At 40.4% G+C, this 144,179-nt stretch overlaps 3 protein-coding genes across 4 annotated transcripts; 1 reads left to right on the top strand and 2 right to left on the bottom strand.

Moving 5' to 3' along the window:
• Positions 1-44,738: 44,738 nt before the first annotated feature.
• ctnna1 (catenin (cadherin-associated protein), alpha 1) lies at positions 44,739-119,365 on the bottom strand. 2 transcript variants are annotated; one of them, XM_079353086.1, is made up of 18 exons: positions 119,189-119,365; positions 116,974-117,091; positions 116,411-116,606; positions 108,418-108,584; positions 107,463-107,582; positions 105,734-106,003; positions 102,034-102,237; positions 79,367-79,447; positions 79,006-79,158; positions 74,062-74,154; positions 72,533-72,689; positions 71,652-71,852; positions 69,353-69,504; positions 65,687-65,797; positions 63,843-64,024; positions 57,952-58,057; positions 47,672-47,806; positions 44,739-46,571 (listed from the first exon to the last, which is right to left on the bottom strand). In XM_079353086.1, exons 2-18 carry the CDS (start codon positions 117,076-117,078, stop codon positions 46,281-46,283), a joined length of 2,724 nt encoding a protein of 907 aa, XP_079209212.1. In that variant the 5' UTR covers positions 117,079-117,091; positions 119,189-119,365; the 3' UTR covers positions 44,739-46,280. The 2 variants fall into 2 exon arrangements, with proteins under 2 accessions (XP_079209212.1, XP_079209213.1); XM_079353087.1 differs by lacking the exon at positions 119,189-119,365 and adding an exon at positions 118,966-119,182.
• On the top strand, positions 84,177-89,258 carry lrrtm2 (leucine rich repeat transmembrane neuronal 2). Its single transcript, XM_079353088.1, has 2 exons — positions 84,177-84,285; positions 84,922-89,258. Exons 1-2 carry the CDS (start codon positions 84,282-84,284, stop codon positions 86,562-86,564), a joined length of 1,647 nt encoding a protein of 548 aa, XP_079209214.1. The 5' UTR covers positions 84,177-84,281; the 3' UTR covers positions 86,565-89,258.
• Positions 119,366-124,472: 5,107 nt separating the features above from the next.
• Positions 124,473-127,388, bottom strand: LOC306829447 (sterile alpha motif domain-containing protein 3-like; the record flags this gene model as incomplete). The annotated part of the gene is made up of 4 exons (XM_079352488.1): positions 124,473-125,596; positions 126,755-126,844; positions 126,935-127,093; positions 127,233-127,388. 4 exons carry the CDS (start codon positions 127,386-127,388, stop codon positions 125,336-125,338), a joined length of 666 nt encoding a protein of 221 aa, XP_079208614.1. The 3' UTR covers positions 124,473-125,335.
• Between the last annotated feature and the right edge of the window lie 16,791 nt (positions 127,389-144,179).

Below are 144,179 nucleotides of genomic sequence, written 5' to 3'. Positions count from 1 at the left end.
TGTCCACGAGTCTGTAGTAAAAGACACTTTGCTCTTAAGCACAACACTGCTGCTCTTTCCTCCTCCAATCTCCTCCACTCTCAGAGCTGTTATTAGCCTTGATCGCAACTTGTTCTCCTGCTTGACAAGCACCATTAGCCCATTGAAGCTTTCTCCTTCCACCAGACCTAATGGGAGCATATCTCCAGTCCCTGTTATTTCCTTATTAGCTTCTCAGAACATCTTTGCTCCAACGGTGTGTGCTCACAGGGCAAATGATGTGATGTGACTGCCTGTCTCCTGGTTTCTTCTTGAGCTTTAAGTGCATGTGGTTAATGTGTATACATGGAATTATTATTTATAATACACAACTGTAACACCACTTACATTGCACTGAACATTATTATTGTCTTTTGTTTTGTGTTTATAATGCCTTGGAGAAATATGTCCCTTGAGACTTAACATAGCAGCCATAAAGAGGTTGTTGTTGTCGTGATCTGGCCTCTCTTTGCACATGTCTGTATGTTGAATAAAGCTGAAGCTGTAGCTGGAGAAGTGATACCTCTGTGTACCCTTTTACTCAGTAGTATATAAGTTATAAGTATATTCAGTTAGGCACCCCAGAAAGCTCAGTTAAAGAAGTCCGCCTTCAAGGGCCTTTGTTCATTAACATTTTTGTTGCGCTAAGAAAGTCAATTTCAGAGCATCTTTTACGGACACTTACTGGTGCTAGGTTAAGAAGATTGGTGCCTGGGCTTCCCTCACTAGTGACATTTAAAGTCCTGGGTCGGCCATTTTCTCTGGATAGACTTTATAAGATAGTGGTTGAACTTGTCTTGAGGTCCTGACAGAATTTGACCATTGATGTGCTCTAATAAAGGGACAAAGAAAATCTGTAGCAGTTGTAAGGAAGTAAAAAATTCAACCAATTTTTAGAACCAATCACACCTCCCTGTCTCCCTGCTTGTATTCTGCCCCTTGCGTGCACAGGCTAACACTCAAAGTACGTCACAGCTGGCAGAGTTTTACTATGAATTTGTCGTCCATTTTGAGTAGTTAAATAGTCTTTTTGTTTTTTTCCTGGAGCATCTTCAGCCCACTCGTCCTGTAAATGCAAAGACATAGCATTTATTTTCATCTGCTGGATAGCAATCTTCCATTATTCATTTTATGTGATTCATTCTGTGATTCAGTCTGCCTGAAAATGAAATGCATGAATTCAAAACACACTCACTACTGTATTGTGTAATTAGACTGTATTATGCACCTAAATGCAATTTGAATAATACAATGCAAATCACTTGCTGCTGGGACTTTTAAGGGAGGATACTTTACTTTTCACTTACACCCACTGAGCAGAAAATGTAAAAAGAAGGGGGAGAAAAGTCTTCTTCTAAAAACCCCATTAGGAGGTTCTGAACTTCTACTTTTGACTCAGCTGTCAGCCTGGTAGCACTTTGTACACAACACATGTGTCAAGCTAATCGCTACAGAAACAGCTGCCACTGTTCTCTATTGTCACAGCATTGGGAAATATGATGCTGACCTCAATTGGCTTCTGAGTTAAGCACACCATCATCTTTAAAAAAAAATGCTCATCTCCTCTAAGAGTTTTCTTAACTTCAGTTTATTTAAGTGAGTGACTTCTATGAACTGTCTGAGGGTTGTGATAAAATGCTCCTCTCCGTTTCAGCTCGTATGCAGTCATGGCAGAAGGCAGACAGTCACCGTCTTTCATAATTCAAGCCTCATAAGTCCTAAATTGAATCCCTGAGATGCATTTCTCTTAATGTAATACAGGTTTATTGAATTACATATTTACTTTAGATTTATTACATGCACTAAGCGTCTGAATCCATCCCAGGTTTTTATTTTATATGGTATTGAAAAGTTTGGTGGACGCTGAGGAGATGACTATTCAACTATGATGGGGAAAAAAACATGAGCAACATAAAACACTGTAGGATGAAATTCTCAACAAGGAGTAAAGTACATAATGGGCTGGGAAAACTGTTTCCTCAAAAGAGGGCTGTCCAAACTTAATATTGAGAGGATATGTGCTGCACATTGGAGGAGGTTTTTGATCAGATAGAGTGCTGTTACTGTGCATGTCTCAAAAACACACCTGAAATGACAGTAACTGGTTAGCAGAGTTGGGAATATCATTTCTTCAGCAAGCAGCTAATGCTATCTGTAATATTTACACAGAATATTAGTGTGGTTGCTTAGTAACGCTGTTTGAGTTATGTGTTGGTAACTTGTGTTCCTCCTGGTTGTTAAGTAAGCCTGATTGGGATTGGTTAACGGTGTATACAGACATTAGCTGTGTCCCATTCCAGAGGTTGCAGCCTTCGGAGGGCGTGATCCACGCGGTCTCCGAAATGAGACGGTCTAGTCTTCCTACTTGCGTCATCAACTGTTCGGTCTCCTAGCAACCCTGAGAGTGTCCGTTTTTTGATTGCACCGCTTTATCTCATCTCTTAACTCAACCGCAAACACCTAATTTTTATATTTATATTTATTTTATATTTACAATAGAGCCAGGAGATATAATTAATTAATTTATTTTGATAGTACAGTTTTTTATGATTCTGAAAAAGAGAGAGAGGGAGAATTATATGCGCCGACGTGTGCTTTACGTGTGCTTTTCATCATCATACTTTATCACCATTTAACATCTTTCAAACAATGGTGTCGTTAAGTATTGGACAGAAATAAAACCCAATACTTGCATTTAAAAGTAAAATTCGTATCAGCTGCGGAGGTCTGGGTTGGGTCTGCCGTGGATGCTATTGTTGATGTTTACCGTTGCGCGCAATGCATCTTGGGAAGGGAAGGCTGCAAAGGATCCAACCGTTGAAGCCTCCAAAATCGGGGAAAGGAAGGCTGCATTTCTCAGCTGCATTCGAAGGAGCCGCTGAATTGGGACAGCACTTGTCGCGCCGGTGTGACGTAATCGGTCTTAAAATGCAGCCCACGAAGGCTGCAACCTCTGGAATGGGACACAGCTAGTCAGTTCAGCTTAGAGTGTAAGGGAAGTTCAGCTTCCTGGTAAGCTCCACATGATTGTACACGGCTTCAAATAAATGCTCAAGTTAAAGCATGTCGTCGTTGTACAGTAGTGAGATTGTTTTCATATCAACCTACAAAACAAAACAGTATCTACTTTCTCTTCGACTTCTAAGGATCCAAGAAAAATATCGAGCCACTTTGAAATGTAAACATAAAGAAGGCCACATTTTGAATTGTGATCAATTTGTCTCAGTGTCACTTTCATACTCCCATACATCGTCAGATTGTAGATTTTTTTAGATTTTAGGGAACAGCTTGTGCCTACCTAGAATTTGTGATGACTGTTGAGATGCTGGCATGAGTGCAAAAACCAAGACAGTGAGAGAGAGAGAGATATTTCTGTAGGGATTTCACTTCAATAAAAAGATTAAATACAACGCTTGCCAAAAGTGTTTCATTCTTATAAACCACAGAGTGTAGTGTGTATGCCAACCTATAATCACATACCTAAAGACTGAAGTATTGAGGGAGAAGAGGATGTCATAGAAATGTTGACATATTGAAGAGAAAAGCGCTTTCTTCACCCATTAATGTGGCAGACTGTTTCTGCAGCATGGAGATGGATCTGGTGCTTCTTTATGAGGGTGCTCTGTTCAACACAAACCGTGGGCACACTCATATTTTGTAATATAACATAACAGAGTTAACAGCTTTATTGATAGACAATGACATGACACACTTTTAAAACTGGCTGCATCAGAAATTTCTGCGTTACATGTATCATTTTAGTTTTACTTTACTGCACGTGTCAATGAATAAGGATTTGTCTTCTAACAGTACAATAAGCAAAAGCAGTGTAAAAAAGCTGCACTTATCATTCTTTGTAAAAGAAAATGACATTCTCACTATTCAAAATGTTATTATGCTCTTTCAAAGTGACAAACAAACTCAGAAATATCATCCACCTCTGCAGTTCCCCACAAGATCAAGAGGGCTTTTATTTTCCTGCTCATGTGCAGGATTTTTACTGGGGAGTCCTCAGTTAGAAAATGTTACATTTTCTGATGGAATTTGCTAACTATCCACAGTGGGATGAGAAAAAACAGGAAAGTAACAGGGTGATTTTTCAAATAAAACAACATTAATTGAATCCCATACTTTTGCTTGTTCTGCTCTGACTTTTAGAGCTGGTTGGGGAGAGTATAGAGGGTCGAAGAGTATCTTAGCTTCTACTTGAGTAGACGTTAGGTTTGGGTGTTATCACAGTATAATGGTAGCCCAGGGTATTTAGAAATCCTGATGTTATGACTTTTAATACTAGTGAAAAAACAAACGCTACTTTCTCTGTATTGAGGCGAGCGTCAGACTGGAGGAGGGAGACTTTTTCTCGTCTTTCATCTCGTCTTCCTCACCAGGTGAAAATCATGCGTTTACAGAAATGCATGAAGGCAAGTGCACAAGCATACATTTTGCAACAAACTTCTAGGATATTCTACAGTTTAAGCAGCTGCACAGGAGAACCCCACTGGATTTCTTGTAGGAAATATTAAACCTTTTTTCAGTGACTGTGCAAAACTAGTTTGTAATCACGTTTTTTCTTTCATGCGGTTTCATTCAGCGGACTTAAAACACACACTTGCTCCAATAATATAACCACAGACAGATATTAGACGTGTAATGTCACAGTTGGTGTAGGTGAAAAAAATGACTTTGAATATGAATTACGGCCAAGCATGGAGACAAAGAGGGATCTAATATCTAAAATTACTAATATTATGTAAGTGTTTGGTCTCGGTCAAGTTAAGCAGGGACACTATATCGTGTTCATTACTGACAAAGTGAGACCCATGTAGATGATTAGTTCAAATACTCTAAAAGAGTACATCTGAATTGTATACTAAATGAAATGAATCATATCACTTATATTTTCCAAAATGCACAATATACAGGGCTTCTTTATTATATTGGAGATTTTTTTTGTCCTGCTGTTTAAAACACAATGTAAAAAAATGACACATAGTTGATAAGATCAGCTACACGGATAGAAACAGGATTTATGACTCCGCTCGCTGCGTAGGGGTATTTTGATGGCCTGTTTTTGTTGCTGTGTGGGGTCAGTCAAGCTCATTTGGGATGACCTTGAAAGGAGTTTGAACAGCAACTCACTTCCTTAAATGATCTCAGGTCAAGGCTTTGTATCAGACTGAAGTCTCCTTTAGCCTATTGAGCTCTATGAACACTTTTCTGTATGATACAAGTTTACTGTTACGAACAAAAATAAACTCACCTGTATCACAACTATTTCTTCAAAAATCCTTGGCCTACCTACCCAAAACCTCTCACAACTCGACTCCAGAGCTCTGACTCACAGAGCACCCACCGTAGCCCAGGACCCCTCTCACCCACTCAATTCACTCTTTTCTTTTTTGCCATCGGGTCGGAGATGCAGAACCCTGCAGAGCTGTGAGAAGAAATGTCTCCCCGGGGAACAGTACTGTCTCTGAAGTTCTGTCCAACTCAGAGAAGAGAAGCGTTACACCAACTTGTTCAGACAGCTCCCATTCTGAAGGAAAGTAAAGTGTTTTGAGAATATTTCCCTGAATGATGAAAGGCGTTGCATTTGTGTTTTGTGCCATTTGCTGACCTAGATGGTGTTGGTAATTGAACATATGCCATGTGAAACTGTTGGAACCACAAATTGAAATGCATCTTTTGTATTGAAAACAGCAATGTGAACCTTTGAAGATAAGGCCTTATTCACACCAGACGTGTTGACTTTCCATAGAAAGAAAAGCCCAAGTGTCACTATGAACATTAACAATGACTCAGTTCTATTCACGAGTCCCAGCAAGCCTCGACAGGGTGACAGTGAGCAAACACACACAAAAGCTGGATCCCAGCAATGAAGAGGCTGAATGGAGCAATCATTGATCATTTGGGATGCAGGATATAAATCTTATTGAGCCGATAGTGACAACCGATAACCTGCTCCTGATGGACCTGTAAATACAAGTTCAATGACACACATTTACATTATTGCATTTTTAAGAAAAATCTCTGCATATCTCGGGGTCAGAAAGGTTCAATATGTCCGATTGTCAAATTGTTTATTTTGTAGTTTTTTTGCTCTTGATCCATATTCTCACTTGCAACTTAAGAGACTAATAACTTCATTAAACTTTTTTGTCTTCAAGACATGAAAATCATAAATTATTCTCTGATTTAAAATAATCTGTCCTTTTTTCTCACTTATATTAAGTCTGCTTTAAGTTGACCTCAAAACAATATCCCACAAGAGCATTAACATTCAGGGTGGTACACACACTGACAGCCGGGAATGTGCTAATTCAACTTCCACACCCGCACATTCCTGCATTTGTCAAACCACTGATCAATAACGTCTTTCAACTTACCATTAGAAGATTCATTAAACTTTCCAGATCATACTCGTCCACCCCACGATTCAAATTCAGTGAAAGATTTAATCCAAACACATTGCATCTATGTAGTTACACGGCTTAAAAAACGTTGCTATTTCGCTGACCTTTTGACAACACCTCATAACAGTCAACGGGAGAGAAAAAGGTACATTTCTTGTACCTAATGAAATTCTCAAAACATGGATATGCTTTTTTTTATATTTTCTTTTTATTGAATTTTGTTGCATATACATAACAAAAAAAAAAAGAAAAAGAGAAATAAAAACAGAACAAGAAAAAAAAGATCCCACCCATAGCAAAACAAAACTTAAGTGCTACAATACAATATACACCGTTTTACAGAAATAAATACCTCCACATATATTCCCATCAGACAGTGACACCTTTTTTTTTTCTCCTCTCTTTGACATCAGTAAGACAATAAGTTGTAGTAGTCAAGAGGATAGAGTCAGAGCTTTTGTAGAAAAGTGTACAGCGGAGAACAGATCTTCCAAAATCTTCCTGATTTGTGGTTCAAGTCGTGCGTCAGTTTTGCCAGAGGGAGAAGAGCCGATATCTGTGATATCCACATGTTGACAGTGGGAACATGGGGGGGGTCGACCACCGCAGTAATATGCATTTCTTAGCAAGAAAAAAAAGGATTGTTAAGAGAGACCTTGTGTCTGTGTCAAAAAGGACATCATGTGCATGATTCAACAAATAGAGAGAAGGAGACATTGTAAAATGTTTACCAATCACTTCCTGAATAACAGAGTGTACACCTTCCCAAAACCTTTTGACATGACCACATGACCAAAACAAATGAGTAAGTGTACCCTTATGAGATTTACATTTATAACAAAGGTTGGAGCTGTTGGGGAACATCCTGTGGAGGCGAACAGGGGTGAAGTAGATCCTATGAAAGAATTAGAAATTTTGTTCATGTAGTGAGATTGAAGTGCATTTTGGAAATACTCTGTCGCAAATCTTGGTCCAGTCACTGATACTAAATGTTACCCCCAGGTGGATATGCAGTCTTAATCAATACTTCTTATTGAAAAATTAGACTAATTTTAATGAAGTAGTGCAGAACAAAATCTTTTGATTCTCCAACAGGGGCTGGCAGGCAAGAGGATTATTTAGTTACATTTGAGTTTGGAGCTCAGTTTTGATGGCTCATAAAATGGAAACTTGAACACATGTATGGTTTATTGGTTCATAAGAACCAAGCAGCAACATCCAGTGTTGAAAAAGAAAGCAAAACAGAAGCAGCTGAGCCTGACTCTTCAATAAGCACTGTCAATTCACAAGACAAGCAGCTTTCCGTCTTCTAGCCTACCGCACACGAAAATGAGAGCTTCTTCCAGCTCCAGCCACACTGCACTTATACTCTGCAGCCTGATGAACGCAGGTAAGACCAATTACCCAATCATCGCCATGAGACAGCAGACCATAACCCCTAACAATGCAAACAGCAGAACTCCGTTGACCAGTTGAAGTTTGCAGATGGACTTAAGAGGGAGACCAAAGAGAAGGGAGTTGCAGAAGTCAACATGAGATGTAACCAGGGTATGAATGACAATGGTGGTACTGTTGGGTTTAAGGGACAGGTGGAGGCAATATCACCTCTCCCAAACTGTAATAATTGCAAACAGGGTGGGAGGCCATTATCCAGCCCTACTGAAAAACATTTAAGTGAAATCAGACTTGAAAGTCTCTGGCATGTCCCAGAAATAAAGATGGGATTTTCTTCCCACATTTCCCTACAGGCCATGAAGCTTACACCTACAGTCCTGACATACATGATGGGATGAAGCCCTGCAGGACAAATCCTGTGTTCTGCAGGAGTCATTCCAAAGGGGGTCAATCATCTTTCCCTGTGTCATATCAAATCTCTATTCTATCACTAATGATAGAACATAGCAAATGCATGTTATTGTTAGTTTGACAACTATGGCAATTTTGTTTGAAGAACAAGTGCACCTCTTTTTTTTATTTGATTTGATTAAGGTCTATTTTGAAATTAGTATATTAAAAAAACAAGAAAGATGAAAAATGTCAGTCTTACATTTGAGAGGGGTGAAAGTGGATATTTCCCAGTAGGAACTATGTAGCATGGTTCAGTGCAGTAAAATTCTGCCGTCAGTCGGTAACATGGGTTAAACAGGTACACAGAATCTGCTCAAAGAGTGGATAATGATGACAGGGTTGAGAAAAGAACATGTCACAACAGTTCTATTGAACATATGGGCATCAGTGATTGAAGATGTTGCTTCAGAGGCAAGCGGAGTGATCATTGAGACTCCTTGATCTAAAAGCATCCTCGTCTAATTGAGCTACCTTCAAATGCAATGAATTCCAAATGAAAAACAATATCAACGCAACAATCAGAAAAACACACCCACAGCTTGCTAGTATATAAGAATGTTCACCACTCCACAAACATGTCTACAGGTTCTTCAGAAGAAGTCTCTCTGACATCTCTCCATTCGTGCATGTCCATAGGATCCTGTTTGTGCATGTGTCTATCATGCATGATAAAAAAAAAAGATTCTGAATATGTTACTGTGAGTATAACTACTGGAAGTATCTGGATTTCCTTGTAAGTGTGTTTGCAGAAATATTCAGCACTGGCAAGAAACATTAAAACTTAAACGCAGTTCCAAAATAGTCATATCTAAATAAAAAGGTCACATTTTTAGACAAAATTAAACATAAAGTGACTACAGATCCAAGTTCCCAAATTGCATGCCTGGTGATACAATAGGAAGTTAATAACATGTTCAAGATCACTTAGTCTACATTTTGATTCATAATGGAGTGCCATTTTTCTTACACTGTGAAAAGGCGGCTCCTGACCTGATCAAAGAGAGATTTAGAGCCAGGAGAGGAATGGTGCATGAGACAACATAATAATTAGCAGCTCAAATGTCACTGTCACCAGCGAGCAACCAATTTAGCATGCAGACATCATGTCTCAGCCTGTTTCTTTTGGGGACAGCAGCAGAGAGAGAAAGATATCTCAGTCAAGTATTGTTTGAGAAACTAGATAAAAAACAATCATGTACAAAAAAATAAGCTGTCTATGGGGGATGTGACCTCCTGTACATTCCCTGAGAGGTTTTCCAGCCTCTCTGTCTCCCAGTGGGCTCCAATCTGTAGGCATGGCTAAACTCTGTCTGTCCTCAGGGAGTTTAAGGCCCCTCCTGCTGCTGTATGAATACTCATTCACCAGAGAATCTCTGTTTGGGGAGACAGCAGTCAGACTATAGCCTATATACAGTCCAAGGCATTTTGCAAAAAAAAAAGTCACAGAAAACCATGTTATTGTTTCGTGTCTGCAGCGCTGAGGTGCGTTCTTCATTTGATGGTGTCATCTTTTGAAAGCGAGGACTTAATATCTGCATGCGTAGCATGTGGCCTGTGTGTTGGGGAGCAATGGGAAGTGCTATCAGGGAGTACAGCTCAGCAGAATAAACTGCACTCAGGTTTCCATACATAGCTCTTCATGATTAGATTCTCTCGGGCTTCAGTAAAGATAACACTTGCGAGGGTAAGCCTTTGCATGGCAGGATTTGTACAGTGGGTGTGTATGTGTAAAGGGGGTGGTGGGGTCATACACCTTGCCTGGTGAGCATGTAATGTTGTTGTCAAGGCCACGGACACCTTCACAGGGCACCGAGAGCAGAGAGAGATGAAGGCTGTCGTTTCTCTCCCACCATTTCCTAAGCAGATTATTTCTCCTCGGTATTGAACTCTTCCTGTGTGCTTGTTAAGCCCCCACAGAAATAGGAACACAGATAGCAAGTAATGCTAATCTTGAAAATTCATCACAAAGGTTAAAATGTCACAGTCTATATTAGATGGAAACCAATTCAGTGTTCGCCTCTGAATCCTGTGGAGGCACTTTATGATATCAATCCTGGTGCTCGGGCAGACCAAGGCATTACTGGATATCACAGGTTTAGTTTATCACAGAGACCATCTTTATCACATTAATAAGCTTTGGCCAGGAGGATCAGCACCCCATGTTCACTTCACACATTAGGTAGCAGCAGCATAAGACACACAGAAGAGGAGATGAGAAGTGGAACTACTGAGATCAGCCTGCTTGACTTTATTCAACACAAAAAGACACAACATGACTGTTCCTTTATTTCAATATATAACAAAATGCTGATGCTTATATCAGAGTTTATATCAGACCCTTATACCTTCTGAGTGACTTTACACCAGTCCCTCAGACAGACAATGAAGCAGATTTTATTTTTCCTTTTTCTGGAGAAAACTCTCAGAAACCATTTCACAATTTTTTTTTAGGCACCATAGCAATATCCTATTGCCACCCCAGGTTACAATTTATCACAAACACGTTTAACAAGTGTCTGAACTGCTCCAACGCAAAACATCCCACACTATGAAGCCAGTTGAGCTTAACAAGGTAAAAGTGTTAAGTTGTTTCTGTACCTTTTTCTGTCAAGAGAAGAGATACATCCAGTATGTATCGTATTTGGTATTGGTCTGATACCATGTTTAAGTACTCGTAAAACTATGCAGATACAAAGGTACCGATACCACTTTACGGCGGGCGAGCACCCCTATTAAGTTGAGCAGGTAGACAGAGAGAAACGAGATGTCAGCGGCGTGGAGATATTTCAGTTCACAGAGTTTGTTAAAGCTAGCAGTGTGAGACAGCTACAGCTAACTTTGCAGCTAACGCTGGAGAAGTGAGAAAAAATGTCAATGTCAAGAGACAATCCACGTGCGGTAAAAATAACAGAAGCTTGTGGTCTTCTAAGTGTTTTGGAGCCAAAGTATGAGGTTCCCAGCCGTCATCACTTCACAGACACCGTGTTTGCTACTGTTTGATCCGAGGTAAAGTACCTATCTTTATTTCAGCCCATCTGTCTGTCTGTGTGCCTGTCTGTCTTGTACTATCTTAAAAAACTAAGTTATGCCTCCATTTCAGTAGCATTAATGAGTACTCATATCGGTACACTTGTACTTGGTTTGCAAAAAAGTGGTATCAATGCATCTCTCGTAAAGATAGTGTTAACTTTGCGTGAAGCGCATTTGTTACGCTTCTCGTGGAAACATAGCATACAGTGATATAAACTATGGAGGTCATGGAGAGGTTAGCATCATGCACACCAATTGTTGCTCCTTTACCATCAGCAATGTAAGAACATGTCATATCTCAAGTGTAGACCTTGCTGCGTCCTGGCCGAGCCTGGTAGCTACTACAGTGTTCTCTTTATTCCTTCACACTGTCAGTGACACGCATCTCTAAGTAAGTGAGCACAAATGACAAATGTTGGGTCACAACCACCGTGGCCGAGGAAGCCCTCTGCCCGGTTGTAGGTTGAAGTTCATAAACTTTCTATTTTTTCCAAACACTTCAGTTTGAATAACTAAATGTATTCCAGTGATTCTTGTAGTTGTGGATTAAAACATTTAGAGCTAAGTTAAGCCATTGACCCTTTGAACCAAATATATAAGGCAAGAGATGTGAAACTGACTCTTGCATGCTCCAGTGGTTGAGGCAAACAGGGCTGGTATATCTACACACCACGTCCCCATGCTGAGGCCCCAAGGCATCAATGTTAGTGCTAAATTGACAAAGCAAGTAGATGTGACAAGAGGAGTCATAAAATTGCATTTCGTAGGATCCGTGTTTTCCACTCCTCTCTTGTCCCTCAGCACCGCAGAAATGAGATCATTGCTCAATTTAAGCCAATATGATTTATCTTAGGCTGGATCCACATTGCCCACTCGTTGAGTTAAGATGGAAGAGGCTGCACCGGGGCAGCCTCAGGGGACAACATGTAGATTTGCTGTTGTTGTAGACACTGCGCAACACAGCAATTTCTATCTCGTCATTAATAAATACTCATCATCTTTATGACTCTGTGACTGTAAAACATTTCATCAGGCCTTGTATTCCTATCAATGTCATTTTAGGCCATTCCTGGCTTTCAGGTATGAAACCTTCCTTTCTCTCAGATATTAGAGAGAATGGTGATAACTGCAGCACAGCCTGAGATTTGTGTGTAAAATCACTTTGGAAATATTTAAATGGTTCCCATCGGTATCAAATGTGTTTATAATCTGGGAGATGGTCATGTGGTACATCCCATCACAGTTGTGCATGCATTCATTGCGATGGAATAATTGTTGCTTCCAAGGGAATAGTCCATAAACCCCAGTGGCTTAGCAAAGATTCATAGCTCTTTTTGCTGAGCACTGACTGCTGGGCTCCGCCTTTTCTTGCATGAGAAAGACAGCTCTGTGAGCAAAGATGAAATGTATCACAGCTACAGTGGCTCACTCCCATCCCTAATTTCTTGGGCGCTACGGTGGGAGTAGATTGCAGAAAGGCTCTGTGAAGCATGAAGCCCTGACTGAATACTGGGTCAGCTAACAATCTCAGACCACATAGATAGAGTGGAACTAGTTTCATTTTGGCCCACACCTACTGCCCACCAAACTGACTAGAAATATAATTGAAAACATTGGACTGAAGCTTTCTCTGCTCCAAAGAACTGACCCTACTTGACTTCAAATGTACTTTAAGGTCATATTCCCTTCGAAATTATCTTCCTGAAAGAAGCTGAACTGCCCCTTAAAAAGGTTTTGTCACGCATGTCTTTGCATTTCTGAAGCAGTTCATGGTGTGGAAGGGCCATAACCTTCAGCCTGCAATGATGAATTGTGATATAGTCTGATCATGTAAACTATTATCATGTAAATGATCTGCTCTTTATGCAAATCCAGATGTAGTTAAAGGCTGCTGATTGCTGGTGCACTTCACTGACTATTGATGTTTAAAATTATCACAGCACAATACTGCAGCAAGCCATTTATTCTCACTCATCATCTAACAGCCCTGTACAATCAAAACAGAGCAAGTGCATTTAGCAACACCAACACCACAAGCTCTAGTATAAAAAATAAAAAAATAAAAAAAAGATGTGATGAATACAGTGTCCACATATTCAGCGGGGCCCTGAGACAAAGGACAAAGCCATTTCCATTTGCAGTAGGATTCTCTTTACCTGAGAGCATGCAAGAGAGGGATGAAGTAACATTTGGCTGCTTCATTAATTTTTGATGTTTTTACACGATTAAGCAGAATTTATCCACAGGCTATTACATTCTCCACACTTTTGTCCTTTGATACAGAAAATTCTTGTATTCTAACTGTAAATTAATTTGCTGCTAAAGCGTGTGAGACTGATTCGTCCAGCTCATCAGCTGTAAGTTGGATTTCTCTGTCATTTTTATGTTCATCATGTGTTCCATCACGACATGTTTAATGATGAAGCTGAACCACTTTCTGGTGTTTCTACAGTAATTGTAAAAATGTATATTTAAAAAGAAAAAAAAACCCTTACACAAATCCCCCCCCCCCCATTTAATCATTTCATAAATCTGTCAGATTCTGTCAGATTTATCTATCTTTTTAAACCAATCACATAACTCATCTGTAGGCAGTTAACTTTCTTCTCTCTCAGATGTTCCATCAGGTCTTTTTTTTTTTTTTTAACATCATGATTGGTAATCTTATGCAGATAAAACACAATACTGTAACTCCATTTTTCAATTTGCATGATTGTTTACTTAGCATATTTCAAGCCGGACATTTTGTTAGTAAATATTTTACCTGTCAGAAAACTGCATACTGGCTAATGTCAACCTGGTTTATGACTTGTTAAACACATGAGCTGGCTGCTTTAAAGTCCATATCAGATGGCACTGCCAAACTAACAGACGAGACATGTTTGTGGACTTCTCAGAGATTGAAGTCATTGACATGGTGAATTTCTTTTGTGCCTTACTTAATACAAATGCATTGGCCAGTTCCTGACAGGCCACTGCATTAGGCTGTGCCGTTTTCCTTTCACTGATCGTCCTAATTGTGCGTGCCACAAAGTGCTAACTCTTTGATTTTTAATCCCTTTTTTAACATTCCAAGCAAATTCCTTGTCTGTCTCTTGGAAGGGAAACAAGCATTTAGAATTGACTTTTAAACTTCCAGAGGCAAATATGAGAGAGGATTTGACACCAGTGTTTACTCGTTTAAAGTTAATGGGCTTAATGCCAACAACTGTTAGCTTTGTCTGCAAAATGTTAAGCTTCAAATCTCAAAGTAGAGCAACAGTGTGAAACTGGCATATCAATACAACACTGAAAATAAGTTATTGGCTTGCCATTGCAGTCACTGTAAGCATGTCGGAATCGGAAATACTCCTACTTTTTTTCCCCCACATAATGCTCCTTACCTATTGGCCTTTTATTTCAGTTCAATTATGCATCAGCAGCACGTGCCATCCAAACATTTGGTTGTTTAAAGGCACATCTGGCATTTGGAGTTCTTTCTTCTCACCATTCCTTCCCAATGAGGTTTGCGGAGGTGCAATGATAAATTCATCCAGAATCAATCCGATCTTGCCGACATAAACACTTGACTCTAAGCTCGTCTTACAACTGTCTTGCATTCTTCTTTCTTACTTAACACTTAACATATCACATTTTATTAAACATGGACACCTTAACTCGACAACACAGCCGCATAATAATAATAATAATATATCCTGTCAAGGGGCGCTGCAATTAAGGGATAGATGTAAAAATCCTGCCTTTTTTGAGGATTTCCACTCAGGTCTCGAGCTTCTGTAGTCTAAGAGTAGATTCAACTTGAATACAAGTGCCAGGCTTCTAAAAGGGGGGTTTCAAAAGCACCTGTTTTCAGGTGCTTTTGAAACCACAGACTATATGGCAGAACATGTGTGCAACATCTGATCCGTCTTGATCTTTCAAGTCCTGCATCTTTCAATGTGACGTGTTTCCAGTGTAAGAAGAAGAAACAAACAAACGTCACTTAGTGTTATATAATACACATTGTTTGCTTCCACACTGAAAAACAGCATTTTTATTTGCTTTGATTAAAATGTGCTTTGACATGAAATACCTAAATAACCATCCCACCCATATGTCACACAAACAGCAGCAACCATCTCGAGTAGTTGAAGAAAATAAGTGAAGAAATGTGAGTTTCCATCTTGAGCTTAATCTGCTAACACTGCCTGGGGCTTGGTGTCCAACCTCAGGGGAGCCCCCGCAATCCTCCATCTCTCTTGGGACCAGGAGAGAGAAATGTGCAACAGAATGGAAATCACAACACTCTCAGCCCTCCCAGATTGCTATTGAAAGCATTTACAGTACACTGGGTAAGACATCCAGCCAAGCATTGATAATGAGGGAGAGAGTGAGATAGAAACAGAAAGTGTTACTTGGGCAATATTTACAAGTCAGGCAAGAAAGTCTTGTTTTTCTTTAACCTCTCTATCAGCAGCTCGTATGTGCTCTGGCCTCGGACGCGTTGGTGATCTTATGTGGTGTGTGTGTGTGTGTGTGGGGGGGATAACCAGATAAGCAGTTATGTTGAGTGCCACGTACAGAGGATAGAGTTCTTTATGTAATGACCGTTCGCTGCATGTCATCCCCCAACCTCTCCTACCAACATTTCCTGTCCCTCTTCAGCTGTCCAATAAAGGCTAAAAATGTTCCTCCATAAAACTAAAAAAGAATGATCTCATGAGTGAAGGGCATGGTTGAGGTGTAAAGGGATTTCAGTTGCAGCAGGACCGTGAAAAGAGCCCTTAATGGTTTGTCTACCTGTAATCACATTCCACATGGAGACAGAGAGTGAAAGGGAGTGTCATTCATACAATAATTATCATGGACAGGCGTGACATGCCTTGAAGGGTTGATTGCCTTCGCATGCTGGTAACATGCGCATTTTTGAGAGAGGACTCTCTGGAGATGAGCACATTATTTATCCTTAACGTAGCGATCAATGCGCAGATGACACAGGCTATCCAGCGACTGTAACCTGGCTTATGAGTGCACAGCAGCGCAAGATCACAGCTCTCCGGAACAGGCCGGCACAGGGCTGTTTTATTGGCTCCCTGCTCCCTCTCCCCTTCAAACAACCAGCCATTAAATACCGACTTCGATCATTCTGACGAAGGGGGAAGAACTCCAGTCTCTCCTCATGTGGATGACCAGTCAATGATCCAGCATGACCATCGTGGAGTTAAAGCTGTTTGGGCAGATCTGAACACATTCCTTGGCACAAGAACCCTCACAAATCTTTTGTTATCAACGAATTGACGTCTGTGATACCCCCCCCCCCCCCCCCCACCACCACCACACACACACACACACACACACACACACACACACACACACACACACCATGTGTTACCTCAACCTCTAACGCGAGCCAGGGCGGTGCAAAGGGAATAGGAAGTAAAACCTCAGAGAGTATATTAACCCGCACCGATCTGCCAAATACAGCAGCAATTTCATGCCTGAGTGGATAAAAACATGACCATTCATTTTTTTTGCTGGTGACAGGGAAAACCTGTGTGCTATAATTCAACAATCATGTAGGAGACATACAGTATGTTCCCCCATCAAACCAGACAGCTTCTGCAGCAGCTGTGGAAGACATTCATTCAATTCTAATTATCCATTGAATTATTTTTTTCATGATTTCTTTTAAGTATTCTTCTTACAAACATTATTTGTGTTTATCTGTCATGTCACAGTTTAGTGTGATCCAATGACATTTTGAGTATGACTTGGGAATTGGCCGAGCCTGATGGAAGGGAAGAGCTTTCCACAGACATATGGAGAAGACAGCAATCTCTCCTCCCAACATGTTTTGTAACCCTTCAGGTGGCCTATCCAATAAATGCAAAAAGGGCCAAAAGATATACTGGAGTTAAAAAAAGTCATTCATTGCCATTAATTCAGACCCCTATGATGGATTCACTGCGAATGCTGATTTTAAAACAAAAGGCAAATGAGAATATTCAGATTACTGCTTTAACACCTGAATTCAACACAAACTCTGTTACTTTATAATGGGAGTGTTTTTGATATATGTAAATAAAAAGTACAATCTATTAAATCCATTAAATGATTTATTATAATAATACATCAATTTAATTTTCTGCATTCAGTTCGCATTTTCAAAAGGAGGTAAACAGCCATTATTAATGCAGTCTTCATCCCTAATTGTTATTGGAAGGAAAGTTTACTGCTTCCCTCTCTTCAGCGACATTCTCCCACCGTCCTCAAAGAAAATGAAATAAAACAAAACTACAATCTGTAACGCTGTCATGAGGCTTTTACCTTCAGTTTCTTACCGGTCTGCCTCAGTGAACAGTATTTGTGTTTTTAATTTGTCTTATATCTGTTGGTCATCAATATTATTCCGTAATGCTTCCTGCAGTTACACGTCTCACATCAGATCAAACTTTTTTAATAATGCTTCACAAGCTAAAGTTTTATCAATTAAGAGTCCCAACATCACCAAAGGATATTATTCATATATTTTAATGGGATGAGTTCCCTAAGCTCAATAAAAAAGACAGAGCGACAGAGAGAGATGAAGAGAGCTGCACAGAAGAATCTGCCCTTGAGCAAAGACGTGGTTTAAGGCAAGAGGAGCTCTGTTTATCCTCTATTGCAGGGGTGGCCAACCTGCGGCTCTTTGCTAAACATTGCCAATGTGCGTCAGTAATTCACATATACTCCACGCGCCGCGGTCCTTCAGTGCCCCACACTACGCAGTACTTAGCCACCAGTCTAGTCAATCACCGTGCTCACACAGCGAGCACCCAGGTCTCCGGAGCGAGCCACTGTGCCCTGCTCTGTTTTAAATACGCTCCAGGAACGTGTCCAGCTGGACAGAATATGACAAACCAGACGAGAAATCAGACAATGAAACACATAGAACATCAAAATAAAACACAATATACAGTATTGTGATGATTTTCACATATTTGTTCGTGAGGAGTGGACATGGAATGTAAATTGTAATATTTTGTAATATTTTGTTCGTGGAATTGATTAAACTGAGAGTTTGTGTGTGTGAGACAGTGCACACAATATTCATTGTTGCCAATGACTGCAGTAGCCTTTGGTCTTAGTTTTTCTTAGGGTGTGCATGTGTGAGAGAGTGTGTGTGTGAGGGTGTGTGTGTGTGAGGGTGTGTGTGTGTGTGTGAGAGTGTGTGAGGGTGTGTGTGTGAGAGGGTGTGTGTGAGGGTGTGTGTGACGGTGTGTGTGTGTGTGAGAGAGTGTGTGTGAGGGTGTGTGAGTGAGAGGGTGTGTGTGTGTGTGTGAGAGAGTGTGTGTGTGTGAGAGGGTGTGTGTGTGTGAGGGTGTGTGTGTGAGAGAGTGTGTGTGTGTGTGTGAGAGAGTGTGTGTGTGTGAGAGGGTGTGTGTGAGGGTGTGTGTGTGTGTGTGAGAGAGTGTGTGTGAGGGTGTGTGTGTGTGTGTGAGAGAGTGTGTGTGAGGGTGAGGGTGTGTGTGTGTGTGTGAGAGAGAGTGTGTGTGAGGGTGTGTGTGTGTGAGGGTGTGTGTGTGAGAGAGTGTGTGTGTGTGTGTGAGAGAGTGTGTGTGTGTGAGAGGGTGTGTGTGAGGGTGTGTGTGTGTGTGTGAGAGAGTGTGTGTGAGGGTGTGTGTGTGTGTGTGAGAGAGTGTGTGTGAGGGTGAGGGTGTGTGTGTGTGTGTGAGAGAGAGTGTGTGTGAGGGTGTGTGTGTGTGAGGGTGTGTGTGTAAGAGAGTGTGTGAGAAGGTGTGTGTGTGTGTGTGAGAGAGTGTGTGTGTGAGAGGGTGTGTGTGAGGGTGTGTGTGAGAGAGTGTGTGTGTTTGTGAGAGAGAGAGTGTGTGTGTGTGTGTGTGTGTGTGTGTGAGGGTGTGTGTGTGAGGGTGTGTGTGTGTGAGGGTGTGTGTGTGTGAGAGGGTGTGTGTGTGTGAGGGTGTGTGTGTGTATGATGGTGTGTGAGGGTGTGAGGGTGTGTGTGTGAGAGTGTGTGTGTGTGTGTGTGTGTGTGTGTGTGTGTGTGTGTGTGAGTGAGAGAGGGTGTCTGTGTGTGAGGGTGTAAGTGTCAAGGCTATTGTTCATTTTTAGATTTGAAATCTGTGTGTGAGCAATAACTGGAGAGGAAGGTGGAGGTGGACGAGCGTGCAGGAGAGACAGAGAAAGGTAGAGAGCATGTGTGACTGTGTATGATGTGGCTCTTCGTCTCTGACTGGTTGGCCACCCCTGCTCTATTGTGTCAAAGCTTGCTCATCTCTGCTGATGGGTCTATTAAATCCACACTGCTGACATGTTAGCTTGTGGGTTTGTGGCTGTCGTGCTACTATTGTTGTGTGTTTTTGTGTGCATGGCATGAAACAGCTGTGTGAATCTTTGATCGGCTCAGAATCACTTAAACTTGTGAGGACTGACTGGTCACGGCCCAGAGTGAGATTGATGAGATTCCAGTCACATGCCAATCAAGGGACTCACCTTTATCACAAACCAAAATGCATTACGTCTTTGTATGTTCACAGTGATACAGTATGACGCTGCCTGAAGGTGTTGCAGAGGCTCAACATGTAGAGGAACCTGGGGAGCTCCACATACACATGCACACACATCGCTCTGTTCTCTCAAGCTAGCCTCAGCAATCGAATCTTTAACGCCTCTGTTTCTGCTTCGATGAAAGAGGCACAGCACGGAGATCACTTCCCCCCAGTAGGCCTCTGACGTATAGTGGAGGCAAGAAGTCAAAAGGACATAAATATCCCGCCATGAACGGGCAGTCTGATTAGGGCTCGACAAACACTTCAGGGTTCTAAATTTTAATTTGATAAAAGGCTATCAAGGTGCATTATAGTATGGTAATGATGCATCTCTGAGCACTAACATGCAATTCTTCTTCAAACATTAATTTACTTACAATTATGGGACTCATCTGTTCTACATTTTGACATCATTTATTAGAGCAGGGATAGGGCTGGGCAATATAATCGAGTTTTCAAGATATATTAATTTATTTTCAAACAAGATATAAGGTAAGGAGCTGCCATTAACATGGATACAGTTTGTTTTCATACATGTTGCATTGACCCTTGTAATGTCCTCCCCATTGCCATACACTGTTTGTCCTCTGGGGTCAAAAATGACCCTGTCCGCTTTGATTGTAATTTAAAATATGATAGTATAATATCAAGTTCATCAATTCTGTGTTTAACCTTTAGTCTTACTTCAGTCCAACCCATAACAACATTTTTTCTTTCCTTTTGAAATTGAGGGCCAATAGACCTCATCTTCATAGTACAGCCAGTGAAAATAAAATGAAACAATGAATTACTTTGACTTTATATGATTTTGACTATTTGAATTATCGCTGAGTGGTGTAGGTCTATAACTAGGTGTAAGTTTAGTGGGGAGGTTATTTTTGATTAATTTGAATGGCAGAAAATAATATACACCTGCTGTCCTCTGAGGTCACAAAGGACCCCGTCTGGTAGGACGAATATAAGTGGAAATTTTACCCAATTCTGTGTCACACATTTAGCAATAACTTAATGACATTTACGTGTCTGCATGTGAGGCAGGTAGAACTGGCACGATCTGTGCCAATGTATGCATTGCATCTTTGACACACTCTCGATGTTTTGAGATCACTCTGGCGAGGGCAGAATCTGCGTCTCTTTTTTGGTTGATGGTTCAGGAGGCAAAGCTGGGCAAGGGGGAGCTGCTGCCGAAGCCAAAGACACCTGCTAGTTTAACTAGTGGACATTGAGGCAGTTATTTATTTACTCATAAACTGTATGGGGCTTTACTAGTGAACTAGGAAGGTAGAAACTGCTCTACAGGTGTGACTAGTTAAGATTTTTGCTATAGAGATGTAGACATATCGATTATATCATATATATATATATATATATATATATATATATATATATATATATATATATATATATATATATATATATATATATATATATATGTTTCGTAATACAACCACAAAATATTTAGCCGCAGCTGAAAAGGTGACTTCTTGTCAAATCCCCAGGGAGATTGATTTACAGCTCTTTATTTAAATACTTCATCAGACTCAACAATAGAAAAAAAAGTAGAAAGCTGTAAATAAGTGGCCAACAGGCTGCACTTGTGGAAAGCCCTGGAGTTTGTTGAAAATGTAAAACAGCAGCTTTCACAGGGATCAATCATTTATAATGTAGTTAAATGTTGTGTATTCAGTTTTGTTGTGTTTTTAACAATTGATTTCTACTTGAATGAAGTAAGAACTGAAACAAAAACCACACTACCATCTGCCTTCATTTAGTCAAGAATATCGTGTTTCTAAAGTATTCCTATTGATTTTGTCTCAGCGTAATATTGGTCCTCCAGTTTGTGAATTCACATTGCGTTTCAGCTTTGTGGAAGGAGGCACAGCAGGAGCTCCACATGGACACATGTGAAACATGCACGAACACAGCTCTGCGCTCTCCTGTTGGCTCCACTGAAACCGTCTCGCCTCAGTAACGCCTCTGTTACCTCTGAAGACGGTGCAGAGAGGGAATCACTTCGTCCCCCCATTGTGCCTCTGCAACATTCAGAATGAAACATCGCTGTCACGCGTTGACATATCACAGCTTGAAACATCGATAGGACAGTGGATAGAGAAGGAAATCAGAGAGAGTGGGGATTGACATGCAGGAAAGGAGTCGCAGGTTTGATTCAGACCCGGCCCCCCATCAATGAGGACTATAGTCCCCATAAATGGGCACAGATGCGTACTCACCACTTGCACCACCAGAACCCAAGTCCTAGTCTTTTGACAAAATGCTTTACTTGAATTTAATCCATTTCTAGTCATACTTACTTATACTTTTTTGTGTACTACAGTTTTAGTCAACAAAAAATAATTAAATTTTAGCCACAACATATACAATAGATATTGTCCCTCAAGCGGACGGCCCAGGTTCAAATCCGACCTGAGGCTCCTAAACCCCCCCCCCCCCAGCAACATTCAATTAGTTCAATATATATATATATATGAGCCACAGCCGCCCACCTTGAATTACATTGAATTAAAGACCTTTTTTTGTCGTGCAGTAGGCTGCTTTCAAAGTAAGCTATGAGTCCTTTAAGAACTACTCCTGGCATACATTCAAGCGCAGAAAAACGCCCTGATTCAACCTCCGCTTTTTATACATCTTCATAAAGGGAAGCCTTCACCTTGAGGTAATTAATATTATGCTAAATGGATCGTAGTCACCGACTGTTTTTGCTCACATGTAGTTTGTGGCTTTGCTTCACACACACACCAACACCACCGTGTGCTTCCCAGCTCTCCGCCTGCACACCCCTCTCCTCTGGTTAAGCACACATATCAGGGGAAATATCAAATATAATGTAAATATAAATTTGACAGTCTGACAAATGCTAATAGTTCTTCTCAACTTGTCAAAGAAAAACAAAGATCTTGGTTAAAGATCTCGTTAGCTCGTCATTGTTTTGTCTAAGTCATGGAAAAAAGAACTGACCAAAATGTATGGGCATATTTTTTTCAATGAATCAACACTGGACATCAAGAATGACTTTTAAGTATAATTGTTAATTGATTGAATTCCTTAAGTGTGCACAACGTAAAAAGTGGATAAAAAGCTTGTTAAGTCCTACTTATTGTTTTCACTTCTCCTCTTTCTAAAAACTGTTGATTTACTGCTTCTATGTCAGTGGTATGAAGTTAAAGTTGACGCTGCAGGAGAGGAGATTTTAGATTCTTTGATGTGTGATTTCTAGTGAAAGACACCAATTAAGGAAGGTGCCACACTCCCCGGGAAGTCACACCATTATTTCTTTCAGACACGCTCAAACTCTGACAAAGGGCATGAATCAAACCGAACCCTTAGGCGAGGGCAAGAAAGGAAAAAGTGTGTGTGTATGGGTGAGTGTGTGAGTGAGAGTGGGGATATGAGACTTGCTTCGGGTCTGTGTCTATATGTGTAAAAAGTATCAGGCACAGTCGAGCTCCAGGTCCAAGCAGTAACACAAGATAAGACAGTCAGTGAAGGAAATGAGCAGGGATTCTCAATGGATAGATGGATAGATGGATAGATGGATGGATAGATGGATGGATGGATAGATGGATAGATGGATGGATAGATGGATAGATGGATAGATGAATAGATACTCTCAGACACAGGCCGCACGGTTTTCATCGCACTGACCACTATTCAGGCTCTTTAAATGTTTCTGGACCGTTCTTTTTTGTTTATTTTTTTCATCTTACAGTTGTTTGAAAAAGTCAACAATGACATTATGTATGAAGCCTGAAAAATCTGCAACAACTCTATGTCCCCCGTGTTGAGTAGCCAAAAAGGCTTTCCCCGTTTCTAAACAAGCCATTACTATTAATACAAATGAAAAAGCAAGCACTTTAGCTACACAATGACTAAGTTATTATTAGCAGTATTGGGAATTATAGTAGTAATAGCAAAATACATTTGGGACTTTTAACTGTCTAGTTGTGTTTGGCATCGTGAGAGTCATCTTTAAAAAGAACATTAAGTCAATGAGCTGTGTCCACTTTACCAGTACCTGGCTTGAGCAGCAGAAGCGACAGCCCATCAATAACGTCAGCGACAGCAGCTGGCCTGATGTTATCTTTGTGAGCTCCATACTTACTGACAGTGTTTCTCTCTGCTTATTGTGTTGAAGGTAAAAGCTGCTATTAAATAGGAAAAGCCCCACCGCCCTATCACTATAGTGTCTTGCTGGGCTGCACTTACATACCATTTGTGTAAACATCAATAATTTTAATAACTAGTCCTCGTACAAAGTAATCATAGTTTGTGTGACCTATAGCCATTTTAGCTAAATGTTTCTTTCTCGCAGTCAGCAGGGAGACTGCATAAACAAATACTATTGAGCAGGAGTGAAATACAATCAATCTACATCAATCAATCAATACTTGTGTAGCGCTAATTCATAACAAATGTTATCTCACACTTTACAAAAACAGCAGGTCTAGATCTAGCATGAATCCAGCACTCAGCAACATTTAGCAAAGTTATACTAAGATCAATATCCTGGATTTACCTATTGCCATCATTTTTATATGAATGAGTGTACAAGGTGGGATTTACAGTTTGTAGGTGGTATAAGACACATCACTTGAGCAAGATGTGTCACTAGTTGTCAGAGAGCCCAGAATTCATTGTGGCTCTCCTCCAGACAGTGCTGCACGGTTGTGCAGAAAAGAAGACACTTACTATATGTTAATGGCTTCACCGTAATGAAACAATGCACCTTCTATATTTTGCATGAAATTATGATTCATTTATAATTCGATCAAGTCAATTTTTCTACAACTTCCTCTCTACAGACCTTGAATCAGCAAATCATGAAGGGGGTTCGTGGAGAGAGGACGTGTAGAAATGAAGAATAATGTAGCCACTGCTGGTTTTAATTCATACTTCTGAGTTTGAAAGGCTAGAAAGAGAAGTAATGACGTTTTTTTGAAACCTCTCAAACAGAAGAGGTTTAGTATTGCTAAGTAACGGTTGCTATGGTGGAGGATAATTAGAGAGCGTGCACATGAGGGTGTGACTCAGCACTATCAGTGTACGAATGGAGGCCAGTGAATAAACATTAAGAGGATGTGAAATAAAGCATTGTTTATGCAGCTGCTGCCTCCGTCGAGATAGTAGCCTTTGCCAGCATCTCAATTCTATTCCTGTTTTCAAGACTGTCCAAGGAAGAGGGAAGCAAAAAGACCAGAAACCAGCTTTTATGGCTGCTTATATAAATGCAGATGAGCAGGCCAGAGTCCTTAAATCTGAGGGGAAAGTGAATAAACCCTCCAGATACAATGCAGGGGTTTTTGTTTTCAGTGTGAAGGCAGTGATCTGCTCACAGAGTAGACATATTTAGCAGATTTAACCCCCATGTGATTTCAGACAAATGGTTGAAATTGCACTGTTTTGTGATTCTGTCAGGTTCAGTGTGTAATTTATTTTAAAATAAACCTGACAAGTCAATTCTATGAGAATGGAAGGTAACATTATAAAATGACTCGATCAGCACTTCTCCATTTCAAGGTTCTCGTTTTCCTTTTCACTCTGCGCTTCTATTGTACACTTAAGCACGAGCATTACGACCAACCATTACTTGTCATTGTCATGTAATAGTAGGCCGTTGTTTTCTTAGCTACATTTGCTGTAATTTACCATTTTCATTTTTTAACACTCTCTAGTAGGGATGTAAAGATGAATTGTCAGGCAGTTAAAAATCGATTCAAAGGTGTCACGGTTTACAGCGATACTCTGAAAAATGAATCACAGTGCATTAATTAAGTAAGTAAGTAAGTAAGTAAGTAAAGCTTTATTTATATAGCACTTTTTAAAACAACATGTTACAAATTGCTGAACATAACAGCAGAGGGCGCTATCCATTAATGCTTCTCTTGTTTGAACTACGTCAGTCACGTGAGAGTCACCGCCTGGAGAGCAGAAACGATGGGTTGTAGGCTAGCCCAGCTTTTACAGTCTGTGGAGCGAGTGTTATCATGGCAGCTGTGAAGCAAGAAATCAAAATTCAGGATGCACGTTGCACGTTGCATGTTTTAAATTAGAGGTGTGGAAGCATTTTGGCTTCCCCAAGACAGCAAATGAAGGAGGTGAGAAAATAACGGACAAGACAAAAACTGTGTGCAAATATTGCAGGAAGACAGGGAAATACACAAACAGCACAACCAACATGCTGCAGCATTAAACCCGACTTCACAGTGAGAAGCTCCCGTCACCTGCCCTTGTTAAAAAAAACATTAAAAGGACAAACCACAATGAAAGGCCTGTTTGCAACCCTGCTCGCCCAAACGAGTGAAAGAGCCAAAGAGACTACAAGGTGCAATGGTGTTTTCATGGCAAAAGATATGAGGTCGCCTTCCGTTGTTGAGAATGATGGATTTCGACTTTGGTAAACACGCTTAAGCCCAAATAACACATCCCATCACAGCGGCACTTCAGTCAGTCTGTAATGCCGGCACTTTACAACGAAACAAAATGAATGTTGGTTTAGACACTCCGAGATGCTGCTAGCACAGCGATAACAACAGATGGTTGGAAATCCAGAGCTGCACAGAGTTATATCACCAATGGCTAATGCTGTGCTTTAAACTCGCCGCCTTTTAGGAAACCAAAAACGTTCCTGTAAATAAAATAAAAATTGCAATAATCGTCAGTATTGGATCGCTACACTTGTTGTATCACAATACTGAAGAATCATAATAGTAATTGAGTCCGCATCCAAGAACCATGATAAAATGAAATCCCAACAAAGACACATCGTCCAAGCTCTTTTAAACACCATTGGGCTTTAGCAAAGGTGCCATGAATGACACTTGACATGGTCACATGATTCCCTGCTCACAGGAACTTCTGTCAGAGCTCAGATAGAGAGAGAAGAGGGATACTTTTAAAAAGCATTAACATATCAAATGTATAAAGGTCTTAATTATTTTGTTTTTGCCATGGAAAGGATGTTGTGATTGCATTTTTGTGTTCCTGTTGTTTAACTCACGTAAGCTTTGAGGTTTGAGCATGTTTTGTTCATATCGGTAAATCCTAAGGGTGATTCTCAAGAGAAGCCTGATGTATTTTTGAAGGGGCAAATGGAGACCTACCGGTGCATAAACCGATCAATGAGAGAGACATGTTTTCCAGGTTTGGGTTTTACAGATTTCTTTGTATTTATTTATTTATTGAATCCTGCCAGCAGCAACCAATGTGTCATTGTCATCCTGCAACCTAAAGGCTCCAAAAGATTAACACTCAGCCAGTTTCAGGTCACTCCGGGTGATGGCCTGGACTTCACAAAACTCGGCACAGTAACGCCTCTGGCAGTTCTCTCTCGTCCTGTTCACAGTCCGGGACAAAGCCCTGGTGGACAGGCTAATTGGCCAGTGCTGTGTTTTAAGTCTAGTCTACTAGTGATTTAACTCCTTCACTAATTGGTGCTTGTATATGTATCGTCTGTAGTCACAAGAAACTTAAATCAAAGTGTTTATGGAAATGATGTACCTATCCACAATGGACCTCATTTATGAAATACTCTCCGATAAAGTGCATTGCATACTGAAGCAGAATGAAAATAAAATGTATTCTGTACCAACCCCTTCATGCTACGTGTTGATACACAAAAAAAAACACAGGCAGAGATCCAGTCTTTAGAGAAATTTGAATCAGGTGATTCTTCAAATGTACAGGTCTGACTGTGGCAATGGAATAATCCATCTTTCACAAAAAGAGGAATTTAACAAGGAGCTCAGGACCAGTTCTTGACTGAACAGATGTTTTGCTTTTATTTAAAGATATGTTTGGAAATCAGTTTCCATCAAGCTGTCTGGTATGGATCTGTACAGTTTGGTACAGATAGGTCCGGTAAAGCCTGATCCTGTTTGCATTTCCAACCGACCACGCCCTATTTGATAGGCAGCATGTAAGCTTGACACTGATAACCGCGTCAGCTACGTAATAGTGTATCCCGCTAATAAATTCAACAAAGAAGAAAAACGCAACACAATAAAAAAAACAACAACAGTGAAAGACATCCAGCGGTTAGTTTACTTTTTCTTTGGCATGTGGCCCTTTGTTACAAAAACAAACTCAAGCTTTGTTTTAATTTGGGAATCTTTCCCAGCTTTAGTTTATGCTGGTGTGCACTACCAAGACGAACCGAACAGAACCACTTGGTGGAAACAGGGCTTAATATAATAAGTTCTCCATTTCCCATCTTGACAACAAGGTACATGTTTGTTTTTGTTTTGTTTTGGACATTCGTGGCCAGCTTCTTCGAACATTTGTGGACTTGTTTTTAAATGTGGGTAGGAAAAGATGGGCAGCTCACTGCAGCTGTCCAAAGACCATTGAGGATTGTAATGATGGGCTCTCAGTTCAGTATGAACTTGAGCTACGAGGTGAAGCAGTGGATGCTAGTACAGCTGTCACACTGACCGCTGACTGGCCCTGACTGCTACAAAACTTTACATTTCCCAAAAAATACTTTCACGCTTCACATAAAGGCAACATAAAATAGATCGAAACATATGGCGTAAAAGTAAATGAACAAAGGTGAATTCAGCTGTTCTACACACACCATCAATAAGAAAAGTTTAAGCAAATAGTTGCTTTGTATTAAATTGGAGCCTATATCCATATCACATATTGCAACTCGAGGATTCGATGAAGTCTTTACATGAAGACTCTTTGTAAAGCACTCGGCACACTGGAGCACTTTGAGTTGGTTGCAGCCCCTGCAGGAGGAGGAGGAGGAGGCCTCTGCTACCGACTCCCTGATTGCGTGTCCAAAAATCAACCCAGCCACGAGAAGCAGTACGGCTCTTCTTTTGCAGCACACCTATTATTTTACACTCCGTCTGTCTGAGGAGAATCTATAGGGCAACAAAAATTACCCACACGTAGATGTTTGAGTGTTTCTCTGAAGCGTTTAAGGCTTGATGTATGCTATTATAAAAGCAGTGTGACGGCAGCTGCATTGTCAGCACTCTGCTGTTCGACTGGCTGATGGGGGCTGTGGGCTGTTTAAAAACTGGCAGTCTGAGGATGTGACAAAATAAAAATGACTAAATTCAATGTTTCAAAGAGGTTTATCTGTCCCAGGCTCCCTGGGGGGGCGGGGGCGGATGGTGCACTCTACCATCTTTGCAATGCACAGTGCGCTTATGTGTGATCTGACAGAGTGACACAGTCCAGCTCAGAGTCCGACTCAAAAGGACGTACGCTGCATCTCAGTCACAGGTTGGAGTGAAGTGCCCATATATTCAGTACCTTTCATTAGGTTGGTTGGTTGGGTCATCCCCAAATACATGACAGGAAAAACACTGAAATGACATGAATTAATCATCATGTCAGGTTTATTTATACATTCATAGAAGACTCTGCAATGATTAAATTGATTAGTTTACCTGAGAAAAAACAGAGACAAAACCAAATTTGCATTTACTGATTATTTTGCATGACAGGCACTACCATCAAAATATGTCTGTAGCATCATTCCTGAAGCAATGTGAAGAGGATCTAACGAGGCTGACTCATCTGGTGAGATCTGGCTTCATCTTTAACCCTTTACGTCAATGCAGTGGAATCAATCTACAAGAAGCACGGGATAACACTGTCAGTGTGTGTGTGTGTGTGTGTGTGTGTGTTTCTGATGCCATGACAAGTTCGCTCAACCCTGAGATGAATTTATTAGTCCTCGCTCTCTCTACTTTTTAAAATTGAGCGGTTGTCCATATTGCCCAGCCTTCGAGGAACACAGAACAATCAAGGTAAAAAGTCGACACTCCTGAGGCACTGTTCCAAAGAAGACTCTTATTTTTCTCCTGTTCTGTGCCACGCTTCATCATACTAACACACACACACACACACACACACACACACACACACACACACACACACACACACACACACATTTATACTTGATACTTGAGACAAAGAGCAGAGAGAGAGCATCCCAGTGATTCACTGAGCCTGTAAAAGGTTTGTTAAAGCAGGAAACCAAATTGAATGTTATGGGTGTTTAAGGAGAAATAAATGTTATTTTCTGTTAAATAAAGCTTTTCAAGAGTGCAGGATGATAGAAATCAGGCTTGAGTTGAGTTTGTGGCAGCATCAGCACAGAGAAACTATTGAACATCATTTTTAATTAAGTCAGTCTACACTGCAGCTCATAACAATGGATGGTTGATTTACTCGTTGTATTTCAAGCTCACTTCAGTTCAGGAGCAGTTATTATTGTCTGCACCATTCAGGCACACCCACATATTAGTGGTGTTACTGTGGGCCCATTAACATCACAACAGCAGTCATATGGGAACTGGCAGCAGCACAGGTATAGCACTGGTGTGTTTGTGCATGTAAAGTGATTCTCAAGGTGAAACTCATCCTTCAGGGAGTTAATTCATTATCAATGCACCAAACTAGACTTACCAAAATATTTGAGAAAGGATGGTGCATGAATATACACAAACACACTTTTCTCTGTATGACAGGATTAGTATTGCAGTATGAAAGTGGACGAGAGGAGACTAAATAACGGTGGTTTAGTCGCGGATACAAGTGACTGTGCATTTGTAATCTTCCAGCTCAACCAGTGACACATTATCATGCCTGAGGCTAAATATGTGTGTGTACTTATTAAACACAGACAAAGCCTTGTATTTATATCCAACTAAATGTTGTTAAAGCTTATCCAAAAACAGTACTCATGAATCTAAAGAACCTGGAGAGCTTGAGTTTCAAAATATAACTAGGGCTATAATCCAAAATTAATGCAAGATTTATTTGTTCCCACATTGCGCTCGTGACATCGCGCTATTTTGTCACTTCAGGCGCAGCATAGCTTTGGGGTCAGGGCCTATGCAGACCCCCGTTACCGTGGCCACTATGACTGCACTGTCGGAGGTCGAGACAGAACTGATAGCCCTCGATAGTTAAACCACACTGGTATACTTTTCCATAAATACATTTTGATTGAAGGAGTCCCTGTATTATAGTTAAAGAGTAACCATCGGAGTCAGGCAGGGAGCTCGCAGGCTTCTGTGTTTCACAACTTTCACTGCAGCTCAACTAGCGTACTGCAGCGAACTCCTGAAAGCGAAAACAAACTGAACTAAAAGAGCGACACACATGTTTTTGACATTACAGAACACAACACAAATCGTCACGCAGGAAGATAGTTAACTCTTTGTTTACTCTACAAGAGACCTTTAAAAAACAAGGTGTGTGGGGTCGCCGGAAGCGCAGCGGGCGTGCGCGCGATCCCACGTATTGAGGCTCAGTCCTCTCGCGCGCGCGCGGCCCGGGTTCGCGTCCGGCCTGTGGCCCATTTCCCGCATGTCTCTCCCCACTCTCTCCCCCTTTCCGACTCTATCCACTGTCCTCCCTCTATAATAAAGGCATAAAACGCCAAAAATAAATCTTTAAAAAAAAAAAACAAGGTGTGGCTTATATACTGGATTTTATGCTAAATTAAACATGCCTGCCGTTGTTGGCCTGTGGACCTTTTCATCTGTTCTCCAAGTGCAGTATCCAATCCAACCCAACTTTATTTGTTTAGCGCTGACGAAAGTGTTGTACAGTAAAATAAAATACATAACAGCTCACATGAGATTAAAAAAAAAAAAATCTTCATACAAAATAGATCAAAAGGCATAAAACATGAAATACAAAATAGATCAATTAAAAGGCATAAAACATGAGTCAAGGTACACAGTAAAAAAAATACAAAATAAATAAATAATATCCACGTCCGAGCGAATCTCCAGCACAGCTGGAAACACAGTCACACTACAAGGTTCCTAACTAAAACCAGACAATGTAATGCATTCAAATGTCAAATAGATGGAAATAAACTAATTTGTGTCCACAATCCAATTTGTGGTGACGGAACATCACCTTCATAAAATGTTGTCCACAAGAAGTCATTTACATCTCAAAGTGTGAGCTTTTTTATGACTCTTTGAAGCGTTGGCATTTACCTCATTAAATATTGAAGTCCACATAACGTGTTAACTCCACACCTAAGGGCTGCATTAGCCACTTGCATTTGGATGCAAATGATTTTTTGCCAACACAGCAAAAGAGCTGCTTATAAAATTGGCAGAGGAAACACTTTCCATTGAAAAACAGAATAAACAATTCCTCTAGTGTAGAGAGACAGGCTTCACAGCCGATAAAGTTGAGAAGTGAGGAGGGATTATCTAGTGAATAATAAACTGGGTGCTTTGCTGCTAGAGGTGTTGTTGCAGGTTGTTGCTTATGATAATAAACGTGACTTCGGCAGTTCAATGCATGGCAGGGAATGAAACCGACCAATTAAATGGCAACACAGATCAGACCCAACATGAAAGCCCCCAGCTTTATGTGCTGTAGGTTCCCCTACAGGTCTGACCAGTGGAGATATGGACTCCACAGGGTCGAATGAGGACAGGAAAGACTGGTCTGAAATAAAGCATCAGAGAGAGGAGCGCACGTCTGGATCACTTGTGCACCGGTTTGCTTTTTCTCCCAAACCTCGAAGATAAAGTCTGAGTGATGTCACACATCTGTTACTGTAGGGGGCTATTAGTTTGCGTGCTGAAAATACTGTCTCAACCTAACTTTCAGTCAGCCTAACTAAAGGCTGGAAGCTAATTAGACCGATTTTAAGCCTCTTGAAAAACCATGACATCATACCCACCTATCAATCAGGTCAGGTATGCACCTTATAGTGAATATTGCTTATCCTTTGTGAAGAGTTATTAAAGAATTCATCCCTCCGCACAGTGTGTGTGGATCCAGACATGAGCTAATTAGACCTGGTTGAATAATAAATGCAGTTTGAAGTTTTTATTTTATCATCGTCTAACATATTGTATGGCGCACAGGCTTTATATGACACCATAAGTAAAAATGTTTCAGTATCAGTATATTCACTGTCACGAAACAAAAAGAGAAAAGAAAAAAGCAAGACAAACCCGAATTAAACAAAATGTCTCGTCTAAAATTAGCAAGCTTCAACACAAACAATATTCTTCTTGATAGATTTAAAAGGTAAAAAAAGAGGCATCCTCATTCATTTCACTCAGCTTCTTGACCACATGAAAACACATCGGCCTATATTTTAAGTTTTGGAATAAAAATCTTGCGCCATCGTTAAAAAATGTGAAGAATTCAGATGACTACCAATCATCTCATATGTATTCCAGGTACTCAGGACTGTATTTTAATGGCTGCCATCTCTGCCCTAATTCTGGTAAAAAATACATTTCTGGCCCTGCATTGCACACATTGTACGGGGGGGGGAATTATTTCATAACTCATCCATTTAGGTTTGATCAAAGATAGAAGTTATTCACATTCAGGCCTTTGACCTACCTGGCTGACGAGCGTGCGTGCACAGTGTATCTGTTTGTCAGTAGACTCAAAGCCTGCCAAAGCTCCAGCTCTTTGCCTGTCTTGAATAGCATACTTACATTTAGACAGGATTTCAAAGAGCCCCTTTGATGACAAATGGGTAACTTCACTCATCATCATAATTCTAAATTATTATACTAAATTCAAAATAATAAAATGATCAGCTCTTTTTTTTTTTTTTTTTTTGACCAATGTGTAAAATGTGCTATTCAGTTACCAATTCAATGAATTGGTAACCAACTCAAATTCTCTGATAATTGTAATGATTCATGGTGAAGGTAAAATCAAATTTCTGATATTTCTGATTTTTTGGGTTTTTTTTGGAAAAGTCACGGATTTGCTGTCCTTTGACAATCGTGATTAATCGTTGATGATTAAGCTCAGATCCTTGACAACTTCAGACTGCTCTCTTGCAATATCTCACTCATTGATGGGTGCCATAGTAACTAGATTGTTATACATAAGTGTTGTTGATAAAAGGTGACTCTGCTTCTCTCAGAAGTAATTCTACTCCAACAAACTGGCTTCTGTGCAAAGATCCTGAGTGAATGCTTCAGCAGGTAACCATAGTGACAAAAGCATCGGCTGGATTGGTAAATGATAGGTTTCTGACAAATGCCACCATGCTGCTTCCCCCTCTGGTACTAACTCTCTACTTGTTCTCTCTTGATCTGAATTGGGTACTACATTATTAGATATCTACAAAGGAGAATTGATTCCACCGTGTGTTGTGGCCTTTGTTTCACCACGAGCAAACTTGCACCCTCAAGCGAACACACGTTTTTGCGGTCTGACTAACTCTCGCCCTAATTAGCCACAAATCACTGAGTGCATTTGAAAATCATCACTAAGCTTACCTATAAAGAACACCAATAAAAATGAGCAGGTCTTCGATTAAAGCATTTAAAGCCCATATGTAGAGTGGGGCAGTAGGGTGCATTAAGTGATTGTACTGGATTTCTATTGACATTACGCTATGAAGAAAGAGCAATGCACCCACATCTACACAATGCTGCATCCATGAACTATGAGGGCCAAGGTTCCTTTGCTAAATGTGTCTGTAGTGTTATACTCTGCCTATTAATTGAGCCATTCAGTTTTACTTTTCAAGGTTCAGAAAAAAAAAATATTCAAAAAGGGCTTAAATCCTATAAAACTCTTTAATAATAGCTTATTATAGCAATATCTTGACGAGGTTATATTAGAATAGTTCAGTAGATAGAGTCAGAAATCTGGGAGACAGAGTGGAATGACGTGGGTAAGGAGCCACAGGTTGGACTTGAACCCGGGCTACCCTCTTGAAAGAATACAGCCAATGAACATGGATCATATGCACCAACCACTACACTGCTGGCGCTCCTGAATTATGAACATTTTAATTGTCACTGTGATATGTATGAAACACAACAAGAGCAATGTTGCGTTCAAGTTGAGTGATCATATTGTCTATGTTATACTGTATATCTTTTCCCACACGGTTTACATCTACCTACCTCTACAGGTTGAACATCAATCTTATCCATATCGGCATCGAGCCCTATTTTTAACAGCACTATAAATCAAATACATCTCTGTGAATTTTAAAAATGTATCACATCCAAATTTTTCCTCACTATAGGCGATACAACTTCTACAATTCAAATAAAAACTCAAGCTGTGAGATGGATCAGAACCCCTTTTTTTATTCATCGTGTTTTCTAAATTTGAGTTCAACAATCTAATATTTAAAGCTGCATCGTTCCCCATCAGGATCATCTACTATACAATCTCTAAGACTGACACGTTTGTTGTGAACTACAGACACATCTTTTTTTTTTTTTTTTTTTCTTGCATGAGCCATGACAATGATGAAAATATATCACACACACTGTTCATTTAGCGGTTGTGTGTGTTTCACGGCTCACCCATGCAGCATGTGGTGTGTGAGTCAGACAAATAGAACGCATGCGTTTAGGGACTACAGCTTCAGACTTTGGAGGGAACACGGCGCTCTGTGACAAAGGTTGTTTGGCTGCATATTACCAACAGCTGATACCTGCATCCGAACTACTCAGAAGGTGAGACGACACAGAGGAAAGTCGAAGCATTGTTTAAAACAAAGGCACCATACTATTATACATGTATTTATCTTCCCACAATTTCTCAGCTTGGGATCAATAAAGTACATCCATCCATCCATACGCAATAAAATATCATCACTTTTCCCATTTCTGTGTTCAAGTCTGTGACAAAAAAGTAGCTTTTTTTTATCTGTTTTTTTTTTTGTGCAGCAGATCGATCCTTTGATTATAGTGGTCATAGATAGCATAGATATTCAAGTGTACGTCCTTGAAATCTGTTGTTTTAATCAAGTTCATGCTAAAATACATTTTTACCGTACTATATCATTTAAGTTCCCTGTTAAGTGGCAAACTTCACTTTTTTAAAGTCACAGTTTATTGCCTTTAATTCCTGTTAATTGCCATTAATTCACAAAATTCCCGGAATTTTGCAAGCCTAATGTTTGTTACAAATTGATCATCTTCGTGATATTGCACAATGTTATTGCAGTTTGAGGATCCTCCGATCATGTTTAGTTAACATGGATATACACAGTTACATTAGTGCTTTAACATTGAACCGTGCAGAGTCATTTCTCTCTTTCTAAGACCTGTCCACAACAAACTACAAGGACACAACAGGTCAGTTATGAATGTGAGTCAGATAAAATACCATTACAAGAAGCAGGCTGTAAGTGTGCTGCCTGACACGTGTGAGCTGTCACCCATGATTTAATACCTTTGCTAAAAAAAAAACGCATTAAAACTGTGTTGCATTTCAGTTCAGACGGTTCACTTTTCCAGAGTTTAACGTCTACAACAGAAAAGGCTGATTGTCCAAATGAGGTTTTGTACATTGGGATGCGAGATTAACCGCTGAATAAAGCCTGTTTGTTGACTCATGATGTCTTGTAACTAATTCATCAAACAGCGAAGGGGCTGGACTAGGCAAGCATGTTTTTAAATGTATTGGAGATTGCAGTATCCAATGAAGCTTTCAAAGCTAAACACATTATGTTTCTCTAATACACGTGTTGGCTAAGTGCAGAGAACATCCTCTTCATGCTTTTCACTACAGTCTCAAAATAAACAAAAAAAACAAGATGAGTCAGAGCAATACTAGGGTAATCAATAGGTCTCAAGCAGGTTTTCAAATAGCGTACCTGAATAACCTTGACTTTGGCTCCCTTTTAGAGCCCTCTGAAATCCTATTGACCTATCAAATCTATGTACAGTCTGTGTGAGAGTATTACTTATCAAATAACAGTGCCACTTAACGGCCTGTTAGCTGAGAGGTAGACATGTACACATAGCCTCATTCCCTCAATCTTCAAATGCCGAGGATATCTCTGACTATTTGATTAATGCGGCAGCTGGGAGCGAGATCTAATTGTAAACGCAGGATAAACACTTACTGGGAGAAAGGAAACGGTGCAAATCAGACCACTCCCTGGAGTATTGAGGAAGGAAATTGGTTTAAAGGATGAGACACAGGCTTGAGTACCAATGCAGAGCCCTGTCATCCCTCTCTTACTCTCTCTATCTAACCTTTGCCACCCCACTGCAGCACCTTTGATTCGAATTTCCACTAAAAATTGTCAATGTGACACAGCTCTTTTTCTTTTTCCTCCCCTCTATATTAGCTATGCTCATCCTGCAAGCACAAAGTCAGATCCTTGGATCTGATAGTAACTGATGACTTGAGAAGATATAAATCACACTTGAATTGCAGCCCTGACATGTCAGCCATTAAAATACAGTGTGGGGTACCTGGAATACATATGAGATGATTGGTAGTCGGCAATGCTGTATAACACTAGCGGATTACCTTATGCAAAGGTGTTCAACTGAATGTTTAATATCTTGGTCTGTTTAAAAAGCTGTCAGGATGTATTTCAAGTAAAGCAGGTGGGAATATCACGGAGGAATCTTAACACGGATAAATATATATATATATATATATATATATATATATGAAGGCAGCTCTTCCAGGGTGTTCCAGAAATCACTTCCACAGAAGAAAGCTGATCGAACAAGTCCAGCTCAAGAAAGTGGATTTAGGTGTTTGCAAATAATCCACTGGCCTTGACTGAAGACAACACAGTGCCACGAGGGGAAAACCTGATAGCCACAAATCACTCCAGCCAAAAGTCAATTAAAGAGCAGGCTAAAAAAAAGCATTTTACATCTAATTACATCACACAAATCGTCCCAGACAGCACACACACACACACACACACACACACACGTATGTTCACCACAGCCATTTACTTGCAATGCTATGCCTGTGGCCTTACAGTATTAAGCTAGCATTGCAAAAGGAGTTTTTAACATAATTACCTCTGTCCGTACCTCTGCTGATTCCATTACTTTTTACTTCTTTTTCTGGGATTCCTTGGAAGCTGATTATAAAAGTGACTTCAAATGAAAAGATAGTGCTTTTTTTTAGGTTGGCACCAGTTCAGTGGATTACATAGCATCCAACTCTACAACGTTTTCAGACTCACAGCCCCAGGGATAAGTACCCTGGACCTACACTCACATTAGAAAGAGGTGATTTTAGGATTAGTTTTTATGTAACAGGTCTCAGATGCCAAGCTATGAATAGGCTAAGGTATGAAATTGTGTTCAGCGAGGCAACCATGTAAGCAGATTAGGTGTTTCCAAGTGTAAGGCCCTGTATCCACCTTGCGTTTTTTTTTCCTGGGCAGAAAAGCGCTGGCTGTGCACTCTGGAGTACTTGGATGAAGCGCCTGTGCGATGAGAGCAACAAAAAAAAAAACTCCAAACAAAACAGCCTCTTAAAAATGTCTGGTGCGAGACCGAGACTTCTCTCTTCTTTACTGTAGCCTGTAATTTAATTCCTTATAATTTTTTCCTTGACTGTGCTCCAGATGTTTGCCCTTCTGAATTGTCTGGATGATGAGCTCAGTAATCATGCTGCCCCGCTATCACACCTTTGAACGATCCACAGACAAATAAGAATCAGCTTTCTTGACCAGGTATGCTGAACACACAAGTGGTTTAGACTCTGCTCTCTTACAAAAAAAGGGGGATTATCATATAATAAAAGAGCTCTGTCGAAAAGTTGAGAAATTTTCAACTTGAAGCACGTTCATGAGTTTTGTGTTTCTGCATTGAAATACTAGTTTACCTTAAAAAACTATGTTGGCAGCGCTGCATGCATTACTGGCCCCCTTCATGACTCATTCGTACAAACTCTATTATTATAACAATCAATATTAATCTATACGATCCAATCTAATTGATGACAGACAAAACATTTAACCTACTGTCATCTCTATGACATGCCTTCTTTTAATAGAAATACCACAGCATACCTGATAGACATTTTCCGCCCAGCTGTGCCTCAAGCTAACCTTCAAACATGCCGGTGGTGAGGGGGGAGAACAGCAAGCTGCCAACATAAAGAAAGATACACATTCTGATTTCCTCTTATACCACGGTCATCTACGATCCTCTATGGATAAAAAGTATTTCTCAAAAAAGTATCTCTACCCACAGCTGAAGTGTGGCAAGAACCAAAAAACTGTTACCCAAGAAAGCGAGGTGTGTATTGAACAGTAGGCGGACCGCATTGTTGCAAGACTAAAATGAACTCCATGCTACTTTTACACAGCTCGAGGAGGTATTAAGGGCTATCATAGTGTAGAAACACAGTAGATTCAAGTCCACGTTGGTGTATTTACACCAACGTGGACAGGAAACCGGATCATTATTTAATGATGATGTGGAAAAGGTACAAAACGTTTTGTGCTTCAAATGACTGTAATTTACAATCAAACGGGGTGAAACAGGAACATGCATGGTTTAATATGCACATGTACATAATTCAAAGGTAATAAATAATGATCAGAAGCATTTAAATGTGGCACTTCTGTTCTTTGTTCTTTTTGATACTAAAAAAGGTTGTTTAGTCAAAACGCTCAGAAAGGCTTCAGCGCATCATTGTCAAAACATACCTTTATGTGAAATGTAACTGATTGCTTGAAATGGATAGGAAATTGATCGCCGGCCGGTGAATCAAGTCGAAGCAAAAACAAATCGTGGCAGAATTTTTGCTATCAGCAAATAATGCATCGCTGTACTAATAATAAACATTATTAATATTGTATCGTGATAAAACTGGTGATATTCAACCCTAATAAACTCCACAGTCACCAAAAACTAAAATAGTCAATTTATCGTTTTGTTTTGCCGTGTGGCTAATTATGTTTCTATCTCCTCTAATTACATGAGTTGCCCCGATTAATCTTCTATCATAGAGATATTGATTAGTGTCAACCGTATTGCTTGAACTCATTTGAAACTGTAGTCTTTCAATCTTATTGTTTCCCTCTTGTTGGACAATAAAAATAAAAAAAAAGACTTCATGTTCTGCAGCACTCAGCCTGTATAGTTGTGGCTGTAGGGGACGAGAGGTTTTTTACACTGCTCTGAGAAAAACTGTTTTACGTGAAGGTGTCCCTATTAATGAAGCCTTGGAAAGGTCAGACCTGAAAGGTCAGGGGAACTTTTGGAAGACCTTCAAACCAGATTAAGAAACGACATTTTCACATCTTAACTTGGAGCTCTGCTCATGTGACAGACCATGACCGGATAACTCTTTTAATTTGGTATCTTTTACATCTGAAACCACCCGTCGAATTCTTCTACAACAAAGTAATGCAACAAATACAAGATTGATTGTGTGGTGATTTTGTCGGCCCTGGAGAGCACTGAAGCCACGTGCCATCTCTGAGTGTCCATCTGGACTCACTGGACTCTTGGACCCTGTTCAAAGCTTCTGACATTTTACTGAGGGCTACCTTATCGTCTGCATGGTGTGGTTCACTGGTCGTTCAAGCCAGTCAACTTTAACATTTATACTCATACAGAGCATACTCTGTCTACCCAAGACACCCACCTTGTCAGTCCAGCAGCCTGCGCGACTTCATTGCCAATTCTCTCTCACTTGGTTCAGTTGTAAGACTTCAGAAGGATCCCTGTTCCTGTGTTTATGCACAGCACCCAGCCCACCCTTTCCTCAACAACCCGCTCTCGCTCCCTGCCTCTCCCAGCCCCACTCTAATTTTAAAATAATGGAAATCTCCCCTTATTGATTAAACTGTCACACTTGACCACTTTGATTGATAAAACTTCATTCAAACATGTCATCCTACCGCGGCACTTTGAGTGACAAGGCATGGGGTAAGGAGGGTTTGCGCGAGGGGCTGTTCAGTGCTGTCACCTCTGCATCATATCTGCATCCATACGCCGGCTTACAGCAAGCCCCAGGTTCAGAGGACAGGGAAAACAGCCGTCTTCTTACATGCCATGAGACTCCACTTCTCTCTGTAGAGACCAGCTGATTTACAGAGGCGTGTTCGTCTGGGGACACTGTGGTGGGACCTGGCCAAGTCGTAACCTCTGAAGCCGACCCAATTAACAGCCTGGTTCAAAAAACAAAACTGGTCTGATTACCTCGTGTCTCTATCAGCACACACTGCACAGAGGCTGAATTTTGTTGAGAACCTCATCCCTTTTGAGTTTAACCAGGATAAGCGTTATCCATCATAAGTGGCGTACCTGACCTTATTGACAAGCTGGCGCTGAGTAACTGTGTGTCAGGAGGCTCAAAGCCTGTCTCAACTCTACCTCTTATAGGCTGTCTTCAGGTTGACTGAAAGTTACATGGAGACAGTGTTCCCAGTATGGCGACCGCCAATGGGCCATCCAAAGCCCCCTTCAGTCACAAACAGGTGACATCACTCAGGCTTCGTCCACGACCATTTACTAATGTCCTCGCCCTAATCCTCGATATGCACCCACATTATATTATAGTCTGGTTTTTCCTCCCAGCAACACGTTCTCTGACAGCACTGCATGCGTAAAACATGATGTTTTGGCCTATGATGATACATCAAATCAAATATAGAATAAATTGAATAACAAATGACACTCTGAGCTTGTTTAATAAACAGTGTTTCCCACACATAGACGATACCTGGGTCGCCTAAGTGGCCTATATTTCCAACCTGTTATTATTTAATTTTTTAATCATTTATAATATTCCTGCCTGCACGAGAGAGAGAGAGAGAGAGAGAGAGAGAGAGAGAGAGAGAGAGAGAGAGAGAGAGAGAGAGAGAGAGAGAGAGAGAGAGAGAGAGAGCGAGCAAGGGAAAGCGGGGGAGCAAGTGCAGATGCATGCAAAGACTTCACGGCTCTGTCGCACCACTGACTTCCTTTCTTCGGGCCGTTCTGACTGCAAACAGTATGAAACGACTTGACGGTCACAGGGACCGTGCACGCTGTCCACACCGTGCTCGCCCATGAAGCGTCAGGTTTGACAACAGAAATCCCTGTTGCCGCTGATGCACGTCTGCAGGTGCGAGTAACAGTGTGTCTCTGTCGTACCCAGCAGCGTTAGCCTGTGGGTTCGGGATGGCCACCTGCAACGCTTCTCCCAACTCAACCAGCTTTGATTGTATGTTTGTTAAAAAAAACCTCCAATGTTTCTGTGGAGGGTCCAGCATTGTTGCAACACTGATAAAAGGATGTAAAATGAGATGTTCTTGATATTTCAAATCGAGAACAATTTTTCTTGGTCAAGCAAATCCTAAGTGACCAATAAATCGATCGTCAATGAGTTGTTACCATACCCACCATTTACAGTCTATCGGTCTTGCTTTAAAAGGTGGGGGGTGAATTTAGCTACACTAAATCCTCTTTTTGAACCTAAATAAGGAATAATTGTCGGTTCATATCTTGATGGGGAAATTAAACACTAAACCATTTTAAAGCCTAACCCTACTGAAGAAGTACAGTATGCTTCCCAAAGACAGACAAACAAGCAATGTCATGTGTCTGTCACCCATAACATAATGCCTTCTTTATTAAAATACTGTGGATGATTTGTATGTGACACAAAAACACTAACACGGTTAAAAAAAAAAAAAATCAGTTTGGGCGATGAATTTTTTGCACCCTCGCCATATACACCTGTGAGTCTAAAAGTTCATTTCAGAACCTGGCTGGCTACTTGTTTGTAATTTTGTTTGTCGTGTCCCCTTCTTAAAACACAGGCGTCACACACTACACCATCACAAAGCACTGAAACACATGGGAGATTTATCATTATCATTGAATGATTTGTGAGACTGGTATAGTACCGCTTCTCTCTACAGGCAGACTCATTCAAAGCTCCATGGATATATTAACATTGAAGGGAACAGATTTACTCTTAATGTGGCCACTCTTAATAATCGGCAGGGGTATGGTTTACACAGAGATGAAGTTTAAGAATCACATTTTAAAATCCCATTCATTGTCATGCTCTTTTTTTTAATGTTAAATTGATCATTATGAATCTACAGTCCTTGAATTTAGGCCACAAGCCTAAATATCCCTGATGAGTATTTCTCTATCAGGAGATCTGCAGAGGAACTTTTCTTTCCTTATGTAAAGATGAGAGCGTGATAGCAATTCATTTTAAAAACACAAGCTCAGTCAAGTTGTTAGGACCCATTTTAAGATACACAGCAGTGATGAGGATTCAGCAGTGTTCAGACTCTTCTCCGAAACAGTAATACAAGCCCTGCGTTCAGTGATTAGCTGTGTAGAGCAATTTGACACGAGCACCAGAGAGCGTCCCAATCTGCGTCACAACTGCACGATCAACAAGAGTTGTGAATGGACTCCAGACAGCACGATCATTAAAGGGCTCCGACTCAAAATGCATGCACACAACAAGCACTAAGTCCATTGACGTCGACTTCTCTGTTGAATTAACTCAAAAACATCAACACCGAAAAAAGGCGTGACAACAGGAACAATAAAAGAAAGTTCAACTCACAGAGGTGATGTTTCCATCTTCGCAGTCACAGGTGCCCTTGCAGGTAATGTTGGTGTTTCTTTCAAAGGTGAGCCAGTCTCTTGTTATGCAGCTTGCTTTTCCCTTTTGTTTGTAAATATCCACTCAGTATGACATTTAAGTACCAACAAAACATTTGACTGAGCGCGTCGCAGGCCTCGTCCATCATGTCAGTGAGCCCAACGCGGAAATCACTTCTGCCAAGCATAGTGGCCTTTCTTAGATGTCCCTGTTCTTTGACAGTGCACTCCAACCTGCGGGCATTTTTTTATTTGTATCTGTGTAAGTTTCTGTAATTTTCAATTCTCCCTCTCTCTTTAACAACACCTAGAAGCAAAATGAGCTTGCAAACATAGTCGTGGCTGACAGGCCGGAAGACAAGCTCCCCGCCAACATGTTATCTAAATTAAAATGACTGTAAATTAGCTTTATTTGAAGGTTAAAGCTTATTTATCTTGACTTTTTGCACTTTGTTTCATCTAAAATGATTTCTCCAGGCTCATTCATTTTGCGTAGTAAAAAAAAAAAAAAAAGGTTGACGCACTTTTGGCGCGCATGCTCACTCGACGACAGCGCTGTCTTGGGGGGGAGAGAGAGAAAAGAAGATGTGCACCTCAATGTATCCATGCTTTGTCATATTCCTGCCCTTTTTTTCTTTTGATCTGTTGAAAGTCTTTATGTAGAAGTCCATTCTGTATTTGCAAAAGTATGTTCTGCAGCCACCTCTTCTAAAAGGCCTTTCACTTTGACCTATAACAACCCATCTCTTTACAAATGGAGCTCATACTTTTACTTTTGAGGGTTTGTTAGAATGAAAAAAAACTGTAAGTGAGATTCTGGAAATCTTGTGATCAACTACTGCTTTATTTCTCTGCATGTGTTCATAATACATATTCTTTTAAAACTTAAGAACTATGACTCTTAAATGGATGGAGATTAGGTAAATGGGTAATCAGTCATCACACACCAGGTCCACGCAGTGAAGCTGTCCTGCATGAATAAAAAAAGGGAACGTCTTCACAATCGTGACTCATACTGGCTCTGTTGTGCGATTACTACGGCACTTAAGGAAAAATAGACCATTTTCTGCTGCATACAGAGTTCAGATATATTTATCTTCATGTTGTGCACTTTCTTTGGTCTCCTAATGCATTTTTTCCACAAAGTAATGTGAAAAAAAAAGATCACCAGAAGAATGTGTTTGATGTTAAAAGCTGCACTTATTTTCTTTTTGCAGAGAAAATAAACCACAACAGCAGAGGAACCCAATTGTAATAGTAACAACAGCATGCTGTATATGACCCTCAAGTCAGTAATGCACACTTTATAGAGGGGATGTATACATGATATAATGCTTTAATTATGTACGGCAGCATATTTAGGGATGTGTGGAACCTCATTTTATCTTTGAAAGCAAAAAACGACCCTGAAGGGCTTTTTTTTTTTTTTAGCACTTCTCGTACTAAACCTCGTCTCTACATCATAAATCTGGTACAATACAAAAGAGGCATGTGAGGACAATGGGGGTTCAAGGGAGGGGAAAATAGCTTCAGTGTGCTAGAAAGAAAACAAGAACAAATCCATTGTTATTTTGTTTGTTTATTTAGATATAAAGCAGGCACATGAATACAAGAAACTTGTGCACTAATAAGTCAGCTCTCAATAACAAAAATCCACAGCAATGTAGTCTGATATCACCCAAGATTCAAAATCCAAAGTCAAATACAGAAAAAAAAGGAAAATAGTGAGGAAAACAAACTTAATGAAAAACACTCTGGAAATGCTTGATTCTACAGTAAATAAAAAATCGTCCAATAACCCATCATGCCCGTCCTGTAGTAATTTACAGGTGTCAAGAGCAGCAGAATTTCAAAGCCTTGCTGTATACCAGTGCATCACTCTGCAGGACGATACCACACGACTGCTGCACAGAGCAACTAAATCACCACTGCTGTTACCTGAACAAAAAAAAATATGTTTAACATTAAAGCTGCAACACCTGGCAACACCTTGTTTCTAGTTTTTAGAAAGATTGTTCACAAGTTCAACATCGATTAGTTTTCAAGCCCAAAGATAAGGAAGGAGTTGAAATCCTCTCTCTAAAGCTGTGCAAAGGAAACATATTGATCCCTCAGTTTGGAGCCGTTCTTAGATCGTGAAGGTGTTTGGTCACGTTGTCAGTTAATGAAGCTTCGTCAGCTTGAGGACGTCTGAAAGGGTCGACTCATTGTTCGGCCCCTCCCGACTCTCTCACTCTAAAGGAGTTGGGGTTTTATTTACAAAGTGTGACTCATTGCAGATGCCAAGGTACCAATTATCGCAGCAAACAGAGGGCTGGTGAGTCACTTTTGGTTTGCCAATAAGTGAACATCCAAAAAACTGAAATATAACTTGACATGCTTAAATTATGAAGAAATGGCCTTTGTCAGACAATTTATTAAAGTAGGTATACAATGAGCGTCACTCAGCTCTGAAAGTAGTGTTGAAGATCAGTTTAAACTTTTTCTTTTAGTGGCATAACAAGTATAAAGTTATAAAAGTACAGGCACACATGGACATATATTGACTTTGGTTACTAAAGTTAAACCAAACATAATAAAAAAATCTTACCAGTTAGCCCAGCACATCCAAATGAACAACTCAGTCATGACTCAGGTTAAAATAAGGCAGTTGAGATTTTGCATAGTTGATATTCTCAGAACAGAAAGGGATCGAACGTTTGACTGGAAAACACCAGAGACCCCCGCTGTCATTAACGACACAACTGGAGAGAAAATCAAAAGCCTCTTGGAATTAGTTGTGATGATGCGTGTGAAACCCACTCCTCGTTCTCACACAGACATGGAAACAAACAGAGAATGCCTTATGTCCAGTTGATTTCCCTCGGACCGCTTCTTAAGAGACGTTTAAGAAGCAGACTAGATCAAACGTGAACTCGTGGAATACAAAAGAGTCTGTGAAGGAATATAATTGGTCAAACAGACAAGCCGTCTATGCAAAAATGGAACAAACATGATAAACCTCTCTTTTTTTTTTTTTGATAGAGTGAAAAGCGTTATCTTTATATAAACTCATTGGTCAATCTGTGTGTGTGTTGTCTTGACTCAGAAAACAGGGCCGTCTAGATGCTATCCATGGCTTTAAACTCGCTGAGAGCCTGCACCGGGTTCACGTGCTTCTTTTGAGAGGATCTCTTGACGCGGTTGGTTTGGCCGTCGTCCTGCTTCTCTCTCTTCACCAGAGGCTTCTTCTCAGGCGCTTTCATCCTCCAGGAGATGGCCGGCATATTGAGGGCCTCCATGTTTTTGTTCTTCTGGTACTTGGTGGAGGCCACGTAGGACGCCTTGACGGTGGACACCACAGTGTTCATGAGGTTCTTGGCGGCCTGGATGAGGGACATGGCGCTGTCCAACTGAGCACGCGGAAGAGTCGGGAGAGAGAAGAACAGAGAGAACGTTTAGCTTTGTAGAGCTGTCAAAGCAAAGATGTTGCCTTAATTCACATCTATTTTTAAACCAGGAAATGATCTACTTCTATCTAATGCTAGAATCCAAACACACGTGTTGAGACTTAAGTGTTTGCACAAAAGAACCAACAACCTTTCTGAGTTTTCCCTGCCCACAAACAGATGGGAGAATTTTTTGAATATGGGAAAAGGTCACACTAATTTAATTGCCACACTTTAATAGCCTCAGAGGCTCCGGTGACACTTGACTGGATGTGTTCGAGGCATTGGCTCATTTCACCCCTAAAGAAAGGAGGGAAGAATTCATTAGTTCCTGCACACAGAGGCTGTTGCTTTTAATTAATTTGACTGGCAAGTAATAGGTTAATTAATGCTTGAATAGGGTCTGTAAACATTTGCCTTTTACAGCGTTATCTTAAGTAGTAAAAAGGTTGGAGAACATTTGGGCTACATTAGTCCTCGCTTGCAGAGAAAGGCCATTATTTCTGTTATCTGTTCAGTCATTATGAAGTATAGGCTGCAAATTAGAGTGCAGAGAATGAATCATAAACTAATGACAGCCAACCACCAATGCCTCAAGGTATTAGTATTTTTCATTTATTTGGACATCAGCAGATAATAAAACTTTAGAAAAGTCAATGAATTCTATTGATTTAATGATCTTTGTGAGCTGGAAATTAAAGCTAATCTGTCAGCATTTATTTGTACACAAATGCAGTTCTGTTAACAATCAGCGTTTTGTTTTTATCCTTAAGGCTTTTTAACATTTTTGCATTTTCTTAATGTTAGTGTTTCCAAACCTGCACTGTTTGCATGAGTGCTCTTCCTCTCTCTCTCTCACCACCCTCTGCTTCCTCTGAACCTGCCATCTATGACGACTGCTCTCCGCAGTCCATCAAAAATAGTTACAGACCAAATAAAAAGGATTTCATTTAACGCCCCACATCAACTGCTCCACTACTCTTTAGGTACTGTGGGGCCTGTTGCACAAAGGGGTCGGTAAAGCTTTGACAGCGTTGCCATGTTTTATGTCGTGTTGAACTCACCCCGGAGACGACCAGCTCTCCTCCCAGGTTCTGCACCTCAGCCTTGACTTTGCTGCAGATGTTCAGCTGGTGGCAGTACAGGGCAATCCGCTGCAGGTAGGCGAGCAGGTCCTGCTTACAGGTCGAGTCTGGGCACTGTGAGACAGAGAGAGAGAGAGAGAGACAACTTATGTCAACTAATGTACACATGAGTGAGTAAAAGAAGGAGTAACAGGTTGGTAGTTTTAATACTACCTGCCTGCAGGTCGAACAATGAATCAATTTTTGCCAGTGGAGTCATTTGCTGGCACTACTCAATCTGAATATTGATGTGATTCCACAGAGGCGATGATCTCGCACTTTATCAACATGAGTTAGTAGCAGTGTGACAGGTAAAGTAGACACCCACATTAGGAACGTACTCAGAGCCAAAATGACAAACGCACGCCCACAACCTGCTAGATTGATAACCCATCTTTCACAGGGTTAGGCACCATCAAGTCACACAGAATGCAAATTCTATTAACAGCCCAACACGGTCGTCAATCGCTCTCAGGGTTGGCCGTCATCCTGTGAAGTGTTTTTGGGAAGCAATTAAAAAAAAAAAAAAAGGAAGTGCTGAAAAGGTTGATGTTAAACTTGGACAACAAGTCTTAACGTCACTGATCTCAGCTGTCAGTACAGGTGGGAATCTCAATGTTGGAAAGCACAAACAATGTGGAAATCAATTCTATGAAGGCTGCGTGACTCATTTTTGTTTCAGATTAATCTGTCAGTTACTTTCTAGAATTTTTTTTTGTATTCGTTTTGAATTCTTTAAAACATCTGAAGTTCAGAAAATGTAGACGAGTGTTTTTCACAGCATAAGATAAAATCCTCAGTGTCTTTGGCGGGGGAAAAAAAAAAAAATCATTTCAGCTTACCATTTTAGAAAATAAAATAATTATTTACAAAGATACTTGAAGCAATGAATCCTTTAATGAACAAACCAAAAATGTTTGGGCAAACATTTTTAAGGCTTCAGGTTCCATCCATAAATCAAAAGGCTAATTATTCACTCTTGCTAGGTATAATCTATACTTTCAAAAGTGAGCGAGGAACACAGAGCAAACTATACTGAAGACATAAAAAACATCAACCTCTCCAAATCCAATGAATGATCAGAAAACCCACTTCAGAGTGACAGTCTGTGACCACATGCATCTCATCTAGCATGGAGTACTTCATCTCATCATAATGACATCTGGCTTCTACCTTGAACACAACATCTATACCCTTACTCGGTTGCTGAATAAGCCCCCTGCCAGCATGGTAATTAGGCCACACAACTCTTTTTAGCTGCACATCAAGTGAAGGACACAACACCCTGCTGGCATGCTGATGCTTTACATCAGAGCGTCTGACATGATCATGACATGGGGCGACTGCTCTTTGTGAAAGGTAACCAGAGGCTGGCAGCATTTTACCTCGACTACAGAACAAACTGTTCCTGTGATAAACATCCGAGTGACCGTGTGACAGAGTGGCCGAGGAGTGAGACGCGGCTGAAACATCAGGATGTGCAGGTGCTGAGCTCCCTGGAGGAGGAGGAGTCTGGCAGCTGTTCATCCTGAGCGTTCGTGCGTGCGTGCGTGTGTGGGGAAAGGTGAATGGGAGGTAATAGCAACCAATATTTAATTGATGGGATGTGTAGGATGGAGCTGGTGAGGTCAGTGATGAGGCGTGCGAGTGTTTGCACGAGTCTTCACTAAATGAAGAGGATTTAGTCAGGCAATAAGTGAGCAGCCATTTATTAATGAGTGTCATTATTGAAATGAACTTAGTCAAAGAAGGTGAAGGAAACCCCTCTCTTCTTCTCGCAAAGTTTTTGGAACACGTCCGACGGTGACATGTCTGATCCTCGTGAGCACGGAAGTATCCCTGGTGAGAGTGTGCTGAGCGCGTCACGGACTGTAACACACCGACAGCCCAGCATGCATGTATTTACACCATCCCAGCCAGCACTACTCCGCTCCTTCATTCACGGCAGACAGCAGAGTCATGTGGTGCAATAGCAGAACAAGGACACCAAGCGCTTTCCTCTCCCTGTGTTCAGACAGCCGCCCTATCTGCATACATAAATACTCATCAAAACAAATAAAACCGAGGCTGTTACACTGCCGTCTTTCCACAGTCACAGCACTATAGATGTCCTGTGACAATATTAATGAAATGGAGTCTTTTCTCACCACCGTCCCCTCCTGATTTATCGAAAATGGGCTAAGTGGAGAGGAGGGAAATGTAAGAGTTGACATTCTATTAAAGAAGAGTATGCAAGAGGAGATGAGGAGAGAAAGGGCTGGAGGGGATGATCATCATACAGGAGAGGACTGATACACGGCTGAGAGACTGGATAAAAGAGAAGAGGGAGGAAAGGTTAAAAAAGGGAAAAAAAAGGAGGCAAGAAGAAGAAAAATAAGTAGCTGGAGAAAGGAGGATGAATAGAGAGCCAGAGGGAGAACAGTATGGAGGAGTAAATAAGGGGGAGAAATCCAACAGGGGAATGTGAACACAGACAGGAGGACTCAACTGTAGATGGGGGGGGGGGGTAAAAAGTAAAAAATAGTGTGGATGTGCGAGTGTGTGCATAGACACTTGGATGCAAAAGCAAAGTCCTGGGATGAGGCTGAATGCAGCAGCCATGCTAATGAGGGCTCGGGGAAGTATTGAGACGGCTGAGAGTGCGGTGCTGTGAAAGCATCACTTGTGCTCATACTCAGCTCAGCTGCTGGCTTCACTCGGCACTCAGGAAACTCAGCGAGGCTGCTCCGACTGTGACATGTGAATGTATAAGCTGCACAGAGAAGAGACCGAAACACCTTGGATTGTTTTGGCAATCCAAACGGATTCCCTGTGTGAGATATGCTCGACGGTTATCACAAGATGATCTCTGCGAATTCACTAATTAGAGGAGCTCACCGGCTCCATTCACTGTGCTGTATGAGTGAGAAAACAAAGCACGTGTGGGACATAAGAAATATTTGTCTCTCACTAATGAATATGAATTGATTGAACTGCATTAATTCCCAAGGTTTGAGGGTTTTTAACAAAACAAGACATTAAATTAGCATAAAACATAAAAACCGGGGAAAAAATAAAAGCATTAAATCACATTAATTAATCATAACAGCAGTCACCATAGTAACGTTTCTTGATTACCTTTATATTTAAGTACCATCTTTAACCCTCACTCCGCTACTAATGAGAGCACTAAACAAAGAGAGGAGCACTCCAGACTTCCTCGCAGAGTTTGTGATACGTTTTCAAGGCAAACTCATGGAAACGGTGAGTCACCAGCTTTCAACAGCAGCCAGCAGTACACGGAGAAATGTCAATGAGTCTTGTGGAGTTGTTCCTCGTCTCCTCACTACTGGCTCCAAGAGCCTTTTCAGAATAAAGAAAGGTGAGACATCCAAGTTGGATGAAAGAGAATCGCTGATCATTGTTCTAATTCTTAATTGTTTTCTCTTTAAAGTAACCACGGCTTGCATGACTTTCGCCTTGTTCCATATTCATGAGGGTCTCACTTTATAAGTGTGTGGGCAGCGCTCTCTTGATGTTGAATTGCTTAGCATTTAAGCTGTTGCTCAAGAGGAGGTTCACAGCAGACTCTCGCACAAAAGCAGGAAAAAAATAAAAAATCTTTCCCTTCAAACCAACTGACAGCACGCAAATGACACAATAAGAATAAGAGAGGAGGATGTTTAACAGAAGGCTTTCACTGTGGCCTGTGTTGGGTAACGTCCATGATATAAATGATGATCAGGAAGGTCAGGTCCCATTATTGGAAATGCCATGCAGTTCTTGCTGAATTCCATTATCCAGAGGAGAGACAGTCTCAGAGTCACTGTGCTGCTGCCCGGCATTGACCTTTCAGGACGCATCACCCAGAGGAAATGCCAATTTCAAATATTTACTGACACCGCAGCATTCTAATGTTGCTGCTGCCAGCAACCTGTTGGGGAGTGCTACAGGGCTGTGAGCACAGAGGTGCTTTTCTGATATGCTTCCTATAGTGAGTAAATTAGTACTTTCCCCACTGTCATGTCTAAGTGTGATGGCTGGTGTGTCTTTGTCGGGTGTGTTCATTGGGACTTTGCCTGTTGCTTTAACTTGACAGTTTTCCTCGTTTCCTGGAGTCACAGAAAATACGGCTGGAAAGCTAAAAAAAATAAAAATGCATTTGTTTCTGAAACGTACCCACAAGACTGCCTCAAATATATGAATCATACTGAAACACGTAGTTCTCTTGTTTAAGTTAATAGACAATTTTAATGAAAGACATCGTTTGAGGGAAGCTTTATGATGTTAGAAAACAAACAACCTTTCAACAGCAAGCTCTTTAAAGCGGTGTGTGGTAAAGGGATGTCGAATAATTAGCTGAGAAAGGACCTTCAGGACAACAAGTCACTGGGACACTTCATCTGCCGTGACATCTCTAAACTGCCAGGAGCGCAGCAGGGATCAGAGACGTATACGGAAGGTTACTGCCACTGGGAATAGCAGTGCACCTGAAATCTATGGGAAAACTGAAAGAGATCTAGAAGACAAAGCACTGCAAAGAGCATGCAGGAGGAAACTGGAGTAGAATATAAGGCTACACTGCAACAGCAAATGATTAAATTGTCTGGAATCTGTGGACATTGAAAAAAAGAAGGAAAGAAGAGAAAAATACACTGCTCAAAAACATTAGGATAAACTTAAATCACACATCATACCACAATGATAAAACCCATTGAGGGTTGGATTCTTCTCATGTTGTGACTCAGACGCGTGGATGGCCTCTGTGTGCCTGTATGAACTCCTGACAACGTCTGGCATTCCCGTGATGAGTTGGCAGATTGTGTGCTGGAGGATCTCCTCCCAGCCTTGAAGTACTGGGCTCCTGGACAGCCGAGTGCACCAATACCTAATGTCCCATAGGTGCTGAACTGGATTTCAGGTCAGGGGAACTAGAGGGCCAGTCAACGACATGAAAGCCGTCGTCATCCAGGAACCATCAACACGCTGTGTCCAGACGTTGTCCTTCACCAGGAACAACCCACTGAACCGGCATTTAGGCCTCACAGTCACTCGGAGGATTTCACAAAGCAGTCATGCTGGACGATGTTACAGGCAGCATAACATTCGACATTGTATCTCCAGACTCTTTCATGCCTATCACTCATGCTTTGTGTGAACATGCTCTCATCTGGGAGAAGAGATCGGGGCGCCCGCGGCAGACCTGCAAATTTTGGCGATGCCAATCAAGCTTCAAGATGCTGGACTGTGAGCACAGGTCCCACTCCAGGAAAATTGAGCCCTCGCGCCATCCTTACGGAGTCTTTTTTTTTTTTTTTTTCGGAGAGTTTGGTCACAAACAAACACCAGAAACCTGCTGGAGATCATTTTGTAGAGCTCTGGCAGCGCTCATCCTGTTCTTCCAAACAAACAAATGAAAAAAAGGTTGATGCTCTTCTGCAAATACAAAACTATTCTCTTTAGGGGGTTGTCTTGCTTTTTGCTTTTCCTTCCATTGCACCAGTTCTCTCTTTCCTATGTACCACATAGGGAAACTGATTGAATCACTTGTGCTTCCTACATACTGATATACATGAGGTTTAACTTTGTTGATGTCATACTGTGATTGATTTTTTGATCAATGTATTTATTGTATAAAGTGATTTTAAAGTGGGACAAGACTAATCACAGAAATATGAGAGGGCTTTAGAAGAAGAGCTTTTACATGTAAACAAATCAGACTCATCAAGTTAACATGCTTCATTATTAATATGGTGGACAATAGATGGCATCTGTCTGCTGCTGTTTGCCTCTGGATAAACGTGACCGACCTATATCAGTCAAGATGTTTTGATAACCAGATTTTTTTTTTTTCCATCTGCTTAAAATAGGATCTAAATGTGTTTGAGGCCGATTCAATCACACAGCCAATTGGAAATGTTAATGTGACATTGAAGCTGACAGGGCGTCTGAGTGTGACAGCAGAACATCAAGCTGGGGGCGAGCCAAAAAGACCGTCTCTGGAGGTGACCACAGGGACCAATTATAAGGCTCTCATCCATTTTTTATGTTCACGCTGCACCTGTCACTGAGGCATTTTACTCGTCCACTTGAAAGCAAAACGGATATTTTAGCAAAGTAAATCTGTGACACAAGAGCAAAGTAAAAAAAAAAAAACATGTTTGTTCAAACATTTATAATGTTTCTGTTTCCTGTTCAGACTGACTTTTTTTTTTACGAGGACATTTTACTCCTTTTCGGCTCACTTGATAAAGAAATGCTTAAAATCCTTAGGTTTGGAATAAAGTCTTTACCTAAGAACTTCAAACCTAAAATATGAATTCAAGCTAGTCATTTAAATACTTAACCATTCTGAATTGTGGCTGTAATATCAAAAAAGAAAAAAGAAAAAAGAAGAAAAAAATCACAGCAGGAAGTCTGAATGTTTTCATTTTTCAGTCTCGTTCTAGGCCAAATGATCTCTGCAAGGCATTCAGGACTGACTTAAAACATTTAATAATGAAATCAGTTGGCAAATTGCTTTTTTAAAACAACCAATTGGGAGCTGATATACAGTATTTTCCAAGCAGCAGGTGTGCTTTACTCGCTTGGGTTTAACTGCAGTTGGCTGAGGGCTGACCCTTGAACTGCTGAGCTGAGAATTTGTGGACTCCCTGGGAGATTTTGCTTCTCCACTGCAGTAGGTAATTTACAACCCTGTCTGCTGTAAAGCGTCTCAGGCCAGGGCCGGGATTAGACTGTGACCAGCAACAGAGCCCTTGGATCACCATAAATCTCTACTGATTGAATGCAAATTGGAAAAGTACACTATGTATGTCAGTATACATCATGAGAATAAAGCTTGCACGGACACAGCTTGTACATGCCCATTCTCTACATATGCAAGCCTGATTTTATGTGCATGTGTTTGTATGTCCAAGTGTTTGTGTGGTGAGCAGGCAAGCAGCAGAAATTTATGGGCTACATAGTGGCTAACACATTTACATTATAAATCTCAATTACATAGCATTATTTGTTTACCAGCCGGCTCAGATGGAATTCTCATAAGGTGCCCTGCAGAGGAGGGTCATAAATTCTTAATAAACTGCAGTGCAGACCTTTGTACGGCACTGACCTAAATCCTGCAGCTCATCGCTGCGCTACACTCATTTCTTTAAAATTTAATGAAGCTCTATTACACGTATTTAACTGTTTTCAGAAACTCCAAAGTAGACCGTGTCCACCTGCACGCCCCTCTGTTAAAAACAATCCTCACGAACCAAAACACTCCTTGACACGGTTTCTGCAGAGGAAAATGTGGGGTGAGATGCTGTGCTGCTATCAGTCTGGGACCATCTGCCAATGTGTTTTATAAGAGGAGTAAACCCTCAAAGGCCCTACAGGCCAGAGGCACAGAGCGCAAGTGATTAATATGCCGAGGTTAATGAGCAGTCCCAGCATTGCCTTTGCTCTCTGTCTGCTGTCAGTATGTGTGCAGCTTGGTGTTGAATCACATTCCTACTGCTGCCAGAGTATGGAGACCCTCCCAACGTGCCATGCCTTTGCTTTAAGTGGGCCTGTGGCGTCTCCTGCTTTGTTAGGAGTTATAGCCCTAAATATAAACTGCCTGTGTAAATAAATAAATTTAAAAAACTGCCACCTGGCAATTATACCACTAATTAAAAGGCGAAGCACTCTTAATGGATTCATCTCTCAAGAGGGATGTTCCTCTCTGCACAAATACACTCCCCCCGTTTTTTTCTTCTTCTACCTCTTCCATCTCTCCATCATTCTCTTCTCCTCGACCCCATGCCTATCCCTGGCAGCACTGACTGATCTTATAGGGGTGAGTGTCGCCTGGACTGCTCGTGTTTTTGGTCTCAGCTGAGAGAGAAAGGCTAAGAGGGACAGCTGGATGGGTTCAGAGGCTGGAGGGGTCCTCACTACTGGCAAAGACTTCTGTTCCAACAGCCAAAGCTCTTCATTTATTCATACTCTGAGTGCTTCGACACCCAAAACCCAATAACAGTGTACACACACACACACACACACACATACGTAAACATACATATACACAACTAAAATGATAAAGAACCCAGTACTTAGAAGCAGTTGAGGATGGGAGAATAAAATAATCCCTCACATCCAAACACGTGTGTTTGAAGTCAACAGCACTGTTCAGATGTAGGCACAACTACACACACGCTCACACACACACACACGCTCACACACCTGCACAGTTGCCCATCTGTTTTCTTTGGGGGATAACAGTGTTTTCATTAAAGTGAATAAGCATCTTCAAAAGCAGCAGTGAGGCATAAAAAAAGTCACTTTCCAGAACGGCTTATTCCCTATTCAAATGATTCCGATGCATTTAGGTCAGAACAGTTCTGACTTATATTTTGTGATCGACGTGGACCCGGAACATGATGGACTTGAAGGTATTTTAATGATGTATGAGGCGTGCTGGGCCGCTGGCGGTCAGCAGTTCAGTATGTCAGAGTATAAGGGGAGGGCATGTTCCGGTATGTGTGGCACGATCAAAAGCACTAGTTGGGCACACTAACACAAAGCTATTTTATCTGAATATACATTTGACTTTTATTCTACATGCGAGTGTTATTCAGATCCCTCTTTGATTATTGTTCCACCATCAGTTCAGGAGGGGATACTGCAGCCCTAACATGTCTCGTCTTCTTACAAAAACAAACGGTAAACAGTCATGAAAGTCAGCAGTCAGAAACCGAACAGTGCTTTGTGTAGGCATACCTCCACTGTTTGGGGATGAACGATGCACAGCAGACTCAAAGAGATTTTTAAATGGCCGATGCATAGCATTGATATGCATGCGCGGTTGGCTATGAATCATTCAATTTGAAATAGCTCATTACGAAACAAAGAGGGCTCCCTGCCTTTATGTTGTTTTGCCAACATATCAGCAGCGATGTCAACAACACCAGAGGAAGAGAGACTTCCAAAACGCCTCCAATGTTATCAAAATTGAAATCTTACAGGGAACATCCGGAGCCAAGCGCGTGCCTTGCTGAGCGCATGTTCTTGGATAGAAGTGAAGAAACCCACAGCTGGTGCAGGCTAAGTCTTTAAAGCAGAAAGCCTCAACGTGACAAACCGTGGTTTGTTGAGAAACATCAAACCTCACCTCCTCCATGATTGAACAAAACTCATGTATACATACTGCAGACACAGAGGCAACGCATTCCTGCCTCAGAGACGGCGCATGAATAAAGTTGGGGAGTAAATCGGGTACAGAGTCTCCCTGAGGTGTGGTACAGTGCAAGTAGTTAAGTGAAATATGAAGCCATGGATAATTGAATGCGTGTTTCCCTATGTCAAGGAGCGTATTCTCCTGTGTAAGGGACGGACGCAGAGAGATGATGGACTCGGGAATTGGGATGTGGGAGATAGAAGACCGTGAGCGGAGAAGGGAGTGTTTGAGCCTGAAAGAAATTGATAAAGACAGGTCCGGGTTGTGTCATGAATAACACAAATCATAGAGGCTGTTTACATCTGAAGAGCTCTGCAGTGGAAACGTTTCGCATGGATCTGCTAGAAAAGAATAATTAAAAGATGTCAAATAATAATCACGAGTGCAACAGGAAACAGGCAGGGCTTAAAGTGAAGAAGGGTCTGAAAGAAGTGTGGCGTGCATTTGCAGTTTTTATGCGTGGTTTCAGCACTGCCAAGTACATGATTTCAAAAAAAAAAAAAAGGAAGGAGTGTCCAGATGTAACCTGGATGAAAATTTGACTTTTTTAAACTCAGCGTGAGCTCAATACTCAAATCGGTACTTTTGGTTAAATTGGTGTCTGATACAATGAGCAGTTGCAGCCTTGACTGATACAACAGTGTTTCAGTGCTCAAAGACAATGAGCGAGTCAAAGCTTCGAGCTCAAGGTTACGTTACAGATGCATTTGTCCTTCATATAAACAAAAATAAAAATAAATAAAAATAAGGTCTCATTCCTTTTGTTCTTTACATCAGTGAAGTTAATATGGTACAATATGGCCCCACTGCTCACGACATTAGAATTATGTCACAAAGTTGATGCTTTTTTTCATAATGAGGAACAGCTAATTTCCCGTATTCGACCTTTGTGTTGCCACACTTGTTGCTAATTAATTGGACCCTGACAGCGTCGATGTGGCACATTGATGCAATTCTAATTGTATATTCGGGTCTCTAGTATAAAAGGTGCCGTCTGAAGCGAACCCTTTGGGATGGAGGTTCATTAACAACTTACATTGTCAGCAATGGTGCGGCCCAGCTTGTCCATTCTTGATCCTGCCTCCGCAATTTTCTTTGCAGCGCTGATGACATCAGACGTGTTCTTCAGCGGCCCTTTCCCCCTGGGGAGAGAAAAGAAAAAAAGTGGAAAGATCAGTCCTTGGTTTCTGATCTTCTTGCACACTCGTTTCATATGCAGCAGCAGCAGCAGCGTCTCAGTCAGGGAGCCTTGTTTGTTTTGGGAGGTTGTTTTTGTTTTTTTTCGGGCAGAGAAAAGTGTGGATAGAAAAGTGTGGGTTTTGAAAAGAAACGACAGATGTGTACGCTGGTTCACAAACATGCAGTGCTTACAGACATGAGCACCATATTGTTCAGAGTCCAGAGTGTTTTCTAAAACATTAAATGCATTAAGTGCTGCCTTCACTCTCTAAATGATGCCATGGTGCTGTATTATCAGGCTCAATGACCCCACTTAAAATAAACAATTAGAGCCATCTTTTCTCTACTTCAAGCATATGGTCAACAAAATGTGGGAATATACTTTTATGAAATTGGCAGAAAATCGGAGATAACCCGTGATATAGAAGCCCATCATATCATAGCAGTCACCATATGCTCTCTATTCTGACAGATATGTTCAATGCAATCTGATTGGTCGATCTTATTCTAGCAGCTTTAAGGGATTTATCAGAAAGCAAAGATGCAAATAGGATTGGTTTCATATATGTTGGTTGCTCTCAGAAGTCCTAAACACACAAACACCAGCTCTTTGTTTTCATCTAAGTGTAGGAGAAAGGAGGACAGAGACATGAAAAAAGGCAATAATTGAAAGTAGAATCGTCCAATCTGAAATCTTTGGTCGTTGGTCTAAAGCTAATAATCCATTCTTGACCTTTCAGGGGCCACACAAAGCCCATCCCAACACGGGTCAGACCAGCCCTGACCCGACCCACTGTAAGCTTGTTGGCCATTTGTTGTTTTTTCTGCCCCCACAAGGGACTCTAGGACACAGTTGGCAAGAGGCACAAATTGGATTCAAAGCTGTTCTCTCCAGGCTAAAAAATGAGCCATCCAACCCAGACCAGATGGAATTTTTGTGTTTTGTTCTCTTGCTTCCTCTTCCCTCTGCTCCCATCTCCAACCCCTTCCCCTCTCGTTTGCTCCCTCTGCTGTAAAGCAAGTCAGCGTCCTCGTGGAGGGAGCCATGCGTCAGAGCACAGACTGCCAGCTCTCTCCGGGGACGAGTCAGCCCCCTGGAGACGGCGCTCGAGGCATTGTGATGGGTTCTCGGGGAAAAGTCATATGTTGAGTTTTGAAAATAGAGCGTTAGTGATAATGTTGTAGTACGTCCCGACAGACGGATGTAACATGAAAGTGCATGATGATGAAACAACCGATTTGTCCCAAACCACGGATTTCCTTTTAAAAATATCCGTCACTATAGAAATAAAGGCCAGCTGCTAAATTTGCACACCGTGTTCAGTGCAGCCTTGGGTCGACTAGTAAGAAAAAGGAAAGCACAAAGAGGCCACAGAAGGACAGAAGAGCTCCTAACACGAGGACCTCTGTAGGATTTTCAAAACGGATTTACACCTGGAGAACGGACAAGAGCCTTCAGGTTCGGTGACAGCTGCATGGCTCCGGATGGGTTTAAAGCACATCAGGCTGAGCAGTGAGCACAGAACACTCCCAGATAGGGTCGCTCCCTAATATGTTGCATGTTTCCAAGCCACACATGCCTTATTCATGAGAGCTGTCATACAGCCATAAGCAATGCAGGAGTCAACAAGAATCTCACTCTCTGCAAGATTTGTCAGGAGAGAGGTCCAAAACAATTACCTCCCATAGCATTAACCTTGACAGCGCTTTGTGCCAGCTCAAGGTTGAGGGGGCAATCATTTGGGTGCCGGCTGCATTAGCCAGCGACTGACCTTCGGTGTGCTCGGGCTGCACGCCAGAGTCAAGGCACAATGTGAAGACATATATTCAGCCTGACAAACATCTGTGTGTGTGCATGGTCACACACACTCACACAGGGTGCAATCCAAGGTCACATTGTGCTAATTAAGAAGTCAAAAAACCAAGCTGACAAACTTTCTCTGCACAACTTCTGCTACGACAGGTACGATCCTTTGTTCTCTCCATCGGTAGTTAAAGAGATTATTCCTCAAGTTACCATCACAGGACATGACCAATGCAATTGAATAGAACTGCTTAACTGTATGTTCTAGGCTGAAGTTATATCCTTTAAAGTCCGGCTTTTGTATTGATGTGAAATTCAATCAAACAAGTTCTGTCGCCACATGGTTGCTAGGTGACCGCGGCACAGGTAAGCAATTTTTAAAAATAAACCTTGGTCGTTTTAGAGGATCTATTGAGGCTTATTCTCATTTTCAGAGAATTACACATTTAGGGATGTGATTGACATCGGGGAAAAAAAGAAGAGGGGAATTGAATTAATAAATGATGCATGCTCTCTTTTTGCCTTTTGTACCACAGGACTTCTGCAGGGATCGATCTGACAGACATAATAGGAGGCCAAAATCTGGCAGACAATCCACATCTAGCTCTCAGTATTTGACAGTTCGATACTAACAGCAGAGGATTAAAAACTGATTCTCATTTACAAATGAGCCAGATTTAGTTGTGCTTCATTTGCTTTTTGACCATCTATAGAAAAGCTTTTAAATAACTAGATTAAATTACAGGTAATTGTAAACTATATCTGGAAAATGCAAGATAAACAAAGAGTGGCCAACAGGAAAACAGAAGCAAAGACAGTGAGACAAAGATGCTGTAAACAGATTTGTTTTTTCCTGTAAGCTCAGTGTAAAAAGAAAAAAAGCTCCTAAGGGGCCGTTTTTCTTTTTGAAGAGACTCATTAAAACCGTCGGGGCCTCCTCTAAACTGAGAGGCGCCTTCATGTTGATATAATGATATCACTGCAATCAATAACCTCTTTAAGTGTATATACACTGCTGTAGCGTCTAATAAGGAAACGTGGATGGCAGCATCATTTGCATTTCATTGAAATATGTTACAGCATGTGCAGAACATGTAATGCAGAAGGAAGAAAATGTTTGTTTTTCTCTCTTTGGTCCTTTACATGCTGCAGCTTTCCAGTATTGTACTTCTGGCTATGTAGATGGGATCTTTGACCCATTCAGACGATAGAGAGGGAGCATTGCGGATGTGACTCAGAGTAAGGCACAAAATGTCCTCTGACTAATTCACTTGAAAATTAAAAAAATAAATAAAATAAAATAAATTAAAAAGGCACAGTCACACAAAAACAGCCAGGCAGTCAAAATGTTTCCTCGCATCATCCACACACACCAACGCATGAACGTACTCTCATTGGATGAGCTTGATGATTGCACAGAGATTACGCTGTTCAACACAAATCAGCAGCTGTCAATATTACCACACGCACATCAAATACCAATGTCGTGCACACTGAAACGCCAGGGGTTTTCAGAGGAGCAGACAAAAATAATCACAAAACAATCTTTGATCCATTGTTTCTGTACGTTAACATTTAGTTTTTCATTTCACATCTCCAACTAAACACAGTTTATTCCTACTTCTTAACAGGAATGATATGTTACAGTTCCCGAAAGATACAAATAGTAAACTTCTAAAGCCAGATGTAATCTGTGTGATTGTAGTAAAAGTCAAGGTGGAACGTCAGCTACACTGTCCATGACAGTGATTGAGACATAATCTGTCAAATTAAAAAACTTCCAACAGACGGAGGTGAGTTTACTCAAATAAACACACCTGCACCTCCATCAGCAGCTGTGTCATCAGGAAGTGAACTTTAGCCCAAATTCAAGATTAGTCATACGACTCAAAACCTGGTTCAAAAATCGTCCTGACAACTTAAGGCCCCGAGTCCACCGAGCTTTTTTTCCCCCTCAGCGCCAGCATCTTTTTCCAGTTGTTTTCAATGCGTAGATGGCGTTTTCAGCAGAAAGTGGCCGCCTGAATGAAAAAGCGCAGCGCCCAGCTTCTTTTCAACGAGCGCTCTGTCGTTTTTGAGCGGCCGCTCCGAGCGCTCAAGTTCAACTTTTTGCAGCTAAATCTTTCAACTTTTCAAAAAGGCGCTGCTGATGTCACCAATGCTTTTTTTTTCAACAAACCAATCACAAAGCTGAAAGCCCTGTTATCATCACCATGGTAACCAAAAACAAAAGGAGATGTTGGTCTTGGCTGTTTCACATTTATTTAATTTTAGTAAGCCTGAAATGTGACTGGAACTGAGCTTTATCCAGTAAAATCTCCCGGACAAGGCGGTGATATTCCCCATATTGTTGTTTCCTACGGATCGTGTTGTACCCACAGCCTCCTCGCTCCGTGTCTGATCGGGGCCGGGATAGCGGGGCCGTCATTATGAAGCTCATCATCCAGACAAAGTCGGAAGGCGATTGATTGATCTGATTGATGCTCACAGTAAAAGGGAACAAACCTCAAATACAATAAAACATGCAGTAAAAAGTAACGGAGCTGTGTCGTTCATACAGCGGCTCTTGTCAACAACCTGTTGTCATGGAGACAGGGCTGACGTACAGGAAAAAAAACGCTCGGTGGACACGGGGCCTTAGTGTTGTCATGTGAGCACTAAAGTCAAAATGACTGCACACGTCCAAACTGAAAACAATTCAAATCCGAAAAATCTATATACAGACGTTATCTGGTATTGATGAACTTATAAAAATAAGTTCTAGTCATCTGTTTTTATTTTGCCGTTTCATTCCACCCATAGATTTCAAACTGGATCACAGATGTTTAACAAGTCTGTGTGATGTTGATCAACTCTAAAAACATCTCTCTCAAGTATTCGCACTTTGCCAAACAGCAGGGCATCTCCACAAATCAGTATTTAAAAAGTTTTTTCAGCAAACACCCTGCATTGTATCCATGAATACTTTAAGAGCCCGTGTCTGCTTTTAGTGGAGGCACGTTTTTAAGCATTAGTACCGCATAGATGTTTCATAGTAGTCGATGATAACAGGTTAGAACTTTAAATCTAAATCCTTCCCTGAAGGATTTAGATTTAGATTTGGATTTAGGAAAACATTGTTCATCGGGTCACCGTGCTCTCCTTTCAGGCGTCTTGTGTCTCGGCGTCCTTTTCGTTGAATCTCCTCCCCCCAGGCACCTCCGCAGGTGCTACTTATCAAGGTTTTTCGAGCCGCCACCACACCTCCCCTCCAGGTGTGATATCAGTCCTGACCCTACCTTTCCACCTACCAAACACACCCACTGCCAAAGACCCCCGGAAGAGACTGCCCTCAAGCATAATCATAACAATCCCACTGACATGTATAATTAAAGCCAACCTGTAACAGTGATGCCGAGTGAACCTGTCAGGATCTACACAGCGTACCAGTCTTTACTGTGTTGGAGCAGAAGGAGGGAGATTTAGCGTTTGCTTATTAGGACTGAGGCAGGGTGGCAAAATTCATGAAGAAAATCCTACCTACACTGCTGCTGCTTAAGGAAAATGGAGAGCAGTGATGCATGAACAGCAGTGTTAAACGGGGTGCATAGAATTGTGCAGATATCAACCAATGTTGGGAAACAAATGGAGGCTGACTGGGCGATTGCATTCGGCTTAACTTAAACATGTGTTCTATCCTGGAGGCATTTTGCTTTTATTGCACCATAACAATGTCAATCTTAGGAGAGCAAGACATCAGTGTCGAGGTCCTCCTTAAGCACGGCTTAAGATTTAGAAGAGACATGCATCACCTTCAACCTGAAAAGGCGTTGACACACCGCAAATGGTTCAATCAGATTCCTTCTGAGGATTAAATTGTGTGTTCATGTCCGAACTGCGGTATCGTTTCCTAGGCAAGAAAAAAAAACGTGGCGGTTCTGAACCAAGCTGATGGTGAAGCTCACCTGGTGAAGTCCGTCATCTCCATCATGATCATGCACATCTGCTTAGCCAACACGATGATGTCATTGCCGCTGTCGTCCCACTTGGACACTTCAGCATCCAGCTTGCTCTTCTCTTCCTGGAAGCTGGCCACATACTCGGCGATCTTTGCCTTCTGCTCCTGGGGCAACTGAGCCATGATAGCCTGGGGGGGGACATAGAGGGGAAACAGAGGGTTAGCGCACAAGACGTCAACAGAGGAGTTCCGTCTCCAAGGCGTTTCATTTTATGTACTGTAACCTCCTACGGTGTGTTCATGTATGCACAAGAGCGTCCTTACGACAGGAGAACTGTACTGTTTGAGATCAGACTCAGGAAACACTGAAATGATGCTGCTCTATAATACGTCATGTATACAACCTAGGTACTTCATAAGGTATGCCTAAATATATATTGTGTTTTAACAACAGTACGTAGTTCGTAGTGTATTTAACACAGACGAGTTCAATCATGCATTAAACTATATCTACAGCTCACACTCAGTAATAAATATTGTTCTGTATCTATATTCATAGATGTGGCAGGGTTGGACTTCATTTGGATACTAACTTGTATTGGTTTGAACTCTTTGTGGTGAATACAAATGAAGTAAAGACTGACGGTTGACATAGTAATGTCAGACCAGAACCAAGACGAGTGCTGTCGATGTCACTCAACGTCTCAGGTTCAGTCGGGAGTGTTCATGTTTTTTTAAGAAATAAAACCTTGGGTCAAAACAGGGTTCAAAGTAGCATCACATGACATCTTAGAGAAGAATATTCTTTCAGTACATTTATTGGACTTAATGCCTCTCCCCACAGAGAGGGATTTACAGATGTTTCACGTCATCCCCTATCCTTCCTTTGCATGAGACTGCTGATTGCTTTGAACCAGGCAATCAGATATTCAATGAATGAGCCTGTGAGGCTGAAGTAGGCAGACACTTAAGGGCAAGAAATCTAATATCATTGCAAGAGCATTCATTCCATTACTGGTGGTCAATAGGACTCTCTCTCTCTCTCTCTAGAGTCGCATAAGCTTGAACAAAGCTGTTTATGGCGGTGCAAAGAGGAGAAGCACCTACCTGACAAAAACAGTGATAATCTTTAATGAACATAAGTAACAGCATGGAAATGTACTGATGGATCCCTGAACCAACAGGGATTTGAGAGATTAACTTATAACTGTGTATTCTTTAAATCATTAATGCACTAAGCCTCCAAATAAACAGGACGATGGGATGTTAAAGGAGACAGAAGCTGTTTGGGAAGAGAGCAGAAGCTCACACTGACAGAACAGCAGTACTGCTTTCAACTTCAATGTTTCAGGGACGTTTCTCTTTTTTAGAGAACAAGTGGGAAGTGTTTGGAGTTTCTTCAGTGCCCATGCATTTCTTTGAACTGTGTGTGGCAACCATTTACAACACAACGAAGGAGACTCCATCATAAACGAGTCATGTGATGATGGTTGGTTTGACAAAGTCGACTGTGCCAACTTATTTCACAGCATCCAGAGAAAGTCTGACAGCAGCTCTAAAATGACTAAAAAAAAATTTTTTAAAAAAGGAATCTCCTAATTTCTAAAAGTAAAGGTTTGTGACTGAGATAGTTAGGTGAGCTTCTGATAATATAGCCCAAACTAATGTTCAGGAAGGACATTTTAACTCAACAAATGAAGTGATTGTGATATAGAAATCGATATTAGTTTTTCACCTTTTGGAAACGTATTCAACTTCTCACAAGTTATTACTGAACCACATCTGACAAGTGAAGTCTTCAAACACAGGCAGGAGAGAAGTAAATACATCAACAAGTGCTGGAGAACTTACCCTCGCGCTCTGGCCGGCAATCAGCTGGTCATCCTCCGTCTGCACGCTGGTCCTGCTGCGAACATCAAAGTCTTCAGTCTCAAAGTCAGAGTCGTCCAGCTCCTCTGGAGTCTGCAGCAGGAGAGAGAGAGAGAGAGAGAGAGAGAGTGAGAGAGAGAGACAGACAGACAGACAGAGAGAGAAGGAGAGAGAGAGAATGAGAGATACAGACAGAGAGAGAGGCAGAAAGAGAGAGAGAGAGAGACATAGAAAGAGAGAGGACGAGAGAGAGTGAGTGAGAGAGAAGGAGAGAGAGAGAGAGAGAGAGAGAGAGAAGGAGAGAGAGAGAGAGAGAGAGAGAAGGAGAGAGAGAAGGAGAGAGAGAGAGAGAGAGAGAGAGAGAGAGAGAGAGAGAGAGAGAGAGAGAGAGAGAGAGAGAGAGAGAGAGAGAGAGAGAGAGGTGAAAGAAGGGCACACAGTGAGGCTTGAATCAAAACAGTGGCAGAAGAAACAAGATGCTGGATAGAAAAGGCGAAAAAAAGAAGTACGATATAAGTGGAGAACAAAATAATATTGGCAAACTACAGCCTTCTGAGCACTATTAAATAAGCAAGCTGCTTACTATGAGTGAGAAATGCCTTGGCACTACCGGCGAGGGCAGCATTAGATAAATGTCTTCTTCCCCCCACAGCTTGGTACAAGAAACTGTAAACTCTGGATGAATTTGTAAATCAAGTGTAATGTGCTGCCTGTGCATTCGGAGAGGCCAAATGAAGGTAGGAGCTGCTATGAAACATATTGGGAGCTAAACACTCGAGTCCCATCTGTCGCTGCTGTCGGTAAAGAGGCGTGCGAGGCATGAGTTGTGTTCTTCGCGAGTGTTTCGTCTTCATCCCTGATCCGTCACCTCCTTTCCTTGCTTTGAATGCAAAACGACGACAAGGCGAGTATTCACCCATAAATATTTATATTCAAAAGAATGTCTATCTCATCTGGTCATGATTGAGGCAAAATACAATAGTGACTGACAGGAGAATGTATTCGGTGGTGATATAGGCACAGAGAAGATGATGTGGACAGATAAAGGTGCATTATCACGCCTCCGCCGCTACTTGTGCTTATCCAGCTGTCTCAATACCTCCCTTCTGTAATGGATTTGGAGCCCCCACGTCTAAAAATAGCTGAAGGTCTCTGAATAACCTTACACTGCTTTATGGGATGGAGAGATGCTCTTGTTCGCAGGGGAATAGGGGTTTCAGATACAAAGCTGTAGTGACTCACAGGCATCTCTTTCATCCCAGACAATGCTGTTCAGTGGGGCAGAAATATCACCTGCTGTGGCCTGTGCAACAGATAACCTGGAAATGTGGGACGCTCAGAAATGATAGCTCACGGTGAGCACCCTGGTGCGACATAACTGTAGACAAGTGACATCAGAAGCCTGCAGTTCAATTAAAAAAATAAAGGAAAAAAAAATGTTTTTGTCAAATTCAGTTCCCCCTCATTCGTCTCCATGTGTCACATGTGGAGAGATGGTTATCTGAAGCAGGATGGTTACGAGACGGAAGACAGGATGAGAGCTGAAATCAAAGAATCGTCAAAATGCTCGAAACAAGGCTTTACTCCTATCTTGTCCCCGTGTCTGCCGCTGTAGACATGGACAGGGTAGCCCGACGGTAAAGCCCTCTGAGCTAAAGGAAAGACTCAGTGAAACCACCTTGAGCTGTGGCACCCTGCACAAATCATAAGGTAGCGACAGATGCCCCCCTGTATTTCGCTGTCAGCAGCTCCCTGAGGCTGAGACAGTTTGATGTCTGGGAGGCATTTTCTCTGAAGTCGCTGTAGGTGGTAGAGGGCTCTGTCCGCCTGTCAAACCCGAGGAATGTCCGACACAGGCGGCCTTGTGCACCATTTACAGGGGTTAAAGACCTGTCCATCTTTAGTAGCCCCAAACACACACACACACACACGTCTGCTCTGATCTCAGAGTGTGCATGTCAGTTTACAGCAAAGTGTGCCGGCGTGTATTTTTTGTTTGACTGTCTGTGTGGACATGCCCTCGAGACTAGATGTCCCATAGTGCTCAGCTGAGGATCCAGAAGTGGAGAGAGCTTCAACCTGTCCAGTTGCCTTTGGATCGAGTTTGACTGAGAGCCTACATAGACATGTTTGATATCTGTTCAAACTCAGCTACACGTCTATCTTCCCATCAACTGAGCCACTGTAACGCCTTCTCTCATCTATGAGGACGCTCTACGGCTGCTCTTTTTATATTCCATGAGTAACCTGCCAAACAGCCGAGTCATTCCCCCACCAATCATGTGACGATTACCCCACATACCTGATCAAGAAAAACAGAAACACCCATGGGGAACTACATCGTTTCCCTTTTGAGTTTGTGCTGATTTCCACAAATCCCCTGCAACTTGCGATGGCAGATTCATTTAGACGGATTAATTATAGGTGAGAATGACTTCTTCTTTTTTTAAATCCTCTGTTATTTTCGACACACGTGCACACCTACACACACGCCCACCTGAGAGTGTTCTGCCTGCCCCACAGGCCCAGTGTTAAGAGCTTAATCAATCTGGATAACAGGAGCGGAGCTGGGGCAGATGGAAATTGAAAGTAGCTCTCTGGCTTGCAGTCCGACTAAAGAATGCTAATTAAAACCTCCATCTTCAATCAATTGCTTATTATAATGCAAATACTGCATGAATGTCCCTCACTCACTCGGTTTTTGTCCATGTCTGAGCAGCATTATTCATAAAGAGCCCGGGCGGAGCTTCTGAGCACCGCTGTCAACACAAAATGTGCTGTCAAGACTAATGATTCCAATTCCAACCATTAAAGTGTTGAAAATAATAGAAGATGACATAATACAACCAACCAGCTCATTGTAGCTCTACAGTGCAAATATATAATTAGGTGTCGTTACACATGAGAAGTGTTTTAAACAAATCCACTCACTTCTTGATAGAAAAAATAGCATTTGGCAGCTCTAAGTAGCTCATGTAGTTATATACTATGAGGGCTTAAGAACTATCCATTTCTCTTTACAGCTGGAGTGGCTTTTGTTGTCGGCACATAGTCAGTCAATTAGGTACCCAACTACCATCTGTCTCAGTTATAGTTCTACTCAAGCAGAGGCCATTAACCCACAGACAACCAAGGCTGCTGTTACACTAGATTGCAAGTCTGGTCAATTAGGTCTGCTCTTGCATGAGACAAGTTCATCATCGGCTTCTAGGACTGCACGCATATATAGTCTCTCACGATCCATTAAAATCAGCATCTGGTGCACACGTCCATGGCTATATCTATACAATTACATTACACTACAATAACCAAGGCCTTCGTACAATGTCCTGGATTATATGACTTCTGTTGAAATCTTTTAAATCCAAGAACATCAAATAAACCTTGACCCTTGACCTTAAATCCTCTCCATGGTAAATAAATATTGACCTTACACGGGGCCAGTGTGGTTTTCGAAGGATTACAGCTTCTTAATGTGGTCAGAGGTAAACCTTTTTATAGAAGTGAAAATGTCACATTGAGAAACCGGTATCACTTAGTCCATGCTCTATGGGGGATAAGATCCATATTAAATACAGAAAAAGGAAGAGAACATGTTACTCTCTCATGTCATGGTGTTTCAAAAGAAAAAAACACAGTGTGACTTACTCTGATCATGAGCACAGCCTTGCGAATGTCACGAATGCCATCATACACCAGACGGGACGCGTCAATGAACTCGTTCTCATCCACAGGCAGTGAGGGGTTTGCACTCAAGGCCTCGACCGCAGACTCCACTTGCTCCGTGAACCGTGGCATGACTGAGGAAGTTGAGATAAAGGTGGGAGGAAGAGGAAAAACTGAATTGTTAAAAAAAAAAAACACATACATTTCTTTCTGCCCCTGAATGATGAAATAAAAACTGGCATCTTTGCAACACGGTTTGACTGAGGGACATTTGCACTGCTGCTCTTCTTACTCGTTGCCTTTTGCTTAGAAAAGAAGGAAAAATGCTGAGGGGAACAAATCCCAGAATGGACATAACTGAGTTTTCCAGTAGAACGTTTCACAAAGCTCTCCCAACAGACATGTACTTTGACCCGCTGACGATATAATAACAGCTCCAGAGGGATTTTCAGCACATCTGCATTGATTGTATTCCGGACTTGATATAAATATTCAGCGTTTGCTTCATTGGAGAGAAGTGACTGTAAGGATGCAGCAGAAGCAAGAAATAAAGTCTTCCCTCAACCTCTTACTGAAAGGGTTTTAAATATATTTAACAAACATTAACTGTCAATGTTATATTAAAATAAAGACCATTTAAATGGACAACAGTATTTTAACTAAGGTATTCAAATCGTTGACATGCTGACTGAGGGAATCCAGATGACTTTAATCACCTTCAGTCCCTCACATTTTGTGTCTCTGTGTACCTATGGGAGCCTTTAATGTCCGAGGACGTCTCCAGACTTCTTCACCTCTCAGCCACAGCAGAAATCCGGCTACAATTACAGCCTGTATATCCTCACTTTTAATGGTTTCACCTTTAAAAAAGTCCAGCCTGTTCCCAAATCCGACAACCAACAAATTGTTCTGCCATCTTCTAAGCTTGCTAGTGATGGAAGCTAACACGTCTCACATATACTGTCTGATAATGATGCAGTGGAGCATATGGACAGAAACGACTTCTATGACAAAACAAGGGCTGAGACATTCATGACAAGCCGACAACTGAACGGTGCTTGCTGTGCAGATAAGCAGGGCAGGTTGAGTCGAGGTGGTTACACACCACAATATAGCATTCATTACAAATTGGAGATTGGCTGTGATATTAAAAAAAAAAAAAAAAAAAAGTTTTCACAGCGAATTCTGGGGGTACATAAAAAGCTTTCCTTTTAAATGTCATAACAATTAATCTTCAATTTGAAATCTCAGTGAAGGCATTCATAAAGCTTTCAAAGAGCTGACTTCAAAGGAATAACTGAGTAGAGAGATCCCAATGTGGCTCTGCCTGTTACACAAAGTCCTTCGAGTGTGTCATGTCCATACAAAGCACACTGGTTCAGGTAACGCCATACAAGCTTAGTTAATAATCGATCAACCTTTTAGCAGAAAACAAACGGAGGTCTTTGTGTATTCAGCGTACCATATACTGACTGATAAAGAAAAAGGAAAAACTGGGAGGAATATTGGAATGAGAAATATTATTTTAATCCCTGAGGGGAAATATGGGGACATTTAACTCTCGGGGCCCAAACTCATTATGCTAACTAGAACCAACTTCTCCAGTTATTAGTAAATAACCCATGTAAAGCTTTTGCCTTTTTTTCCCCCCTCACGATATCCATGACTGTTGTTGTGCCAGTGCAGAATTAACACGGAGGCTACATTTGGTAAAGTCAGCGAAATCAGGTTTAAAGTTCAAGGTTGGAGAGGGCAATTTGTTTTGCAGTCAGCTGTAAAATTAAAAAAAAAGTAACCCTGGTATTTTAAGCTGTCATGCAGTTGTTATGAAGTTAAAGTCATCATGTGACTTCTGGGAGATTATCTTTGGTTTCTTCTTCAATGTTCATTTATTTACTTTGTTTTATTTCGAACATGTGAATGAATAACAAATAAAAATAAATACATAAAATAAATTAAAATTAAGAATAACAAAATCAGAACAACTATTTTTCTTTTTCTTATGAAATTAATAAAGATACAAAATAACCAACAAAATATTTAAACAGTTTAACCTGTCCAAAAAGAAGTAGTAAGAAGTATAAACTTATTTATTACTACCCTTCTCCATATATAGATTAATATTACTGCCATTTCAATTTATTACGTAAATAAAGTTTAGTTTTTTTTACTGTACATCTTTATGCTCTGTTATTGTGGGCTTCCTTCTTCCTCGCCGTACTTTCTGAAAATCGTTTCTTTATACTTATATTTGAAGTGAGTCAGGCCGTTTCTTTTGTACCTGTGTTAGTCAGAAGCTTGGTGGCCTCCAGGACCTTCTCCGTGTAGACCCCAGGCTCATAGTTGTCCATCTCACAGGTGACCACATGGACAACTCTGGCAGCACGTCCTCGAATAGCTCCAGCAGTACGATCCAAACCGTCGACATCTTTCTCTTGCAGAGCGATGACACACTTATTTACATCCTCCAGGATGTGGTTCTCTGGGGACATAAAACAATGATGCAGTTAGCAGTGTATACTTCAACACTTTTTCTAAACCTGTTAGCAGAGCTTCGTGTTGAATTTAAACTCCAAGCAGGAGACTTGTTTTTCTTGTCCAAGTCTTGCTTTAATCCAAACTGGAAAATGTCTTCATGAGTTATAATGAGAAGACTTCTAGTCATGAAGGTCCTGAAATTAAAAGGGCCACTGGGAAGCTCGTATATAGGATGGTGAGGACTAAAGACACATTCTCAGACTGCTTATTAACAGCAGCCTGATAAATGCAAATGTCCACTTTGTAAATGATAGCTTGTCCTTGGCTGGAGGGGAGAGAAGTCGCTCTGCTTAATGCTTAACGAGAAGTCTTTAGGACCATGTCTGACAAACCATTTGTGTCGTTAACGCCTTTAAAGGACATCAATGTCAGATGCTTCACTACCTTCCTCTTTAGTGTCAAAGAAGCTGTGGTATGTAAAGCTCTCATGACAAAAGACGTATTCCTTCACCAGCTCTTAAAAAAAAAAAGGTCTGAAGTGCTTTGTGCAAATCTGTCACATTGCTCAACATGAGCACCATCTACCTATCAGAGCAATCAGTCTTTTTTTTCACTTCATAAAGCGCAAGTCATCATTGACCATGCAGCGCGACATGTTTCGTTTGATTCCATGCGAGTACTCACCAGACACACAGAGGAAGTCATCGATGGACGTGATGTCATCCACAGCATCGGTGAGGACGCGGACCTGCTTCTCCCACGACTCCTTGAACAAATCCATATTGTCCTGGGCCACCTTACTGTTGGGTTTGGCAGCAAGGGCTAACGCTGCATTAATCACCTGTAATCACCCAATTACAACCATTAAAGCTCCATTACAGCATCGCCCTCAGCCACAACATTAGCATAGGTTGATTGCATGACAGCCCGCCCTTACTCTCTCATACCAATGACTGAGGCACACAATTCATCCCTGGGAGTGACTATGGATACAAAATGATTTGAAGGTCTGCATGATATATGAAACTAACCGCTGCTTGTTTTTTTGAGTTATGAAAAAAAAAAGTGTTGTTTAAGCATGGCGAAGGAAACTAATGACTTGTTCACAGACAATCCAAGGTTTTTCCTCTTACCCATTATGTATGTGGTAAACTAAAACAGTTTTGATATGAGAAAGGCTGGACGTAAGGGTAGAGTTCAGCACTGGAGAGAGAGGCGATGTGAGCAGAAAAGTGAGTGAACTCGTTTGCTCACAGTGACGTGAAGCGTTGTGGCTGGAGAGTGAAATTGAGAGATCAGCTGCAGCCTTTTTCATTGGAGGTGTGATTGTTTGTTTTTATGTTCCTTCTTTTGATTTAATGTATTTGGTTACAGTTTAATGAAGGGCACCCCGACCGGAATCCTTTCTTTCGTATATTTACATACATATGAATATAAATGGCCTATGGAAAGATACTCTTTTTGATTCCTTTTATGATTTAAAAACTGCTGAGTGACTTTGTTCCTTACCAACTTAGAGACCTGAATTTCACATTTACCTCTTGACTACAACACGCGTTTGCAGGTGTAAAAACCATGGGGGAACCATGCCCAGCACTCATGACTAACCCTTTGTGTTCTTGGTTCAGCTCATGCTCCCGTAGTCTCCGCTCCTTTGACCGACGCCTCTTTTTAAAACGTGTTTTTCAGATAAAAAACACAAACGATCCCTATTACATCCTCGTCGTCCGTTTGTTGACTCTGGAATCACGTTTGATCTCGAGAGGTTTTGCGAGATTTCCCGTCTGATCGGGGGGACGTTCGCGAGTGAAATCGGTTCGTGTGTGGTGTGTTGATGTTGCCGTGTGGCCGCACACCACACACTGTACGACCAAAACTGTAAAACCTCTGATTTATCGCCATGTGTGTGGTCTCTTAAGTTTGGGAAATCGGCCGACAATTTTAAAATCCTGCCGTGTGAACCAGCCTTAAAGTCTGTCTGCACCGCTCTAATTTAAGTTAGATTTATAAGTAAAGCAGATCTGTCATTTTCTCTTGAAAATCCAACTAATGTTAGTATATATACACTAAACTAGTATGAACAGTCTGTGTATCAGGATGGAGGTAAATATACAACACTTTTATATCGCTGGTACTCAAAGACAATGTGGCCGCCTGTCAAAAAAGCTGAATCAGAGAGCTGGACAGGAGAAGGGGGCAAATTAGCCACGTACCTGGGGGCAAAGACTTTCCAGTTGAGAAGCTGCCATGCGGACCAGCTTCACTCCCTCTTCGTTGTTGGAGATGGAACACGCCAGATTGGCCACCTAAATAAAAACACACATTTTTAGCCACAGACGGACTTTGAAAGCGTCTTATCTTCAGGGAAACACAGAAAGAGCAACACAGAAATATATAATTAATCTCAGCTAAGTTCATTATGGTAGCCCGGGTGAGGAATTCTTCTTTATCAGAAATGGAGCAGAGCTGCAATACAAGTAATCCCAGCGGAATACAAACCCAGCGCTGAGGATTAATTTATAAAGCTGCTAAAATGATACAATGTGATGGCACAGAGGGGGAAAAAAGGACAAGTGGGAGGGAAAAGAAAAGCTACGCTGCTGAGAGAATACGTAAAATAAAAGTTTAGCATGTGTTCCACATTAATAGTTCAACTTCAACAGATGCTAGTAAAAGTCGAGCTAACGTAGTAAAATGAATCAAGGCCGTGGTTCTTCTCAGTGAACATATCGCCAAGCTGCCAGACTGCCATTACGCTCCTGGAATCAGAGAGGCAAAAATATTCCTGACACTTTGGAAAACGAGTGAGAACTGGAGTGCTGAGCTCAGCAGCTCCTGCTCCGAGCTGCCAACATTTATGGTCTGTGAGTATATTTTCTTGTATTGACCAACAAATCATCCCCCTGCTGTGATTATTTCTACATATTCTTGCATCTTTCAGGGAAACATTAGGCCTCTCCTCATATTCAGGAAAGAAAAAAAAAATTGGGTCAGAGACTGCGACTATTACCATTTGTCGGTTGGGATGTACTGGCAACAATGCTGAAACAGAATGCCTGGGATGTGTGGAGCCGTGCCAAAGTGGGATTATCCCATTGACAGAAAATGTGCTAAAACATAATCAATTACAAGGCAAAAACCCCACTATTGAGTCTATTATTGCAGAAACAAGACTGAAAAGGATTTTTTAACAACCTGTGTCTTATTTTTGTAGTCAGTCAATCCGTCATATTTTACTCACTTATTTAATTGCTGAGATCTGGGTCACCCAGGCACACGAGCTGCCATGTGCTCCAATCACACTAAGCAGTAAACAACGCTCGAGTTTGACTTTAATGTCCACAATTGGGTAAAAGTGAACGAGCAGTTATGATAATACAACTAAACACGACTGCTTTTTCAACTCTATCAATAAGATAGGAGAAGCACAAGCAGAAAGTCTGATAAACAAATATTTGTAAATGGTGAAATGGTTGGATTTCAACATATTTGTGTATTCCTTTTCTGAAAAATACAAAGAAATGAAAGGTGAGGGACGTAGTCATCTTTCTACCTTTACCATCTGATTGCTTATGTTCACCCAAATGAACTATCAGGGGGTTTTGGGATTTCAAGATTGAAGGAATTTGATCCAATGTTATTATGAAAGCAAAGAGAAGTGGGGAGAATCTGTGCAAAAATCCTCCCCCCCCCAAAAAAAAGAAACTGGGGTTGGTGGAATGAATCACAGTTTGAAAAAGCCCCTCTTCTTAAGTCCATTCTACAAGAAGAACCCCCCCCAATCTTAAAATTTCAAAGCAATTTTGCTGATGAAAAGCATTTCTTCCACTGCGCTGGTGAAGCACTGAAACATTGATATAAACACATTCTGCATCACTATGCAAACACATGCACGGACCACAGGGAGAACATTCAGTATACTGAGTGGAGGGGGTGAAAGAGCGGGTGCGAAAAGAAAAACCGGCACTTAAGACCTGTGTTTTTACTTTCATGATCTTTCACATAAGCTTTCTCTTGCTCTCACCGCGATACCTCTGGGACAACAGCCTTTTCAGCATGAAGGGACTGTCAGAGAAGCCAGAGAAGGAAAGTCTACCCTGAAGTCAACTAGCAGTGTTCCACTTGCCGTGCTGTAGCATACTCTTTAAGTGTCAGGGGAGGCAGAGTTTACCAAGTGTGTGCAAACACACTCAAAAAAAATGCATCTTCTTTCCATAGAAACAGTGACAAGTTCATCAGGCTGCAGAGTTAAACAATCCTCCCCCAATCCAATAATAAACATTTCATTCAACGACAACCAACAGGTCCAATCACATGACCACCTGTAATGCAACCATGCTGCCACAGCACATGAAGGACAATCCGATAAACTGCATCCTTATGGCTTCATCACAAAGAGCCCTTTTTATCTCTTTGACTAACTGACATGGGCGAGACAGTCTGAGCTTATGGTGACAGTGTTTGGACTGAAACTGAAGAGGTGACTTACCGTGTCATTTTAAAACAGCAAGCAATAACAGAAATACAATCATTTACAATCGGCAATAATTATTATCCAAAATGATGTATTCCAACCACTGTGGACCAACGTATACAAATCAACAAATCTAAACAGAAAGGAAAGCCAAGCAGGCTCAGACACAAGAGCACAAGGCAGAGAAGGGCCGGGTCAACAGAATTCCATGTCTCTTCTTTATAGCTCATGCAGAGGTTCAAATCTGAACCTGCATGTCCTTTTTAGCAGCTCTGGGTATGAAAGGGTTGGAAGTCTTCCTGATACAAGGCGACTCATTCTAAAGTGGGAGGTCAAGAAAATGGATCTAGTCTTTTGGAGAACATTTTTATCATCATATATTAACGAGAGGTTTCATCATGTGCCGATTATGACAAATAAAAAATATATGTTTGTATGCATTCATTTACCTTCCCTGAATAGTGTCTACTATTTTTAGAACTATTTTTGGACAAACATGGTAGTGTAGTTGACAAGCTGCTGAAAGGGCCTAAATGTGGGTCAGTGGTAATGTTGCTTTCAAACAAACGTGTGTGAGCTAATGCACCATTTGCCTGGAGGCAGCATGCACATGCACTACTCATGATGTCATATAAACAGAGGGGTGGGCATGTTGTTGTCCCTAACCCTGAACTGGGGGGCATATTGCATCGAAAAACATTTACTCCAAATGTGATAGGGCACCAAACATGTTACACTGTGCATATGGGAACTGCCTCAATTCCATTGATAGTGTCTGAAGGAGGCCCTTTTCCAGGCTTACTTACAGTATCATTCAATATACAGTTTGCCTGATGTATTTACAGGGAAATGTCAAGCATTTCCAGTGAGAGGAGAGAACCAGGAGTCCTGCTGTGACTCACCTCTCGAGGCGGCACACTTGTTGTTGACTTGCTCTGTAAGAATGTTTTACGTTCAAAAATGATGCCTGGCTGTGTTCTTTTGGAAACGTAGCAGCTCGTGTGAAACAAAGCTTGAGAGACATTTAAATATATTGATCAAATTAAAAAATAAAAATAGTTTTACTTCTTTTTAGTCAGTTTAACAAAGCCTGACATCAAAATGCACTTTACAGACAGAGTGGGTAGGTTGTATCATATGTTGTCTGAAAGCGGGGATTTGGGGAAGGAGCTCTTTCACTTACCACCTTGTTCCCCCATGTAGACTCTGCAATCCTGCCAGCTTCTGGTATGGTAGTAAAGCTCTAAGGCACACCAGCTGCACTGTGTACTTCTGCATGTTGTCTTAAACTGAGAAGTCTTTACAAATCCAACAAGCCCTTTGTAAGGTTTATTACACAGTAAGAGTAAACCAAAGGGTTCTTTAGATGCATCATTATGACCTGGTGAGGGAGAAACGCTGTTCAAAACGGGCACCACCATCCTGCTCTTCATCACCATATATCTGAAGCAGCCTGCTTTTCAGATGAATACTTTTGTATTATACACCTCATCATATGGCCTCCATTTAAATGCTCATGCTATTGTGAAATTATCTCAATTTCATCCATCTGCATTGACAAATATTAAACGGAATGTTTAATGACGAACCAATCATCCATTCGTAATTTCCTCCAACGCTGTGGTTCTTCATCGTTCCATCAAAGCGCTATGAGCTGATGTCGAACTCCAGCATTAGAGTAGTCCACAAAGGTCATGTGCTAACATCACATCTGACACTGAGGCCTTTAGGGGCTACTCAAGGGTCCACTCCCAAGTGTCGTCCCCTTTTCTCTCAGCAGTTCCCCTCGTGAAAGCTTGTGCCGCCCCGCTTTGACGGATCAACCGATCGAGCCTCCTTCGTGATCATCTGCCCACAGGTCATTTTCAAATGTCAGCATTTAATGCTCTGACGCAGACGTACAAGTAACTGAAGGAAAGAACGCCAATAAGGACAGCTGATTTTTTTTTTTTTCTTGATGCCAATTCCATCACTTTATATTTCCCATTGCATCTGTATCCCTGTTGCTATGTGAACAACACAGGAGAGACATACAGTCTCTGTTAAGAGACCAGCCACAGCCAGAAAAGAAACCGGATGCAAGAAGAACCTTTAAGATATTTATCTTTGTGAGCATGTGTTGTTGGTCAATAAGAAGTCGTACATCAATCTGTTGTGGCAACAATAATATGTTCCCAGAGGTAGCTCTTATCCCTGAGATGTGGTTCTTCCACTCCTTTGGTTGTTAAACATTTTATCTGTTGCTAAAACCACCTAAAACAGTCTTGTTTTTCTCTCTCTGCAGCATTACAGCTTCAGATTAGAATCAGCATCGGCTTCAATTGAAAAAAAAAATGCGGTTACAAAGTGTGCGTGTCTGTGTTTGTGTGAGAGAGAAGCCGACACAGACAACATAGAGGGAATGACAAGGACAGAAACCCCAGAAAATAATTTCAATGTTTGCTGCTTTGTTTTCATTTGGGACAAAAGATCCCAGATTGCTATTTTCTGAGTCACTGTAATCCCAAAGTTTTAGCACAAGGGAATATTTGACAACGGAGCCATAGAGAGAACAGAGAAGCTGGATGAAGGCTCACGATTAAAATAAGCCAAGCTGTCCGATTGGAAGGAGCCTAAAATAAAAATGTTCTGTATTTGGGTCACACCACGTTTTGACCGTGAAAGAATACAAATTCTACATTACCTCGATCAGCTTGTTGGCATGTTCACGGAACACCTGGGCATATTCCTTGACTTCTTTCTCGTTTCCATTCTTGGCAGCCTCAATGAGGACCAGGAGGGGAACATTGGTCTCCAGGAAAGAGTCAGAGACATGGTCCATTACAGCTTTACGCAGCTGTGAAGTAAGACATTTGAAGAAAAGAAAAAGGCACGGTTAAATTGCCCTTTGAATACGCACAGTACAGCTAGTAGATCCGGCTAAAAAGTACACCTCCACATTCAAGACAGACACCGGCCTCCCACAGGGTAGCTCATTCAAGTGCTTTAGTTGTAAAAAATCTTTTAGTTATGTGCAAGAAAAAAGAAAAGGAAGAAAAACAAACCTGTCTGCGGAGGTCTCTGGTCTTCTTAGTCATCCTGTCGATAGCCGTGTTCAGAGCATCACTCTTGTCCTTCCTCCCAGCCTGAAACATGGAGGGAGAAATGATGAGTAAGTATGTTAGCATGACAACTACATTTCTAACAGTCTGAAATGACAGAATTTGCAGTACTTCATGGAAACATTTTTTTATGTAATCTTCAAGAGGACATATGGCCCTTTTCAAACTGTCCCCCCTGTGGTCTCCATGAAACATCTGTGCTGTGCTTTGGTCAACATGTAACATAAGTCAAGCATCAGAGGAGGTTTGTGACCCTGTGTAAACCTGCTCTCTTAGAACGCTCCGTTTGTGTGCGTGTCTCTTTAAATCAGACCTGCCTACAGTTTTGCTCTAGGCTGGGGGTGGAGTTAATGAGTAGAGATACTAGGGGAGGGGAGGAAATTGATTTACCACAATCCAACTTGTGACATCACAGAATATTTAAAGCGGAGATGCATTTCTAAGTTTATGTGTCAATAGAAGGGCTAAGAATGTTTGGGTCTCACAATTTGATTTTCATTGAAGGAATAACGATTCAATTCTGAATCGAGTTTTGATCGAGTTTTTCAAAGTGATTATAGATTAGGTCTATAATCTATTCAGTCTATTTATGAATGAGTAAGTACTTCAGTATCTACTTAAGTCATCTATGAGACTGGCTGTTTTGTTGCTCTATTTCACATTATACCAAGTTAAAGAGCAGGGAGGGCTTGATTATCAAAAAAAAAATGAAATTAATAAAAATGTAAAAAATATATCAATTTCTATTTTTGAAGGTTATGAATTGATTTTCAATCTTAAAAGAGAAGAAAATCGATTGTTACATGAATTGATGTTTTTTACCACCTGTAGACACTCAGGTTACCTAAATAAATGTTCAAGAACACTGTAAAAGTCGTCATGATCTGATTTCATGTCCTCTTTAAATATAAATGACAAGGAATCTAGTCTAATTTCTAAATGTAAAGACTGTTGAGTTGTTTTTCACAGAAAGGCAAAGTCACTGTGGTCAGGATATTGAAAACATGTGAAAGAATTCATTACCCAACCAGCAAATAAACAAAATCATTTGATTTGTTCACAGGAAGAGGACAAACAGAAGGAGCGAAGCATGATCCTGACAGCGACAGCTTTCACCTCTCTCTGCATGGAGACAGTTATGATGTCTGAATCTTCTGTTTGTTGTTATGAATGTGTTTGAATAATCCCATGTGGGATGAGTCATGTCAAATGGCATGAAATACAACTGATTATTCATCCATTCATTCATATGTAAGAACCAATGACAGTAATAGTGTAATTAGTACAGCTCGGGTTCTGCAAACACCCTGCCTGATCCATCTCTGATCCTTTTACTTATCGTAAGGCATTGTGCTCGGGGTAGGCCAGCTGTCAATAGCACCCCATTACCCCATGTAGAAACACTGCAATTAGTTCCTAACTCTAAATACTGAAAGTACTGGTGAATCATGGAGCAAACAAACGATGGCCAACAGTTTCAATTAATAATAGACAAAAGTGAATGCATGCATCAGTAAAAGGAACAGCTGCTTTGTGTAAATAAAAAAACAGCTGATTTGCATCTCTGCCTGTGCTGTAATTCCTGTGCACCAGTTCTGCTGTTGCAGACGACATAAAGATTTAAATCTGAAATATTATTCATGCAGGGATCAAGAGAAATCTAAATCTCATTTGAGATTTCCTGCCAGCACGGCTCTCTTCATGGATCATGTACAGGACACTGCAAAACATATTAAAGTTAACCAATGAAGTCAGCCTATGATGCAGGCTTTAGTCTCTTGATTCAGGTTCAAGAGTTGTCACACATGTTCAAAATAAAAGAGGCGGTCAGATTTAAAAACCAGGATAAGAATGAGAGAAAAAATAGATTTGGTCATCCCTTGTATAAATGTATTTTATTGTTGCCTAATTTTTAAAGTGGGCTATTTGCATGGGCCAGTATCACAAACAATGTTGCGTTTAACATCTAAAATATGTCCTAGTGGTAGAAGCTGTACAAAAGCAAGGATTGCCTTGGCTTGTGTCAAAGAGTCTGCTTCAGATCATTGTTGTTGGTTAATACAGACGACCAGTCACCCCAAAGAGTTGGGAGACTGCAAAGTTATTTTTGCAAACTGCTCTAGTGTAAAAACTAAAAAGAAGGATGGAGTGGTGAAAAAGTCGGAGACAGCCGAGATAGATACTGGATCATAATATGATGACAGCTAAACTAAATGACCAGAAAATGGGCAAAAGGGAGAAGCTAAAGAATCATTTAAACTCTGGGCTGTCCATCCGCCTTATGAAGCATAAATCAACTGCAACACAACACCATGGTTGGTGCTGGCACTGACCTGCCCCATCCCCCCCTGCCCTTTGCCCAATGGGGGGTTGTGTTCATGGTTAGGGGCCCGGGAGCTCCAAAGGCACTAATCCCCTGTGATTTTGTGCCGCTTGGATGCAGTGCTGTGGTAGGGCTTTAGTCTGCACTGCCCCTACTCTCTCAATCCTATTTCATTCATGCCTAGCCTATATTTCATTTCCACACCAGAGGCTTCTAAAGCACTTCTTCAGGTGCTTATTATGGAGGCAGTTTCTCTGCGGCATCTTTTATGATACTCAAGTGAGTCTCTATCCATCTCCTTTAGGACAGATTTAGGAACATCCCGTTTCCACAAAACTACAAGTCTACTGGATTATAGAAAAAATTCAATGACAGCAAAGTATGCTCCAGGAGTCCAACAACTCCATACTTCAGTGATACAGTTTCATATTTCCATAAGTCCCATCTTTGGACATTTATCTTCAGTTCGAATTGCGTCTTAATTCCAACCGAAGATCGTACGCACATCATTCCCCATGAGATTTCAGTGTTTTTATCCTCCGTTTTTCACCCTCACATACTGCAAAAGAATCCCAGTGGGAGATGAAGTCTAGCACACAAAATGTGGAGACTGACACTATGCTTTCAAGTGACCTGGAAAGTCCCGGCCAGATGTACTTTTTGTCTTAAGGCACTATTAGGAATATGTCATACAAAATGAGTATGGAGTATAATTTGGGTTTTAATTTCAAACTCATACCTACAATTTAAACTTCAACTACAAAATAAAATGAAACTCATGCTACTGCTGAAGCAATCGTTGCTTTAATGAAGTATTAATACTCGTGTGTTAAAAGGTTTAAAAAGGGCTCAATAACACCAAAGTTATATAAGAGGGGAAAGTGCAGGGAAGGATGTTCTAAACTTCAGTAATCTGAGGTTCTGTTGAAGTTAGACGCAAGAGAGTAACTAAAGTTAACAGAGGTGTGTTCAGGAAAAAAAAAACTATCTGTACTTCATACATTTTTCTCGGGATCAATAAAGTATCTATCTATCTATCTATCTACTCGTCTGTTATTGAGTATTTGGCTGCATTCAATTTAGTTTAATGCAACTAGCCTTACACTCGTGTCTGCCCATCAATTATTAAGTTACGTAAGTCCAAACTATCATGTTCTGCTCAGTTTTCTAAGTGATGCTGAACTGAAATCTTTTGAACAAATCCCTGCATCAAACACGTTCTCTCTGTCAAACTACTAATCGTGCTAACGTTTTAGTTACTTTGATATCAGCTGGCTGTTCACATCATGAAGCAAGTATCCCCCCTTGTCAAATCCATGTAAAAAGCCGGCTTAATATAACTCCAGGGCAGCTGGCCATACATCACATGGCAATGTTCAAAAATTAAAGCGCTGCACTCAGGATATGTAAATTATGAATATAAGACAGATGACCTATGTTAGCTTGGTGTTAGCATACAGCCCCTGTGAAAAGATACCTTTGCTCATCTTTATGTTGCCCCGTGTTGTGCACTTTAAGCTTTGTTGTGTTGTCATTGTATGCCTGTGTTTACATTCATACATAGCATATGCAGAACAGCAGCAAAGGCGAGGCTAAGATTTACAGCTGTGGTTAATTTCAACAGCAAGCTGCCGCAACACGTTCAAGATATCAATATTCTGATGGTGACGAGCCAGTGGGAGGGAAGAGGGGAGGGGGGTGTGGGGGGGTCCACGAGGGAGGTGGAGGAAGACTGAGGTGCACAAGCAGTGTGTATGAGGCAGAGAGCAAGTGACTGAGGGAGAGAGTGAGAGGGTGTTTGCGTGTGTGGGAGAGAAAAAGAGAGAGAGAAACAGTAGTGATGATCGACGCCAGGCTGCCACCACTCTGTAGCAGTGAGTGGCTGCAACAAAAAAGCACAGAATAACATCCCCGACTGCCTGCGCTGCTTTTTTTCCCCCCTCTCTCTCCCTGCGTCTCAGCGAGCAGAGCAGGGGCTCCGCTCACAGCTCTGCAGAGGATATGCTGAGGCTGAGCCGGCGTCGGAAGCAGGATCTCTGGCTGCCATCAACAAGTTAGGTTTGGACGACAACAGCTATGAAAGAGGGACGCTTGGTCTTCAATTAACCGTCTGAGCTGACATCATTGCGGTGAAAGGGAAACAAAAGGGTGAAAAAAGAAAAAAGAAGAAAAGGAAAGGAGGGGGGGGGATCTGTTCACCGGAGTCGCTCTGGATGCAACTGATCAACTTAAAAAATACAGAACTATTTATTTCAAGGATTTTTGGGATGAAGGAAAAGATTCTACCTGGGCTTTGAGCTTGGATTTTAAGGGACTGGAAGCAGAACAACAGGAATATTAAAGATTATCTTTGGACATGGAATTTCATATTTTGTTTCATTTGGGTGGGCTCAGAATTGCTTTATTTCCAAAGAGGCTGATTCCTTTTGTGCTCACTCAAAAGGGTTTTTTCCCTTTGGATTTTTCTTCTATCTGGTTGCTCCAAGAGTCTGCGGAAAAGGACAGTTGAATGCAGCCTCCGATGTGCACAAAAGAATGGGTAAGTTAGCCCCTTCATACAGCAGATCTGGACATGAATAGGGAATACTAGGACGAGCACGGGAAGCCAAGGACTAAAAGCTTTTTCAGCCAAGTCTATTTACTGCTATGTTTCCTTCTTAGACGACAACAAATGTAAATGTATACATTTTAATATACCATCATTTACATAGCAGACCACTTGAGTGTTAAATACTTAAAAAAAAAAAAAAAAGATCCATTATAAGAATGATAATAAATATGAACATTTTACCTGAAGTGATCAAAATGGGAAAAGAACTCTAAAGCCATAATCTGACTGACACTTATTAAGGAAATCTGAATTCAAGCCAAATGACAGAGCAAAAAAAAAAAAAAAATGAAGATGAAAAAGGCTACCTATATTTTACACAGTGTTGATATAAAGTCTAGTGAATTCATGAAAATTGTCATTATGCCTCAATGACAGAAAACGTACATGAGAAGTAAGCTGATGAAATCCTGTTAACATATTTTGAAAGTTTTCAAGGAAAATTAAGTGCATGTGTAGGAACAAGCACGAAAAAGCACAAACGTCATGATGAATTTGTAATAAGTGCTCTGCAGAGATAATCTTTCCCGCCCCACAGTTCATTTTCTTATCTTTGAACCCACCCAGGTTTCCATTCAAGGTGGCCATTGGTGGGACCTGCACCAGCGGCTCTGTGTCTGTGTGTGATCAGCATGCTCCTGGTGTGCCTGCTTCCTCCTGCATCGTGCACAACCTGCCCTCAAAAATGCCGCTGTGAGGATCTGCAGTTCTACTGCGACACCCAGGGGCTTCAGGCACCCCCAGATGGTGTGGACAAGGGTGCCCTGGGGTTGTCACTACGCCACAATAGCATCACTGAGCTCAGCCCTGATCAATTCTATGGCTTCAGCCAGCTCACTTGGCTACATCTAGACCATAACCAGATAACCACAGTACAGGAGGATGCCTTTCAAGGACTCTACAAGTTGAAGGACCTCAATCTAAGCTCCAATCGTATCACCAAGTTGCCCAACACAACCTTCATCCACCTCATCAATCTCCAAATCCTGGATCTGTCCTTCAATCAGATGACGGCACTGGAACCCGAGCTGTTCCACGGATTGAGGAAGCTTCAGATATTACACCTCCGCTCAAATTTACTTCGCACCACACCTGTTCGCGCATTCTGGGACTGTCGTAGCCTGGAATATCTTGGCCTAAGTAGCAACCGTCTACGGAGTCTGGCCCGGAATGGATTTGCTGGGCTCATTAAGCTTAAAGAGCTCCACTTGGAACATAATCAGCTGACCAAGATAAACTTGGCCCATTTCCCCCGACTTGTTGCCCTCCAGTTTCTCTATCTGCAGTGGAATAAGATCAGCAACCTCACATGTGGCATGGAGTGGACCTGGACCACTTTAGAAAAGCTGGACCTCACAGGAAATGAAATTCGTGTCCTCACATCTGATGTGTTTCAAACACTGCCAAATTTAAAGACTTTGCTGCTTGATAACAACAAACTAAGCAGCCTGGATCCCCAAGTCATGGATATGTGGCAGTCTTTGGGTACCATTGGGCTGTCTAGCAACCTCTGGGAATGTACCAAAAGGATTTGCTCTCTGGCTACGTGGCTCAGCACCTTTAAGGGAAGGTGGGAACATTCGATTCTCTGCCACAGTCCTGAATACGCCCAAGGCGAGGAGATACTCGATGCTGTTTATGGATTCCAGCTTTGCCAGAATTTTTCAGCGCCGGTTGTACAGACCATGAGTACAACCACAGACGCTACTATAGCTGCAGAGTTCACAAGCTCCTTGTTTGGAATTATGCAGCCGACCCCTACACAGGACTATGCAGAGGATTTTGGGAGCTTTACCACAGTCACTACGACGACGACAACAACACAAGCACCACGCACTGCTCAAGCAACTACTGCTACATGGGAAGAGGCAGCTGTGACCGAGGACTTCTCTGCAACGGACAACACTGTTATGACTCATAGGGTTATCATTGGAACTATGGCCCTTCTTTTTTCATTCTTTTTCATCATTTTTGTTGTGTATATCTCAAGGAAGTGCTGCCCTCCCACACTGCGCCGGATACGTCACTGTTCAGCTATTCAGAACCGCAGACAGATGAGGACCCAGCAGAGGCAGCCTATGGCCGATCTAGCCACACAGGTACCCTATAATGAGTATGAGCCCAGCCATGAAGAAGGGGCACTTGTGATCATCAATGGCTATGGGCAGTGCAAGTGTCAGCAGCTGCCTTACAAAGAGTGTGAAGTATGAACTCTTATTTATTACTAGAGCATATGGTTTGCCGTTCGACCATTTCAGATGATACAGGGTTTGCTTTTTTGATTTTTTTCCCAGTTTATGTATAAAGCATAATTTCTACAAGTGAGATCTGAGAAAATGTGAGATATGTTGAATGCTACAATGACAGAGGTTTGAACCAGACAGTTAAGGGATGACGTAGAGATAGTCACAAATTTATTTTTCTATGAATGCAAAGTTGTTAATATCAGGCAGGGGCAATCATTTTAAACAAGAAAATTGTAAACTGTGAGATTTGTCTCAACATTGTCTCTATATTCTTCAGCACAGACAAAACACTTAGCCAAATGGCCCTCTGCTAACGGAACACATGAAGTAGAGAAATCTGATTATGTCTTATTTCTTTAAACGAGTCAATATTTAAAATGTGTTTTCAACTGAACCACAAGCAGTGTAAGCCAATCACTCAATCAGTGAGGAAATGAATTTGATCAATTATTAGACTGTTTTTGTTCAATACTTTCATTTCAGGGAGAACTAAGATACATTTTAGGCCACTCAGTCATGTTCTGAATAACAACTAAAAATAGCTAATATTGTTATGAGAGAAAATAAATACTCAAAGAATCCAGAAATTCTATTTATTACAAATCCGATGTGAGTAAATTAGGTAAGTCTGTTATCTTCAATCAGAAGTTTTCTGAGTTTTTAGAGGATTTATATAAGTGGCTAACACCAAAAAACAAAAAAGAAGAAGAAGAAGAAGTCTACCACAGGAAAATGGAGAGGTGTTTGGAAATTTGAATTTCTTCCTGCCTACAAGGGCCATCTGCCACTATTACATTCTGAGGGAAACACTGAGCAATCTTTGTCTGTGGTTAATCTCTAATATACGACACTGCTTAGCCAACACATAGATGTCTTCTTCACTTTCGGCATCAGGAACAAAATGATTAGATCTTAAGTGTACAATGACCTAAACATGGATTTTATAGCTCCCAAATGCCATACACACTGTGACCATTTCATTTCCAACAGCTAATCCTAGTTAGTACAGTTTGTTGATTTGCTATTGTCTACCAGGATCAATATACAAGAACCTAGGCTGAGGTACCAAGTGAAGTGAAATGAATAGCGCAAATGCCCGGCAGGAGGACATTTCATTCTGAAACTAAAACCTTTCCCCAGTAGCCCAGGCTTTTAACTGCTTACACACTAATCAAGACTGACAGGCTCAAGATTGAACCAATTAAGGCAAGGCAAAAAGAATGTAATATTCTGTCACCCGCGCCACTGATCCAGCAACATTTAGCTTGTTCAGCCACTCAAAATTGTTTCGAGCAGAATCATCCTCCAAGCCACAAAAAAAAACGTCACTGAGCCTTTTCTTTTAAGTCACTGTTGTGAAGGTTACAGAGTGGCCATTCAAAGTCTTAAAACTGGGGGCACAGTGGGAAAAAAAAATATTGTGACAGTTCCTTGGTTGCAGTCACAAGTGTCAAGTTAAAAGTGTTGTCAATAGCCTAAAAGCAAATGGAGATCCAGTGATAAGCAAACAGCAAGCCTGGGTCAGGACACATTTGTATGCAGCAGGGAGAGGATGTGCATTAGCATCAGACTAAAGCTGCTGCCGCAGCTCCGCACTTCTTTGTGTTCTGTTTGGTGGTGGGGGCAGGGTAAGAGAGAGGGATTGAGAGGAATTGATTGGACGATGGAGAGGGGCAACGATGGGGTAATATGTATATTCAAACTAAATCTCTTTTTAAAAGGCTAGAAGAAAATTGAATAATAAATAGTGACAGCTCCTCCTTGGGCTTGAAATGCACATTGACCACACAGCAGCAACAATCTCACCTCAGACTGAAGAGCTATCCAGAAGTAAGCTGAAGTTAGATTTCTGAAATTGGAATCAGAGTGTGATTTTCTCAAACGTTAATAAACGGAACAGGAAATGGGATTTTCTTTGTAGTTCAGCTTTTGGCCATGTTTAATGAAGTCAGCAATTAAGACAGAGAGATGCATCTGCGAGCATTGCGCCTTAAAGCAAGATATCAAGTTTCAGTAATTAGGACGAGGTTCTTCGGCTGGGGCCCCCTAGAGGTCGCTGGAAGGTACCATTTTAAACTCTGTCTCAATATTCAACCCGTCAGAGATTGTGTTCAATTTTCAACATGAATGCTTGAGTCATTGTTTCTCCGCACATGCTCACAGGATGCCTATAACAAAACGCGAGTATAAAAGTGTTGATGTAAACCAAAAGCTGTCACACCTCACTTTTGAATTTGATGAAAACTTACACTCACTCTGATTTTTGAAAGCCAAGCATCTCTACTTTCTTCCCGATTTTGTGTACTTCCAGCTACGCACTGCTTTAACCTTTGCCCTTCTAATCTGTCTTGCATGTTCAAAAGTCAAAACTGAGTTGAATACTTCTTAATGCCATTCAGCACACATTTTGGAGGGATCTCATTTTTGATACCACAAACGGGGATGTACGTGGAATGTCCTCGAAATTTCTGTCGATCATTTGACATTTCACTGTCGGAGACTAAAGGTTGTACTAAGTGACTGAAAATCCACACAATTTGTAGAAATATGCATCCCTTTGCACTCTGGCTCTTTGTAAACTGTTTTTGTTTCCTCTTGTCATCCTCTAGCCCTGGTCCCCACCTTGACAAAAGAAATAAAAAAAAAGAAAAAAAACAAGTGATCCACTCCCCCGTCTCTTACCCAACCTCTTTGTGCAAACTGAATGCTTTTCTCTTCCCATTTTCCTTTTGTATTGTAATATGTACAATTTCATATCTGTATAGTGGATAAGATGTGCCAAACTGAAAAAAACAAAAACATTTTCCCCTCAAAACATATATTTTTTAAATAAAATGGTTATAATATACAGTGTTCGCTAACTGATGGATGCTCACCACCTCGATTTGTTCTTTCATTACATCATGGTTAAAGCGAACCAAATCTTTTATCATGCTGATACACGTCAGTGACCATTATTTTGTTTCATAGTTTGTGTCAGTTCTTACTCAACTCTTTAAAGATGACTTTAACAATCTTTTGGCGGTCTAATTTAAAGCAGTGACATTACACTGCTCAAAAAGCCTTGCTTCCAACCTGAGTGGTGATACATGTTTTTACAGATCTCAATGTGGGTATTTACTTCGTCATTGACTGTTTTGTGTGCTGTTGTTCATTTGCAGACAGGGGCCTCAAAAGCTTTAAAAGGAAGGTTGCAGTCACTGTTTACTTCAATTACCAACTACTTTGTAAAATTGTGTTTTAATTAAAATCGGCAAGTCATTCATTTTATCAAGTGTCAGAAAACAATTAAAAACGTCATCTTCATTTCCAAGAACACACGTGGATCTTTGCCAAGTACTAGTTTTGTTCAAGCAGCAGTCCATCTCTGGAAAGTATTGTATTTGTAACATTATAAAAGAAAAAGGGAATAAATGGTTTGAAATTAGTCATTAGGCTTCATGCTTAAAGTTGTGATTCTATTGTATACCAAAGTATTTTTTTTCTACTTTATCAAAATTTGGCAAATTTTTACTAGTCACTTAGAAATTTTTTAAAAAAACTGACAGAATCCTACATTTTATGTCATTTTTTATTTTGGATGAACCACGAAAATTAAAAATGTAACATCCAAGAAATAATCAATCCTTGCCAATTTAGACATTTTGATCAGCAAAAAAAAGTAACTACAGAATAGTTTTTGTGGATTTAAGGCAATGCTTATTTTCTGTTATAATAGTAACAACAAAAATACTGGCCATCCAAAAATACTGAACTACCCAAAATACAAACACGTTCTTTGTGCTGTCAAGTAATCAGGCTTTTTAAAGCTGATACTGTATTCAGGGCATTTGCAAAGTGGACATTGGCATAATCCTACAATGTGGAACTGGGGGTTTCCAATTTGGCAGTTTGTATGCGACTTAATAAAGTTTAGCGTTTCTATTTCGCAGCAGTTTTACGAACTGAAGGTGTCTTTATTTGATTTGAGCTGAAGGGGAGAGAGAGGGCATACTATTGTTTAGCAGTCGAGGGTCAGAAGTGAACCTGGGTCAAGCTAATGAGGAGTCAACCATAGGGGTAAATGCTCAGCCAGATCTGACCACGGCGTGAATTTTGTCTCATCATTTTGAATCCAGCTGGTGGGGGAGGTACAGCTTCTCTAATGACGACTTTCAGTAGAGTGATTAGCCTAATTTGCCAAAATGTTCAAAACTCGATAAAGGCAGTACATCACAAGAGCCAAGTTAAGGACATTTTGAAGTGAGACAACAAAAAAAACCTAGTAAAATGTTTGTGTTTTGTCTCCTTTATTTTGAAACATGATGCGTCCTGCCTTTGTAAAAAAAAATTAACTGCTCGTGTGTCGTAATCGGTCTAAATAAGGAAATCTGCTTGTAATCGAATTAAAAATTTGTTGGAAAACAATTGAAATTTCGATAGATTAACTGTAAGAACAGAAACATGTACATGTCTGGTAATGCAAAACAGATATTTAGTCAGTGAGATGTTTCATAGACAAACAATGTAATGAAGGCAAAGTGTGTTTTTACCTGGGTTTAACAAATAAGGCTCACTGGAAAATGAGATCTCTTAAGTCAACTAAAACTATGAGGAACCAACCTTGATGCAGATGGAACAATCTGTGTTCGCTTAACATCAGAGAATTCTCTGTTTATCTCTGTTAGAAATACCGGAAAGAAACGTACATACTGGATTCACCATAACAAAGCACCAGGCAGCTTTAAGTAAAGCATGCCGAAGCTAGAACACAATGAGATAATCATGATTTCAGGTGATTTGGGGTTTTTTGGGTTTTTTTTACTGAACCCATTTCTATTTGATGGTGGATCTTAAAAGAACATCAAACCCAGGCTTCTCCTTTTTGTAGAAACTCTACACAAGAAACCTTATGAGTTCTCAAAAAACAGAATAAACTGGGACACGAGGCTAAAAAAAAAATAAAAATAAAAAAATAGAGAGACGTACATTTAATGTGAAGTCATCTTTCAGTGAGTAGGAGACTTAAAAGATGCACACATTGTGAGGAGTATCCAACTGCAATAAACACTTCAATTCTTCCTGCTCTTTTGATGAGTACTACAAAAAGCGAGCTTCTGTAATTAACCTGCAGAGCTCACCCAGGTGGGGGAGGAACTAAAGTGATGAGTCTGAGTGCATTGCCTCCACAGTCTGCAGGGTTCAAGGACTCGCTCTTCGTATCTTGCAAGTGTTCATAATAAGGTATCCTACTAATCCAGAAAATGCTTCCTAAGAAGGACAGTTTGATCTACACTCCTGAATGTATGTGATGATGAACGAGCTTAAAGCCACTACTGAAGCAGGTCACCTTTTCTTAAAACATAAAAGGGAGAAATTTAGGTAATCGTCTTCATAATGAGTTTAACATTTTCCATCCCCACAAAGACGAGACGAAATTCAACAATAGATGTATTTAAATTATGAACACAACTACACAGACTATAAGAAATGGTCGAGAACTGAAGGGATTAAAGGGGTTGAAAAAGTGCTTACCCTAACACACAGTTAGAATCCTTGTCCTGTTAGGCCAGGATCCATCAAAAGGGAGGTTGCTAAATCTTTCAGACAACAGCATATTTGTGAAACAGTCGAGAATAATGTCGTTGCAAATGGGTAGATAAGACCAGAACAATCATCCGAGCGTGAACAAAACTAATAACCATTATTCAGAACTGCTATCCCCTATAAAGACTCCATCCATTCTGATGATCTTATGATGACTTATAGCATCAGCTATTTGCTCTCACTTAAGTCAGCTGGCTGTCCAAGCTATTTAGATTGATATACGTTATTGGTTCCGTTTTTTAAAAGAGGCAAAATATGATTGATTCGTAAGCTGGCAAGTCCTTCCAAACCACAGAGCCATGTTTTAAAGGTTTGGGTGCTGTGGGTTTTAATAGACTTAAGAGAAAATTTATGTTTTAGAGTTATGGGCAAACGCTTCAAACTGTGATAAATCAGTTAATAAGATACGTTTCTGAAAGAAATTGATTTAAACAGAAGTGATGACAGCTCCACCTCAAGTCTAGACAAACCTTTGTTTTCCTTTACATAAATGGATGAGGAAAAAAAATAGCAGTTTCCTGAAAACTCGACACAGCCAGGTTACAAACAGGTGTGGTTGTCATTGCTCCTGACAGCTAGAAGGTTCTTTGATGGAAGCCAGGCTGGGACTTCTTTTTTAGTGCCTGGCTTCCACTATAGTTTAAGACATGCCTGACGAGTGAACTGCAAACACCCATCATGAACTTGAGTGTTGAAGAGTTTGTCTGGGTGTATGTTTTTATGATAGCCCTGTGATAGAGTGGTGACCTCTCCTTTGTTTGCACTGCGTGCGTCTCAAAGAGCGTTTGCATAGACACCGGTGTGCTCGTCCACAAACAGGATACAAGCTGTACATCATGGATGATATTTTTTAATGTTATTTAAAATACACAGTTTGAAAATGTTTTGGTATGTGCTAATGGCAGGATAGAATACCTGCAGAATGTTTAAAAAAGGAATTACAATTAAAATGTAAAAAAATTATCTGTAATTCAATATCACAGGGGTTTTCTTTTGATAAACATCAGCGGCGTGTCTGATGAAAACAAATGGACTTCGTATCTGTGCCCATGTGTGTGCACATGATGCCTCCAGTTGAGAGATGCATTTATCACAGCTCAATTCACTTCAGTCTACCTCGCCTTCAAGCCAATGGATTTGTTTTATAGCTAAACCGTCCGCACCTTTCCGTTTTATTTATTCTTCGTTGTGCCGCTAGCCGTAAGACAATTGCTTATCAGACTTTTCAGACCAAGAATCTGATTCACAGGGTGTAACTTGATTCAAAACAAACTGTTGACTTGATTATTTATTATGCCATGACCACGAGGGCCAAGCACAAACTCATGTAATATATCCTATATTGACTTCAACAAACATTTCTATATTCATAACTAACCACTTGTATGTAAATCCATCAGTAGAGAATTCGATGGAGTCAGAACACCACAGTGCCAAATCTTATTTTCATCACCAACATGTAGCTGTCAAACACAGCTGAACTGCAGTGGCGTCTACGAGTTCACCTGGAGCTCTCAAACCACAGGTGAGTTTGTTTCAATCGGCCACAGTCTCTTCACACAGGACCAACAAGGCTAACATTAGTGCATGTTCCAGAAGACCTCCGCTAAACACTGAATATAATGTCATCTGAACAGAAATACTTCACCCTTAAATATCACACCTTTAAGTGTTTACGTGTTTATATGACATTATACTCATGGAACATGGAGTAATGTTAGTGTAAACATTTAACCCTTGATGGTTCTATGCGAATTGAAAACAGTTTTGGCTTTGGAGCTCCAGGTGATCCCGTAGACGCCACTTACGACTTACTGTCATTGTAAAATTTAACTGCCATCAAAAAAATTATTAACAATTGAAAAAACAAAGACATGGAAAAATCTGAAGATGGTAACTGAAAACACAAGAAGGCAAAAGCTAAATAAAATGTTTTAATGCATTTTCGTTGTTCTCATTTTAAACTTTTAAATTATTAAAAAAAAAAATGTTACGAAACGTGTTTCAATGCCAATCGTTCTTTTTGTTCGTTGGTGTGTTTTCAATGCTGCATGTTATTGTTGATGCCAAACTGTAGCCGTCACTGTTCTGGCTCTATAGAATTATGACCTGAATCTTTAGTTACATTCAGCTCTACACAGCTTATAGCATCATCAGGATCTAGGTTTAAGTCTAGTCTCACCACTCACTCACTAAACTTGCCATACCACTATCTTTAACATTTAATTTATTCTGAAAACTAGTTGTCAAGTAGTCAAGCAGTATTAAAATAAGACTTCAAACCGAACAAGATATCCACCCAACTATACACAAATATGCACTCGTACTTAAACTACTCATGTACATGCAAAATGACCCAAATATCTAAATAAGTCTGCTGTGATTTTTAACTTTAACTTAACTAAGAGTCTAATTTATTAAAAATACACTGAGCTAAGGTTATCATGTTTTCTAAAACTAAAAGCACATCACACCTTAAAAGGAATAGAAAGCCCTTTGTAAAGCATGGTTAAAGAGTGTTTGTTGTTGCTATCTGATGTCTAACAGTCTGAACTCATGCCTTTGCCTACATATCTCCACCTTAAATCAGGACAATGTTATAATACCATGTCAAATAAATCAGGTTTTACAACCTCACATCTGTTGTTTGGGCGAAGGGGAAGTTTGAGGGCATTATCCCAAGGACTATAACGGAGAGCTTTTTTAGATCGAGGTCAAATTGCAATACTGCAGCTTTACATTGTGACAACACACTGTGCCTGAGATTGTACAACAGGAGGAGAGAAAGATCAGACGGGCGAAAAATTAAATATTAATCAGTGGGAATATGTAGAAACCTGACGAGACGCTGCCTGTCGTATTTTCTTATGAAATCATCTCGTACTAAAGCCACAGACAAGCTTTTAAAAAGTGCAGGGATGTTTCCCTGGGGTTGAGTTTGTTCAGCCATAAATAGAGATAAAGTTAGACTTCAGTAGTAGCATCCTAAAATGTCTATTTGAGAGGCCATCGCCCTCTTTATCCAGTTAAACTGCAGCAGAAAAAAGGTTGCATCTCATTTACATGCCAGCAGGACCTAGTTAAAAAAGAGAAGAGAATCCAGCAGCAAAAGATCAAGGGCCAGGACTGGGAACGGTTGCCATGACGGGCTGACAGACAGGTGTTTTATGGAGGCTGTAAATATACGAAAAGCCTTGGGGACACTAAATCTTTCTTCCTGTACATTGTATGGAGCGTAATTCCTCTTAATTATGCATTTAGATGAGATTACTGCTAGATAAATTGAATTGCTTTCACAAAGGCCGTGCATCACAGGTTGTGTCTTAATCAAAATCCTGGAAACATAAAACCATGGCTGATTTTTCCACTCTCCTCTCCTCCCCTCCCCTCCCCCCCCCCCCCCCCCCCCCCCCCCCCGATACATAAAAGACTTTGTAAAATGACTTAACACACATCGTAACTTTGCATTTAGAGGATTTGGACCATCATTTGTCCTCTTGGCTTCAGGATGACATAGGTAATGTAGTTCCAAAAATACAATAGGAGCCGCTGTAAACGCAAAGAGGAACGGGAATAATACAAAACTCTGAGGCTTGAGGCAACAAGACAAGGACAGTCCGTAAATAAAGAGCTGTCGAGAGGGAAAGAGACAGAAGCCAATGATTTTGTACTTAGAGGAAAGTGAAAATGGGTTTAAGAACGCAAAATAAGAAGGAGTTGCTTGAGAGCACAGAGTGGGACGACTGTGAAGAGAGACAGAAAGAAAGGGCTCTCACTACAGAGTTGGGGAATGTCCTTTTGAGGAAGGTCCAAAGGAAAATGTATCGTTTCAGGTTGAAGGAATCTAAATGTCAGCAGCTTAACGTGTCGAAGCAAGCGAGCCTTGCTCTGTCATAATAAAAAAAAAAAGACCTTGACAGATGCTGAAAACTCAAGATGCATTATTGATAAAAAAAAATCCAGTTACAGTACACACATGCCATGCCAGACTGTCATGACAATGTGGAATAATTGGGTTCACACTAAGTGGCAGGGCTGGGGCAACAATTCCCCCACCCGTCTTTACCCTTTGCTGGTTGAGTAGACAAGCTCCGGTCTTGTTAAATGATCTGCATTAAAGACGACGGAATTTCTGCAGCAGGAAGAAACACTTCACTGACACCCTAGTAATTCAAACACAAAAGGTTTTCCTTATAATTAGATAGAAGACTGCTTTCCAAATCACCAAGTCAGCATTCCTCTCCCTGAAAACAGCTCCAGTGTTGGTGGGGGTTTTTTGTTGACGTATTGGATACACTCACAAAAATGAAGCGTACATTCCAATGAATGAAGTTGTAACATAAAACAAGGCTATGACAAATGAGTTTGTAAAGAGTACATATAAATATGATACCGTTTTAAAAATCAACCAATACATTCTACTAGTGCTTTAGAAAGCAGTGTAGATAATTAGCTGCATAAGCCAAAGCTAGAAAAGATCAAACTCAGAGATTATAAATATTACAGTGAAAACAGAAATGTACAAAAACATATTTCAGACTTTGTAATAACTGCTTTCAATATTTTCGAAAGTGCTCTATAAATCAGAGACATTTATTTCCAGCAGATTCATTAGTACTTTGTTAATGGTCAATGAAATCGTGTTTTGCTGACGGACTTTTTCGTTTCTGGAAGGATTATTCCCTCACACACGAGGCTGAAAACATGTCATGTCCCTTCATGCAACAAGCCTTCAGAAAGATTCTGAAGGAAAGACATGAAAACATTTTATGACTGCATCATAAAGACGCATATTAGCTTTCTTTGATTACGTGACAAGATGGGCCTTCCCAGTAAAACCTCAAACAAATTAAATAAGTTATTCTATTATCCGGCATGCTGTTTTAGGAGAGCTACGTTAGATTCACAGAACAACAGGCCGACCGGCAGTTGAAGGAGTTTGAACAAAGCTTTAAAGTTTCCATCCTTCAAGGTTTTACAGGGGAGAAAAAAAAAAGATGGGGAAGTTAGAAGGCCTGACAGAATTGGATTCAACGAGTTTGAAGGAGAGGAAAGGGGGGGGGGGGGTAAACATGTATTGTAGCCTGAGGGAAATGAAGAAGCAGAAGGGACGGGAGGAAGAGAGAGAATGAGTTAGGAGTCCGTCCAACAGCCTCAGCTGAGAGTGTAAACCCATATGCTGTAATGGCAACTTATGGTTTAATGACTTGCAGTGGCCCATCTACAATCCCAATATGCCACATACAGTCTATTCCAAGCAAAATCATTGTTGAGTACAGGCTTGTATTGTATTAGGAGCCCAGGGAGGTCATTTTGATTTCTTCATGAGCGACATATTTCATCCCTCTCGTACAGCGGTGCAGAACAACAACAGCACAAACATCCTCATCAAGGTTTGTTTGGCCCGTCAAGCTTCATCCCAAACACTTCCTGTCAGTATCTGCCGTTTGTTCAAGACTCTCTCTGCTTACCTTATGTCAGCCAGGTGTTTCAGAAGCTGTACGGTGCCATTCTATGAACACTGTCAGTCATACGTTTACTTAAACTGGACAAATGAGTGGCAGAATCCCTGTCCCTTCCACTCATCGTCGCAGTCCTGACGAGACGCCGTCGTCCTCCATAACCCCGAGTTCTCAACTCATTGAGGGTTACATGAGTGGCGTGGACAAGTCCAGTGAAGGAGAAAACTTGTTTTGAAGCAAAACAGAAATGTTGCATGAACGGGCCGAAACCTTAAAATAAACTGGCAGTGTTCTAGATGAGCAATGAGCTGGATCACCAGAGCACGAACGGGACAGTGTTCAGTGAAAGTGACATGTAAACTTGCCAGATATCAGACGGCCTTTCATTTTGTCCGTTTGTCCAGCAAAAACTTATTTACCATTAATGTCATGTAGGTCGCTGATACTCGACAATTAGACGAGGTTTCACGATCAGATGACGTTTATCCCGTCACTGATGAGTCAGAAGTGCCTTTTACATTATTTAGAAAGTGCTTTAGAAATCATGGTCAACATAAATGTATTTACATTGTAAACTATATACAGTGCTTAACAAATGAGTTTGACCTTTGACTTGGCCAGTTCATCAAATAGTCTCTGCAGAGCTTTCAAGTATGCTTGGGCTCTTTGTCTCTTGTTTCTAAATGGCAGGCAATAATTATAGTTGGACGTCTTAATCAAGAAATAATAATGTGCTTTACTGGTTTTTTTATTTGAAAATTGACATGACATTAATAATGATATTTTCATATATCCTTTGGGTTAAAGCGCCTCTACATGCTGATGTATTAACCATGATTACAGAATCATACTAAATGATTTTGGTAATGACCAGTGCTGTTCAAGTGGTGGTCTGATAAATGAGTACTGTACTGTCGGTCCAGATGGGACCAGAAAATCTACAAGAAAGGCCAGTACTGTTCTGGTGTGTGACTGCAGCGATGCAGATAATCCCACGTCTGCGTCACAATGCATCAGCCCAACTTACTGGAGAGGCAGATGGTTCTTCACCGGGGTTTCTAGGACATGCTTTTCAAGACGGACGCTCAGAAGACCTTTTAACATAATTCACTGTCTCATGCCCATTGCATCCCACTCATTCTGAGCACACGCACAGTCTATTTGTGATACTAAGTAATCAACATCAAGCATATTGACAAAAGCTGTGATTAACCAATTAACATCCCTTTAAAGTAGGAAATAGTTCCTTAAGGTGATACTGGATAGACCAAACTTCCTCTACTTCTCCATATTCTTCACGTCACAAAAGCACTCGTCAACTCATGTCTGCCATGGGATGTGTTTTCAGCCCTGTGATTAAATGTCACTCTGCATAATCCTTCAGAAAGCTACCTAAAAGATTGTTGTGGGATTGCATTGAGAGTTAGGACAAGAGCCAGGAAGATATTGATTATTATCTGGTCAACATAGAAACCCTATTTTCCCAATGATTAAGCAGACAGGCTGGCCAAAGTAATCCCATCGGTCGAGCAGCCGTGCACTGGGTGTGCCACTCCTAAAGCTACCCGTTCCTTTTGTTACCCTTCGGAGCCACAGAACAGTGTATTTAGATAATGTGAGGTTAGCTTTCTTGGCTTAAGAAGATCATTGATGTAGCTTTTGAGAGAGGCAAGGAGTTAATTAAAAAAAAAAAAATAAAATCAGCCACCAGAAACTAAGAGCTGCAGAAGTTGCACCCTCAGACATCTAGAGTGCATCAGCGAATTCAAACTTGTACTACTATCACAACCTTCCTGACCAAACATCCATTACAGCCACAGGACCATTATACCCCTTTAGAAAGGAAATGGGCAAGCTGTGTGTTTATGATTTGACTTCTATTAGCCAGAAAGAACAGCAGAGGACGCGTGACGTTCATTCTCGTAGAGGGTCATAAACAAGCAATGCCACAACAATGAAACTGTTCTGGTTGACTGGCTCACACTGAGAGAGAGCCGTTAGATTCTGTAAGATATTCAGGAGGTGGTTAAACGAAGACGCTTCTGAACCGAGGAAAACACATCCAATGGATTGGAAAAGGAGCTCACTCCTCGTTTCTAGTGCCACTCATCATTTTACTGGCCCGAAGCACAACAAAAACATGTTTTGTGAATACATGTTTATCAGGGCAAGTAGAAGCCACAAGGACTCATGCTAACACACAGATCTGTATTTATCGATTCCTTTGTTTATCTTGGGTCATTAAAACTTTATGACCTAAAGCAGTGAGAAAACAGATTTTCAGTAGCTGAAACCATTTTGTTAAATAATGCTGAAAACAGCTGCAATAGCGTGACTAACAAACTTCTGATCACATATTGACTTTGTCGACTAATCACTTGGAATTAAAGGATTTACTGAAGAAGACACTTCACTGCGAGAAACAGCTAACAAATCTAGATGGAACTGAAGTGGTTATAAAGGTGTAGGATGGAGTGTTTTCTGTCACACAATCTACACATGTGAAACTTTCAAAAACACGAGATACAATTTTAGGTTACAGCAGTATAAAGACTAAGTAGAGAAGCCTTCTCTTTATACTAAATCAATTCCTGAAATCATCAAGCATTCCTGTCCTTCAGAGAAAGTGGTTCTTTAATGTAAAAATGAATCCCCCAAACAGGTAGGACCGCATCCAAGTTCATACTTCTGTTGTAACAAGAAGGCCTTTTATGTTGTTGGATATTTGCCCAATTACAGTCTGTGCCCCTAAAAGTGATGTTGAATTCAATGACATAAAAGCCTATCATTTGTGGAACAAAAGCTAATAGAATAGACTCTGTTTCCAGAATTGCATTGACCCCATTTACACTCTCTACACAGGTAGTGAAACTCCATACATCTCAGGTGGACTGGATAGCTGTCTGATCAAAGGAAAGCCGAGTACAACTGTGTGGAAAAAAAGCAGCTTGTGTTCTTACACAACTTCAGCTTCAATCATTGACTTCTATAAGTACATTTCATTTATGTGTTGGGTGAGGAAAGTTTTGCTAGACTCATAAACCTATTATTGTTGTAATGAAAGTGCAAATGTGAATATAGTCTCTTAAAAGTAACGGGGGACTGCATAAAGTAACAGCAAACAGCAGCGCTGCCATCTGAGAAGTACCAATATGTCCACTTTAAAGTCTAATCAGATGGCACAACCTGAAATATACTACTCCAGTTAAAAACACATCACAGCCTGCCAGTCACTGAGGAAATGAAGACAAGGGCCGGGGGGGGGGGGGCTTCTGTTCCCCCCAGAAGGAAACTGAAGGGGCTACTGGGCCCTGGGTTAAGCATCTAAGGGAAACCTTTGCGTGTACAGACCTGAGCTCCTCTGATGAAAAGGTGAAAAGCCTTAACCTTACAATCTGTAGCGCAGAGTATTTGAAAGCACTGGGGGGCAGCACGTCACATATAGACTGAAATATACTGAAGAGTGTTTGTGCATGTAAAGTTGTGAATAGTCATGTTTAATATCATTTTAAACTATAAATCTCTAAAATTAAAAGCATATACACAAATCACACATTTTGTTTTTCATACTAAGCTCCACAAATCTTTCGCTAAAATAGGCCTTTTGAAAACGGTAATGAGTTTCACTACAAACTCCTGATTCGCAGGAGAAATAACCAACTGCTTTTTTATTTCTATTCCCTGCCTGAGTGTCTATTTACATAGAGTGACGATGTAATAGGCAACACATTAGCTATGCAGACTTCTTTTTTTTTTTTCTTTTTTTTTTTTACAAAATGTGACTGAAGAAAAATTATGACTTAAAAAAAAAAAAAAAAAAAAAAAAAAAGATTCCTTCAATTTTTAATGAAAACACTGATACACCTCGTAATCTCTTTGGCTCCTAAACTCGTTTTGGTGAGCGGGGCTACAAACCTGCTTGTAGTCTTTGCAGCCACCATGGTAACGCCTGCGAGTTACAACCAACCTCTGCTCTACAGCTGCTGACGTTCACCGTATAACTGACAGGGTCCCAAATTAACTTTTTGACTCACCAGCCAAGGTGGCAGGTCGATGAAAAATACAGGGCAAACGTGTTTTAATGGCTGAATCAAAGTGTTTTTGTGTGGCCTACACATCTGTCACTGTACATTTAATTGAGAAAGCATTACGGTTTAGCATTATCGATTGAATCTATTACAGATCTAAGATTCAGTAATTTTATCAGACCAGGAAATTGAGAAATTTAAAAATTATTGCTGGCCTTTATTTATTAAATAGATTGGGTTTTTTGTTGAAGACTGAATTTAGGACAGGACATTCAAATAAAGGCTTCTGTGGATACAGACTAAAGAAAGGGAGGTCTGATGGCAGCAGGGGGGGAATGAAAAAGGTTCGACACTTACATTGCCCATGTACTCAGACAGAAGATCCTGGAGAGCTTGGCGCACAGAGTTGCATTCAGCCACGATGCGCTCCCTGCGGTCGTCACGTGTGCATGATGAGTCGGCCATGAGGGCAGCACCACTGATGATGCTCTCAAGGCGCTCCTCCAGGGATGGACGGAAGCGTTCCTCGCTGAACGCAAGAGGGTCCACGATGATTTGTTTCTGGAAGGAAAGGGTCAGAGGGTGAATTACACAATGCTCAAATTCATTATATCACACATAGCACACAGAGATGGACAGAAAGGGGGAGGGGTTGATGTGACTGACAAGCTGGCCAGCTGGAAGAGCAACAGGAAGTATGTGCTTAGCTGTCTTTGTGTCCGTGGACACAGTAGGAGCAGTGTGTTGTTTCACCTGAATAGTTAATAGTATACTTTTGTTTTGAAATAAAATAAAACCTTCAGAGCATTTAAAAATAAACTCTTGGGTTGGAGTGATTTTCAAAGCAAGTTGAAGGTTTGTTATAAACCTTTAAAAATCTAGTTAGAAAAAAACCCAATGAAAAGCAATTTAAAACTGTGGCTGTGCTGAGGAATGAGATATATTTCTACGTTTTAAAAAGTTGAAATAATACATAACTCTAAAAACAAAAAAGAAATGTTGCGACAAAAATGTTTTAAATTCTCTCGAAATGATGCAGAGTTGTCGCGCTCATAAAAACAGAAAAATTGGCAAAAGAATTTGTGAAAAACGTTTACCGTAAAACCCGGACTGTAAGCAAAGGTAAATAAGACGCACCGGCGTGACATCTTCTATTGTGTTGAGTAACGTCAACAACGTGCAGTTTGTGTGCAGCTCTTTCATAGTTTAGTTCCATTTGTTTGCACTCTAGCTACAGTACGCTAGCTGTGCTCTCAGCCAGCAATGAAAGTTTAACCACTAGCTTGCGCGCTCCCTGCCCGACTCCGCTGGTCAGTCAGTCTGTTTTTACAAAGTACAATGTTTACACTAATGAGGACATTTTTTTGGTATCCTCTTGGACTTCCGATCATCTGGAATGGTAAAATCTGAGAAACAGCCCCAAAGAATGAAGGCTAATGGTGAATAGTCATTTTCTGTAAAAGCATGCATGTAATGTGGACAACAAGATCCATTTAAGAAAACAGCCTATTTAATTAGATACATATATAATACCTTTGTGAAAAGACTTGATATTATAGCCTTTTCCACCTTCTGTTTGAGTCACAGAAGTGCTATAGTAACTCCCTCTCTTCTATTTGATTTCTGCAGGACGAGCAAGAACACTTAAATGTCTGATTTCACAGGGCAGGCCTGCTGTGAGAGGCAACTAGTTGACATGCTGGAAAGGCACTGCAGAGGGTTAAGGTATCACTGTGGCGCTTGTGGCAGATGCACGAAAAAAAATATCTAACTTTCCAAATGACAGTACTCTGCGCTCCCACAGAGGCCTTTATTGCTCCAAAATATTCAACAATTCAGCTGCTGTCAGAAGTGTGGTTTATTAGGCAGCCCGCCCTCTATCATAGCCACCTCCAGCCCCCTCCGTTCTATCTCATCTGACCTCCTCTGCTTGCGTGTCATATCACCATGGCAACAGGCACACAAGAGAGAGACACGGAGGAGGAAACACATAGCCAAAGAGAGAGACAGAGAATTGGGGGGGGGGGGGGGGGGGTTGACTCATTTGCTAATTTTTCCTCTGCACTTCAAAATCAGGCATCACAAAGCAGCTACTCTGGAAAGGCCCATGTAGCCGTCTTTGAGGGGCGTGACTTTCTGCATGGCTGCCTGTCAAATGATCACCAATGCAACACGTCAGAGAGACTGCATTGTTGACACTTATTTTATGTAGATTCATCTTTTTGGCTCACCAGCTGTCGTTTAGAGACAGATGCTTTTATCGTTTCCAAGAGTTGAACATAAATGTCCATAACACAGTTTCAATGACTCTAATCCATTCAGTCATCAAAGGCCATCATCAGGACACGTACGCTGAAATCTGATGTAACGTTTTAAACAGTACATCTATTGAGTTACGTAACCTGTAAAGTTAAACTCCACAACCGTTCTCTTGCTGGAGCCACTTTTATCAAAACTGATGCGAGCAGAATTTGCATTGTGATTTAAACAGTGTTTCAACTAACTTGACCAAGGCAGCTTTAAGAGAAATGTCTGAGCACGACTTCAGAAGCTTAACTAAATGTTTCACTGGTCTTGTAGAAGCACCTGACTGGTATCATATTGGCTAAAGGTCGCTTTTACTCAGCATTTTGTTAAGATCCCTCTTTAAAAAAAAAAGATCTCATTACTCAAGTGAACTCCTGCTGAAATAAAGACTTTAAAACCTAAAAGTTGGAGGCAAGATAAAAACATTAACTCCATCAAATATTAAGACCTTTTCATTTTTTTAAAACCTCTTTGACACAGAAGGCACACGCTGATCTAACTGAAAAATATCTCGTCTATAATCATCCCCTTGAGATCTAAGGACCTATTCAACTGTGTGTCAAGTGGCCAAGGGTTGGTGAAACATGCAGAAAACAGGCAGATTTCATCAATCACATGGACAAACAACGTCACCGCTGCATTAATGACAGAATTACTGATCATAGAATGAGTAATGTGCAGCAGCTTATAACAGGTACAATGGAAAGCTGAACTTGTGTGGAGCTAACTGAAAGGGTCTAATTTGTTACTGTGGAGAGGTTGAGTGTCTTTTGTGTCTCTCTGATTATGAACAAATCTCCTGTATATGAATAGGTGCTCTGCAGATCTGACGGAAATCATTGCTAGGGGATACGGGATAATGATCAGAGCATTTATCACCCCACGCTGCATTAACATGATTATTTCAACGTTTCCTCTGGCTGTTTCCTTGATGTTGTTTTATGTCAATATTATAATGATGGCTGTTTTTGTCTTCAAATGTCCCTTTTAGTTTCAACTTTTAAATATTATCAAATATACATGTAAAAAAATATTGATTCGATGGTGTCCAGATTCACATCGGTGCTCTGAAAAACAAACCCCGGTGACGTTGTGAGCGTCAGCGGCTGCAGAGCAGAGGCCGGTGGTTAACAAGCAAACGTGGTCGTGGCAGATGCGGAGGCCAAACCACACTACAAGCGGGTTTGTAGCCCCGCTCGCTTAAACGTGTGCAAGAGCTAAAGTGATCACGAGGCGCATGCGTGTTGTCATGAAGAAACTAAATCTTATTTTGTAAAAGAAATGGTGAGAGAATCGTATCGGGAGTTTCGTTACATCCCTAGATCTGAGCTATCAAATGTCTAAAAAAAAAAAAAAAAAAGCTCATTTCTATTTCCCAGTACAGTCGATTAAAGAAACACTAAGTGAATTTAAGAGACGTACAAAAGGTTTTTAAAATGAATAGTCTGGACTAAACAACAGCTTTAAAAAGGTCCTTTCTGAAAGCGAGGTGAATTCCTTCTAAGACATAGTCATCAAGAAATGATGGAGCGATGACTCAAGAACTTATTCAAAGCATCCCAAAGCCATGTCCCAATTTGTTCACGTCTCGCCCTAATTTCCACCTCTTCCTCGAGCCCTTCCAGGATTTGTGTCATCTTATGATTCAGTTAGGTTGTTTCTGTCTGACCTAAGTTGAGCTTTCCTGTTTTATTGAAAACATTAATATATTTGATCAAACCTTTAGCTTTAGGCTTTACTGTTGACTTACATCGAAGTTGTTGAGGGCGTAGGCGAGCTCTCCGCCCCCTGCTGGCTGATTGAGTGCTGAATCTTCAGTAGCCGTGGCCTGGGCAGCGTTAGATATGCCTGAGACGGCTTGCTGCAGCTGCTTGTAGATCAGGTCACGGTTAGCCTTGTAGGCTGCCACGTCAGGGTGCTGCAGGCAAGCTCGGGACGCTGTGTACAGCATGGGGATGTTTCTCTGTAGAACCCCGCGGGCAGCAGCCATTTGGTCCTTGTGGTGGACGTCTTTTAGCTCCTGACAGGATGGCAAGAAAAGGAAGATTAAAAAAAAAAAAAAGGTTAACTGGAAGATGGAAGACTTGCAGGAGCTGGGTGGTAATCTACTTTAGATTCAGAATGGGCTAGTCATAGCCTTACGGAGACACTAAGTGCGACGGAGTTTGTTCTGGATGACCCAGATTTATTTCTGTCCCCTGCGGTAACACAACACAGTCATAATCAGGCCATTATAATATGCCTTTGCAATTTAATGCGTTGCTATTCAGACCTCAGCATTATATTGCAATTACCTCTTCATAGGAGGGAGGAGGGGAGATAGGGATCGCTGGCATAGATTTATGGCATAAAAAAAGCCTTGCATACACAAGACCAAAGCCTCCCCTCCAAATGGAATCCTCCCAAGGCTTTTTTCCACTGTTCCTTCAGACATTCACAGAGGGGGGGGGGGGGGGATAAAGCCTCGTACTTCCAGCATCACATTCGTTGAACACATTTTGCGATCCACAAAATTACAAGTAAAAGTAATTTATTTAGCAAAATGTTTAATGACTATTTGACCGAGTTTCCCATTAAAAGAGGGGAAGTGTGGAGATCAAGAACTATCATTCGTTGAGTGGCTGGAGAGATACAACCTTTGATGGGATGCAGTGGCATCATTGTAACAGTTATCCAGCTTGATGTGATGAGAAAACATCACTGTACTCAGTATCAGAGTCAAACTAACTACTTTCTTTATTATAGATTTGTATTGGTAAAATAATGCTTAAAAAAATGATTATAATGTTCTTGTTTTGTGAAACTTTGAAGGTGTGGTCGGATACGTTGTCCAAACAAAGCTGTATGTATGTGGGACAGCTCAGACAAGAAGAGGCTTTGAAGTGCACATTTGAGATTTAACTTGCCAGTTTCTTGTCTTTGGTTTAGATTTTGTGATTCTCCACAGAGAAAGGCCAAGACGTATTCTCATTAATTTAAGCTGTGTGTGACAGCATTATATAAAGATGCATGTATTCAATTCAAAGGTTACTTCAGTAAGCTTTGTGTTATGCACCTACACCAATAAAAAAAACATCTAAAGTTGTTTCATCTGGAAAATACATTGTGAAATGCACTGTTACCACCTGAACCATAGTGTGAAAAAACAATATACCACTTCACAATGAAATAGGACATGTCACAAGAAGTCACGGTTCTGTGCTCTTTTCTTGCACCCCAAGACGGCTTCACTGATATTGGTGATAAGAGCAATGTTCATGCTTACTGCATCTAATCGTCTGTACTTGTTTTAAAGCATGAGGCACTCCTCTCTTGGTGCTTCTCTTTCAAACCGTCTGACTGGAGGCCATACTTTGTTATAACCGTTCATGTACATGTTCACCTTCCACGACCTCCTTATAAGCACTACATCGTCCTCTCTTTTTAACGCTCTTACCTCTTACTGTTTTGTCTGCCTATTTTTGCGATTTTCACAGTACCTGCTGTCGCTTGGCAGCCATCATGTTCAGCTTGTCCACCTCTGGTTTTAAGGCCTTATACTGGATGCCAAGGTCCTGCTCTGTTCCTGCATTGCGTACCTTCACCAGATTGTCTTCCACCTGAGCCGGGGAAGATGCAATACAGTTAGAAAGGATTCCACAGAGACCCGTGCTTAACTGCAGAGATTGCATTGTTTGATAATGAGCAGGTGGGTGGTACATCTGAAAACACCAGGATTTAATAGAACAATCGGAATTGCAATCAAATCAAGCCAATCACCTAAGATGTGATTAAAATTAGCCTCAGTCATAAAACCTAAAAAAAAAAAAAAACTCTCAGTCAATGGAAGTTGTATCAATTTGGATTATATTCTCAAACTGAAATGAACTCAAAAAGGACCCATATTCTCCATTATACATTTTTAAGTTTAGCAAGAAAAGTTTAAACATTTAAATAGTTGGTGCAACAGTAACAAAAGGGAGTCAGTCATGATGCCGTCCCAAGCATGGACTAATTGCTGCGACGTGGTAACATGGGAGACTCCAAAACTCCGACCCATTTGGTTTGACTTGATTATCTACGCTCGGCGCTTGTGCTCAGCTTCCCCTGATCTTCAAATGTCTTCGAGTGAGCAAGTGAGGAAGAGATAGCGTTTCCTCATCACTGCAGAGCGAATCAGTACGGCCATAGCTTCAAAAACAGGAGTGACCCAAAAATACTTTTCTGGACGTTAGACAATGAATGTGGCATTGTTAGTGCTGTGTGAATTGGATGATTTGTCCGATAAAAGAGATACGTTGATTTTATCATCACTACTTTCTGTATGCAGCATATAAACACGCAAACTCAGTGGGAGGAATAAACTGTTGTGTTACAGTATTGCTTTTCCCGTGGATAAACATTCAGAAAATTTATATTATTCTCGTTTCTAATGTTGAAAGCAAACTATCTCACCAGTTTGAGCTGTAGTAGAAGTTTGTAGACATCCGACATGTCTGCCAGCACCAGCAGATGGGTGACTGCTGATAGGAGAGCTCTGGCAGCACGAACCATATTACCCCTCTTCACAGAAGAGCACGGGTCTTCTGCAAACTCTCCAGAAGCCTGCCGCATGGACTCACCTGAGAATGACACGACACACAACCAAAATACTGCTTTAACTGCAAGACTAGTGAGATTTTTTTTTTTTTTTTTTTTTTTTTAAATACATTCAAAACACACAAAACAATCCTGTGGACCTCAGCTCTCTGATGACACAATCATACATATTCTAATGGACCAGGCAAACGCTGCATCAAGAGGTCTCACAACGTAAACCCAAAAAACAAAAATCCACAGTTTTTCAATTATCTAGTCACACAAAATAGGGTTAGTTTAATATTAGATGCGTTTTTTAAGCAGTGACCACTAATAGGAATCTGTATGAGAATGGCTAAAGTGGATGTGAGAGCAGTCAGGAGTTCATTGCGTCAGATGGCTTCATTTCAGAAGAAGAGGAGGAATGTGTAGGAGGGGGCGACAGTCTGGTGCTTTTCTCTCTCTCTCTCTCTCTCTCTGCAGGCTCGAGGTCAGTACATGTCACACAAAGTGACAAAGACACACACACCTCACAATTTCCAGTAATAATGTGAACTTGCACAATGACATCAACAGTCTTTAAAAAATAAAAAAATAAATAAAAAAAAAAGAGGTCAAAGTGACTACAAAAGACTGACTGTCTAGTTTGTCCAGCACTATTCTTTGTCCTGCATTGGATGGGTGTGCACAGTTGACCGAGCACACAAATGGACTTTGTAGACTCACATTATGAACAAGACAATAAATCCGTAAATAGTTTACTTTAGCTGAAGAACAGCCAGCACAACCTTTAAAAAAAAAAAAAAAAGCTCCATAACAGCAACAGTATGTCTGCATTAGAGAGCCAAAGCCAACAAGAAGACAGGCACTTATGTTGTCCACTTTCCTTCACTGTTTCAGCTCCAGAGGCTGAAATATAACAGATGACAAGCAGCAACGTGAAGCATTTTAATCATAACAGTGATACAGTGCGCTCTGGAAAAAAGACAAGTGAACACTAATTTAGCAGCAGTTCAGACTCACCAGTTGTTACCATCATGCTAAATACTTTCCCTCTATGACAGTGGAGAGACGTTCTTTTGTCTGCTTACAAAGACGCGTTTACAGAGAGGCTGTACTGGGCCTGACTCCAGACGCCAAGGAACCAAACGGGGTAAGCAGTTTAGACAATGCTGGATGCTTTTAAATACAACAATGGGTTATGAGGAGGAATGTAACACGGAAAAATGGACTGAAACACAAACTAACAGTCCATGTGAGTGTTGGGGGGCTGCTGACATTTTGAGGAGTGCTGTTCATCGCTGCACTCTCACTTTAAGATAACAGCGAGCTGTATTTAGACACAAAGTTCTGCGACTCCTCTGCTCTGACCACAGGAACGGCTCTCGTGTGTTCAGACCCCGAGCAAACCCCAAACTAATAAAGTCCCCGGGTGATGTTAGCTTAAAGAACAAAAGGCACGTGGATGTGTGACAGCGCAGACAGACTTTCTGACTGTCCCTCTACAGTCCTTGACACATGCAACTCAGAAGACTTGTTTCACCTTCAGCAGATAGGGTTGGTTTTTTTTTGTCCAACAACATAAAAGTATATTTAACACGTAGAAAAGCAACAGTCTTCAGGTAACAGGTGTTAGGAGGAAATGACTGGATCACTGGTCTCAGTACATAATGACACTTTCAATAATCATCATGTAACCTTCATCAAAAGCAATTCATGCAAGGACAGTTTTCTGCATGTGAATTACTATTATCACACACAAAGATGTTGGTTGCTGAAAATTACATTTCTAGTTTGACAAACTGAAAGTATACTTTTATCCTCTCTTTCAGTCACTGTGAATCCATAGCAACAAGCTCAAGTGTTAGAAATACAAGTTATCGTTGCCAAGCTACAAGCTTGACTGGAGTGAGAAACTTCAGTCGGATCAAAATTTGAGTAAATGAAATATCAATGACAAGTCATCAGCAGACTCCGTGCTTAGCAGTCAGTGAACCGACAACCTGTGAGAGAACACTGCTCGTGCTCGTGCCAGGCGCTCGCATGCTCAAACTTTTAACAGCGCCGGCATCGTCTGTGCCTGCAGCACTTTCAGCTCAATACGTGCACACTTCAGCGACTACTTACAGAAACTGAGAGTCAATGAGTCAACGATGAGCAGTGAGCTCTGCAAGCACAAACTAAACAAATGCATCTTCGGTTGCACTTCTTATAATGGAAGGATGTAGCGCTTTAAAACAAGGACATCAAAATGTCAGGAAGTAAATTCACTGCAGGAAATACCTAGTGCTTCGCCTTTTCACGCCCGCCTTGCACGTCTTCATTTTTTGTTTGTTTCTGCTCATCATGCTAATCTGTTGTCTATTTTGCAGACAAACGAGATGTGATCTTTTTCAGTGAAGCCTATATTTTCTCTCCCAGCTTACGTTAGAGGGCCACAAAGACATTTCCACAACCCTGTGGGCTAAGAAGGAATCTGTACTCCGCTTGTAGATATGTTAAGCCACAATATTAGTGTGCAGTATACTCGGGAGAGCTTTGACAGTGTTCACAGCTCAGTGCAACATCGAAACGGAACCCTGAGCAAGTAATAAAAAAAAAGAACCCACTTCAGCTTTAAAGACTTTTTTTTTTTTACAGAGCAACAGTGTGGGCTGAGTCGTCGATTATAATGACGCTCATCCAGCCGACCAAATTGACTGACTGAGAAAACGCAGCTGTTAACGGGGAGTGAAGGAGAAGTGGAACTGCACCACATCAGCAGAAACCGTCATCCTACAATGTTAAGAAGATCAGTCACCCAGCACAGCGCAGTTTAGAAAACGTTCGCCAAAAGATCTGCATCACATCGTTCTGTCAATGACAGCAAACGGTCAAGCTCCCAATCGTTTGGTCCACAATGAAAACAACAGTGATCCAAAGCAATGCCATTATATTTTCCTGTAATACCATTAAGATTTGGTCAGATATCTAGTTATATCTAAACCACAAAGATATTTGGTTTATTATCATGCATGACAAAGAAATGAATGCAACCTCACGTGTGATTCTGTAGATGATTTGAAGTCAGCGGGTAAAATCAATGAAACTCTGAACTACTTGCTTCTATTTTACTGCACAGTAAAATCCAGGCCTTTAGTTCTCAAACATATCTTAGACTCGTCCAACAGACGTCATCGTTGTTAGAATAAAGGAATGGTTTTGTCAAAGGGGCTCAGAGCAACTGCACGGTCAAATACCTGGAAGACATCTTCTTTAAGAGTGAAAGGACCTCACAAGTCGCACCTTCACATCTGAAGAACAGAAACCTCCCAAAGAGTCTGCTTTAGTTCTGTTTTCTTGGGCTGAAATGATCAGTTTGGGCAAATGATCGACAAACGCGACCACAAACGCAGTCCACACCTTCAGGCTTTATTCCCCCCGTGATCAAAATCAATGAGGCCATTTTGAGAGAGCAGATAGTGATCAGTGCTCCTTTAATAAACTGCCATCCAGCTAACGCTTACCTGCGGCCCGCCGAGAGCACGATGCAACGATTAAAATGTACATCACAAAGGAATACACTAAATAGCAGGACTGCAATGACACAGACAGGGAGGGAAGGGCAAGAGAGAAAACGAGGACAGGAGCAGAGCGAGTAAAGTCTATTACAGTTAGAGAAATGTCTCCTCAATGTAAGGACGCCTAAAGCCAACAGCACACAATTAAAAATATATGTTCATAGAATACGTTAACCGAGGAAAACAACCACGTATTTTCAAATCAATTGATTGTATGCCAAGTTAGCTATCATGATGAAGTCAATTTTTTTTTTTCCTTTACAATTTAGAAACAGCTGGTAAGCCACAGCTGGGTGGAAAATGCTTTCTGAATCCAGGGGTGTGTGGGGTTGTTGTTACTCTACTCAATAGCTGTATTATAAGTCCAGGCACGCTCCACTGAGCAGCATGGCATAGCTGACAGCCAGGCCTAGGCACAAGCTAACAGCAGTCACTGGATCCCAGCCCTGTGACAGCTTACCACAACTACAGTAACATTCCTGGACACTGAGCGCAGCACAAGCTATCTGGCGACATGTCATTTACCTCCCAACCACTCAGAGCGGAGCGCGAGCAGAGGACTTCTAACTGATGCTGGGCATCTGGGGAGAAAAAGACACAGTGACACAGATGTTCCTTCACAAGGTGATAACAGCCCCCCCTCAAGTCAGGGCGCCCTGGTCTCCATGGTCTACTGGTGCGTCACAAGTCAGTCAGAAATACAAAAAGCACACTTCATAGGTGTGCTAGTTGTATGATTGAGTCTGCAAGAGTAGAGACAGACAGTTTATTATAAATAAGTATCATTTAATTCCAATGCCTGAAACGTGCTCTCTCTTATATTTAAGGTGCTCATGTCTTACTGCAATCAAAATTATTAGAGAGTTCATCCTTTTTTCCTCGAATGTGCTCATTAAATTCAGATCTGATGACAACATCTTCACGCTGTGTCAAGTGAAAATACAGATTCACAAAGCACATTAGAGCAGGGCATGTCAATTGCTGAGCCTTGTAATGTCATTTTCAATGAGGTCTTCATGTAAACAGGTTAAAGCTGTCACACTACCCACATAGCGTGGTGAAGGCGCTGATCTAGCTGCAGCACGGAATATCGAAAGTATAGGAGGTGCGTCTATTTTTAAACACATGCTGCCTGGTTTTCAGCCAAAATAGAAATATTGACTTAATGCTTTGAATAATACAGCATGGCCTATGCTACCTTTGGATGTTTATGGCTTTAGACATTCTGCTTTTAACTTGTTGTTTGTCATCCGTTTCTTAATCATGTCACATTAATTATGACATGAGCTGCTGCCTCTTTAAACAGTTCACCCTTTATCTCAATGGGTTAGTTATCGGGTTTAATAAAACGTAAAAAGATAGAATTGACAGACATCACCGAGTTCACAGATTTCGTGTACAATTTATGAAAGGGTGAGAAAAGTTTGCAAATCCATACAACCGACTTGTAAAGCGTGGGTATGTATTCTCAAGTTTTTTTTTTTATTCTTTTGTTAATGAGCCTTCAGGGGCTCCGTGCAACACAACAAAAAAAAACCTTTTTAAAAACTTTCCTCTTTCATCTCCATAATCAAAACAGGTGAGCCTTGTGTGCAGACTTGTTATCAAGATTCACTAAAACCAAGAGACAGACGAATCACGTCGGCAGCCGGCAGCTTCAGAAAACACAATGAAACCCAAGGCACGAGAAGCTCCACTTTTATCATCATGACATCAACGCTGCACCTCCGTCGGTGCAATAACAGGAGGGAGGTACAGACAGCGGACCCCTGTCTCTCTCACATATGGTGTGTGCGTGTGCGTGTGAAACAGAGTACAGCTTGTTCTGAATGCAGAGGAAAATAGGAGCAAGTGAACAGCCACCATGCGTCGGTCTGAAATTAGAGCCCATTAATTAATTAACAATACCAGAGGACTCAATGTCCAGTGGCAGCATACAGCCGTTTTCACATACACACTCCAGAAATAAAATAAATGAGGCAGGTTGCTCCTGATATCTGCCTGACTTGCTTGCTCTCACACGCATTTCACAGCTGGAGGCTATCTATGTCAGACGGGGGGAATGCAGAAAGAAGCAACAGGGTCCGACACTTAAATTACTTTTTCTTTTTTTTTTGCCTTTACGGCCAAGTATAACATCATGAAGGAGCTTCATTACATGCACAGAGATCGCACTGGAGGCACACGTACAGCGTATGGTCTTGCGCCAGTAGCAGGATATAAATGTCACCATTCCCTCCCACTCGTGGTAGATTTCCTGACTATTTCCTGCTGCATTCTCACATTGACTCACCCCAAATTTCACAAGGGGGCATGGCAGGAAAACTTCCTGGTAAAAAAAAGCTGTGGGGAAAGATTCAGCTGTTTTTCTCCATACATGCAGCTCATACCAATAGAGTGTTAGGCTCGTGTGAATTCTAGCTCACTGTGTGTTTGATATAAAGCAGCAAGATGTTTATGGACCCAAAAATGGTGCATAGGGGAGGGTTTGTGGTTTGTTAAGAAAAAAATGCATGGTTATTTTGGGTGAACTGAATTGAATATTTGGTGGCCAACCTTCTTCAGGCCCGGGTAAATTTGGTCCACAGATGCACAAATTGTTGGAAAGCAATAGGTCACTTCTGCCAAACAATGACCTGAGGTTCAAAAAAAGCCTCTCGGCAGGTAACCTTTAAAACCTTTTAAATGCCAAACAAGTCACAGCTATTTCCGCAATGCTCCCCAGTTAATTTGCATAGACAAGATAAGCCCTCTGGTGTGTGATGATTAACTTTTTACTTTGTCATCACCAAAATAAACAACTTCAGCTGCAGAGGAAATAAACCATTTTGTCTTACGAGCTGACAAAGATTCAGGCAGTGCATATAACTTCATGAAGCCGACTATATATTCTTTCTCCTGATAAAAAGGTCCATCAAGGTTCTGACATAACTCAAACAAGGCAGAATAAATGACTACAGTGGAATTACATTGCCAGGTGGTGTGAAGAGTGTAGGGAACTACAACACATTTAGTTTAATAATGGAACAAAGAATCACAAATGTCACCGTTAGGAAGGATCGTGGATTTCTGTCACAAGTCAAACTGTTGTATTTTCAAACTGTGCATTTGAACAGCACTACCATTCAAAACACCTTCAATCTGAATCATGTACTGCATCCTTTAGTTTTCCACTATAATCTACACATGACTTCCAACAATAATCCAATTCCAATAAATATAAAACACCTCCCTTAATTTTTAGAAATCTGACTTTAGTAATCATAATAGAAAAACAATATGCAACTTTTTCACCTCAAATGTGAACTTTCAAAGGGAATCTTAGAGTACCATAACTTTCATCATCTATCCCACTTCCATAGAGTGCCCAGGTCTGTTATCCCGTCTCGGTTCTGTTTGATACAGCGGTTCAGATCATTATAATTACTTGTTAGCTGGAGAAATGTTATACTACACGCAGTCACCCAGCAGCAGCCAGGGGAGCCATCATAGATCGGCTGTGGCTCTAGTTAAAAGGTCTGCTGTACCCACTTTATGACCCAGTTGTAAAGAAGCACAGTGCATGGATAGCGTCTTGTAGGAGCAGTGCGGGCTGGCAGAATTTTGATCTCGGCAACATATATAAACGTGGATGTAAGCTGAGTCAGGGTAAACTGCCATGTCAGCCGGAGCAATGTGTAAACACACTGAGATGATAACCTGCAGGGAGGACTACAAGCTGTCTGCGCGAGCACTGCTGATGTTAGACACGCTCAGCAGACCCATTGGACGTCGTTTAGCAGCAGACCATTTTAAATGATTGTGCTCAAGTCCGAGTGTTTTGTTACCTTCAGACAAGTCAGTTAATGTTCATTTAAATTTCCCTTGAAGTCAATTGGAAACGACTGATTCAGAAACACCCCTAACCGCAAACTACCAAACTACTATCAACCTTTCAACTTTTCAGATAGAAACGTACAAGTTTCTTTTTAATCTATAACAACTCTACTTAAAGTGTGTGTAAAGCCATTACACACGTCTTTATAAGTGAAATGGTGATGTTCAGATCGTGTCCAGCACTAAGCGCTTACCCTGCAATTTTTACTTGATTATTTCTAAGCAGGTACAAATTACTGGATGTAAATGGGAGCTGTCTGATTGCTTACATGAAAGAAATCTAAGGACCCAGAGCACAGACTCAGTTCAAGGCCTTACACTGGGGCAGATGATATGTACGTAGCTCATGATTAATGTATCACCCGTCCTATCTTAAGAAGCACTCTCAGCGAGCTACAAGCAACACACACTGTCACAGTATATATTCAGCATACCTTGCTTGCGGACATCTTCCACCGCAGCAGTCAACTCATCCTTGAGGAACTGACTTTCCTTTGCAATCTTTTCTCCCTTTTCAAGGAAGTTCTGGGTCGCAGTCTCTACTGACGCTGCCAAGACATGGGCCTTCTTGGAGCGTCCTTTCTTCTTGTTGGAGGGGCCTTTGTTGCTCGAGTTCACCAAAGTGGTGACCTATGGCAAGGATACAAAAGAAACAGAAACAGCTACTTCGGGAGCTTAGATGCGTTTGTTAGACTACACTTGTGCCAACATTGCTTTTTCCACATAACACAAGTGACTTTGCTATATTTGATTTAAAAATGCCTTTTATTTCATCTGACACAGTGTTCTACTATTTGTTATTGTTTCAGAAAATACAATTAGATCTTTTCTGTCCTATCATTTTCTTGTATAACTAGTGTTCAGTCTGCTATAATCACTTTCAATTATTTTGCTCTCTCATTTTTAACAACAAGATCCTGCACTCCTTCCAGGTAACAGCTAAATAACCCTGTTCTTTTGGTTCTAAGGAGGAAAAAAAAACCTGTGTTAACTTTACCTGGGTGACAAGGGGCTCAAGCAGCCTCTCTACCGCCAATGTACGGATCTCTAGACTCTTTGGATCCCACTTGAAGTTAATGTTTGCTGTGTTGATGGCTGTCATGGTGTCTGGCTTTCTAGAGGTGGAAAACAGAAGAAGAAAAACAAAAGTGAAAAACAGTCAACTTCATTTTACAGATGCAATTCTGAAACAAACAAAAATCTATGATTTCAAAAAAAAAAAAAAAAAAAAAATATATATATATATATATATATTGACTAGCTGTTGTCAAGAGATACAAATGGCTGCATGTTTTAGGGGAAAGCATTTTGCTTGACCGAGGAACAAATCCCAACAGATGTAGAAGGCTAAAGAAAGGGAGGTTTGCTAAGTGATGCGTCCTTTATGATTTACAGAAAAGTTAGTCTCTAAAAGTTTGCATGACAGTGGAAATATTACGACCCTAGTTTGAGCGAGCAGTGCTCCATCCCTCACAGAATGACACGGTGGCCCAATTTCAATTTCTCTTTTCAAGCACTGTCTGCAACTCGATTGATTAACTATCTAACATGGATGGGCAGGGATAATCAGCAAACCGCCCTTAGGGGCTTCAGCTGAAAACATGGGAAGCTGTAATATAGAAATAATGTATTAGAGTGCTGCTGGCCTACATTGACACGAATCAGGCTTAAGTAATATAAAAGGGAGTATTTATTTTGTTTTATATGTTGAACTATTATTTATTGGGTAAGGGTTAGTCTACCCTGTGCCTTCTATTTTGCCATCAAACATCATGACTTATGTTTGAATTTGGATGGGGAATACTTAGGATCTATGGCCTCACTTAACTTTTAATCTAAAAAGGCCAGCCAATATGGATGGAGGCAGATTGCCTGGGTAGTTGTAACTCATTTCATCATTGGGAAAGAAAACTTACGGCACTTCCTTCCAACTCACTGGGGCTTTAAACTACAATTGCTCATCAACTACTGAAATGTTTCTAATCAGCTATATTGTCAAAAGGCCACTTCACACGTATAACTTTTCATACTGGCATCAAACCTTTAATTAGGTTTTTGTGTCAGTTACTTTTGGGTTTCTGATCTCAAAGCAGAAACATCCAAGACCACCTTGATCTATTATACAATCTAATTAACGTTTTTGACATGTGCAGTTCATTTGTGTAAGGATCTCTTGGTCATATCAATTTCATTTTTCCTTACACATAGATCCTAATACTGGTCTATACATAGATACATGTATTATTCAGACCGACCAGGGAAGCTGACGTGATTCTCCATTCACCTCATGTCTATGGGTGTGGCAGTAGTGGTCTCAGGGAGACATTTCACAATCTGGTCCACCGAAACCAAAACAATCTACACAGATAGCACTAAATACCAAACGATATTTACAGGTGAGTATGTCAGGAGGAAAAGACTTTTAAATTCTTAGTAAACTAAAACATGTCACTTTAGACTTGACATTAAAGAGATAATCTTATTATTAAATTTGAAATGTCAAATCCAAACAAAATGGTACATGGTTAAATTCTGATAATAAACACTTGTAAAACAGTCATATGTTGGGTGGTTTACCTGTGTGTGCTAAGGTGTAGCTATGGTTCAGTTTCACCTGTTGAAGCTACCTGCAACTAACTTATCGCTGGTTTCTCCAATATTAATTAATATGAATTAGCACTTTAATAGCAGTAGTTTAATAACTGTTTGATTGAAAGTGGTGTATTAAATAAGTAAAGAGCAGCTTCAGTAACCTTGGTTACCGCTCAGGTGAACTTAGCTCAACGTTCGGGTTGTAACCTGCTAACGTCTGAGTGCCAAACACGACACCTTGCTAATGCTAATGCTAACCGACACAACAAACATTAACTCCACCGCTAAAACATCTAACTTGCTCTCTCCTCTCTCGTTTTTCAAATAAACACCTCCACGCTGAAACGGTGCAGTATTTGACCTCGGGTTGAGTCGTATAAAATCGCTGTAAACTTACCGAAAACAGCCCACTACAAAAGTGGAGTTTAAAAGTTCAAAATGGAGGAATGAGAATTACGGAGTTCCTTTTCCCCAAAAGTTTTCCTCCCTGTTTCTTCCCTCTCTGACTCGGTTGGTCCTGTTCCTGCTTGTTCAAGACCTTTGTCCTCTCGAATAAATAAAAAATGTCCGAAATGTTCGCACGCGAGCAACTTAAAAAAGATCCACAGTGGTTAGTTTACCTGAAAAGTTTGTGTCGAGATTGTTTCGATGTCGCAGTCTATCGCCCAACAATGGAAGCAGAGGGCGGAGGGGGGGCTGGGGCGGGGACCGAGTTCCTGAACTTCCTGGCAGCGGAGCAGGCCGACCACAGGACACAGCAGGCCCGCAAAAAGAGGAGGTGTTTCAGGCGTGGCACTCTGAGTATGCCCATATATGGATTAATTACTGCCTTAACGTCAAGTGTGCAACCAAGCTGTGTGAAGAAACTTCATTTAATCTTCTTAACATTGAGGCTGAAGGAGAAACCGAATAAAAGAAGCGTCTTCTTTAATGTTTACTCTTTCTTGTTGTGTTTTCTTTTACATTTTGAGTATGTTTTATATATTATATATTTGCTTGGACTACTTTAATACCTTGTTTCTGTGTTTCCACTCGACGAGTCCCGCAGGGTTTGATTGGCTTCTCCAGCATATTTCTTATAAAAGACATCCTTTTTTGTATTTCATACTGTCAGTTGTTTTATTGTATCGATTTTGTTTGTTTGTCTTAAGTGCATTAAATAAATAAAAAATACAGACAGAATTGAATAGGTTATCTCTTTTAATCCTCATCGCAGCAATTCACTTTGTCTCTATTCATTAGATCCAGAGCTCACTAGATTATCCTAACAAGCACCATATTGACAGTTAATAAATCCATGGGATTAGGGAACTCCTAATGTGCATTTATAACTTCATTTCAGTTTTGTATTAGCCTCGTGTAATTTTACTGTTTTTGTAGCCCTGTTTACCAACACAGAGCAGTTTAAATTTGTTTTAAAAGCACCCCATTATTCAGACCCTATATAACAGTATTTGCCTGCTGCTAAAAAAAATAACAGAATTTCACTATCAAGCATTTATCCATTTCGCCCCCAAGTTATTTTACTATAGGCTATTAATTAGTGACTCTTTGATAGTTTTAACTATTCTGTTCCCTCCATTTGGTTCCCTGTGTGGATTCAATTTATAAACTGTATTAATGGTTAAGTATCCAGAAGTTTTAAATTAATCCATCCCAAAACGTTTGTTTGTCGAAGGTCATCAGGTTTCAATGTTGTGTTGAAAGATTCAACAGAGGATACCAGAGAAAGAGAGCGCTCCACAGCCAGCCACTGAAGCACCAGGTGCAAACTCAATGAGCTGGTTGTATCTATTCAGTTACTCATTTTTTATTTATAAATAATAAACATCCAACTACAGCAGCACTGATATTTAAGATGATCTTTTTATTCAAAGAGCTAGAGATTGCTTGCAGATGTCACACATTCAGTTATTTCAAGGTCAAGTATGAACATACAGGATCCAATCAGTATGCAGTTGTTATACTTTTTATGGTTTGTTGCAGCTTTGACTGATAACACTGAGACATTTGATAAACATGTTCAAGAGCCAAGTATTTTAGCTTGGGCTTAATCAAGTGTGAAAGCCATAAATAGATTATTTTAAGAGGCCAGGTGCCACCCCTACTGATTAATTTTTCAGCCTTAAAACACGCACACACGCGCACACGCACACACACACACACACACACACACTCTGTCTCCTCAAACAGAAGTATCATGCTAACAAAATGTTCCTCATGGTGGTAAAAAGTTAGTGGGTCTGACAGCTGGTAATTAGGTAATTACAGTTTTTACAGCCTGCATCCTTTTTACATCTTATAGTTGGTGTGTGTTAAAAACCTCATTGCCCAAAGATAAGTCTGTTTATAAGAAGAAACAACGTAATCAAATATGACAAAGCACTACGAGCAGATAGGTCATAATTTTAATTATACACAAAGTGCAAAAATCCTAAATATAAAAAGGAAAAATGGAGACAGTCTTGAGCAATTGAAAGAGGTGGCCACAGAGAAAATTACAAACAACAATGGTGTTTTGTTCTGCAGGCAAGTACAACTAACACGTTTCTATTTGTTGGCTAGAGTAGGTGTTAATTAAGAAGCTCCACCAGTGCAGCATGAATTATAGTCCTGAAGAGAATGAGCTTACAAATGTACTTAGGAAGCTCTTAATCAAGGCCTCAGAATATTATTATCTTCAAGAAAGACACTCCTGAATATTTTTTGTGCATGATAAATTGCAAAGTCAGTGTTTCCCCATGGAGGATTGACCCTGGCTAAACGGAAGGGTCATGCATTCAACAGTAATCCCTGTAAATGAAGATATAGCAGTGAACTATCTTGTGTGTAAAATACATTTCAGTGAAGTACAGGGTGACCACCTACCTACATGGTGTGAAGGAGATTTGTTTACCCAATTAATGCAACACAAAAAGGCATTGGATGTGCTGCAATTGTGTGCTTGAATGATGAATGTTTGTCAGAGTAACAGCTTGCTAAGACGACAAGTTTTGAGTGTCCTTGACCTTCATTCTTATTGTACCTGTTGGGCCCAACAAATGATAAGAGCACAGCATGCTATAAATAATTCCTCCTCATTATGTGGAAGTGCACATGTTTGTCACACACTGAATGTATAATTGAGCACATGCAAATCTGTGTGTGGCAATACAGCAAATGAAAAAAAATGGAAGAGATGATAATATTATCGGAGCTTTTTCCCCATCATTAATATTAAAAGTTGCTATTTTTGTCATATTAATTCATTTTCTTAGTTTTTCTGAGGTATCTATTCTGTGATATTTTTAATTTATTTTTATTCAGCTTACACATCTCATTGAGTCCAAGTCCTGGCACTGCTCCATGCTAATACTCCTGATTACTGCTGTATTGCTTTGCAGTCATGGTGGTTACTGTATTCTGAAGCGTCCTGTCAAAGCAGTTACTCATACAATGACGCTGACTGAATTGGAAGGTCCCTCACAGCAGGGGGACTTTTTTTTCTTGACATAAGGACCACAGCAACTTTCAGTCTTCCCACATTCACCTGACTCATCCTGACAGCTGTCCATGGAGCTGCATGATGTCATCTTCAGACTCTCCCTTCCTTATGAAAGACCTTGTACCTCCATGATTAGAAATGAGTGTGATGCTGCCATGTAGGCGTCGCTTTTCCACAGCCGTACTCGAGGGGAGGAAAGGTGAGTCAACCGGCTAGTAACACTAATGATTAACCTCTAAAAGCAGTCGTCCAGAGTGACTTTCCTTCGGAGGTGAAAAAAAACATACATTATCAGAGTAAATTAACCAAAAGTCCCTTGGGAGGACATCTCACACATGTTCACAGTTAGGTGTTGGGACAGTGATGATATGACTTCACATGGCAGCCCTGCTTTGTGATTGGACTGTGGAGAAGGTCACAACTCTTATGACTCAACTGCTGCTAACCCGTTGTTGGCAGTTTGTTTAGCTCCACCTGCTGGTTTAGACTTTGATACCAGACTACCGGTATTGATTTCCTTGATACAGACAGAGTGAAGTTTTTCTCCTTGGATGAAAGAAATCAGGAAGTAACTCATTGGCATGCTTCTGTGCCTGTTGCTGGACACCAGAGCAACCTATGATAGTGAATCATTCCCACCTGATGGGATATTTTTGGTGAGTGTAGCTTATGAAACTTCAATCTGTAGGAGCCAATCTCCAGTTTCGTATTTTTAGGGTTTTAAAATCACACCAGTATTTGTGAAGAGCAAGATTTCTATTTGAAGAAGTAGTGCTGACGATATTACGTGTGTAAGATTTGCTGTCTCTTTTCTCCCTGTAGAGCTCTCTTTGTGATCATATTACCTCCGTTGTTGCCGGATATGTCCACAGATGGAGAGACAAAAGCACGTTCATAATCTTTTCTACACATACAATTATAATTGAATACAAGAAAGCAATTACCAGAAGACCAGCGGCTGCAAACACTCTGTCATTCACAGTGCAAATGCTATTCCAGAAACCTTGTTTCATTCCTAAATTCTTGTGGGAGCGACTGCCCTAATTTCCTCATTTCCAAGTGGGATTCAGGCAAATACGAAGGTGAAGAATGTGAAGGAAGCCCTGAAATGAAACATAATGCATTTTTAATCTATCATGAGTCACAGGTCCAAAGCCTGTTTAAATTGCGTCCGAATTGGAAAAGATGCCTGCGTGCTTTAAAAAATAAGACAGCTTATATAACATCAGGCTGTGCCTTACTCCATTGCTTTCAGTTTTTAATAAGTAGCTTTGAGGACATGTGTATGCCACAGGCTTTCTTTTTAAATGTTAATATCTGGAGCTAGGTTTTTACACACTGAGATTACATGTGTTGATATTGAAGCATCTGTAGAGCCATTTTTGGGATATTTGAAAACACATTACATCATCTTATGTCCTAAGACTTTTGTAGAGTGTCATAAAGTCAGGACATATTTTTATCTGAAAGGGTTCTGGAATACGATCAAATACATTTGGAGAGATAGACTTCTTTGAGGATTTAGAGCTAATTATGCCTATAACAGTACTGCTGTAGCCTAAGGTTCCTAATTAGAACATTACAAAGCAGCTGCGGGAGAAACTGTTATTTTTGGAGGTAGCTCTTTCTGAAAAGTTTTCAGAGTGTTGTTGGTTGAGACTTGTGCTAATGTGCTAAAACAGCTGAACCAGACAATGACACTTATATAAGAAATAAAATGTCCAAACTTTTGAGTTTATGACTCACGACGAATGAATTGAGGACAAAACTAAACTTTAACATGAACAGATGCAGTTGTTATAGAGTTAATGTTTCTAATGTAGGCTACTGATAACTACATGCTAAATCAAAGCAGGATTTGAGTGCATTACACTGGAAATATAGAATAGTATTTTTTTTACTTAAAGGGGCTATATGTAACTTTGTCACATAATTAAATCGTGTTTTATTGCCCTTTAGCAAGACAACAGTTAACTGATGTTAAAAATTAGACATTCACCGTTTATCTGTGTTGCCTGTACACTGTAAGACATTTTAAGTCAGTAAAACTTAGAAATGAAAGTTCACCTGCTGCCTTACAAATGTGAGTAAACTCAACTTGAAAGTAACCATTGTTTGAACTCAAACTGTTAAGTTATACAAGTTGTTTAACTAATGATAGTTTGTATTTTCAACTTGAGTCTCAAAGTTAAGTCCACTTACTATGTTGAATTGTCCATTCATGAAAACTCACATTATCTTGTCCTGTAAACTTACAATTCCCTGTCATTTCAACTTACACTTTTATGTTAAAATGACTTTGTAATATTTCATATTAAGTGCCATTTTAAGTTAAAAGGGCTAAAGTATTTAAATTGTTTCAACTTTATTCCTACTCTTGACTATACTAATCTAGACTTTACAGTGAATCAATTTAGAGCTTCTTTGTTCAAAAACAAAACTTTATTTTAACAATGCTCATGCCTTAACATTTGCAATGTATTGTCCCCATACAACACTAGAAAGTGGAGATTAGACACAGCAGTTGCGCAGCTGGCTAGGTGTACCAAAACATTTACATAGCTTTAATATAATAAGCTAAGTAAAATTAATAGACAAGAGCATAACAATATTGCTTAACAATTATTTTAAAGTTAAAGTTGACTTTTTGACCTTAGCTTGCACACCACAAAATGGCTGTTTCAACAATATATATCAAGCTGTTCTGTGCAAAAGCAATTATGAACAGTGCAGAATAACAATAACATTCCTCTCAGTTAAGATCTTGCAATATGTTTTGCAACATGTTTTGCGAAAAATAGTGATGCTGAAGTTATTCTCTATATGAACAGGTTTATATAATGCTATGGCATTGGTTTACACATCACTAAGGTCACTGCTTTAACAATATTGTATCAAGTTGTTCTGTGCAAACTCAGTTATGAACAATGCAGAACATTAACTTCACTAACATTCTTCACAATGTCAAAAAAGTACATAAACAGTCTGGACATTTATTCCGACAGTTCTTATAGTAGTGCTTCAATTTGGTTCGACTTGGCCTGTAGTTCTGAATGGATCAGAAGGCTCTTTATTCTTCTCCAGAGGACACAACAATTCTGTATTGTTTTTGATTTTTCCATCTTCGGTACATAAACTGCTTTCTCGAGAAGTAACAATGAGCAAAGCAGAAAAAGCTTTCTTCCAGTTAGGACTTACAGGTATCCGTTTCAGTTTACAAACGATACCTCAGTAGCTTGTTTCTGAGTCCATGTATCCTGGCTGAACAGTGGTCAGGTTTTATTTACATGATGACCCTTTGCATGAATTCAAATGAGTACTTCATCTCAGAAGGATATTCCAGATTCAGGCAGTAGATTGTTCCCATTAGCATCGCGAAACCAGTGGCCACATCTCTTACATTAGAAAGAATGATTGTCTCCTCTACCACCACAGCCACATTAAAGACTTGCATTGGGAATGCATCATGCAGAACGCCTTCATGTCCAATGAGAAGTCCGACACGCATTCCCTTCATTAAGATGTCCAGGGTTTCACCATGAACCTGAAACAATTGGACAAATTCAATTGTTATTTTGTTGCATGTAATTCAGAAAAATAATGTTAGTAATAAGTTGCCACTAAATTGGCAAAACTTGTTCATGATTGAGAATGCAAGAAGAAGAAAAACAACTAAAAAAAAAGTGTACATTATATTATTGCAATTCAACCGGTGTATTGTTTAAAAAAAATTGTTTGTCTCCTTTAGATAGACCAGAGACTTTGCTGCCTTTAAAAAGCCTCTATTAATTAACTTATAGTCAGAGAAGAAGTCATGGCTGAATATTTAGACGATTCAGAATACTTTGATGTGATACTTTAATTTGATTTGTGGATTCTCTCCATAATGTTGTCAAATCCTTACAATAATGTATGTATTAATAGGAGTAACAAAACAAACACCTGAGTATCACAACAGCATAGCTGGCTGAAACTCTGCAGACTCTCTCTCCCTCTGTACTTCTGTTGCAGCTTCTCATCAATTCAAACAAATAATGTAGGCCATCAAATTTAAATACCTCACCCAACTGTTCAAAATATTCTAAATATTCAGCCATCACTTCAGAAATAAACTACAACTTTCTGTACCTGCAGCTCCACCCATACTCCCCTGCTTCAAATAACAGACATAACAGGATGTAAACAAAGACGAGAAGCAGGTAAATAAAAAGGTAGAATTTGTCTCCATAATGTTGTCAGACACTTATTATAGCAATCTGAGCTAGTTAGTAACAAAACTAACACTTTTATTGGCATACTTTTGATGCAAGAAATATCCCCACACAACACCCGTTCAAACTTAGTTTTGGTTCTTATAATTCAGTTGCACCACTGGACTACCTACAAAAGGTACTGAGGAGCAGGCTACAAGCATGGAGAGCAACGTTTTAACAAAACAAAAATAAAAACTGCCTGGAAATGGTTAAAAATGATGGTTGTATTAAAATATACCTCATACTCAGCTATGCATTTATTGTGATTAACTTATGAAGTTCAGCAGTCTATATCATCATCACATTCTGTTTTCAAAACTGCCTATCAGTTAATTTTTAAACATTTGAACTGCCAGTAAGTTTTGAATGATGTACTAAACGTTAAATGAAAAAGGTTCCGCAATGTTGTGGAAAAAAAGGGATGTTTACATGTTAATATATTTTCTTACATCACACATCCTGATGATCTCTGAAGTATCCTCCGAGAAGAAACGTGGAAGACCAAGAAGGGCAGCTGTCCTCCGATTCTGGTTTGTGTCCTACATAAAGTTACACAAAAGTGAGTTCATGCAATATTTAAACTAGAGTCCTAATGGAAGTTCACATTGACAAATTCACTCTATACATACCTCTTTATCAAGGCACTGCATAACACTTTGAAGGGCCAACCTCCTGCCTGATGAAATGGCTGCTTTATACAACTGCAAGAGTCTCGGCACCCAAGCATCAAGTCCCTCCAGGAATGACAGCAGATCAGTGGTCACTATTCTACCGAACTCAGCTCTTATCTGAAACACAAGTAGTGGGGAAGCCAGTAAAGATCAAATTATGACATATGAAGATTACATCCTATCTGATAGCACTGCTGCTAAAGTAGACAAATACAGAACATTTGTGTTTGTGGATGTCTGAGTTAGCAATAGTTACCTGTCTCTCATTGAACAATGCAGGCCATCTGTTCATGAGTTCAGAGACGGGTGGCTCGTCACCAATTACTTCTTTTCTTCGCTGAGAGAATGTTGCAGTCATCAGTTCATCCAGGAACTGCAAGTCTGGATCACACTTCTGCACCTCTAGAAGCATTTATGTTATAGCATAAATATTGTCTTATCTTATAATATATATTATAACAGGGCTCCAGACTAACTTTTCCACCAGTAGCACCAAATTTCTAAGTGCACCAGCAAATGATTTGGTTGCCCCACCTTCACCTCCTTATATTGGTTGCACTGCAGTATGGCCACAGCTATTAATCCTCTATGCCTGCTGATGAATAGCTGTTTTTGCATAACCTAGTTGTGGTGCAATGACTTTCAGGGATACAATCCACCCTGGCATGCTGTCAATCAACTTCTGGGCCACATCCTGACCGAGCAATATGAATAATCAGTTTAACTAATAATGTGTGGGTTTTTGTTTGTCCACCCGCTGCTTGAGGATTGACCACAAATTCTCTAAACTTTTGGCCACGACTGTACTATATCTTACCAATGCTCCCAAAACGCCTCACATACTGGCTGCAGCAGGCGGCTGCAGTGTAGCAGCAGTTCTACACAGAATTATCAGGTTGAAACCGAGTGATTTTTATCGACCTGCGCTGTTTTCTATTAGCAAAGTTTTCTATGAGCGGATCGTATTTTAAATGTCAGTACCAGTCAATCATGTTTATATAATAAAAACGTCATTGGATCACGGCAACAGTGAAAGTGACCGTTTTCTGAACTTAGCGATCCTCCGGGGCTCGGCATGCCAAAACACGTCGGCAATTACTTAGACTTGACCGTGTCGCCAACTAGCTAGCTAGCCAGCACGTGCTTGCAGGCAAATGTTTAGTTGAAAAGTTTTTTTTTTTGCTCCCGTCACGTCTGAAGCATTTATAACCTAAACGAACGCCTACTAAAATGTCCCCTATGGACAATAGTGGTGTAATAAAACTTATTCGCCATTTGAAAATTCGATTAACACGATGGACTAGCAAAGAGAAAAACACAGTAATGTAGTCATATTCGCAAAACTCTGCCAATGTGCAATTTATCACAGAAGAAACTGACAGTGTTATTTAATTTTATCGACACAAACTCAAAAGCACTTTTAAAAGATAACTTACCTCCTTGCCGCGTCTTTTCTCCCAGCAGAATGTCGTCGTGGACCTCCGCCCTGGTCCACTGTGCAGTTGCACTAAACCTACGTTTAATTGCAGCTAGCTTGAAAAGTGCGTCCCTCCGCAGCTGAAAGTAGTCCACTGCTGTTTTCTCTATTGTTGCGTCAATAATTAAGTTGTGGTTGAAATACTATGGTTTATCCAGTTTAGCGAACTGGTGAGCACTATACTTCTTAAGTATCATAGCTTTACAGTTTTATTTTTGACTAACCCCAAAACAGGTGGTATTTCTTCAGCAGCACCCCTCCTCCCCCGTTTCTTTTTTTCAAGGTATAACTTACAGAAATAAGTTGAATCAACACTGACAGTCATGACAAAACTTACAAATAGTCAAGACAATTAATTACTTTAAGTTTATTTTTCTAAAACTTATAAACATGAGTTCAATATTCAAAACTTACCATGACAATTTGAGTAAAAAAAACAAAACAAGTTCACATAACTTAATGGGGCTCTCATGTTTTACAGTGTATAACTTTTTATTTTTTGACGAACTCGGGTTCAATTTTCAGCAAAAGCTGCAGGAAGTGATGTGGGAGTTTAGTAGGAGTTGTGCCTGACTGGATGGAGAATGAAACTAAGGTTGAATCTTTTATTACAAATAAATGACCGGCCTCTAGCACAACAAAGACCCCTTCGCAAACTCCATGTAAGCACAAGAAACCAAAAACGATTTTATAGAAGCTCGTCAAGCCAAACTAGAACCTGACCGCCGTGGGGCAAAAACTAGAGTGTACAAGGGAGTGCTTTACATTCATGGAGGGAGCTTCAATCGGTTTTAGGGGATAAAAACTGACCCGGAGATGGCTTCATGCATGGTGAGATAATTCCTCTAGACCCATGTGAATTTCGCGGCCGATGAAGATGCACGCTCGTATATATGTATGAGCATGTCAGTGATTGCTGGTGCAATTAGCCTAGCAGCCTACGGTCTCACTAGAAACACGATATTTTTGAAAGTTACACATAGCCCCTTTAAGTTCAATACTTAAATATAATACTCAAATAACATTTGTGCCATTTCAAAGGGAAAACTCTTTGTTTTAGGCATGTTCTCTTCTCTGAAAATGTTAAAGTTACACGATACAAATGTGCATTATAAAGCTCACATTCAAGAATCAAGATTCATTTATTTGTCATTTTTCTCATGTATCTGCAAACGTAAAAAGCCCCCCAAGCAGTGTAACAGAAAGAAAAGACAAAAAAAAGAATAAACATGAAACATATGGACACATACATACTGTATATACCTAAAAAATCAGGGCTTCATCAGAAAAAAAGTCATCAGCTCATTTTCAGAGGATTGATATTACACTGTTAGTACGATTTTCACCATGATAAATAGTGGGACGGATCCAGGAAGTGTTATTGCAGATTTATAATTTAGCCCATGTGATAGATACGTAGGGGAAATGACCTTTCATTATAAATTATGCAAAGTGGTGACATCATCAGCACCTGTTTGGGTCCATGTGATCCAAAGGAAATTAATTGACTGTAAACAATACGAGCTTACCCACAGCTCCACATACACCACATTTTCTTTGTTTTCTAACAAGAAAGAAAAAACTAATTGAAATAAAAAATAAAAAAATCTCTTTTTCAAGAGTGTCCTGGACAATTCAAGCACCAACACAAGCAACAGAGTTTCAGACAGACAACGAGCAGCCAACAACACAAACATGAAAATACATCCTTGGGCAATTGAAAGACAAAAGTAACAGATCTAAGCAGCAAATGTTTGTCAGTGTCATCCACAAAATGATCAAACCAACTACAGCACACTGAACTTGAGTCACTCTGAATGCTTCAGCACAAGTGTAGTATATGAGCAATGAGCAAATCCTCCCACTCTGCACAAAATTGATTGCGGCTTGTTCAAATGCATAGTCCTTATCCCTCTTCCCCCATTTTGATTTAGTTACCCAAGCAGAATTCATACCCCAAAACACTTGTTTACTGGCCTGCGTAAAAATTACCTTAAACACAATCCAAAATCCAAATTGCTCCAAACAACAAAAACAAATATAATCGCTTCTTCTTCTTCGGGCAATAAAGCAGCCAAAAAAAGGGATGTTGTTCTTTTTGTGTACTCGGCCGTGCCTTTTTTTTGATACGGTGCAAATCATGGGTCATTGAAAGCATGAAATCTTCACACATCAGAGAAAATGTAGCGAGAGAAAACGACGCTCCCTCAAGTCTGACATTGATTCTTTCCGATGTAAGGACTCCTGGTGGGTAAGATGTCACCAGTGTTCCCATTTGTTTGTGGTTTCCATTCTGAGCTCTTGTCAGTCACTCATACCTGATGTGTGGCTGTGATTGGAATAGAAAATGAGGCGCGGGAGCGAGGAAAGAAGTTTTTAGCAGCACCTGATTGCAGCAGAAGGCATCCTCCACCCTTCAGGGCTTTAAAATTCAAGAGACATTTCTTGCAAAAATAGCTGGGTTTTGAATAATGGATACGACATTGAAGAAAAGCTGATCCACTGATATGCAAAAATCTTGTAGAAAATAAAAAATACACAAACTACAAGTGCTACTGAAGCCATTATCCATTTCCCATTACCCACATGGTAAACAACCTTTTCCCCCCCTCCAAGAGTACTTACAAACCTACAGGGAATTCAGGAAACTGTTGATCAAAGTGTGATGGATAATTACCCATTAATTATCCCGAACCTCTCTGTACCTGGGAGTGAAAACATCAGTGCTAAAGCCAGTAATGCTTTCTTGGAAGTGAGTGTTTGCTGTAAAGCAGCTCTCTGATGGCTCTGAGGAGTGAGATACAATGTTGAAATACTGCTGGGCCAGACAGCAATAAACGCCCAGTCGTTGCCAGGGTCCACCACAGTAAACAATCGCTGGGGATCTGTCAGCTGGATGTCCAATCAATCATGGGGATGTGTCCACTTTAATGCACTGTCAAGAGAAGGTTTATGGATTTCTATTTTGATACGTCAATGTTGCCAATAACAGGGAATCCCATGTGTCTATTATCAAAATTTCACAGCATTTCATAAAAGCGATATATTGTATTGGAGCATAAAATCAATGAAATTATTTCTTGGACCGGATGGTTTTTTATTCACTAAATTTGAACACCAGAATTCAAATAAGTAAAAGTAACGACAGTAACCAACTTACCTATTGAAGTAAAAGTGAATGGGTGAGATTTGTTACTTAAGAAGATTCAGTTTTTCCCCTTTAACCCACTTTCCATTAAGCATTATCTTAGAATACAATAACTTTTCCTTATTAGCCTTAAGGTTTATGTAGTAAAACACATAAAAAGCCCCCAGAGCCGTAGTGATTTCTTATGTCTTTATGACGTCTTAAATCTTCTTAAGGTTTTAAGATAATCCAAATCCTAAACATCTTGTTTCGCACATTTATTGCAAACCCTCAAGCTGTTCATTTTTATCAGACAGGAATTGTTGTTATTTTAAGAGGCTGGTGAATTTAGCTATTTAGCCTGGAAAAATAAGCTAAGTGATTAATCAATTATGAATGTCGACTGATTTGTTCAACTCAACTGCATGAAAGAGAACTATGGAGCCACAATTTACTGACTTACTTTAAATTGGTTTGAGTCAATAATTTAAATCCCATAATGTATCAAGTGGAAATATAGACAACGTAAAAATGTTAAAGGGAGGCACTAAGGGTGAATTTTCTACTCCTTTCTGCCTTATGGAGCTTTTAAACCCATTTAATCTCACTGTGCAGTTGTCATGTCTACAACTTGTGCTACTGTAGTGTTTTGCTTACATCTCTGCTCTCTTTCTACATTTTAGGTAAAAAGAGATTGTTAATTGCAGCATAAAAAAGACTTAAATCAATTGTGCAACGGATTGAAAAGGCAGCCACACAGTTAGCAAATAGCTGATGGAAATATTGGAGGAACTAAAAAGACAGATATTTCCCTCTAGAGTTAGTAGCTCCAGCTGAAAGAAAGTCAAAATCAGATGGATGCGTAAATAAACCACTCATGACTGACAGAGGTCTTTATATCAACTTGAAAGGTGATGATGTGTCAGTGCTTTGTTCAAAGCTTCAAGAAGACTCAACTGTCAGACCATCAGCCAACTCGTTAAATAAAACAAGAAGTCAAACTGTGTAAACGATACTCAGATAGACAACTCAAACATGATAAATATGATGAAGTATATACACTGGATCACTGTTCATGTAACTGCATGAGAGTTTAATTGCTGAGATTCTAACACTGATATATTTTTACTAGTGATGGAGGTTCTTGTAAAATGGTATTTCATTGAGGGATCGTTCATATAAGAGGGCTCGGTTTACACGTGTACAAATGGCCTAAATCTAAGACGTGGATTAATGTTTAAAAAACCCTGATCACACCATGTCTGTTAACATTTTTGGGACTGAGCTGACATCCACTCCGTATAACACATCTACAGCAGGATGAAGTGCATGGCAGCTAAAACTAATCCTGGGGTAACACTGCAGTTGACTCAGGCTCTGACATGTCTTTGCAGACTGACACAGACAAGGCTAAGTGATAATAGCAGCGATGTCATATAACAGTTTTGTCTGTGAAAGAACTATCGTATTTTCATTTTAAATGCCAAGGTTATCTAGTGACAGGAGGCACGAGTCACAAAACAACTAGCCTGTGACAAATATAATGCAGCTAATTCAAAAATGTGTCTTCATGTTCTCTTACGTGTAACAAAACCATTCATTGTGAAGCATTGACATATGAAAAGAAAAAGAAGAATGACCCAGCTGTTTTTCTTTTAAACACCATCAGGAGGGAGGAAATGGGTTTGAAAATGCAGCATAAAAGCAAAAACACAAAGTGAGAAATGGACCTGGTTAAGAAGAGGCACTGATCAAAGCACATAAAAAAAAAAAAAATCTGCAGCCAGGCTGGCTGTTGCAGCACCAGATCCCCCATTGCATGTGTGTCAAAAAGCTTTGGTCGGCCCTTTTTTCTCATGTAAGACCACAGTGTGCACCTTCAACTCATTTCTTGCTGATTGCTCAGCTTCATTTCACTGATTATGGTAAATTTTTCATACACTATTGGAGGGGTATGCCCACAAGGAGATCTTCCTTATGAAAAATTTATCCCGACAGATGTCTAGGTCTGCCTCCCCTGCCACGTACCTCATAACTGAACCCATAGGGAATTAATAAGAAAGCAATCTATCTCTTGCTTAGAGTTGCATTTGAAGGATAGAACACTGACTTACACACATAAAATAAAATGTACGCCCAAAATGGTTACGTGCATGATTACAATTCATTAGTATCAAAACTATCTGTCTCTTGGTTGCAAAACTGCTGGGCTATAATAGTGTGTGGGTTTCTTTTGAGCTGGTGGATTGAGTCAACAAATTTTTCATAATAAGTGCCCTTCACACCACAGCAGATGCCATTCTATACAGAAAGATGAGCTGTTTCCTAATCTCGTAATGAAAAAAGTAAAAGGACACTTAATACTCGTGACCATACTCGTGACAGATTCCAGCATTATCAAATTAGTTCAGCGTTTTGGTCTAAATTTGTGAACTTAACATAAAACATTGGAACAGCTCCAAAAGCTGCATATATGACATTGTTTTTTATCATTTCCACAATATTGTCACTGTAAGGGTACCACCCTACTGTTTAAAAAAAAGGATAAGTGGAGTATAGACGGGTATTACCTTACAGCTCAATAAACTTTCGCTCAGTGTGGGTTTCAACCTTCTTTCTCTTATTTGTAATTTCACCTTTCCTATTGCTACACTGGCATACAGATGACTCTCAACCTTATATCAACATTAAACAGAATATTGTTATGTCACCTTCTTTGTCGTGGTTATGAAAAAAGCAAAGGAGAGGAGGACCCAATCGCAGAACCGAGGTGAGACCAAGACACAGGAGACGCAGTCAGGACTGAGGACAACTACAAAATTAAACACTGCAAACCAAACAAGGAAACATTAACACACAAGGGAAACAAGCAATGCAAGGGAATAATTGAGAACTAAAACAACATATGAAATTAAAACTCTAAAACACCGAACTAAACGGACAATCATGACATTCTTATTTTAGAGTTTCACAGAATCAAAACTGATGATTTTCTGTGAGTGTCATAAAACTTAGTCAAAAATATTTTTATCTGAAAAGAACATTTATGGTTTCAGTTTTCAATATTCTCACTATAACTGTCCCGGTGTTCATCACAATGCTTTGACCCACTCTCACAGATCAAAATCACAAAGGTCAGCCTGATACCATAGGTGACTTGTCCAGGGGTCTTAAGTACAATCCCTGCTGGGAGGTGACATTTTGGTGCAGCTATCTTATGACATATAAGGATTAACATCATCCTGTGTGTCAGATCGTGTCTATATACTGTGCACTGCTATGAAAGGTATTGCTATCAATCCATGCCACCAGATACATCTGTGTATTAGAATGGTCTCTGTTGAAATTTGAGAGGAAAGTTCTGCAGAGCTCTTTAAACTGTGGTTAAAAGGTTGTATTTACGCTCTGATGTGGTCAGCCTGAGCGTTACACTGTTACTTCATGTGTCAGTACCTCATAGTTAGCATGAGGTCAGGTTTTTGCTGTTTGGAATTGATTTTGCCTTTCCTCTTTTCCACTTCTCTGTGTTACTGTTGTTGATTAAAATGTATACACGTGTTAGAGTGTGAGTAAAGCAGGAGGCTGCCTTACCTGTGTATGGCTGTCTACAAATGTATCATGTATTAATTATGTTGCAAGGCTATTACTTGGCCGGTGTTGTTGAAAACAATGAATAATTAAAACTACTTGCTGTAATGATTGAGTAATATGAGGTCATACAGATTCAGCCTTGTTGCAGTACGCATTACATTGAGCATGTAACAAGTAAGTTCTGCTAAAAATACACTTTCTATTTGGACTTTTGAACTCTGGACAGCATCTGGGCTCTGTTATCTAAGTATTGAATTAACATTTTTGCAGGATTAAATCCTATAAATTTAAATTTGACACTTTTAGTTATGCTAAACCCGGTGAAATTCAGTATAATTATAAGAAAGATAAGCACAAGTGGCTGCAGAAACCCTGGTCTGCTCGCTGATAGTCTTGCAGTATGTTCTTGCTCTGACCTTCCTACCTTCACCACACTGAAATGCAAAGTTGTCACAGGCAGAGTGGCCAGGAATGTTGAGTAGCAGTGGACGGATACAATAGCCAGAGGTGTGAGTGGGCGAAAGCAGTACGAATGTCAGTGCTTGTTTGCTGTAACTGTTTGGACAACAAGTATGTCTGCTTAAGGACTAATAATGTGTTACATTTAATATGAATGCTTCGGAGAGTCTACAAGGATGCATGAGGTGAGAGGAACATTTTCTACAGTCAAAAATATCATGACAGGGTGAATTTTTAGTAATGGAATTCATCATCTTATGCAAGAGTTACATAAATGTAGAAAAAAACTTTTACTAGGTTTTTCAGTTAGCAGTCTGGTATATTAACCTTGTGTAAGAAAGTGGTCTTCTGCTGATCTGTGTATGTGTGTGTGTATGTGTGTGTGTGTGTGTGTGTGTGTGTGTGTGTGTGTGTGTGTAGGTGTGTGTGTGTGTGTGTGTGTGTGTGTGTGTAGGTGTGTGTGTGTGTGTGTGTGTGTGTGTGTGTGTTAAAGAGAGGATGGTTTCTGGACAGCTCTTCCCCCCACATGAATAAGAGAAATTAATAATAAAATAAGAGAATCCTTGAATCATCTCGTAAACGGAGAAATTGACATTACAGGTGTTTAAATTACTTTAAATTGATTATATCTGAAGGGCTGGTGTGGGTTTCTTTTTCCAACCTGAAAACAATTTGAAACTCTACTAAACTAAATATTAAATTCCACATCAGTGTATTAAGACATTGTCTTTGATCAGCAGCATATGCAATTATATTTTCAAAAAAAGCAAATCTAAATCATGTACACTGACACATGATTTGTCTAAGTGCACTGGATGCTTACTTTGTTTTTCATGTTTGTTGCTGTCTTCCTCCGGATAACGGCAAACTGGCAGCATAAAATGCATCGGCGCAAATCTGTCATCAAAACCTTTTTTGATGTTGAATCATCAATCATTCTTGGATGCAAGGCTATTGTGCTGCAATCATGAATGTGTTTACCGTGCTCCATTGACAGTGGTAGTGAGTTAATGTCAATTGTATATCATGTGCTGCTGCACCTTGAGGTTGTAAATGCATAAGCAATGGGCTGTGTTCATTGTGCGAGTAGCAGAGGACAATATAGCTGGTCTCAGTCGTGCCATTTACACTAATGTGCTGGGTTATTATAAACAAAAGACTTCTTTAATGTAGGTGTGTGAAACCATTTGGACATAGAAACAAAAAGCACAGGCAACATACCAAACAAGCAATCCAACAAATAAATGGAGCATTTTCTTTTTCCTTTTTTTGTTTTCACACAAACAACTCTGGGATTTGATTTTAATGTTCTGCCCCAACAAACTAAAGATTGGGATTTATTTCCCTTTCCATTATCTGCCTCTTGATAACAGCAAGGTAAATTATTTGGTGATTACGGTGAACGGGAAAGCTGTAAGTGAATCTACTTCCAAATGGGAAGCGGATGGAACAAAAACAAATTGAATATGGAGAATTTGTCTCTAGGGAAGGGGCAGATAGACAGCTGCTCGGTAAGATGCTCAGCACGCTTAACAAATTTGAGATAGTTTTAATTCTCACAACCTGCTCACCGGCCCAGTCAGCTGATAGTATAAACAGCAAAAGGTTAAAACCATGCTGTGAACCAAAATAGCTGGGGAGAATTCTCATTAAAAAGCAAAAGAAAGCTAACCACTTTGCATGGACCCTGGCTATAGTCGTGGTTGAAATTCCCCCACAAAGCTTTCACCACAATGCTCCACTGACTTTGATAAATTTCATTCTACACTGCTTCCACCCAATGATGCCCTGCCACAGTCACCCCACACACACACACACACACACGCTCACACAAGTGTGTCGCATGCATGATAAACACCAAACAGAAAAAGGAAAGCGAGAAAGTGAGGCATGAATTCAGCCTTTAGGAAGGTAAAGAAGAAGAAATCCAGGCACACTTCCCCACCATCTCATTGGCAGAGAAAACGTAGCGTCCTGTGGCTTTTTACTGTCACCCCCAGGGACCAGTGTTTCCCCTGTGCTCAATTCCGTCTGTCCTATATTACAGCTTTTTCATATCTGCTAAGTATCTGGGAGGAGTGCACAGAAATGTGATAAGTTTTCACAATTAGCATTTTCTTGGGTGAAATCCTCTCTTTCATTTTTTCCTAAACCCTGCCGAATAGCTCGCATGCCATAACTCACAAAGTCATCCATGCTTTACAGCTGAGCCCGGCAGCTTCCTAGGAGGAGATTAAAGAAGAAAATTCTGAACGCATGGAGGAACAGTTGCTACTCTGAACACTCGACTTCTCCGTCAAAGGAAAACAATGACACATCAAGGTAGAGGAAACTGTACACAAGCACACAAATGCTTGTGTACTAACAACACAAATACACTGCTTTCTGCTAACCTTGATGTGGCAAATTGCTGTGATTTAGACAATTCTTCTCAAAAACCTGCAATCTTTTATACATGTCTGATCCATCCACTGCTCTGTTGTGAATCTACTTCCTCCCATCAGCTATCACAGAGGAGACACAAGCCTGCTAAATTAAATCGAGCCAGTTGAGAATAAAGCTATTTTTACCAGCATCATGAGACTGAGAGTCAATCCGAGCTGGAGCTGCCTATAAAAAGGAGAGGCAATCTTGGTTCTGAATGGGTCTGAACGCTCAATCAGCAATAGACCGCACTCCAAAGGAAATAAGGAAACCACTTCAATCCTGACATTGATTTCTTTCTTGTCCCTCTCAAACATTGTCTACATTATCACTGTCACATAGCTTCACATTATACATGAGGAAATGATTGTGCCTGGTGAAGTGCTCAGACGAAACAGGCCCTGTCGTCCATGCATATAACTTTGTATTATTACTTACTTACTTACTTGTTTCAAGAATTTCTCAGGCCCAAACATGGTTGTCAAACCTGTGATGAGAGGGCACTCGAAAGAACTGCATCTGCACACCAGTGTACTGTAATAATGCATCAAACCACAAGAGGGGGAGGCACCACCTTATTCCCTGAACATCAGAGCAGGTTTAGATGACAGACTTTATGCAAAATGCACAACAAGACCTGCTGGCATGCTTTGTCATGCTTTTTCAGAAGAGGAAATTGGCAACATGGATCAAGGGACGCACTGGACTGAATTACACGCAGGAATACCTTAGAACAGAGACACAAATCCTCGCCGGTCTGAACCAGCCTGTTTGATAACAGCTATAAACCCCAGAGGCTGCCAGTGATATGCTCCACTAACTGCAATCTATGATATAAATATGCTCACATTTTACATGCATGTCTAGTATCTGCCCAAATCTCTATTATGAAGCAGTAATTTAGATTTGTATCATAAAAATGGGGAAATAAAAGGGGATGAGGATGCTTTGCAGTGTGAGCACTTGTCCAGTAGGTGGAAATACTTGCATATTAAGTGGCTGAGTCAGTGCCAAACAGATTTTACTGCAGAGCTAGAGACAAGAGGCCCAACTTGTAAAGCAAACAAATAATGAAAAGAACTATTTTGATCCCAATAGAAAATGTTTTAATTTAATGAGATTTTTAATGATTTAACAAATTGTTCTAACATTTAGTGATGAATAAAATTATATCCAGTATGTTACTGAAAGACTGGACATGTTATTGCATTCAAGAGGCCGCTTTTAAGGTATTTCTTCTTGTTGAGTTGAGTTGAGTTGAGTTGAGTTGAGTTGAGTTGAGTTTATTGGTTTGTAAATAACAAATATATACAACCCATCACATATAACATAACTTTCTTAAACCAAAGGGTATAGGCTGAAGCTCCAGGCTTATTAGCGCCTATCCCTCTCAAAATATTCAAAACAGTCAGACAGTGCTCAATGCTCTTCGAACAAACACTTGAAAAAATAAAGTCATAGAAGTTGATTTCAGAACTTATCTATATGAAAGTAACATATTATTTCTTAGGAGCGTTTTGAATCCACTTATTGTTTGAATCAATTTGAGATCTGTATGCAAACAATGCCATAAATTCACTCCTCTTACTGCTATAGTTCTACATCTAACATTTGTTCTTACTTTCAGTTTTTTAAACAAACATGTTCCTTTTAGCTCATACTTACAGTCACGTTTTTCAAACATACTCAAAATCTTATCAGGCAACATATTATAATATACTTTATACATTGTCAGTATAACCTTATGATCTACTAAATCATGAAATTTCAGAATGTTTAATTTTAGGAACAAATCGTTTGTGTGATCCCTATATTGTGATCTTGTGATAATTCGTATTGCTCTCTTTTGTAAAATATATGGTTGGGTGTATGTCTTGTACGTACTACCCCAAATCTCCAGACAATAGGTTAAATATGGAACAACTAATGATGAATATAACATAAATAATGCCTGCTTATTTAACAAATTCCCAATCCTATAGAATATTGCGACTGACTTTGAGATTTTAGATTTCACATAATCAATGTGCTTTTTTCACCCCAATTTGGAATCTAATACAACACCCAAAAATTTGATGTTAAAGTGTTCTTGGGCAGAGTACTGTATTAAAATGTTTTTGTTTTGTTTTTGTTTTTGTTTCTGAATGCAGAGTCTCTATTGTTTGTAAAACATGATTAGCGGATTAATGGCCACTGAATTAGTTTGTGTAAGTGTCTGTGAAAGGTTGATAGAGTGTTTTGAAGTAGCTTCATACTCTTTGTACAATCAAATTATTATAAAGTTTCATAATGAGGGTAAAACTCTCTTTAAAAGAGGCCATGTTGTATTTACTCACATCACACCTTGCCAGGCATTGGGCTTGTTCAGTTGCCATGGAAATAGCAATGTTAAGAATGAACATGAAAGTTTTCAGTCTCCCTTCCTTTTTAACAGTAGTGTGCTTGCCTTTTGTTAAAGCACTCAACTCAAGATCCAATCACTTGACATTTCCGGAGTTTTTGACAGTACCAAAGTCCTCTTTACATAATTTACAACACTGTTCATATATATATATATATATATAGATAGTTGTGTCTCTTAATGCTAGTATTACTTAATGTTGTATTTGACATTTTTTAACTTTGTATTCCAGAAATATGACAGTGAATCAAGTCAGAATTGAGGTAGAAAAAGAGAAGGGTATGACATGACATGTAATCTATCTATCTATCTATCTATCTATCTATCTATCTATCTAATTTATGTTTTTGATCTGATTTTATTCCAGACGAGAAAGTCTTTGTTCATATCTCTCAGTTTTGTAAAATTACTAAAACCCAGTCTGAGTCAGACTTTGAGTTGAATGAATATCTAACAGGAGTTTGTCATTTGTCAGACATAAAGCCTTCCCCTCGGGAATAAAACATGTATTATTGATCCCTGCATCCCATAAGCTTAGTGCTTGATTGTGTCTCCTTGGTGAAATTACTGTTGTCCACAGAGGATTACATTTGCTGCAGGTTGATCTGCTTGTGACCATTTGCACTGAGGCAGTATCCACTTCTGTGAAGACACGGTATCTTGCATCACATCTTGTTTGACATCTTCATCTTTGATCTAAGAGCTTACAGGTAAATTTGCCAGATCTACAAGATTTGATCCTTTGTTTAGAATAATCAAGCATGGAGTCCTGACCCACAGCAGATCAGACAAACCCACTTGATCAGGTTCGGCTTCATCTGCATCAGCATCTATTCAAATTCTTCATTAAATTTTATGGCTGGCGGGGAACATTTTTGCACAGCCCCTGGTTGATTGGAACGACTGTGTGTAGTGTGGAGCGTGTGTAGTACTCATAAATATAGCAATAAAGTATAGATCAACAAATGGGCTAGGTGGTGGGGTGGGTGGGTGGAAAGGGGTTGCCATAGAGTTATTTGCAGACCTGCAAGCATGCGTGCTGCATACTGATAATGCTGAAAGCCCTCGGACACCATGTGAATCCTCAGATGCTACACAGAGGTGAGAGCACTGGCTGAGCTGACAGTGAGCACTAATTCATAAAGCCCACCAGGCTCAGGAAGATCAATACAGCATACAGGTTTTTTTTTTTTAACATCTTCAAGGTGAAAGTGAGCTGTTTTGTTTATTTCTGGAGAGCAGAGCGATGGTCACTTACACTCGTTACGAAACCATCAGGGGACCGGACAGATAAACTGCCTTTTAGAGGTTTGAACAAAAACACTTTTGAACAAACAACCCTGTCCCCCCTTGCAGCTTGAATAAAAGAGCATGTGCCTTTCAAATCTGAAAATTTGCCACTTTACCAAAGCTGTGTTTAGCACAACACATTTTGAAACAGCACCTGGGCATGGCAGAAAGATGTATTTCATACCCAAACAACTAAAAAATAAACTTAATCAATTTAAGAGATTTGCAGAACATTTGGCAAACATATTCGAGGGAATTGTTAAAAATATCAGAAGGTAATCATTTGTGTGCATCAATTTTCAGTCAGCAGTCAGACATTAAAGGAGCTCAGACAGATGGGATAACAATATAGAGATGAAAGAGGATGGTTCACAAGCTGTGATTAAAGAAGAATAGATCAGAAGTTTCCATCAGGAGCATCACTGACATGGATGTCATCACAGAGGAGTTTAAAAAGAAGTCAAACTTCAATCGTCGTAGATCCATATAGTTATTATTGAAATTATCTTTTCAAACACAAGTTTGGCCCACCAGCTGTAACTTTAATTTACTTGCTTGTTACTGGAATGAGTCACATGTGGAGGCCGTCACTGTTTATATTGCATACATGAACATATTGTCAACCCACTCACAGCATATATCAGGGATCCGGTTCATAAATACACTATGGATAACTATGTGTGCTGTGGAATTAACTGTACTGTGAATGTTTATAAATAGTCATGTGCTGAATAGGACAAATAATTCATGGGATTTGTTAGTATATGTAGACAAATGCATTGTGAGCCATTTCAGCTTCTTGTGAGACAAATGTTGTTTTTTTTCCATGACTTAAAGGCGGCGGGGGGGGGGGGGGGGGTTGAATCCCTGAGGGAAATTCTGATTTACATTATTTCTTGAGAGACATGCTTTTCAGTAGCAGTTTGGGTTTGGTGCCTTGTAGCGCTCTTTGGCAGTTCTCTGGAAGTGACCTGGCACTTCCTAACGTCCATCGGACCACGCTGGCACTGGAATCAGTGGCCCTCTCATTCCCAACCCAAGTCTCTACAGACTGATTAACTTCCACCCCTAAATGTGTGTAAACTCGTTTTGCGTACGCAGATCTTCAAATGTGTGATTAAAAGGGATGGTAGTAGTGTTGAATGGTCGTGAATCCAACCCTCATTTTACCCTGAGACGAGAAAGACATGTTTTTCTTTGCTTGAAAGTTTTCTTCATGTGATGCAAAAATCGTCATATTGCATCACATGAAGAAAACTTTCAAGCAAAGAAAAACATATTTTTCTCGTCTCAGGGCAAAATGAGGGCTGGATTCACGACCATTCAACACTACTACCATGTTTCTAATGATACACAGCTTCATGTAAATGGTTGAAGTATCCCTTTAATCTGTAATTGGTGACTGTACTCAAGTGCTCAAAAACATATGATACACGATGTGATACACCTTACACACTTTATTCTCCCCTTGGGGGAATTTCTCCGTCAGTTGTCCAAAAATACCAATACCAACTGGTTAATAATGTTACCATGACAATGAGGCTTAACATCGTAAATATTACCCAATCCACCAGCGTCACAAAAATGTTTTAGATTTTTGACACCTCAGTCACATAACTGTTGTATCCTGTAACCTGAAATAATGTAGTAACATAATTTGACATAATTTAACCCCCTTTCTTTATTAATCTGAACTTTCTTGGATCATTTAGTTCACTAAGTTTTGTTGAGGAGTTGGCTGGAGCAGCCTCTTCAGAAAGGAAGGAAGATCACACATGAAAGAAAAAAAGGGAAAGAATGAGATTTGACTTGAGCACTTCCCAATGACTCAAATTTACCACCTCAAATGAAGCATGGAAATTCATTTAATACACAAATTAGTACACAAGCCATGAAGACGCAAGTCATTTTTGAACTCAAACAGAAACATTGTGGTTTCTCTTCATCACCAATCTGGTTCAGTTGTGAGCTCATAACAGTCTTTATTTTCTAAGTTCCCTCAAGGTTATCAGTATTAAATCAATGTGGAGTGTTGTTATTCAAATGTTAGTTTCTTCAAGACATCAAGTATCATACTCAACCCCTGAGGACTAAATATGCAAATCGGCCTGAAAAGAACCAATATCCTGCCTATGAGCTAATGACCGTGTTCCATTGCCAAACTTTAGATCAGAAAATGCATGTAAGGCCGACTAATCAGCAGTTACAGGCAACAATTTGAATTAGGAAAGGTATACTTAAATGTATGAAAATGCACTCTGATCTTTGTTATGAAACGTGAAAGGAGCTGAATTCTTAATGGACTTATATTCATGTAATCTTCTCAGTTGACACTTTGTTTGCAACACTTTAGCTTATGTTTTTATCATACAAGTGAACATACAATATGCACAGCCTGCCAGCCAGACTGGCACATGTTTTTAGAGGATGACTT

Source organism: Symphodus melops (genome assembly GCF_947650265.1).
Source record: "Symphodus melops genome assembly, chromosome: 9".
NCBI lineage: Eukaryota > Metazoa > Chordata > Actinopteri > Labriformes > Labridae > Symphodus > Symphodus melops.
This window is presented reverse-complemented; position numbering and strand designations above follow the sequence as displayed.

What these genes read in the sequence shown, in the direction of transcription:
- ctnna1 (XM_079353086.1), bottom strand. Translation starts at nt 117,078, where the DNA reads ATGACAGCCATCAACACAGCAAACATTAACTTCAAGTGGGATCCAAAG. An exon ending in ATGCCAACAAGCTGATCGAG is followed by an intron (nt 74,155 to 79,005) that starts GTAATGTAGAAT and finishes GTTTTTATTTAG; the next exon opens with GTGGCCAATCTGGCGTGTTC. An exon ending in GAGAGCTGGTCGTCTCCGGG is followed by an intron (nt 46,572 to 47,671) that starts GTGAGTTCAACA and finishes CCGCGTGCTCAG; the next exon opens with TTGGACAGCGCCATGTCCCT.